Source organism: Camelus bactrianus, chromosome 4, assembly GCF_048773025.1.
Source record: "Camelus bactrianus isolate YW-2024 breed Bactrian camel chromosome 4, ASM4877302v1, whole genome shotgun sequence".
Lineage (NCBI taxonomy): Eukaryota > Metazoa > Chordata > Mammalia > Artiodactyla > Camelidae > Camelus > Camelus bactrianus.
Window position 1 is genome coordinate 46,111,066 of NC_133542.1, and position 143,571 is coordinate 46,254,636.

At 43.5% G+C, this 143,571-nt stretch overlaps 4 protein-coding genes and 2 non-coding genes across 14 annotated transcripts; 4 read left to right on the top strand and 2 right to left on the bottom strand.

Moving 5' to 3' along the window:
• Positions 1-4,033: 4,033 nt before the first annotated feature.
• Positions 4,034-21,538, top strand: GLIPR2 (GLI pathogenesis related 2). 2 transcript variants are annotated; one of them, XM_010952864.3, is made up of 5 exons: positions 4,034-4,188; positions 12,362-12,470; positions 12,808-12,911; positions 14,821-14,898; positions 20,071-21,538. In XM_010952864.3, exons 1-5 carry the CDS (start codon positions 4,176-4,178, stop codon positions 20,229-20,231), a joined length of 465 nt encoding a protein of 154 aa, XP_010951166.1. In that variant the 5' UTR covers positions 4,034-4,175; the 3' UTR covers positions 20,232-21,538. The 2 variants fall into 2 exon arrangements, with proteins under 2 accessions (XP_010951166.1, XP_045371145.1); XM_045515189.2 differs by lacking the exons at positions 12,808-12,911; positions 14,821-14,898.
• Positions 21,539-21,682: 144 nt separating this feature from the next.
• On the top strand, positions 21,683-34,121 carry CCIN (calicin). The gene has a single exon (XM_074361834.1). It carries the CDS (start codon positions 25,241-25,243, stop codon positions 27,005-27,007), a length of 1,767 nt encoding a protein of 588 aa, XP_074217935.1. The 5' UTR covers positions 21,683-25,240; the 3' UTR covers positions 27,008-34,121.
• Positions 34,122-42,724: 8,603 nt separating this feature from the next.
• On the top strand, positions 42,725-67,084 carry CLTA (clathrin light chain A). 4 transcript variants are annotated; one of them, XM_010952869.3, is made up of 6 exons: positions 42,725-43,077; positions 49,740-49,777; positions 51,990-52,107; positions 56,230-56,341; positions 61,965-62,000; positions 62,961-63,411. In XM_010952869.3, exons 1-6 carry the CDS (start codon positions 42,861-42,863, stop codon positions 63,130-63,132), a joined length of 693 nt encoding a protein of 230 aa, XP_010951171.1. In that variant the 5' UTR covers positions 42,725-42,860; the 3' UTR covers positions 63,133-63,411. The 4 variants fall into 4 exon arrangements, with proteins under 4 accessions (XP_010951171.1, XP_045371150.1, XP_045371151.1 ...); XM_045515194.2 differs by lacking the exon at positions 62,961-63,411 and adding an exon at positions 62,515-62,934; XM_045515195.2 differs by lacking the exons at positions 61,965-62,000; positions 62,961-63,411 and adding an exon at positions 64,458-67,084 and having other exon boundaries at positions 42,726-43,077.
• A 214-nt stretch (positions 67,085-67,298) lies between these two features.
• GNE (glucosamine (UDP-N-acetyl)-2-epimerase/N-acetylmannosamine kinase) lies at positions 67,299-113,683 on the bottom strand. Of its 5 annotated transcripts, XM_074361832.1 has the most exons (13): positions 101,703-101,806; positions 98,261-98,432; positions 96,578-96,783; positions 87,389-87,840; positions 83,681-83,833; positions 81,375-81,587; positions 78,234-78,321; positions 77,262-77,472; positions 75,070-75,199; positions 74,486-74,707; positions 72,436-72,618; positions 70,053-70,169; positions 67,299-69,492 (listed from the first exon to the last, which is right to left on the bottom strand). In XM_074361832.1, exons 3-13 carry the CDS (start codon positions 96,739-96,741, stop codon positions 69,257-69,259), a joined length of 2,169 nt encoding a protein of 722 aa, XP_074217933.1. In that variant the 5' UTR covers positions 96,742-96,783; positions 98,261-98,432; positions 101,703-101,806; the 3' UTR covers positions 67,299-69,256. The 5 variants fall into 5 exon arrangements, with proteins under 5 accessions (XP_074217933.1, XP_045371146.1, XP_074217932.1 ...); XM_045515190.2 differs by lacking the exons at positions 98,261-98,432; positions 101,703-101,806 and adding an exon at positions 113,540-113,683; XM_074361831.1 differs by lacking the exon at positions 98,261-98,432 and having other exon boundaries at positions 101,703-101,895.
• LOC123616309 (U6 spliceosomal RNA) lies at positions 93,078-93,179 on the top strand. The gene has a single exon (XR_006724297.1). It is a non-coding gene; the product is annotated as a U6 spliceosomal RNA (small nuclear RNA).
• A 5,215-nt stretch (positions 113,684-118,898) lies between the features above and the next one.
• Positions 118,899-118,972, bottom strand: TRNAT-GGU (transfer RNA threonine (anticodon GGU)). The gene has a single exon. It is a non-coding gene; the product is annotated as a tRNA-Thr (tRNA).
• Positions 118,973-143,571: the final 24,599 nt, after the last annotated feature.

Genomic DNA, 143,571 nt, shown 5'->3' on the forward strand with positions numbered 1-143,571 from the left:
CATTTACGGTTTATTGGCCAGCTATCATGTTTCAGGCCATTTTAGGGGAATTTTTTTAAGATCAGGGGAGAGCCTTCTCCAGGCCCCAAATTAGGTAATAGATTGTTTTTCCAAGTCAACAAATGTAAGGTTCAGAATTCTAAGATACATGTCTTAGTCAGTTTGGGTTGCTGTACCAAAATACCATAGGCTGAGTAGCTTTTAAACAACAGAACTTTATTTCTCAAAGTTCTAGAGGCAGAAAGTTTGAGATCAGGACACCGGCATGGTCGGATTCTGATGAGAGCCCTCTTCCAGGCTGCAGACTGCTGGCATCTACTTGTATCTTCATGTGGCAGGAGAGAGGGAGCTTTCTGGGGTCTCTTCTATAAGAGTACTAATCCCATTCATGAGGACTCCACCCTCATGACCTAACCACCTCCCAAAGGCCCCACCTCCAGATACCATCGCACTGGGGATTACATTTTAACATGAATTTCAGTGAGACACAAACATTCAATATGGATATCAGTAAGAAAGGATTTTCGTTCAAGTCACTTTCCTTTCTTTTAAAAAAAAACCTATTATTTTCAAATCAAAAAAGTATCAAGTAATAAATCATTACCTATACATTTTTCTCAGCCCTTTGATAGTGAAGCTTCTCCCTTTACTGGTTCCCAAGCTCTGGGCAGAGGCGAATGTGTTCCCTCTCTTAGGAAGCGGGCACAATAAGAGGATCATCTACAGTTTAGCTACTTGGACATGATACAGTGACTGCTTCTCTCCCTTCCACCTGCCTCCCTTCCTCTTGCTTATCCAGGATTGACAGTGATGTCATCTAACTACAGCTTTTCTTTCTCATTTGGAGCACTGAGAGATGAACTTGGTCTGTATGTTAACAGGAATACTATACTACAAATCAGTGAAATGTAAAAGCTAGCAAACTCTCCAGGCTTTGTTGTATCTTACATGTATTACCTCATGGAACTAGAGTAGCTTGAGCCTCATGTTTCACACTCTTCTACTGACAGTTCCCACTGGAAGGAAAATGGCCAAGAATGACCAAGAAGGTTCCTAGACCACTTTCTCAGGATTATCTAAGGATTCCTTTCACACAAGCATAGTATCAGTGTTTTAAATGAATTATTTCATGCAATTCTCACAACTTCTCTATGGGATAATTAGTGTTATTAATACCATTTACAGTTGATATAATTAAGAATTGAGGAGATTAATTTCTTCAAGATCACATGGCTGGGAAGGAACAGAGCAGGGATATTTTGAACTTAGGTCTAATTCAAAGCTATGATCGTATTTATTATCCTGTATATTTTCCTCTAAGTACAGCTTTGGCTGCATCCCATATATGTCCTAACAACAATAATAAAGAGAGCATAACCCAATAAAGTAAGGGGATTTTCTGCCAATGTTTTTCTCTTCCACACTTTTCTAGTTGCCATGGCTTCTACCTATGGAGCTGTTACAATGAGTTTTTTTATTCCAAAAAACTGTTCAAGACCCAAAGCCTGACTTAAAGCATTACATGTATTTTAAACCATAGTTTAAGGAAGAATTCATAGTAATGTAGGACTTTAGACACTGAGAGGCCTTAATCATAGAGTGTAGAACATTCTGGGGAAACATTTAGGACAGAAACAAAATTCCCCCTTCTGAAAAGGGAGATATGGTAGACATCTGCTGTGTTTTGGCTGCTCAGTGTGTGGAAAAGTCTTTGAGTGTAAAAGATTTTGAATCTAACTATGGAAGCTGAAGAGAGGCAGACATTCCTCTGTTCTCTTTCTGAAAGCTTGTGTGAAAGCATGTGATCCAGGCTCAGCCAAACAGGTGCTCCTGCCCAAGAATCTCTGAGTCTTGAGGAGCTGACCCAGAGGTGTAGAGAGGGGCTGGGAAAGATTCTGGATTGCTTGAATATTTATCCCCAAGAGACTGAAGTAAATGTGGCTGAATATCCATCAATATGCAAGTTTACATTTTCTACCATCAGTGGAATTTGGACTTGATCTATATATACAGAGAAACAGTTACCTTTTTACAAATCTAAATTGTGAGTGTTACACACACAAAAATAAGTGATGTTTAAAGAGTGCTTTTAAGTATTGTCTCATTTAATTTTAAAAAATCCTTTAAGATCAGTGTTACTGTCTTTGTTTCAAGCACCTGGATCAGAATCACAGTCGGTGGGCAGCAGAGAAAGAACATGAACTTGGGCCACATGACTTCAAGTCCATGCCCCAGGCTCTTAAGTGAGTATTCCAATTGTCATTCATCTATGAACACCTGTTTTGATTTCGCCTTTCAATGCTCTAGAAAATATTTCTTTTTAATAGTAACCTATAATGGAAAAGAATCTGAAAAAGTGAATCACTTGGCTATACATCAGAAACACTGTAAATCAACTATACTTCAATTAAAAAATAAAATTAAAAATAAATATGGCCATACAAAACCAAAAAATTCTAAGTAGTTCAAAATTTTTTAGTTAATCTTTTGTTAAATTTTAGTTTTATTGCTCTGTGTTCAGAAAATTTGACTGAACAGTTTCTACTTTAGGGAATTTATCATGGTTTACTTTAAAGGCCTAATATTTGGTCAACTTTTATATTTGTTCCATAGAAATTTGAATAATGTTGTCAAATATAAATGGTCTTAACACAAATTAAAAGGCGGATATTATCAGCCTAGATGAAAAGAAAGACTCAACTACATCTTGTCAACTACAAGCTGGTCACTTTCAATGTAAAGAAGCAGCAATGTTAAAAGTTAAAGAATGGAGTGGTGGTAAACATTTCTACAGGGCTTAATATTTGTCAAGAACATTCTAAGTACTTTACATGTATTAGCTCATTTATCCTCACAACCACCCTACGAGGGAGATACTAGTACTACTATCCCCATTTTACAGAGAAGACTGAGAAGACTGAGTCAGTTAACTTGTCCAAAGTCACACTTGTCCAAAGTCACAGGAAGTGTATTTGCCTGACATAGGGGAGGGAGTGAAGAGGGCAGTGCCCAGCCTTGCTGTTGCCCTATTGGATATTTGAAGCCTTTGGTGTTACAAATTCTACCCTTATAAGTCAGTTTACTTCAGTGCCCATTTATTGAAAGGTCTTCAAATTAGCTTCCTTCAATTAGGGTTTACTGAGCCCCTTCCCCAGTAAGGAGTTACTCTGGGGCGCCTCACTCAGGTGCCCCAGGCTATGTCTTTATGCAAGTGCTCTTCTCACACAGGAGTGGGTCTGGAAGTTGAAGGGACCTACATACGCTGAAGAACTTGAAAGGGGAAAAAAGATGGGCCAGCAGCCCAGGCTGCTGAGGGAACAGCCTGAGAAAGGCAAGGAGGTGGGGTATCTCAAAGCATGTTTGGGGAATATCAAAAAGTCTAGTTTGACTGGAGCATGGGATGAAATTAGGGAGTTGAGGAGACAGGTCTGGAGCCAGACTTAAGGAGTGGGGGATTTGGCTTGGAGTGACAGGGACAAGAGGACAGGTCAGAGCGGCTGGAAGGAGCCTCCTTGGAATGGCCACGCAGGAGGGTTAGGAAGTGCCCAATTCCAACCTGAGCTTGCCCCAGAGGGTGTGTGCTGGGGAGAGGATGGAAATGTCATTCGGAGCCCGATGTCACTAGGAAGGGGAAGGTGGCACACTCGGGGCTTTAGGTATTTGTGGGGGTCAAGCCGTGGCGGGGAGAGCATCGACTCCTAGCGACGCGGGTCCAAACCATCCCTCGCACCCCGACAGTAAGCCCCGCGGTCCCTGCAGCATCAGCCGCTGAGCATCTACCGGGAACCGGGTAGGAGGCGTGGGGTTCCCTCTACACCCCTATTCCGCGTCCTGAGGTGGGCAACCCGGGCCAGAGATCCGGGAGGCCCCGGGCTCCCTGTCTGCCCCTGGAGAGCCCTGAGCGGTCGTTGGGGTCCCCTTGCGGAGCAAGTTCTCCGGAGTCGGGCGGGAAGGCTCGCGGAGCGTGGGGCGTGTGGTTCCTCCTCCAGGCAGCCGGCGGGGTGGCCCTGGGCGCCTCCTCCTGCAGCTGCCGCTGCCTTATAAGGCGGGGGCCGGGCCGCGCCGGGGGAGGGGCTGCGGCCGCCCTGCCTCCTCGTCGGCTCTCGGAGAGGATCGGGGCCGGGAGTACAGCGCAGCGCAGCGCAGCAGGAGCCAAGCAGCGCGCGGAGCGGGCCATGGGCAAGTCAGGTGAGCCCTCCGGACCAGCAGGGCCGGGGTGCTGGGATGGCTCGGGAGTCCGGGGTTCCGGGACTCTGGCCGTCACCCTTCCTGCGGGGGGCTGGATCCCCGGGGAGCAGGTCGACCACCTCCTCGGTGGGTACATGGCGCTGCAGGACCACTAGTTGCGGGATGGAGGGGCGCACGGTGCAAAGCGCCAGGAGGCGCAGCGCGGGCAGTTTCCGGGGCAGCCAGGAAGCCGGGTGGCCGTCAGGCCACCGGGAGAGAGGGAGGGAAGACGAGACCGCGGGAGGGTCCTCCAGTCTGCGAGCCAGAGATTGCGTCAGGGAGGGCTTCCAGGCGCTGATGGGATTAGCGCTCAGCGTCCGGCCAAGGCGTGGCTTTTGCTTTGTTTCAGGACAGAGTTAGAGTTGGAAAAAGCCACCAAACTGTGACAGCATCTCTTGCTGTAAAGCAGCTTGCCCCGACCAACCCTCCTAAAGACAGTTCTGAGCATCCTTTTCTTCTGTCGTCGCTCCTCCTCCCGAGTGCCCACTCAGTGCCAGGCTCTCTGCCGGGGTACACACTCTGGCTTCCCCCTTTACTGACCTGTCGTGGCCCATCCTCACCCGAGTGACTATCCCGGTGAACTCTCTGAAATGCAGATCTCCTCCTGCATTCCCTAACACCTTCCATCCCATTGTCCGTAGGTGAAAGAGTACACACTCTTCAGCCCCACCGTGGGGCCCTCTGGGAGCTGATCTTCACCCCTTCCCTCCCCTTGCACTCAGCTCTCCCGAGGCTGGAACCCTGCGCCCTTCCCCTGGATTCCCTTCCCCAGCACTCACCACTTCCCCAGCACCCCACCCACTTCTCTGAAGTTGAAAATTCTCCCCATCCTTCTTGGCTGAACTCCTGGGCTGGGAGCCTGTCCCTGATTTCCCTACCTACTGTCTTCTTTGTTGCAGCCCTCCGAGCAGTCAGGTTGGGACTCTAGACCCGTGTCCCACAGACTCCTCACTTCTGGCAGCCAAGGGCCATGTCTATCTTAGCATAGTTCATGCCTCTCAGGAGGCTTTTAAAGAAGAGCTGTTGAACAGAGTTCAAAAGTCCTGCTTCATGGGAAGTTCAGGTTGTCAGCCTCAGATAGGTAAGGCTGGGTCCATTCTTGAATCTGTTCTCAAGAATTGGACTTATGAGTTCCCAGTGTTGAGAGTCAGTGGCTTTCCCTGGCATTGGTCCTAACCTGCCTTATCTACAATGACAAGCCTGGCTTTCTGCCATGGCTCTGCTAATCACTTGCTGTGTGATCTTGAGCAAAGCCCTTTCCTTCTCTGAACCTCAGTTTCCCCATCAGTACAACAAGGATGGTCCATTTCATCCCCAGGATCCTCCACAGTATGGAAAGGTGACGTAAGGAGTTGTCATGTAATTAAAGAATAGGATGATAAGTAGCATGACAGGTATGAGAGGGCATCTTGAGAGCTTTAATTGGGAAATTCCTTTCTCTATATATTAGGAGAAAATCCACAAATTGTCTAAAGTTACATTTTAAGCAATTGCTTCTGACTTCTTCCCTAAGAAGCAGCTTTCCAGAACTGCTGGCTGCCCATTCTTCTCTCTGTTCATTCATCCCTCTCTTCTTCCCTCTATTCCTCCCTCCACCCTTTCCTCCCTCCCTCTTGCCCTTTCATTCCACCATCTATCAGCTCTGTACCAAGCTGTGGACCCAGGGCTATGTAGGGGGTGGCCCCTGTCCTCAGGATTGTTCATTTGGATTTTGAAATGAATCATAAAGCTGATTGGGGGGATAGACAGGCACCACATGGGTCTAGCAAGGGGTGGAAAGTGACCCAAGCCAGGAAACAGGTGTAGATGAAGAACAGTGGGAGCTCAGGAGAGGGGAAATCTCTGCCCAAGGGGCCCACTGAAGGCTCCTGAAGGACATGGTCAGATCCCAGAGTGTTTTGGAAGTTTGAACTTTCTCTGAGACACCTAGGGTGTCATTGAAAGGCATCTGTCTACAAGATGCAGGGCCAGAGCTGTACCAGGGTGGAGGGCAGATCAGATGGGGAGAGGGTGGAGGTGGGGTCAAGGAGAGGCTGCTGGTTACTCAGGCGAGAGAGGACAGAGATATCTAAGGGACTGGGGACGAAGCGGGGATGAATTTTCAAGATGGTATCCTCAAGCAGACTTGGTGACTAACTTGTAATGAATAAGAAGGAAAGCTCAGCAGTGTGAATCTGGGGCAGGAAGGTGGTGACACCCTCTAGGACTGGAGATGCAGAGTCCAGCAGGATGGTGGTGGAAGGCAGGTTAGAGCTGGTTCAGGCAGTGGCTACCTCCACTCCTACCCAGGGACCTTCCAGGATGCTGGCCCATAGCCACATGCATTTTATTTGTCTCCCCCCAAGACTCTGAGCCTCCTGGATGGTTTCTGATTCCCCTAAGGATCTCCAAGAGAAAGTGACTTTTCTGGGCTACACAGGCCCAACCTTGACATTCCAGGCCACGAGCCTGAGGCTGTCTGTGGCCACAGGACAGGCAGGGGCTTTATGTGTTTCCCTAAAGGGGCTTTATGTGGTTCCCTAAAGACCTTCATAAGGAGCCCACCTCTTCTGGACCTGTTTCCTCATTGCTACAGAGGAGCCCATCTCTTTTTAATCTTTAACTTCAGATACACCCCAGAGCTGTTGGAGTAGTGGGCATTGCTAGGGAAGTGTCACATAACCAACACAGCTTAAATTCTAGAAGTCACTTGGCCCAGAGACTCCTAGGTCTTGCTCCTGGCCCTGGTCTTCCTGCTGGGCTTCAGTTTGCAGCTAAGCAGAGAAAGGCAGTGAATGGCCTGGAGCTCAGTGGCAGCCTCTAGTCCCTAGTAATAGTGATTACCAGTTATTCAGGTCCTACTGTGTGCCAGTCTTGGAGCTGATATTTCATATATGTTACCAACTTTTGTAACAGCCCTGCAAGGCACTTTTTATCAGTTTTATAGATTTACAGAGGCTGCATACCTTGGCCAAGCTTACACCTGATCAGTAAGTGGACGAACTGGGGTTTGCACCCAGCTCTCTGACTTCCCAGCCGTGCGCTGACCCCTCCACCACACCGACCCCTTGTCATCCTGCCTCTCTCAGACTGGACTCCAGCTGTACGGACATCTACATACCCTCTAATTATTTCTAAGAATCTTATTGTCCCTCGACCCACATCTCCCACCCCCAGAGATTATCAGAGCAGAAAGACCTGCGGGGAACAACTAATCCAGAAATTTTCTCCCTAGCAGGCCTCACACCTCTGCAGGGCCAAGTCAGTCCCAGCAGTTCTGTTTTCATCTGTTGATTCTAAAGAAAGTGTCAAAGAACGGGTTTCCCTGCGTTGAAGATGTTTGAAAACCACAAGTGTTACCCTTCCTTTTCACGTAGATGGGGAAGCAGGGCCCAGAGGGACAGGGACTTGCTCAGTGCTGGCGGGCGGGGCAGGCTGGAGGGGCCGGTGCTCTCCCTGCCCTGGCTCCTCAGCCCTTACTATTGTCCATCGCAAAGGGGCGGCCTGGGGTGAATACTCTGGGACAGCCTTGTCATTCTTGGCTTTGGGAGAGAAAGATGTTATGTAAGGTGGAAAGCATGTGAGATTTGGGGCAAGGGAGGGACATTCTTAGATCTGGCTCTAAGGTGGACTCACTGTGTGACCTCGGGCAATTCACATGTTCTCCCAAAGACCAAAGTTCCCTCTTCTGTAATGAGGAGAATCCCGTCCTCCCCAGTGCTGGTGCAAACATCTCATTCATTTGTTCCTGTACTCATTTACTCACTCAGTAAATATCTGCGCTCAGAGGTACTAAAAGAGGTCATCAGAGATCAAGTTAAATACCAGCAGCCCTGCTCCCATTAAAACCAGGGAGGGCATCGTTAGGGCAGTATTTCTGAGGCCAGAAGCTCTAAGGTTTCTGCCCAACAGTAATGTTAGTAATGTTAGTAAGTATAGTTGACACATAGTAACTGTTCACTTTGTTCCAGATCTGTTCTAAAGCATTTACATAGATTCATTCATTTAATTCTCACAACAACCCTGTGAGGTAGATACTGTTATCCCCATTTTGAACAGGGAGGAAATGAGGCACAGAGTGATTGAGCAACTTGTCCACAATCACACAGTTAGTAAAAGGCGGAGCTGGGATTTGCCTCTTGAATTTCCTGGAACCCAGGCTGAAAGAGTTACCCATCTGGAACTCATTTTTTTAAATCAACTTTTTATTCTTCCTTCCTGATAAACTAGCAAAACCAGATTTGCCCCAAAGGCTTTCTAGGCTCTTGCCAGGGGACAGAAGGGGCCTGTCCATAATTCCTGCTCTGGCTTCTGACGGCCCTGGGCCTCTTTGGTGGGGAGTCTGGAGAGGGCAGAGAAATGAGTCAGCTGGGCTCTGGGAGGCCTCCGAGGAGGTGGAGGAGAGGACAACTGATGCTGAGGGTGGAGCCTGTCCTGGCCAACAGCCTTGAGGGAGGAGGGGCACTGACCTCCTCAGAGTCTCTATCCAACAGTTAGAAGCTTGGGCCCTAAAGGACCTTCCAGAGCCCTCAGGTCAGCCCCACCCAAGATGCCTGCTCCCTCCCTTGGCCTGTTGGCTGCCCAGGCAGCCCCTTACACCTTTAGCAGCCCCAGATCTGCCTGGAACTTCTTCTTCAGCCCCTGATTTTCCTCTGCAGCCCCTCAGGCAGGTCTGATAAAAGCCTTGGCACAGAGGAGGCTCTTGAGAAATCTGTTCTTTTCTCCTCTTCCTTCCTCCTTTTCTCTCCCCTCAGAGATTTGAAGGCAGCTGCCAACCCCACTGGGCCTGATCCTCCTCCCAGGTCCCGTGGCCCCACTGTCTCTCCTTCCTGATTTCCTCTGTCTCATGACCCTCGTGGGGTGGGGTTAAGGGCAGAGTTACTCTCCTTGAGGACCTACCTACCCCTGGACCAGTTGTGGGAATGTGGGCAGGTTACATCCTTCTTGCGTCTGTTTCCTCATCCAAAAAATGGGTACAGTAGTGGAAGCTCCCACAAAGGTGGTGAGAAGTAAATGAGTTCACTCACAGGCCTGGCACCCAGAAATGGTTGGCCAGCAAGCACAAGAAAGGACCTCCCTCACTCCAGGCTGGCACACTGAGGCTGTGTGACCTCTCTGAGCCTCAGTCTCCCCCCTCTACAAAACAAGGGCATAATCCCTCCCTTCCCCCATCATGGGGTGGCTCTGAGGGCTCTCCCTGCATAATGCGGGGTTGGGTGGGTTTTCTTTGACTTTTTCTGTACGTTTATCTGTGTTCTTGGCTTTTTCTGCAAAAGGGGTGTGCCTCTTGCTGGGTGTGGTCACCAGTGTTATCTGGCCTCCCTGAGGCTGAGGCCCTGCTCGAGGAACCACCTGGGCTGGGACTGGCTGCTGTGGTGGGAGGGGACTCCTGGGCCAGCCAGAGGTGTGGTCGTGGAGCCCCCAGGCCTCTCAGCCAGGGCTGGGGAGAGAGGGCTCCCCTCCAGACCCCTGAACCTTGGCCCAGGGCACTGGCCCTGCTGGGGACAATGCCCAGCTTCAGCTTCTGGGCCCCGAGCTTAGGTTTGGTGCAGGAACTTTCACTTTTGTTTCTCTACTTGTGTAGTGACCTAGTTTTCAGCAGCCTTGTATGTCTCTGCCAAGGAGACAGCAGGGCCTGAGTACTCCGGGGTCCAGTGCATCCTAACCCCACACTCAGGGCTGCCTTTAAAGTAGCTTCACCATAGCAACTCACCATTCCCCTTATCTCCACCTCGTCCTCACAGCCCCAGGATACACCAGATCCCTTCCACCATGGCCCTTTCCTCACCTTTACCTCCTCATCACCTCCTCCAGGGAGCCTTCCCTGATACATCTGAGGTCACCAAAAGCCTGAAGACTTAAGGCAGTAGCTCCGCCTTCTGCCTTGGGCCCAGTTATCATCACCGTGGTTTCTTCCTCATGCCTTTGTTCACAGCATCTCCCTATCTGGTAACCTGTCAACCCAGACCTGCCACATCCTGAATTCAGCATCCCCCTCCTATCCCTGTCCCTGCCCCACTCCATGTTACTGTGACCGACCTCATTGGTTTGCCCCTCCAGGGCCCAGAGTGTTTTGAGTCCCGACCACTCCCTGTTCAATTTCTCCGAAACCCCTTGGAAAACTTGGCCACCACTGGCATGACCTGCAGTTCCCTTTCCTCTCCTGGGTCGGTGTCTAGCTCAGAGCTCCTGAGGGCAAGACCTGGGTCTTCTTCCCTCATGACCCTTGGTGGCCCACTGGGATTTGATTTGAAGGCCCAGGAGACATGGGGGATCTCGATGAGGGAGGAGGAGGTGCCGCCCTGCTGGGCCATCTCCTTGGCCTCTGGGGGAAAAGACAACAGAGGAGAGCGTCAGCTGGGGGAGGTGAGCTGGGGCAGTGGAAGGAGGGGTGCTTCTTTCATCATCTGGTTTATACTCTCCTGCCCAGGCCAGTCCTCAGGGACAGGCTCCTGCCAGAGGAGACTAGCTAGGGTGAAGGACCCTCTGTGGCCCTCTCTCAAAACTTACCCAGCTCACCTTCGTTTCCATGGGAGGAACTCCAGGTTCCTGAGGCTGGCGCTCAGTGCCTTCACCATCTTAGCCTGGCCAGCTCCTGTCCAGACATCTGTGGGTCCTCAAATCAGGGGTCACCTTCCTGATCTCCCAGACCATGTTAGGCTACTTTTCTCCAAGTTCCTCTTGACCTGTGCTCACCTGCACCTTGGCCCTGTCACACTGTTGGCTAATGTCTGTTTACAAGGCTGTCTCCCTTCTGTGTGTGAGCTTTGAGGGCAGGGCATGGCTGATTTGTCTCTGGACCCCCAGCCTACAATATGGGAGCTGGCCCAGAGGAGGCAGACACAGAGCAGATGAACAGATGGATGGATTGCGATTGGATGGATGATAGATGGCTGGTTGGATGCTGCTGCTTAGATGATGAATCAATAGATGGATAGATGAGTGATGGAGGATGTGGGAAGGAGGGGAGGTTCCATTTTGGAATTGATATGACTTCTGTCCACCACTGACCTGGCCTCCCCTTGTGTTGAGCTGCACCCCCCACAGGCCTACAAGGCCTGTACTTGCCCAGCTTTAAGACCAAAGAAAGAACCTGGAATCAGTGACAGGGACATCAGTGGTTTAATGGACAGGGGGAGCTTACTTGTCTGAAGCAAGGTCCTAGAGCAACACCCCACCATGTGCAGTGGACAGTGGGCAGTCTTCCCTCCCAGAAACTGGGGGAGATTACCAGTTATAGTGGGATTTGACGTCAGGTTAGCTCATTGGTTACCAGGGAAATCAGCAGAGGGGCACACCCCTCACTACCTCTTCAATAAGAAAAATCACTAGCTTGGGCCTGGGGCAAGTATGTAGGAAGGGCAGTCATGTGAGTAGGTATAGGTGAAGCAGGCGCCGGGTGAGCAGGGGATGTACAGAGAGCAAGAGAACAGCCATCTTGAGTGGCCTGACCATACATTCACTTGGCTTCACCACTTCTTCTCTCCCTACTCCAGCCCCCTTGGCCTTGCCCTTTCTGGGGTTGTAACCCAGTTGGATACAGCCTCCACCTCTCCCTTCACTGCCCTCCTGAGCCTAGCTAATCACAGCACCGCCCCCCCCAACCCCGGTTCTTTTCCCACCCTCCTCTTCACTCCACATCCCGATGCTGTCTTCCCCTAGTCTTCTTCTCTTCATCTGTCCTTCTGTCTTCCTGTTTCACCAGCCCAGTGCAGGCACCCCTCCACCCCAGCCAGGCCTGCTCTCTCTGGGCTCCCACCTCCAGCCCTTCCCAGTCCCCACCACCATTCACCATAGATCTGGTCTGAGAGACCCAGTGTCCTTCAAACATTTTCCTTCAGAAGTCCTGCTACTCCTTGGCCAGCCCCCAACATCTGCTCTAACCCCTAGCCCATCCCCCATGCAGCAGTCAGCAGGCTCCTTCAGAAACAGATCTCCTCAGCTCACTCCCCTGCTCCCATTCAGTCGCTTCCCAATGTCTTGGATAAAGACCCAAATCCCTGACACGCCCCATCGGGCCCTCATAATCCAGAGGGGATGGATGTGCAGAGATGTGTGGCCTGAGGTATGAGCTGGGCTTTGCTCTGAAGCCTGCTGGCCAACTTTCAATGGATTTTTTCTGGGCACTGAGATGTTCATTTTGAAACCACTGCAGCTTCCAAGCAGTTTAATAACGAGGTCCTGAAGGCCCACAACGAGTACCGGCAGCAGCATGGGGTCCCCCCGCTGAAGCTCTGCAAGAAGCTCAACCAGGAAGCTCAGCAGTGAGTCCCCCCGGCACCCCGTGCTGCTGCAGCTGCTGCAGCCACGAATGGGCTCTGGGTGGTTGGAAGGACCTGGGTTGTGGGGGTGGATACAGCCAGGCTTGAATAACCCCTCTGCCACTTACTTACCTAGGCAGGTCCCTTTGTTCCTCTGAGCCTCGGTTTGCTCATCTGTAAAATGGGGATTCAGGGTGCTCAGAAGAGATGCAGGTGTGATACTCCCGATTGCCTCAGCAAGCCCAGGGTGGGGAAGCAAGCTGGGCCCCACTAGTTTAGGGCTCCTACTTGGGGGGCTTCCGTGGGCTGTACTCTAAGGAAATACCACGGATTCTGGCAGGTATTCAGAGGCCCTGGCCAGCACAAGGATCCTTAAGCACAGCCCGGAGTCCAGTCGTGGCCAGTGCGGGGAGAACCTGGCGTGGGCATCCTACGATCAGACAGGTGCGTCATTTCTCAGCTCTCCTCCCCACTGCCTGGCCCCAGCCTAGGATATCCTCCATTCACCTCCTTCTGGCCCCAGAGCCCTGCCTTCCATGTTGTAGCTGGGATGCAGCCACAGGCCCAGAAAGGGAAAAGAACCCCAGAGCTTTCCTCTGTCTGCTCCCAGGGGCTGACTGCAGTTCACCACAAGGCCTCTGATGGCCGGCTCAGGGCCAGGCCTGTGCTGGGTGCCAGGGACTCAGAGATGAGTCAGACTGCCTGCAGCACCACCCCCCCCAACTCCACTTTCAGAAGAGCTCCCAGCTGAGGAGTGGGGGTGGGGGTGACAGTTTCTGTGCAGTCTCAGAATGACCCTGGCGGCACCAAAGCATCTCCAGCTACAGAAGAATTTTACTTTCATCATGTTTTTCTAAAAATTTTTACAGTGCTGGTGGATTAACATTTTTCATGAGAAAAAAGTCCATAGAGCTTTTTCCATGTTGGAAAAAAAAAAGTAATAATGGGAAAGACAATTCCTCATCCAAGGTCGCAGCCTGGAATGGTGATCCCACACTGACCAAACATTCTTGAACTTCCTGGCTCTGATAGAGCTGTCGTGGCTTTTTAGGAAAAATGCTGGAGAGAGCTACCTCACACTCTGAAGCTTTCTCCAAACCCCTGCGGGAGAAAGGCTGCTCCCTCCCTGGCTTCACATTCCTGGGAGTTCCCTGGGGAGGCCCTGGGAGTCCTCTTGGTTTCCCCAGCAGTGTCCCTCCAGGAGTGGTGTGCGCATGCTCCTGGAGAAGGCAGGAGTCCGGGGCCTGCAACTCCTCCCCAGGCTCAGACTGTGGGCCTCGGTGGGCCCAGGGAGAAGGGAGAGGGGCCGGAAAGAGCCAGCAGGAGATGTGGTTTCATCCCAGTCTTGCGCTGGCTCCCTGCGGTGCCTTGAGCAAATCTGCTACCCTTGTGGCCCCAGTTTCCCCATCTCTACAGAGAGGGGCTTGGGTAGACGGCCTCTAAGGCAGTGGTTCCCCACCCTGGCTCCACCCTGGGATCATCTGTGGATTAAAAAATACTAATGCCTAGATCTCTCCTCCAGAGACAGCGATAGTCTGTGGCAGGCCCCAGGCATCAGTCATTTTGAAAAGCTCCCCAGGTGGGGCCAATGTGTAGCCACTGTTCTCGAAGGCCCTGATACTCAAAGTGTGGTCCATGGACCAACAGCAGCAGCAGCAGCAGCAGCAGCACCTGAGAACTTGTTAGAAACACAGAGTCATATGTTCCACCCTAGATCTACTGCAGTCAGAATCTGCATTTTAACAAGAGCCCCAGGTGATATTGTGCACTCATTGAAGTTCGAAACTTACTATTCTGAGGTGCGAGGCTCTTAGTTCTGCCCGAGATCAGCAGTTCTCAGGGAAATGCTGCGGGTTTTCTCCTTTTAACACCTGCTGGCCCAGTGGATGCTCCAGGTGAGGACCCTTCTGCCTGCAGTGGAGACCCTGACCCACCAGCCCAATCACCTTTCCCCCTGTGGATTTTTCCAGAGCCCAACTTGGGATGAGATAAGGGCAGATTCTCCCAGAAACTCAGAACATCATTAGAAGCCATTGGAGTATGTTGCATTCAACCCTCTTGTACAGAGGCCCAGAGGGGGGAAGGCCTTGCCCAGGATTACACAGCAAATTACTGGCAGGGTGGGGACACACATGCAGGTTCCCTGACCCCAGGCCTGGGCTCTTCCCAACCCCTCAAAAAGCCTTCTATTCAGCCTAGATTTGCTCACAGGCAGGAGTCCCCATTTCAGCTCGTAGGTGTTTTATCAGACATCTAACTGGATGGGTGGTTTGGGGTTGATGGGAGAAGATGGAAGGAAGAAGGAGTTGGTTGATTTTGCTGCTGAGTTTTAAACAGTGTCTTTTCCATACAGGAAAGGAAGTGGCTGATAGATGGTACAGTGAAATCAAGAACTACAACTTCCAGCAGCCTGGTTTCACCTCCGGGACAGGTGAGAGACGTGGTCACATCAGTGACCTGGCCCTGGGCTGGGTTGCTGTTTGGGTCTGGCTTCAGAGAGAAACTAACCCTCTGAAAATCAATCATTTCCCTTCTGTCTTGTCTCTTTGATATTTCCCCAAAGGGCAAAACTCTCTTCCCCTACCCCATCTCCCAACACACCCACACCCCTCTTCATCCAAAAGCACCCGAGCCACTGACTCCTGCCCCACCACTCAAAGCTCTTCAGGTGACTGGAATGTGTCATGAGGAGGCTGTGAATTTTAAAAGCCTTCTTCTCTGAGGAGTTGCCTCAGCACTTTTAACCGATCATCTTGCTTCTGGTCTTGCTCCCCTCTAATCCAGCCTGCTCCCCAGCAGCCAGAACATTCTAAGACCCTCTCTGCCCAGGCTGCTCTCCTGATTCAACTGCCAGTGACTTCCTGGGGCCACCGAGAAAAGGGCCAAGCTGTTTGCTCTACTCCTGATCTTAACTCCCACCTCCCTCCACACCCCCACATCTTTCCTCCCTGCGCCCTACTCCTTATGGCCTCCCAGGCTGCTCCTTTCACCTTATGCCCTAGCTTGCAGTTCAGGTGAGCTTGGAGGGCAGAAAGCCAGGATCTGGTCTCAGCTCTGGACTATCAGTTGTATGAACTTGGATCAACTCCCTGTCCTTCCCTGTCCCCGAGGGAGAGGGACAAAGTGGTGGTTTCTCCAGGACATTCTGAGAGCTGATACTTAGATGCAGGGAGGAGCCAGCTGTGGGACCAACCAGCCTTTCCCTTAGGCCTCCACGGTGAGCAGTAAACATTTGGCTTACTAAAGCCCCGGGCAGCGGCTCCGAGCTCTGGGATCCCTCTTGCCCCTTGCCAGGCCTCACCTGGCTCCTGTCTTTCCTCAGAATCGACTCAGACTCACCCAGGGCCCAGGGTTGGAAAGGGCTGTGAGTTTCTCTGACCAGAAGGTGCCAGGGAAACTGAAAAGGGGATTGTCTGCCCACCCCCATTCCTCTACCCAACCCATCCCACCCATGGGTGGAGCACCTATGTCCTCCCACCCTCTGGAGGATTCTTCAGAAGCAGGAAGTGACTGCTCTCAGAGCCAGTCACCGTTTCCTGTGGTTTGTGCTCATCCTTTTGGGCAGGGGTTCTTGCAACTGTGTGGGCAGGACTATGGGGCAGAGGTGGAAGCATCTGCCCGGGCGTCTCTCCTCTCAGCCCTGCGGGGCAGGACGAGAAGGCTGCCATCAGGCCCTGAGTGAGAACTACTGCTTCTGTGGCAGTTAGATCTGAGAGGTGAGGGAGGGAACAGTGTCAGCCTCCTACCGGTGATTAAGGATGTGTAGGCAGAACCTGATCTTTTCATAAAGACCACTGACCAGAAGATGCTTTATTTCATAGCATCAGGATCTGCTTTCTCATGAGTAAGATTCTCGGGCAATTGGACATGGGTCAGAGCAAGTAATTAGCATTGTTTGTGTGTGTGCGATACTTGACAGTCAAAAGCATCTCCACAGAAACAGCCACGTAACCCTGCAACACCATTTGAAGGTGGGGCTTTATTTCACCCTTTTTGCAGAGGAGGAAACTGAGGCCCAGAAAGGGGAAGAGACTTCTTTTTACCTCCTACTCTCAATCCAGCTCCAAGGTGGGACTCTCTCAAGTATCATAGCTGGGAACGGGACTCAACTTTCCATGATCGCTGACCACCTGTCCCACTTATTGCCCCACATCTCCCACCCCTAAAGAGGAAACCCCTAGAACAGCCAGCCCCTATGCCATCCCAGGTGCCAATGGGCAATGCCTGGGGTCACACAGAGCCTGGTCCTCAGACAGGAGCACAGCTTTGAGTGGTGGTATAAGAGGGGCTTTCACGACCCTTAAAGATGCTCAGGTGCATCCCCCAGGCATCAGCTTATCCCAGAGCTGCTGCCTGCTGCACCAGGGTTCTGGGATTCCCTGACCTGAGTCCTTGTTGTAGGTGAAAAGGTCTTTGAAACATCCTATAATCCATCTCCACCCCCACCCTCACCCAGGGCGACGTCTTGTGATGAAGGACACAGTTCCATGCTATGTGCTGAGTACAGGGAAGCAACTTCTTGCAGTTCCTTTGATATGGTCTCTTTTAATGAGTAGGTTTGTTTGTTTATTCTGAATAAGTAATACTTTTATGTGACATGAAATTTGCAAGCTGTATAAGGTGAAAAATCTTCCTTCCATCCCTGGCCTCCAGCACTTTCCCTCCCAACCAGTAAGACAAGTTTCTTGTGGTTCATTCTGGAGTTGTTCTGAACCAGCATTTGTGTAAATATCCTCTTTCTCCCTTTTTTATACCCTGGTGTCAGATGATCTGATTCACACTTGCTTTATTCACCCAGCAGATTGGCAGAGATTGTTCCACATCAATACAGAAAGAGATTTCTCTTTCTTACCTATTATCCTCTTGCAAGGACTTAGTGTATTTTTCAAATGTATATTCTAGGAAGTGTGGGTCCACAGCAGGAAAAAGGATGTGAAACCTTTAGGAAAAAAAGAAAAAGAAGGAAGCTGTTAGTCATTTAGAATTGGAAACCAGTGTGTCTGATGGTTGCTAAGGAAGTTGTGTCCTTTAATTCATCTCTAAATACCCAGGCTTAATTAGCTCTGTGCAAACAGAAACCTCCCCAGTCAGAAGAAAGATTACTTGGTCGCATCTGTTTGGAAAAGGCTTCCCCAGGCACTTGGGCTGCTGGTGCACACGTGCTGTTTGTAATCATTTTCTTAGCAACCAAGGAATAAATGGCAGCTCTTCCTTGTCTGGTGACAGAGTGGGTGGGTCAATGGCCAAAGCATGTGGTCCCTTGGAGAAAAGGCTTGAGCCTTAATGAAAAGACAGTCTGTAGAAACAGTGACACCTGACAAAGCTGCTGAAAGCCTGGAGATGTGAGAGATGTAACTCAACAGAGTCAGGACCAAGGGTGAATTGGAAAGTAGTGTTTCTTCTGTTCTGAGGTGGAAATTAGAGCTTATTGCACAACAGTTAACATGAGTTTAAGGATAAGTGGTGAGGATGCATAAAGTAGTGTTTGCTTTCTTTTAATTTTTGCTTTGATTGTATCACACCAATCCTACTGATTAGTGTTTCTGTTTGGTTATTTTCATAAAGAATCTAGTAACCTCAAACCTTTTACAGATGTAGACAAAGAAACTATATGTAAATTTCATAATTATAAAATGGAGTTCATCTATAGGGGAAAAACACAATTTACATCTATGTGTCTTAAGCAGTAAAGGTGGGGAGGACAAACTCCCGCTCTCTACTCCCAGGAGATGAGAATTTATGGTCATTGAGCAAAGAGTACATTACAGCATCAACTCTTTGACCCCAAAGCAGGAGGGAAGTCAGAAGCTAAGCTATGTTAGCAGCTTGAAAAGTCCAGGGAGTGAGGGGCAGGCAGGCTGAACAGGAGGAGAATGATGCCAGAGAGCTTCGGCAAGCCACAGAAGTGTCTGGAGGGTCAGCTTGAAAAGGAGCTGGGCTGTTTTGCTCAGAGCAGAGGAAATTGAAGGAGGCTGTAACTTATCAAGGTCTCAAAGAGCACAAAATATGGAAGGCCTGCACTTCCAATGACAGCAGAGCCCCATCCAAGATGGTTCTTCCATGTGCCTTTCATCCATTCCATTCATTCCTTCAACAAATTTTTACTTTACACTTTCCATGTGTCAGGTTTTGCCAAGGTTCTGAGTATACTTTGGTGAGTGAATCAGTTTGGTTCCCACCCACATGGGGCTCATAGCCTAGCGAAGGAGCCAAGCAATTAGAAGTAATCAAACAAATATATCATTGCAAACAGTAAGAATGCTATGAGGGGAAAAACAGGGAGCAATAAGACTGTCTTGGGAGGGAGGTGTTCAGGAAATAAAAGTGATTATGAAAATGTTACTCTCTGAACAAGTGATATTTGGGCTGAGACCTAAGGGATGAGAAAACATTGGTCATCAGAAGAGTGTTGCACCCAGTGACCAGTGTGTGCAAGGGCTTCATAGTGGGAAGTAACTGGATATGTTCAAGGAATGGAAAGGAGGCCATTGGGCCAAAGCATTCACTTTCATTTTAGGTGCTACTGGAAGCAATGCAAGGATTTTTAAGCAGAAAAGTAAACAGATATGATTTATGTCTCAAAATGATCACTCTGGCTATGTCAGTGGAAAGTGAATTGAGGAGGCAAGGGTGGATGCTGGAGAACTAGTCAGAGGCTATTGCAATGGTCCAAATGAGAAAAGTTTGTGGTTGGGACCAAGGTTTTGAGAGTGGATGGACTTGAGCTGTATTTTGGAGTTAGATTCTTCAGGATTGAATGATGGGTTGTGGTGGGGGAAATGCGGGGGAGGGAGGAGCGCAGAGTGACCCCAAGGATTGTGTGCATAGAGGTACCGTTCATGGAAATGGGAGGGACCAAAATCAAGAGTGAGGTTAAATTTGAGATGCCCATGACTCATCCAAGTGGAAATGTCAAGTAAGTAGTCGTGTTTGGAACACAGGAGAAATTTGGGCTGGGGAAAGACATTTGAGAGCCAGGGAAAGATGAAATTGCCTGAAGAGTACAAGAAAAGAAGAGAGAGCCAAGGATTGAGCCTTGAGAAATGCAGGTCTTCCAGCCTTCACAAGTGAGATGGAAGAGGAGGAGGAAAAGGCAGTGACATGGGAGGAAAGCTAAGACAGGGTGGCATCACGGAAACGAAAAGGAGAGAGTGCTTTGAAAAGGGGAGGCGTCGACTCCATTCATGTTCCTGAGATGTCAAGTAAGATGAAGACAAAAAGCAACCATTGTTGAGGAACATGGAGACCGTTGGTGACCTTGAAGAGTGCAGTTTGGCGGAGGGAGAGGCAGGTGCCAGGTAAGGTGACATCCTAATTGTTAGGGTCACTGGGTTTTGCCATGACCTCTGGGAAACCGTGAACCCTTGGGGCATCAGAAAGTGGTAAGGTGAGTAGAGGCTGTATGGCTGATCGAAAGGATCTGATGCTTCAGAAAATCAGGCAGCCAATATGTTTTGGGTCTCCTTCCTCTGCTTGGTGGTTTAAGACCAGGCTTCCCTCAGCCTGGCAAGATGGTGCAGGGATTCAAGAGTCCCTTGAAACATCCTTCTCCAGACTCTGCTAACCAACCTATTTCTCTCTCCCCCTGCCTGTTCCCCTACAGGACACTTCACAGCCATGGTGTGGAAGAATACAAAGAAGATGGGAGTGGGGAAGGCATCTGCAAGTGACGGGTCCTCCTTCGTGGTGGCCAGATACTTCCCAGCGGGGAATGTTGTCAACCAGGGCTTCTTTGAAGAAAATGTCCTGCCTCCGAAAAAGTAATTTGTCCAATGTAATGGGAAGGTGGCAGACTTAAGAACGTGGCTATGAAGTGCCTAGAACAACAAAAACTCAGCCGTGTGTCTGTCCCTGTGGGTGTATGTGCTTGCGTGTGTGATGCTGTGAGAGTCTCTTGCTCACACACTCAGACCGTTCTGCATGAGTTCATGGTTATCAAAGAAGTGAGCATATGAAGCCTTTACCCTGAGGGTTCCCTAGACCACAATTATTTGGACATTGGGGGAAAAAAATCAATTTTTAAACTTTATTTTTTAAGCAAACTTCTTTTGTACCTTTCTTACAATATCCATCCCTGGCCTTTCTGTATTCCAAATGTTTGTGATGCTGAGAAAGTGAAGTTCATTTTATGTGACCTTCATGCATTGTAATCTACTTTTGGTAGATATTTAAGAATATTAAACCATCATTTAAATGTGACACAAAATACAGTTTTAAACACATAAACATAACACATAAAAATAAAGCAGCTTCCATTAGAAACACGAGGTAGGCAGGGGCTCTATTTCACAGATTTGTTGCAATTTCTCAGTTATAAGACATGATGTCATCTGCATGCCTCCTGGAATTCTCTAATGGGATTGCCAAAGAACAAATGGAGAAAAAAGCTTTACTTCCTTGCATTTTTCTACCTTCTACTACCCCTTGTCCACCACCTGCCTTTTTCCTTAAAACCCTCTGGCATTTCAGAGTTCAATCAATATGCACCCCTTGGTTTCTAGGGAGCTGGGCTTGGCGTGAAAGTCACCCATCCCCCACGGGTGGCCCAGGGCCTGTTCTGGGAGAAAGCCCCTCACACTGCCTGGGCTCTTGGCCAAGCAGCCTTGGACGATGAAGTCAGTGAGTGTGGGGATAAGGGTGAGCTCACTCAGGGCCCCCAGAGGAAGCCCTCCAGCCTCTGCCCTCCCCCACCCTTCTGCACAGGGTGGGAGCCCAGGCCTGGCAGCTGTGGCTGCAGCTGTGCTGTTGCTCCCTCCAGGAATGTGTGACAGGCCCAAATGTTCCAGGGAGATAGCCCAGGCGGGCTTAGAGTTGCTAATTTACTTCTGTGTTTTGCCTCAATCTATGCAGTCCCCTTGAATAACAGTTTCACATGGGCCATGTGGGAGGGACCCACCCAGGTCCCAAGCTGGGTGTCCCTGCAGGTGGTGAGAGCAGGGGCCCAGCAGGCCAGTCTGTGAAATATGCTTCCTGAAGGTCTGTTTCACTGTGAACACAGTCTCATGCTGTGCCCTTCATTTCATCCAGAGATATTAACAAAGATGACAATAAAATCTTTTTCCTTTGTGTAATATCTTACTCCCATGTGATTCATGCCCATTCTTAGTGAGTAAGGTAATTCACAACTCTGAGTTCCCATCTTAGGTAACTCAAGATTCTGAATACCTCCAGTCTCTCCCCTGTAGACTGTGTTCCTTAGGTGGCATGTTTTGTTTCATTTTTTAGTTTGTATGTGTGTGTGTGTATATATATGTATTATATATATATATTAGGCGGTCATGTTTCGAACCATGTGACCCACTATCACACAGCTGACTGGACTAGAGTGGACACGTGACCCCAGGACAGCCAATCCCTGGGCTGGCCATGGACCAGGACTTTGAGCCAAGAAATAGGGAGAGAATTTACCAGTGGAACTGAAAAAATTAAGGATGCCATGAGTTTGAATTAAAGCCATGGCAAGCCAAAGCTATAACATGGCAAGCCCGGTTATGAGTTGGAAATACATAGGCATGAGAAAGCCAGTTGTTAGAGACATAAAACAGGTGGAAATACTGAAAGACCGTTCCTGACCTTTCTAGTTCCAGGCCAAATGTGTATCTTTAAAACATGACCTGCATTTTCTTCAGAGCTTCCCAACAAATTGCTGTATCAAGTTATGGCCCCCAGAAGGTTAGAATATTAGAGTCGCCTCCTCTAGGGCGTCTTCATGAGTAGAAAAAAAACGGGGACCTAGGCAGGAAGCTGAGGATGGGTGGAGCAGAACCCGGCTGAGGGCCTTGGGCTGAGGCACTATTCTGGCCACACCTGGGCAGCTACCACGAACAACACAAACTTAATGACCAGTCATTGAACTTCCTGGTGGTTCCCAGAGACACCCTCTACTCAATACCCACACATACATAACCAGGTGGTGGATGCTGGCAGGCAGCCGGACTCTTTAGGCTAGAGTCTGTTTCCTGAGTTGGCCAGGGTAAGGAAAAAGCTGACCAGAGGAGCTTTCCAGGCTGAAGACAAGCCAGACAACAAAGCTGGCTGAGTGGGTGGGCACAAATTAACTTCTTTAATGGGTTTCCCACAAGTTCAACAAGAGCTGGAGACAAACCAGACTGCCAGCTCTCCCTTGCAGCCAGAGGGCAGAGGAAGGAGTCAGGAACCCTGGCTCCCATCCCTTGCTCTGTGCACTCAGAGTTGAACAAGCCCCTTCCCCTCTCTGGGCCCCAGTCTGTCCAGCTGTACAGGATCTGGCACATGGTGTTACGTCTACTGGATCCTCTCAGGTCTCCATGACACCCCCTAGGCCCAACTTTTTTACTGGAAGGAAGCATCTGATGAGAGACCTTCCCACCCTGGTGTTCTGGGGCTTGAAAAAAAACAAAGGGGCATGGCCACCACCTCTACCAAAGTGGGTGTAGGGGCCAAGGACTGTTGTGAAGCACCAGGACCTGACCCACCCATCCCCTACTCTGGGTGGGCAGGCCTGGAGGCCAATGGGGAGTGACAAGTGTCTGGCATCACCCTGGGGAGACCTCATCCTCCTCTGCCAGAGTCACTGCTGCCTCTTGCCTTGCCCCTCCTCTCCAGCGATCAGGGCTGGAGAAGCAATTAAAGCTCAATTATCTTCACAGGGAGAGACTGGACCAGGTGGAACTCACCTAAGCCACACAGTCCGCCGAGGGGCTGAAATCCAAGCCTCCTTCCCAAGGGGAAAACAGAAGGTCTTAGCCTTGTGCAGACAAGTACCTCAAGAGACTGAGTGCCTTATCCCATTCCAGCATCAAGGTGAACAAACTCATCATTAAAAAGGTAGGAACTCATAAATTTCAAATGACCAAATCCCCAAGTAAAGAAGCTAGGTCTGGAAGGAAAGGGTGAGGGGGACAGACAGTGAATAATAGAACTTGACTACACCAGGGAGGGTAAGAGCTGGCAAGCTCACATTCCCGAGGCTCCAGCGACACTGAGTTTTCCTCGTAGGGGCGCCAAGGACGGCCTGAGGGTCAGGAGTGGGGCTCAGGACCCAGGTTGGAGGGGATCAGGGGCTCGGCCCGAGCCCAGGTGCTCTCTGCGTGCCCTCGCCAATGCCTCCAGGATCTGTGTTTCCCCCCCTCCTGGGAGCCCGCCGAAGGCTGGTCCAGGTGGGGCCCGCAGGAGCCGGCCCTCCTCCGTGGGAGGCTCTGGCTGGTCCTCATCCCCTCCCGGGCACAGACGCGCCACGGGAACTCGGGGAGCCCTATGCCCGCTGGGAGGAGGGGAGTGCGGCGGACGTCCGAGCCGTGCCCACGAGCACCCCACCTGGCGGGGCACCGAGGGGGACGCCCCGAGTCTGGATGGCTTCTCTCTGGCTGCCTGGCCGTGCGCCTGCCGTCTGGGGCTCAGTACCCCCGTCTGTAAAATGGGCACAGGTGTGTTTGTGGCTCTCGTCTGAGGCCCAGCCACGGGAATCCCCGGGTCTGCGGACGATCTATGCCCCGTGGCGGCCGCGCGGCTCTCCTCCCCAGGGCCCGGGCGGGGCGGGGCGGGGCGGGGCCGAGGGTGGGGGCGGGGCGCCGGCTCGCAGGCCGGAGATGACCCTTCAGCCCCACCGCGTGGCCGCGAGAAGCGCAGGGAGCCAGCCCAGAGGGGATGCGGGATCCCAAAGTTCCCAAAGACCACGAAGGTGGAAGGGAGCAACCAGGAACGCCAGCGCTTGGAGAACTCATGTAATACGAAATTAACGGCAGTTCGCATTTATTGGACGTGTGTTACGAGCCCCACGGTGCTTAACACTCTCTAGTCGTTTTCTCTTGTAAACTCGTAATAATCTTTGAAGCAGGCACTATTATCATTCCCATCTCACAGAGGAGGAAACAGGTTTAGAGAGAATGAGCCACTTTTCCGAGTCCATATTTGATAGAGAGCACTGACCCATCACAGATCCCAACATCTTACAATCTAGAGACTTGGAAATGTGAAATGTCCTAGTTTGTGGTGGAACTTAAATAATCAGGGCTTTGGAGGCCCTCCCATGCCCCAGTAGGAGGCTAACTCCTGCCTCTCTGCCCCAGTGCCTGGCCTCCACCTCTCCCTCTAATTTATAAAACCCATGGCCACAAAGGGCGGAAGCCAAAGGACAGAGGTTTTCTTCTCTGATACCCCGGAGCCTTGGCAGAGAAAGGTGCCTTGGGGCTTGAGAATTAGACAGGAAAGCTGAGTAGTTAGTTAAAAGCATCCTAGAAGTGTAGGGGAAAGGCCTATGTTACAAAAGGCCTGAGTTCCAGGCCCTGCTCTACTCTGGCTGGCTATGTGATCTTGGATAAATCTCTTCTCTTCTCTGGGCCTCAGTTTCCCTCCTGTACAATGGACATTCTTTTAGATGATCTAATAATCCCTTCCCCCAGCCTCCCTAACCCTCCCATCCTCCCTGCCCAAAATGGCTCTGACATTCCAGAAGCAGCCCTGAACTGAGGCTGAAAGTCTCAGGTGGGAGTTGCAACCCATCTCTGAGTTTCTTCCTGAGTTCTGAGCCCTGGCAACAGGTCCTGGTCAGGTATCAGACTTTGGCAGGTCAGGGCCATCAGAGGGAAGAAAAGCCCTGTGCCTTTGAGAAAGGCCTCAAGGGGGTCTGCATTGTGATGACCTCATCCACTCTATGACATCATCCTCTCTCCCACCCCAACTCCTCCCTGATCAACTGCTCTGCAAACAACCATCAATCTGAATCCCAAAGGCCTGAGAAAATCTGTTCTCCAGTACCTGCTGCTGATTGTCTGCCTCAGCCAGCAAGAAGCACCATGAAATTGGAATTCACTGAGAAAAACTACAACAGCTTCGTACTGCAGAATCTGAACAAACAGAGGAAACGCAAAGAGTACTGGGACATGGCCCTGACTGTGGACCACCACGTCTTCTTTGCACATCGCAACGTACTGGCTGCGGTCTCTCCACTGGTGAAGAGCCTCATCTCCAACCACGACATGAAGACTACCGATGAGCTCTTTATCACCATTGACCCCAACTACCTGAGCCCGACTACAGTGGATCAGCTCCTGGACTACTTCTACAGTGGCAAGGTGGTGATCTCAGAGCAGAACGTGGAGGAGCTCCTTCGTGGGGCCCAGTATTTCAACACACCACGCCTTCGAATCCACTGCAATGACTTCCTAATTAAATCCATCCGCCGTGCTAATTGCTTGCGCTACCTCTTCTTGGCTGAGTTGTTTGAGCTCAAAGAGGTATCAGACTTGGCCTACTCTGGCATTCGAGACAACTTCCATTACTGGGCCAGTCCTGAGGGCTCCATGCACTTCATGCGCTGTCCACCTGTCATTTTTGGCCGCCTGCTCCGAGATGAAAACTTGCATGTGCTCAATGAGGACCAGGCTCTCAATGCACTCATCAGTTGGGTGTACTTCCGGAAGGATGAGCGGGAGAAGTATTTCAAGAAGTTCTTCAACTACATCAATCTTAATGCTGTCTCCAACAAGACACTGATGTATGCCAGCAACAAGCTGATGGGCATGGAGAACAGCTCAGCGCACTCAACACTGATTGAGAGTGTCCTGGTGGACCGCAAGCAGGAGAGGCCAACCAGCCTGCTGAGCTACCAGCGGAAAGGGGCCCTGCTGGATTCAGTGGTCATCCTAGGTGGCCAAAAGGCCCATGGCAAGTTCAACGATGGGGTGTTTGCTTATATCATCCAGGAGAACCTGTGGTTGAAGCTCTCAGAGATGCCCTATCGAGCAGCAGCACTTAGTGCCACCTCTGCTGGTCGCTACATCTACATCTCTGGTGGCACCACGGAGCAGATTTCAGGGCTGAAGACGGCTTGGCGGTATGATATGGATGACAACTCCTGGACCAAGTTGCCCGACCTGCCAATTGGGCTTGTCTTCCACACGATGGTGACCTGTGGGGGGACCGTGTACTCAGTGGGTGGGAGCATTGCCCCAAGGCGGTATGTCTCTAACATCTACCGCTATGATGAGCGCAAGGAGGCCTGGTGCCTGGCAGGGAAGATGAGCATCCCTATGGATGGCACAGCCGTGATCACCAAGGGTGACCGGACCCTGTACATTGTTACCGGGCGGTGCTTGGTGAAGGGCTACATCTCCCGGGTCGGGGTGGTGGACTGCTTTGACACCAACACTGGAGACGTCGTCCAGTGTATCACTTTCCCCATTGAGTTCAACCACCGGCCCCTGCTCTCTTTCCATCAGGACAACATCCTCTGCGTGCACAGCCACCGGCAGAGTGTGGAAATCAACCTGCAGAAGATAAAGGCCAACAAGACGACCACTTCAGTGCCTCTCTTGCCCAATAACTGCCCCTTGGATGTGTCCCATGCTATATGCTCCATTGGAGACAGCAGGGTGTTTGTATGTGGAGGTGTCACCACAGCCAGCGATGTCCAGACAAAGGACTACACCATCAATCCAAATGCCTACCTGCTGGACCAAAAGACAGGCGAGTGGAAGACCCTGGCGCCCCCACCAGAGGCACTGGACTGTCCTGCCTGCTGTCTAGCCAAGCTACCTTGCAAGATTCTTCAAAGGATTTAAACAGCTTTTAAGTGGGAGAATAAGTAAATGCATTATTATTATTCACAATTTAATGAGAGAGAGAAAGAGAGGAAGGTGGCCTGTTGGTTCCTTCTTAGTCTATGTTCAGCCCTGAAGGTGGAAATCCTGGGCCAAGGCTCCTCCTAGTGAGGGGAATTCAGGGCCACCCCGTCACTGGAGGGATCTGAGCTGAGGCTGGAAGGACCCTGGTGGGTGAAGTTGAGGCATCTCCCAGGCACCGGCCAAGCTGTGGTCTGGAAGGCCTCCTATTCTAAATCCCTGTAGTCACTTTGCAGGCATCAGCTATCCTGAGAGGTAAAGCATTTCCTTAGAGTTGTGAAGCCTCAGGCTCCTCCAACACTCATTTCTGAGTCTGCCCAGAAAGGTAGGGGAAGGCCAGTTCCAGGTTGGGAGAGGAGCCTCCCAGGCTGGGGAGAGAGAAGGTGGTGTGGGCCAGACTCAGGGATGGGGGCGAAGGGAAGGGGGTAAGGGTGGGAGAGGAGGCAGGGTTACTTGGCTGTCATGCCTGACCACTCAGCTGTGGTGTGTTTATGTCTCATTTGTGGGGAAGCTGGGGGTGAGGAGTTACTTACAATTGTTTCCAGTAAGCAAGTTTCATTGGGAACTTTCTCAGGGAGTACAAGGTCTGAGGAACTGGGGGTGGAAGAGAGATGATTGAAGGGAGAAAAAAGAAACCTACATCTCTATTGGAGAGAAGCTTGGAGATGAGATGAGATGACAAGATAAGAGAGACAGGATGGTGTAGTAGTGAAGGGTTTGGACACTAGATAGATGGCCTGGTTCAAATACCAGTCCCATCACTTATTGGGTAATCCCAGGCAAGGTACTTAACATCTCTGTGCCTTAGTAAACGGGGGACAATAAGAGTGCCTACCTCATAGGGTGATGTGATGTGCAAAATGCCTAGGACAGTCTCTGGAATATATTAAGTGCTTCAGGAGGACTTTTTTAAAAAGTACTTACTTTAAAGTATTTTAAAGGAAAAAAAAAAAAAAAGATACATGAGCCAAAGGTCCAGGCTCTTGGGCCCTTATATTAAGTTAGGTCCCATAAAATGTTCTTTGAGACTCCCTACCTCAAAGCCTTAGTGAGATCTCCTCGATTCTAACTACCTGCGTTTCCCTTTCATTCATTTGTGTACTTACATATAATCCTCAACAATTTAGAAGAAACTCATCTTTCAAGGTCAAGTCCTTGAACATCATATATAATTATCATTCATTCATTCATTCACCCCATTCATGAATTTACTTACTGTCCACATGTCTGTTCATACACACGCACACACATATACACACATGCGCACACACACACACCATTCACTGAGGCCTCTCTCTGCTGGTCCCTGTTCTAGACACTAGGGTCATAGGGGTGACACAGACAATCCCTGTCCCTGGGAGCGACTATCTATACCAATGCCAAGGAACAGGAATATTATACAAGCAACATAAGTAATTTAAATTTTTCTAGTAGCCAGGCTAAAAAGTTAAAAAGAAACAGGTGAAATTAACTGTAATACTATATTTTATTTAACCCAATAGATCTAAAAATTATCATTTATACAAGTAACTTATGTAAACGTTCATTAATGAGATATTTAACATTTTTTTCATACTAAGGCTTCAGAATCCAGTGTGTACTTTAAACTTACAGCATGGCTCTGTTTGGACTAACCACATACATGAGGCCCCAGGGAACCAGCGGCTACTGTATTATACGATGCAGGATGCTTTAGCTATCCTCGTGGTTCAAAGCTGCCCCATTCTCTTCTTTTTCCCACTCAATCCTGCTCCACCTGCTCAGTAGCAGCTTCCCGACCTCCCTGGTGGGTGGCCTCCCTCCTCAAAGCCTGCCCCTCTGCCCAGGTCTCCCTTTCCTCCTCCCAGGCGACAACTTGGACTTCACAACTGACCCTCTCTCCCTGGAACTTTTCCCACGTTTTTCACCTCTCCAATCCTGGGCAGCCCCCACCTCTGTTCACCTCACAACATCACACAGCTAAGCCCACCCCCACCTCCACCCCCACCCCACCAGGCTTAGCTGACCCCGAGTCACCTCTTATGACACCTGATGCCGTTCCCTACAGCTGATTCTCCAACCCTCTCTGGTGTCCTGGAAAGCCGCCCCTCCCCTCTCTTCCTTCTCAGCCACTTACCTCTCATTCTGCTTCCAGAACTCCAGAGAAACAGAAGTCAGGTGACCTGAGCTAAACAATCCCATGTCCCCTCCAAATCTCCCCAGAGCTTCTGCGGTTTTTCTGCACCTCAGAGGATGAGGTGTATTTATTTTTTAAATGGAGGTACTGGGAATGGAACCCAGGACCTCGTGCATGCTAAGCATGCACTCTACCACTGAGCTATACCCTTCTGCCCCATAGCAGAGATTATGGTCTTAAAAGACATGGCTTGTGAACTACAACCCAGGTCTTCGAGCTGGGGTATATGAAGTCTTTCCAAGGGAAATTCAGACATGCATAGTGTTAAGGGAATTAGTTTCCAAATCCTCAACTTTTTCCCTAAAATTGACCGACCTGTGTAGGGGATTTCATTCTAGTTTTCTTTTCCCATCTTCCCTTTCAAACTTATCTTTTAAACACTAGACACACACACACACAGAGCAACCTTTACCCATCCCAGATATTCCCAGTATGCACTGCCCAGGATGCCACATAAGAGTATAACCTGGTATCCATGAAGTGTTGGTGAAGCCTCCTTTCATCAAGACACCAACATCCAAAGAAAGTTTGTTGTATTTTTCTGTCTTTATCTATACAGTGTTTCTGTTAAGGTGTAGAGTCTGGTATTAGAAGCTGGGGTATTTTGGTCCAAGTTGGGTTGTTCAGAAATGTTCAATAGCACAGTGGAACGATGACATTTCTAAAAGCTTTACTGAGATATAATTCACATACCATACAATTCACCCATTTAAAGTATAGAATTCAATGGCTTTTACATATTCACAGAGTTGTACAATCATTGCCACAATCAATTTTAGAACACTTTCATCACTCCAAAAAGAAACCTTATCCTCTTAGCTGTAACCCTCTAACTCTCTCATTTCCCCAGCCCTAGGCAACCTCTAGTCTACTTTCTTTCCCTATGGATTAGCCTTTTCTTGCTATTTCATATAAAATGTGACCAGTCATCTGGCTTCTTTCACTTAATGTATGTTTTTAAGGTTCATCCATGTTGTTGTGTATGCCAATAGTTCATTCATTTCCATGGCTGAATAATATTCCATTGTGTAGGTATACCACATTTAATGTATCCATTTATCAGGTAGTTGATAGACATTTGGGTTGTTTCCACTTCTTGGCTATTATGAATAACACTTTATGAACATTTGTGTATAAGATTTTGTGTTCACATATATTTTCATTTCTCTTGGGTATAAACCTAGGAATAGAATTGTTGGATTAAATGGTAACTCTATGTTTAACAACTGGAGGAAATTCCAGGCTGTTTTCCAAAGCAGCTGCACCATTTTATGTCCTCACCCGCAATGTATGAGAGTTCCAGTTTTCCTGCACCTCACCAACACTTCTTGTCTGTCTTTCCACAGATAGTCATCCTAGTGGGAGCAAGTAGCACCTCACTGTGGTTTTGATTGGCATTTCTCTGACGCCTAATGATGTTGGATATCTTATTTTTGATAACAGTTGTATAATAATCTTGCCTCTTCGGTGCTCAACTGTTATTAGAGAAGGTAATACTCCTGAGGAAGATTTCTGTGAGGACAAAACAAAGATAGCATGGCCCAGAAACACCGACAGTCACAGTGCATTCTTTCATTCAGCCTGCAGAATCATGATGTGTCTGTGCCTTCCTACCTAGCCATCTGTCTTAGAATAATTAAGATTTTTAAAAGTATGTTAGAAAATACCCACTACTAAGCATATCCTCTCTGCATTTTCACCGTTCTCAGTAATGAGAAAGAGCTTCTGTTTTCTTGGGTCTAGTTGCATATTTTGTACCATTTGAAGGCTGACGTAAAAATGTCCACGTTTACTTTCGAAAGAGTAGTGTTATGTCTTTGAACAAAATAAATATGTCAGTTAGCACACCTATTATTGAAATGCTTTATTCAAACTCATAAGAAACATTTAAAACCTTTTTTATTAGGAATAAAACACACATAGAAAAGCAACAATACTTAATTGTATAGCTTAATGAATTATTGTTAAGTATCCACGTAACCATGACTGAGTTCAAGAAATAGAATATTGCCAATCCCTCAAAAGTCTCCTGTGTGGTCCCCTTCCTGATTATAATCCCTTCTCTCTCCTCTGACCTTTATGATAATGTGTTCCTTGCTTTTCTATATCATTGTACCATCTAAGTAGGCATTTTTAATACATAGTTTAGTTCAGCCTTGTTTTTGAACTTTACGTAAGAGAACTGTGCAGTATGAATTATTTTGTGTCTCGCTTCTTTCACTCCAATTGTGTTTTTACAAGTCATCCATGTTATTGTCTGCAGGGGTAGTTCCCCCCACTCTTCTCTTTGGTACTCTGTCATATGAACTTATTTTTTTTTATTTATCCAGTCTCACGTTATTGGACATCTGCGTTGTTTCCAGTTTGGACAGTTACAGACAATGCTATTCTTGTGACTGGATCTTGATGCACATGTACTCAAGTTTATCCAGGACATATACCTAGGAGTGGAACTGCTGTCTTCTTTAGTAGATAATAGCAAACTCTTTTGCAAAAGTGACTGTGCCAATTTACATTGCCATCAGCAGCATACGAGAAGTCCTGTTGCTCCACATCTTGCCAGGACTTGATATTGTCAGACTTTCTAATTATAGCCAATCGGATATGGAGTATTACCTTGCCGTAGTTTTAATTTGCATTCTCTTGATTGATAATTATAGGTTAAGCACCTTTAAATGTTTATTGGACATTTGGATTTCCTCTTTTGTGAAATTTTTGCTTTTTTCTATTTGGTTGACTATTTTCTCTTTTTGACTTGTTGGAATTTTTAATGTATTCTGGATATGAGCCCTTTATCGGTTTCACAAGTGGTAAGTATCTTCTCCCACTCTGTGGCTTGTCCTTTCACTCATAATGGTATATTTTAGTTTTAATTAGTCTCACTTGTCTTTTCCTTTTTGGTTACTGCTCTTGATACTTGAATAAATCAGTCTCTACCCCGAGGTCACAAATATCCCATGTGGACATTTAACTGTCCCACTGGCAGTTTTCCCCACTTCTCTGCAGTGCCACCTTCATTGCGAATCACATGTCCATACATGGGTGGATGTGTTTATAAGCACGCTCTTATTCCACTGGTCTGTTTGTCTGGCCTTATGCCAATACCACAATCTCCATTACTACAGCTTTACCATATCCTACACAGTTTAGAATTCATCAAGATCACACACACACACAAAAAAAAACTGTTGGGATTTTGATTGTGATTGTGCTGAATTTATAGATCAATTTAGGGAAATTTCATATATTTAGAATATCAATTTTCATAATTCGTGGACATGGTATATCTCTACATTTGGGGGAATTTTCTTTAATTTCACTTAAAGTTTTATACTTTACTTGTAGAGGTCTCACAAACTTTTGTTAGATTTACTCCTGGGTACTCGACATTTTAAAATTATATATATATTCTTAAATATATATAGTTATATACATTATCTATATAGTATTCCTTTAAAATACACATATAGTAGTCTTTCAAAAATTCATTTTTTATAGTCTGTAGAAATACAGTTGATTTCTGTATATTGATTTTGTATTTAGCAGATTGTAGTTCAGGATGTGAGCCCTTTATCAATTGTACATGTGGTAAGTATCTTCTCTCCACTCAATATGAATAATAGCTTTAAATGTAAAATGTAAAACTACAAAACTTTTAGAAGAAAACATGGAGAAAATCTTTGTAACCTGTGGTTAAGCAAAGATTTCTTAGATATGACACTAAAATCACAATCCATTTAAAAATTGATAAATTAGACCTCATCAAAATGAAAAACCTCCTCTAGAAAAGACACTGTTAAGAGATGGAAAGATAAGCCACATAGTGAAGAAAATATTTCCAAATCACCTATCTGGCAAGGGACTGGTGTCCAGAATATATAAAGAACTTTGTAATAATTTATTTGCAGATATTTTGATATACCCAATTATATCATGTATAAATAATGACTTTTTTAAAGGAAGTTTCCTCTATTTCAAGTTTTTACAAGTTTTTATTGTGATAGATGTTGAATTCACAAATACTTTTTCTGCATCTATTGAAATGAGCATGTTTTCTCCTTGTTTTAAGACAGTTCATTTTATTAATTTGTCAGTGTAAAACCATCTGTCCATTCCTGGAATAAGCCTAACTTGGTTATGGCATATTATGTATATATATTTATATAAATATATTTATATAATTATTAGATTCAGTAACTATATAATTTCTTTAAAATATTACTGGTTTCCATCCATGATATATTCACTCAAGTTTCTATCCATAAAATCATCATATGGAACTATTATTGTAAGTGACATTTTTTAAATCCTTGTTTCTAATCATACACTGCTAATACTATATAGAAATACAATTGATTTTTGTGTGTTTACCATATACCTTACAACTTTGCTAGACTCACTTAATTTTAGAAGTTTTGGGGGTAGATTTCTTGAAATTTTGTATGTAGACAATCATGTCATCTGCAAATAGGAGTAATTTTATTTCTTCCTCCCTAATCTGTATGCCTTTTATGTCTTTTTCCTGTCTTGCTGTGCGGGCTAGGACTTCCAGTACAATGCTGAACGGGAATGATGAGTGGGAATATCCTTGAGTTGTCCCTGACCCTAGAGGGGACAGCATTCAGTCTTTCTCCATTAAATAAAATGGGATTTTCAGAGATGTCCTTTATCAGGCTGAGGAAGTTCTGTTCTATTCCTAGTTTGCTGAGATTTTTTTAAAAAGTAGATGTTGAATTTTGTCAAAAAACATTTTTCTGTGTGAATTAATATAATTATGTGGGTTTTCTTCATTGGACTATGAATGTGGTGGAATACCCTGATTTATTTTTAAAATGAATCAGCCTTGCATCCTGGAATAAACTCCGTTTTGCCATGATATATTGTTTTTATATGTTGCTAGATGAAATTTGCAAATATTCTGTTGGATTTCTTGTGTCTCTGTTCTTAGGGGATACTGCTCTATAGTTTTGTTGTTGTTGTTCTCCCTTTGTCTTCTTTTGGTATCAGAGTAATGCTTGCCCCATAAACTGAGTTCAGAAATATACCCCCCTTTTTCTTTTCCTGGAGACATTGTGTAGAATTGGTGTTACTTCTTTAAATATTTGGCTAAACTGGCTAGCAATTGCTATCTGGTCCTGGAGATTTATTTTTGTGGAAGGTTTTAAACTACAAATTCAATTTCTTAAATAGTTAAAAGACCATTCTGATTATTTATTTCATCTTTGGCGAGTTTGAGTAGCTTGTGGCTTTCAGGAATTTGTCCATTTCACTTAAGTTGTCAAATTTATGTGCATAAAGTTATTTGTAATATTCTCTTATTATCCTTTCAATGTTTGCAGGGTCTTTCATTCTGTGATAATGGTGATTTGTGTCTTCTCTCTTTACTTCAGATATTTTTCCAGCTCTGCACTTTCTCCTCTCTTTCTGGAAGTCTGATGGAACGAATGTTGACTTCTTGTTGTTGTTTCACAGGTCCCTAGGGCTCTTTTCAGCTTTTCTTTTTTCCTCACTGTTCAAACTAATGTCTACTGGGGGTATAACTCAGTGGTAGAGCACATGCTTAGCATGCACAAGGTCCTGGTTTCAATCCCCAGTACCTCCATAAAGAAGGAAGGAAGGAAGGAAAGGAAGGAAAGGAAGGAAAAAGGAAGGAAAGGAAGGAAGGAAAGGTTCACTAACACTTACCCCTGTCATCTCTATTTTGCTTCGGGGTCTATCCAAAATTTTTTTAATTTCTATTTTAAATTTTTCCAGTTCAAACATTCCCATTTTGTTATTCTTTGTATTTTCCATTTATTTACTGAAATGTTCTAGTTTTCCACTTGTTCTAAGCATGTTTGCATTACAAGACTATTTTTATAATAGCTGATGTAAAGTCTTTGTCAGATAATTCCAGTATCTAAGTCATCTTGTATTGACATGTGTTGATTGTCTTTCTATATGTGAGTTGAGATTTTCCTGGTTGTTCATATGCCAGGTAATTCTAGATTGTATCTTAAATATTTTGAATACTATGATATGAGACTCTGGGTCTTGTTCAAATTCTATGAACAATGTTGATATTTTTGTATCAGTAAGCAATTGACCTAATTAGTTTCAGACCATAAGTACCAACTGACCTGTTGTGGGCTGTGGTTAGAATTTCATTTCAATCTTCAAAGACTTTGCAATGGTATCTGGATTTGTCCCATGTTTGCGCCACCGAGTGGCCAGTTTGGGACCTGGATGATGGTAAATTCAAACTGAGACTGGTCTCAGTCAAACTACAGCTCAGGGCTGAGCGGATGAATTTATAAACAACTTCATGGGATCATTCTCCCAAGCTCCTCACTCTCTATGATCTCCCTTGTACGCTTCAGTTTCCAGGGTTACTCTTTCTGGTTCTCCAGCCAGAGAAAAGTAAAAACTAGATCTTTACTTAGCCCACTTTGCCATGAACTTTCATAGCTGTGCCTATGTCTGAGATCAAGTGGCAGGAGGACCAGAGGACAAAAAATGGTGAACTCATTGCCAGTTCAGTGCTTCATAGTTTTGTCTTCCCCAATTCACCTACCACTGTTTACTTTTCAGAGCCCTCAAATAGCTTCTGCTCTATGCATTCTGGCTAGGTTTTATAGCTGCATTCAGTGGGAAAGACCAGGAGGAATGTGCTTACTCCCTATTACTCCCACTCAGGGTTTTTTCAACTATATTCATGAATGACTTTGCCTATAATTTTCCTTTCTCTTACTGTCTTTGTTGGTTTTTTGTAACAGGGTTATGCTTCCCATAAAATGAGTTGAGAAGTATATTCTCCTTTTTAAATTTTCTGGAAGAATTTGTGAAGACTGGAATTTTAACTAATGAAGCCAAATGGGATTTCCTTTGTGTGAAGGGTTTTAATTTATTAAATTTTTACTAGTTATAGGAATATTCAGTTCTATTTCTCCTTGTGTTATTTTTAAGTTGTATTTTTTCTAGGAATTTATTTCATTTTCAAATTTATTAACATACAATTGTCTGTATATCCTTTTATGATCTTTATAATGACTAGAATCTTCAGGGACCCTATTTTTATTTCTGATTTTGAATTAAACAAAACTTTTATCAGTCTCACATAGGTGTCTTTATGACTTTGGATAGGCAGTGCTTTCTTAGATATTATTCCCAAAACATAAATAACTATCATAAAAGTTAAAAACTTTTGTGCCTCAAAGGATACCATGAAGAAAGTAAAAAGACACAAGTTGAGAAAATATTTGAAAAGCGCATATAAGACAAGGCACTTGTACTAGAATATGTAATGATGTCTTATAACTCAATAATAAAGGGCTAAAAAAATTTAAAGATGGGCAAAGTGTCTGAATAGACATCTCTTCAAAGAAGATATACACATAGCCAACATGCAGATAAAAATATATCATTAGCCATCAATGTAATGTAAATCAAAACCATAATGAGTTGCCACTTCATACCCCACTAGGATGGCTATAATTAAAAACACAGGTAATAAGAAGCATTAGTGAGCATGTGGAAAAATTGGAACCCTCCAACAACATTGGTGGGGTTGTAAAATGGTGCAACTACTTTGGAAAACAGACTGGTAATTTCTCAAATGATTAAACATGGAGTTACCATATGACCCAGTAATGCATATACTGGGTAATCATACCCATTTCTTTCTTTCCTAGGTATAAATCCTCAAGATAAATAAAAACATATGTGTACACAAAAACTTGTATATGAATGATCATAGCAGTATTGTATATAATAGTTAAAAAGCAAAAACAACCCAAATGTTAAGCAACTGATAAGTGGATAAATAAATTGGTATATCCATACAAGGGAGCATTATTCAGCCATAAAAAGGAATGAAGTACTGATACATGCTACAACATGGATAGACCTTAAAAATATCATGCTAAATGAAAGAAGCCAGTCACAAAGGACCACATGTTGTGCAATTCCACTTGTCTGAAAGGTCTTAATGGGCAAATCTATAGAGACAGAAAATACAAAATTAGTGGTTGCCTGGGTGGGGAAGGGGGTGGTTTGAGAGCACTAAGGAGTGGTGACTAGAAGTGCAGTTTCTTTGAGGGTAATAAAATGTTCTAAAATTGATGGTGGTGGATGTACAATTCTGTGAATATAATAAAAGCCATTGAACTGTATACTTTAAGTGGGTGAATTGTATGGTATGTGAATTGTATCTCAAAACAGTTGTTAAAAAGATACCACGCCTCTGTCAGTCATTCTTTCTTTCTTGGATTCCTCACTTCGGAGGACATCAACTTGTGTGTCACGAGCAACTTTTGGAGAGGCCCATGTGGCAAGGAACTGCCACAGCCATGTGAGTGACCTTGAAGGTAGATTCCCCTGCCCCCATCAAGCTTTCAATGGCTGCAGCCCCTGGAAAATAGTTTAATTACAACCACACGAGAGATTCTGAATCAGAACCACCCAGATGAGCCCCCTCAGACTCCTGACCCTCAGAAACTGTGTGAAATAATGTTTCTTATTTAAGGTACAAAGTTCTAATTATACAGCAATAGATAATTCAAGCCCATCTATCTCATTAAGACATGAATTTCTAATAAAGTTTTTTATATTCAATAATTATTTGTGAAAATCTCTGATATGTTTTGTTGCTTTGATTAAATGTATACTGCTAATAATTATAATGATGTCAATCCGAAACAAAATTTTAACATTCAGAGCCTTATGGTCATGAGATATTTTAAAAAGTCAATTATACTACATATTTTTGTTATAAGGAAGTATGGTAAGGGACAGTTGTTGGAACGTGTTCATGGAGCAAAAGTAAGAATCTGAAATTTATTAATATTAATGAAAAGCTTTATCACTTTTTAATGGATTATGGTGAGTATCAAATCACTATGATATTTAGATGCCACTGGATAAATATAAAAGGGCAATGCAATAATTTTATTTGAAAGGATCAATATTTATAATATATTATAAATTACATCCCTTGCAATTAATTAAGTTATGAAAATTTAGATGTCAATTTAAAAATGCACAGAGGCATGTAGATTTTCTTTCTTTTAAGGAGGGTACGTTTATTTTGCTTGGAGTTCATGGTGATTCTCGAATCTGTAGTTTGATCTCCTTTACCAATTTTAGGAAATTCTTAGCCATTTTCTCTTCTAAATATTGCTCCATTCTTTCTTTCCTCTCCTTCTTGCTAAAATTACATTATAAAACCTATTCCTTACATTCCATGTTTTTTATGCTCTTTTCTGTGTTTTTCATCCTTCTGAATCTGTTTCAGCTTAGATACTTTTCTGTTCTATCCCCTGGTTTACTAATTCTCTTTTTAGCTATGTCTGATCCACTATTAGATCTATCTGTTGAATTCTTAGTATCAGCTACTGTAAATTTTAGTTCTCAAATCTTCAAACTGCTGAAATTCTCAATATTTTCATTCCTTGAACTCATTAATCATAGTGGTTTTAAAGTCTAGGTCTGAGAATTCCATTATCTGAAGCCCTTGGGATTTCTTTTGTCTGCTGTCCCTGAAAATATCTCTGAGCATGTTCTGTCTTTACTGCTTAGTTATTTCTGGATGAAAATTTTTTCTGTCAATCAGAGAATTTACTCTTGCTTTTGACGGGCAGCTCTAGGCTAAGGGCACTAGAAGTCTTGGATCCTTTTAATTCAACCAAGGATTTATATTATTCAAAGCTGGGCTTTAGTCAATTTTCACCTTTATTCCCAGTGCGTAGCCCTTTGGGGTCCCAACAAAAAACCTGGTACATTTACCAGGGCCCTTCCTTCTTGGTGGGTCCTCAACTATTTTCTTCTCCCAGCCTTGTTCACTGAATGCTGTACTCAGCTTCTCAGCTTCTGCTTTTAGAACAGTCTCCTTGAGAGGAAAAGTGGCTTCAAATATTAGGCTCACTTTTCTTGGCTTCCCTTCCCTCCTAGAACTTGGGCCCACACTTCCTCACTGCTTTGGTGGTCCTCTGATGCCTTTTAAAAACTTTAAAGAGACTTTTAAAAACTTTTTGCTCAGCTCTTCTAGTTATTTTCAGCAGAGGAGCTGCCCTAAACAACTTGTCCACCATTGCTGGAATTAGAACCTCCTCTCTCCTGAACTTCAGACTTAGATTGTGAGTATCCTGTTGAATGGTCCCTGAATATCCCACATGTCTCTTGTGCTCAGTATGTCCACACTGAACTCTCATTTATCTCATCTCCTTCCCCATTCCACACAACCGGCTTTTCCTGTTGTGGCTATTTCTGTTAATGGTTTTTCAAGCTGTAAATATTTTCTGTGAATCTCCTCTCTCTCTGCCTCCTAAATGCTATCACTTACCAAGTACTGTGTGTGTACCTCCATTCCTTTCCTTCCACCTGAGCCCACTGCTCTGTTCTCTAGGGTATCATTCTTGGCCCCCCACATCTCCCGCCTGAACCCCCACAGCAGTCTTTCCTAACTGTCCTTCCTGCTTTCAGAAGCCTCTCCTACGCTATACTGCCTGAGCTGCTAGAGGATTCTTCCAGAACAGGGTTCGACCAAGTCACAGCCTGCATAAAGTCCTTCAAAGGCTCCTCACAGCTTCTGCACTTTAGCAATAATTCTCACCTGGGCACTCAAGCCTCTTCGATTTGACTCCCACACACTTTCTTCAGCTGTATCCATTTACTTTCCTGATCTTCCAGTATCCAGCCAAATCACTTCCCAGAGCCCAGCACGACCCTCTGCCTTTCTCCCTCTCCATCATACATCTCTCTCAACCCTTCTCCTTGGAGATCCATCTCAAATACTAGTACATTCCATCAACAAATACTCACTGAACACCTGCTATGTGCCAGCATAATCCTAGACCCTGAGAATACAAAGATGAGCAAGGCAGACATTGCTCCTGCCCTTGCCTAAAGGTCTAGTGGGAGAGACAGACGCTGAGAAAGGACTTATCTCCTGTTTGAAACTTTTCTAGGACTTCTCAACAAATATGACTTGCGTCCTTCCGTCTTTTCGGTTCTTTGCTTGCTCACCACTGCCCTCTCCCCATCACCATCTGCACCTATCTTACAGCAAATTCGTATGCATTTCTTACTGCCCTTCTGGATCAGATCCTTTTGGGGTTTAGAGGGTAGGATCTGTGTCTTAATCTCTCAGCCAAGTCCCTTCAGACATCACTGTGTGGCCCTTGGTCTGGCTCTGGCAGAGTGCTGAGGAAGGATCCTGCACAGTCCAATCTCTGCCTCCCCCTAGAACCAAGGGCTCTTCCGAGCTGTGTCACCCAGTACTTCCTTCTCCCCATCCCTCCCATTCCAGGCCAGGAGCTCCCCTCCTTGTGCGTACTTCTAGCTATTTCCTGGATATCTCCTAAATCATCTTTGTCTTCTAGCAATCATCAGAACTCTCCCAAAGCCCTTAAACTAGTGGCTTCAGCAATTTCAGATACGATTTATGATCTTATCTTTTCCCCCTGCATCTCTCCCAGTCCCTACTTCTTGTCGTAGGTAAGGACTTCCCATCAATGCCCTCCATCCAACTGCACATCGCTGCCCTGCCTGGACCTTCATTATGCCATTCCTCAACTTCTTTGCCCACAGCCTCTGCTCCCATCCAACCTGCACACAAGGACAAGACTAACCTCTTAAGCAGTCTGTTGACCAAAGCATTCCTTTTTCTGAAATCTTCCTTAATTCCCTTTAAGGCTCGTTAGCATGGGCTGCATTCAGGGCCCTAGCATGTCTCCAGATTTACCTTCAATTACACCTCTTCTTAAGCCCTTCAGGCCCAGCCAAACTAATTTACTCTCTGTCCTCCAAACATGCCCCAAGCTATGAAACTTTGCACCATGGTAAAATTAGGCCACCACGAGTGACTCTTCTAAATCTCACCCATATTCCATAACTGAGCTCCAAGCCACCTCCTCTGTGAAGTCATCCCTAAACACCTCTGCTGATTCCCCCAATTCTGTGTGTATAAATATATGTTGATTTTGCATGATGGGACATGGTGCCTCCTCTAGCAAGTGACTCTCAGGACAGCTTCCCCAGAATTATGCACTTGCTCCAGAGAGAATGCTGCCTGTCCCTCAGCTACTACTGTTGTGAGCAATCCAAAGGCTGGCTTCCTTGGACCCTCTCATGGTAGTAGTCCCTGTCCCTTATGCTCCTAACAGGGGCAGGATAGACTGTTTCAAAGAGAAGATGAACATGAAACTATTTCATGCATTGTTGCTTATTTATGTTAGGGGTGGGCATTAAAACAAGGAGGGGGAAACTGAATCAGCTGCAGGCCCTATAATTTTAAGTTTCTTAAATGTTTTTCTTCAAAACTTTCCTACATCCAGGACTTTAAAAGACTTTAAATACATGCTTTAAGGAAACAATTTACTTTTTTTTTTTCCAATAAAGATACCATATACTTTTAGAAACCACTTTCTTATCCCTTGCTGACTACCTCTGGAAGCAGCTTTGACCTTTGGCTCGTTTTTGGTTTGTTTCTGTGTTTGACTTTTTAGGATGGTGGTGGTAAAGGAGGAAAATCCCTCTGTTAGCCAGTGCATAAGCCCCCCTTCTCAACATTAGCATGAGTAACTGGAGTCACTCTACTATCATTTCTGTGGTTTAGACAAAATTAACTAGCCATGTTATTAACATGACCCTGATTTAAAAGAAATACTGAAGGAACGTTGTTTCTAAAGAAAGTTCCTGCTGTCCTTAAGTGGGAAAGGTGTGTACATACAAGAGGTGGCTAGTACCATTATGGAGTTGCCCAAGAGATCTGTTTCCTCTTGGCCAGTGATTCCCTGTGGGGCTCCCAGAGTCGTCAGTTTCCCTATGAACTAGGTGAGACTTAAAGAATTTTCCAGTTCTAGAAACTTCTGTCTAGCTCTGAAAAGAGTACTGGCTGCAAAAGGGCTTTGTAAAAGTAGATATATTTGCCTTTTTATGACACTACTGTGGGGGAGACAAGTCAAAGTGGATTTGAATCGGTTATATTTGTCAGGCGGCTCTAAAGGAGAAAATAACCCAGGCTGGGTGAATGGGTTTACAAACACAAATATTATAAAGTCCGTACACAGCTGTAAAAGGATTCAGTTTGCCCACTAATCCTGGGAGGGAGGTAGTACAGCATTCTTCTTTCCATTTTACAAATGAGGAAACTGAGGTTCACAAAGCCTAAGTAGCTTGACTCTTCTCCAACTGGCTAATCATCGCTGCCCTAACTTCACCTCATTTCCCGGTTCAGCACGAGAGTCCTCTCAGAGGCGGCGGTCAGTCCAGACACCAAAGTCGGGTCAGGCGAGGCTCCCTTAAGTCACATACCACTTCCGCCACCCCGGGCCGTAAGGGATTAGCGCGTTCACGCAGGTGCTGCCCGAGTCACGAGTTTTCCTCGGGGGCCCGCCCCCTCATGATGATTGGCTGGGTCGTTAACCATTTCTGTCCTCTGATTGGTTGTTACCTTTTAGGCTTTCCAATACTGCCTAGACCGACCGGATATAGGGGCAGGGTTTCCGCTTCCGCCTTTTGCCTCCTCCCGCTTGCCCTCGGATCGCAGTCGCCGCCGCAGCTGCTGCTCCCGGACGCGGTGTCGGTGAGTCGGTTGGTGTGTCTTTCAGCGTCGGTGTCCGTGCCGTTGAACTGCCCGTCATGGCTGAATTAGACCCATTCGGCGCCCCTTCCGGCGCCCCCGGCGGCCCCGCAATGGGGAACGGAGTGGCCGGTGCCGGCGAAGAAGACCCGGCCGCGGCCTTCTTGGCGCAGCAGGAGAGCGAGATTGCGGGCATTGAGAACGACGAGGCCTTCGCCATCCTGGACGGCGGCGCACCCGGGCCCCAGCCGCACGGCGAGCCGCCAGGAGGTCCAGGTGAGTGCGGACGCGTTCAGGGCGGGAGCATTTGTCTGGAAACTCGGGCAGGAGTGGGTCTGAGAGTTCTGTGTAACTCTTGTTCCTTCTGACCGGGAGGCTGAGGAGGAGTGGAAAGAGGAAACGAGACCCCGGCTCAGTCGTGCAGAAACCCAGGCTTGAGAGGCCCAGTCCGTTCTGTGAGTGTGTTCTAGCGCTCTTGGGCACTGGCGGAGCCAGAAAGCCAAGAAAATAGGCTGACAGACGGAGGAGCCCGAAGAAGCTCGTTCAATTCAGGAACTTTTCCGTGAGCACTTGCTGTGCTTTGAGCCGGGCTTCTGAGGCTCAGCCTCATTGGCGCAGTTTGGCTAAACTTACAGGCAAGTCTGTGCCCAAGAAGGCCAGTTAGTCGGAAGGGAAGCAGCAAAAAATTAGAACAGTGGTATCGTTTTTGAGACAAACAAAAATGGCAATGCAGTTCAGTGTTTAAGCACATAAGGTGTGCAGAGTGTTTGGTAAGGGGGAAGAAATGAGGATAGGAACTCAAGAAACATGGTGTAGCCCTGGAGAGAGATTCTCCGGCCAAAAAGGGTAAGTTTTACCATCTGTCGAACATGTTATGGGTTGGACTTCTGGAGCTCTGCTTTGTCTAGGAACAGCTTTGGTAGGCAGCATTGTTTATCTGGAACCTGAGATTAGCCTGCACCTGTCTTTCAAGAGGTGAATGGAAAATGTAGTGTGGCCTTTCCCCAGCCAAACTCGAGCAAAACGAGGAAGCACCTGGTAGGCTTGCCAGTTTGACCTTTGAATGCGTTACCCGTGTGCAGTGTGGTTTGTGGTGGTGGGAGGAAAGAATGAGTGGAAGAGACCTTTTTCATTGTATAGGGAAGTAGGAAGTGAGCTAGAAGAAAGGACACGTGGCTTTTCATTTACTTAAAAAACATTCCACTTAAAAGAGAATGGGGTTCCGGTGGAGCAGATAAGACTGTTTATACTACCCTAAAATCACACTTAAGAGGCAAGGCAGGTAACATAAATGAGAGAAACATGCTGATTGTAAGGTAATAAGGAGTGTTGGAGGCCCAGGCTTTGGTACACTTGAGTAGTGTTCTTCCTAAAAGCATTCAGACTCAGAAATCTCAGTCTTCAGCCAAGCAGAACCTTTTTGGGGAGTGGGGGTGGGGTGACTGCTAGTTTGTAGCCTAAATTTTTATGCTACACCCTGCTGCCTCCTAAGCAAATCAGTTCCCCAGCAAGAGCTTACAGGTGAAGGGGTAATACACCTGAGAATGCAATTTATAGCAGGCAGGTTGGACTGAACTAGACTGTGGCTGGAAGATGAAGTTGGCTTTAAGTGATTAGGGCTTCTTTGTTGTTGTTAGGTAGTCTTCACCATTTGCCTGAGAATTATAAAATTTATTTTTAGATCTTAGTTTATCTCCCTCATTTAATAGAGAAAACAATCCTACAGAGAAATGCTTAAGAAAAAAGGGCAAGTTAATAGCTGAGCCCCACATCTCCCCACCTGAGGCTGTACCATATCCTGTTGTAGTTGTTTAAGCTGGGGTAAAGGCGGATAAGAGATTGTCATTTCTGAAAGGCAGCTATGGCTGCCCTGGGGAGGACAGAGTTGGGAGAATCGGGACTCACAGAAGACTGTCCTCATTCAAGGACAGTGTTAATTCTTGCCCATTGTTGTATCGCTGGTGCCTCGCAGGTTGTGTGGCACATAGTAGATACAAAGTAATATGCAAGGATGTCAGGTTCAGGGGGCCTTTGTAGAGCCAGCGGACCTTGGTGGTGGGCAGTTTGGAGAGGTAAAACGGAAAGAATAGAGTTGGACACGCGGATTCCATGTGCATCAAGATTTCAGCAAAGGGAAGGAAGGGATGTTTGCTGACTTAGTTCCTAGGAAGGACTTTCTTAGTGAACTAAGCATTTAATGACAAAGGCAGATCTCTGACAGTGTAGTTGAGGTTGGTAATAGTGCAGTGGTCAGAAAAAAAGTGCAGTGGTCAGCACTTCCTTTGGGGATTAGAACTATTTGGACGCTTTTTCTTTTTCTCTTTTTTTTTTTTCTCTCTCACATACACACACAAAAACTCTGAGTCTCACTCTAGTAGTTAAGGTTCTGTGCTGTCCTAGGCTGCTTGTGTGTGAGTTTAGCTTTGTGGTCTCAGACAGCTTCTATAATCACTGCCATTGCCTTAGTTTTCTCCTCTGTAAAAGGTACAAACACACCACACAAGATTGCTTGGATTCCATTAGAGAGCACCTGTAAAGTGCTTACACACAGTCCCTGGTATGTTTTTACTGCGCACAGACCTGGCTATTATTCCTTGGGAGTAGGGTGAGAAAGGTGTTACAAGGCCTGTAGGCTTTGGGGGCTACTGAAGAAACATTTTAGGAGAGAGCTCTGTATCTAATGTGTTATTATACAGAGATATATAGGCACGAGGCTCTAACAGAGATTGAGGAGAGAGGAATGTATCTAAACTCCCCCAGCCTTGGGGAAAACTCCCATGGAGGAGGGGTTAGGCCTGAGACTTGGATGATGCCCTCAGTTGTTAGGAGATCCGGGAAGAACATAAGTTTCGAGGAGGGAGGTAACTAGCTAAGTGAAGTGGCTCAGGGAGATTGAGGAAGAACAAATGGTCAGGAAAAAGGCAGCCTAAGCTTAGAGCTATGGAAAAGCCCTCAATCTAGAGGGCTGAGGATAGAGGATGTAAGAGGCAGTTAAGGAGCTACTGAGAGAGTATGGCAATGAGGCACTCGTTGCAGGAAGAGGGGTACATAAGTTAAAAGAAAACTTTCTGGAGGTGGAGAGTAATTTTCTTGGTAGCAGTGGTGAAGGGAAGTTCAGGGAAATCTCATGCATGACATTGTGTGTAATACTGCACATTTACTGCATGCCGGGTTCTCTGTACACCCTCAGACCCATGCAGTAACTCTGCAGGCAGAGTGACAGTGTTACCTTACTTCAGATGAGAACGGATTGTTGTGGAAGTTAAGCAGTGTTTCTAAAGTAGCAAACTAATACATGGCTCCACAGGATTTCTGACCCAGGTCTGCTTGACTTTCAGTGGTTGGGGAACATGGAAAGTTGAAGGTGCATCTGGGACAGTCTTTCACCTCTGGAAACTTATTCTGGCCCTTGTTTCTGTTCGGAGTTTGTTTCAGTCTGGAGTTCCTGAGATGCCTTAGAAAGTTTCCTTCTGGAGCATCAAGTTGCTTAGCTTAATTGTCTTAATGAATCAAGGCCCTTGATGGACTTTCTTCTGCATGTTTCTGTAGCAACAGACAATCTTTTGACTTGAGCCAGCTGAATGTTAGTACAGTAGCACAGTAGCTAACAAAAGCCCAAGGCACTTGCCAGTGGGTCTGGATGAGTCTTCAGTCCTACAGGTCAGGCAGCATGTGACTTCGGAACTACGGGATGAGAATTGCTTCTAGTTTTGTGTCTGGAGTAGTGATCAAAGTCTCTCATACTGGCAGTGGCCCTGGGTTTGAATGTATTAACTGGATAGTTGGTGTGTTAGCAGTAATATATTAACCAGAATGTATGCCTGGCCAGACTAGCCATTGTAGGTTCTAAGATTTAAAGTTACCTCACTCTTTTCTATCGTCTACAAAAATAAATTCGAGATGGATTAAAGAGAGGGTTTTTTTTTTTTTTTTAAGTACCAGAAGAAAAGTGAATATTTATCTTAGAGTAGAAGAGGCCTTCAGCATAAAAACAGAAATCATAAAGGGGAAAGGTTATTGTCTCATACAGGTTAAGTAGTTCTAGGTATTAAGTATCATAAACCATAGGAAAAGATAATGGGGGAAATAATTGCAATATGAGAGGGCAAATAATACAGAAGGAATACTTAGAGATCAAAAGATAGCAGAAACTGGGCAAAACTCAGGTAATTCAATAAAGAAGAAAATCAAGTATCAGGTGATCACCTCACAGGCATAAAAAACCACCGTAAGGGCTTTTTTTTTTTTCCTGCTATCAGATCAGCAGAAATTTAAAAACATGGTAAAACTCAGTCTCTAGTATCAATGAAGGTCTGAAAAATGGGGCACTGATGCTGGTTGTGGAAATAAAAATGGTAGGCCAAAGGGGGAAAATGGCCAGTGTTTAGGTTTTTAAAATATACATCCTATGCCCTGTCAGTTCTGTACAAGGGGTTTATTACTGAAGAGCAATTGAATATGCCCCCCAAATACTGTTTCTAAAACTTGATAGGATACTTCAGAAATTATGTGGGTAGGTGTCACACAAACAGCTTGAAGTAGTGAAAAGCCACTGACAAAACTATAAGAAACTCATTTTTGTACTATTGTAAATAAAGCATAGGAGTAAAACAGGGAAATTAAGAAAAGTATGAGAAATACGTTGAAATAACTGATACATACACGGCAAGTGAGATGTGCATCAGAGCTGAGGGGGGTTAGTAAATGCTTAGATCCTGTGGTTTGTCTTCATGCCTCCCATTATCAGATGACGCTTCCTCTGATGCCCTGGCTGACTCAGGTATTGCACCACTTTTTAAGTGCTGATTATCTCATAACGCATGCATTCAGTGTTTTTCTTACATCTTAAACATAAAAAATAAATTGAAGAGCAAAAACAGTGTCATTAATTATCTGCCCCTGCAAGAACACCTTACTTACCTCTCAAGAAAGCAACCCTGCACGTATTTGAAGATCATTGGTGAAGTGCTGATACATACAGGTTTGTTGTGAGGATTAAAACTTAATGTATAGAAAGGGTTTAACATTGTGCCTGGCACATTGGAAGCAATAATTAGTAGGTGTTTTGATATGAAAAAAGTAGAGAATGTAATGATACAGATGATTGGGTTACTAAAAAGCATCTGTTGTGGGAGTTTGGTTTTGCTGAAAGAAATTTTGTGTATATGCATTAGATAAATGAAAAAAATAGAAATCAGTGGGCTGAGTATTGAAATTTGCATGGCATTTTCTTCTGTCTCCATTTTCCTTTTAAAAAACCCAATATTTTGGTATCAGGGAGACACACTGGGGAAATGAAAGTTTTCAGTACTCCCAAAGCAAGAGGAGGAGGGTAATTGGGAGAAGCAAGAGAATGAAAAGAGTGGATAAAATGTTAGCGGTGATTTGGAAAATAAGCAGTTCAAGTTGGGTTTAATTAGTTAGGAACCCAGAAGACAGGAGGAGTGATTTGATGAAACCACTTTGCCTGTTAGAAGGAAGGAATGCGCTGAGAGCACCCTGCTCCTGGCTTCTAGGAAAGCTCTGATGTTTCTGAGGGCCTTGGGGTGGTGGCCCACACTAGCTGCTGTGCATTTCTTTTATTGTTTGGATTCTTGTATCTTTTAGATTCATCTCTTCTCACCTCTTCCCTCTCCCACCCCATGCAGTAAGATGGTCTTCATAGTTTGAAAAAAATTGGACAAAATAATAGAAGTCCTGCATAGTAGGCAGTAAATGTGGGTCAACCAACAGATAAAGAATACAGAATATGTAGGTGGAAGCTAACCTTATGATGCCTGTATTGAAGCTTTCAAGGGAAGGCAGAGTAGCCACTCCAGAGAGCTGGTGTGCAGCCCTGTACAGACTGTCTCAGTGACAGCCGTTGGGTCAGGGCATGGGTTAGAAACACATGCTTATGGGGCCAATCGGGTAACTGAATTAGTGACACACAAGATGGGTTAAAAGAGGGGAGGGGATAGCTCAAGTGGTAGAGTGCATGCTTAGAACACACAAGGTCCTGGGTTCAATCCCAAGTACCTCCTCTAAAAATAAGAGGGGCTAGTGGGGACTGGCAATGTCACCAGAGCCTGCCTTCGTTTCAGGAATGCAGGCCCAGTATTACCAGGTCTTCTTTCTGCACATTCCTGCCACCCCTCCCCCACACACCCCCCAAAACCCTGGAAATCCTGGTTTTGTGAAATTCCCTGAACTAGTACTTTGTATTTTAAATAAAATATTTTCAGCCTGTGGACCACCATTTTGTACTGTATGTGTTAATAATCTCTGGGTTTTATTTAGAAAGACATTTTTCTTCATATTTCTGAGATGGACTTTCTCATTTAGCTCATGAATAATTAATTGTCCAGTGAGATCAGGTTGTACACACTTTCAGGTTTTTATAACCTACATCTTTGAAAACACTGGCTTAATTTGGTTTGCCTGAATCTTACTGTTCTGGACTAATTCCAGGTGGACTAGAGGGATTAGCAAGAATCGTCAACTGTAGACCCTCAGGTGCCAAACCTACTCCATCTACAGGATGGAGGGTCCTGACCCCACAAGCACCTTAGTTTAAACGTGAAGCTGCGTATCTCTGCTTACTGAAGGATTCCAGGCCACGCTTCTCCTTTGCTTTCTCCAGAACTTTCATAGAGAAACTGTTGCTCTGTGAGACTCTTCTGCCAGGCTTCCACTCCAAGCCAGAAGACTATCAAAAACTTTTGGGTTTAGGAGCTTGGGGCAGATTTGCCCACATTTTGGTTAAGTTATTTGTGTATAAGCACATCTTGACTTCACTAAATGGAGAGCTGTTCATTGTTCTGCCTGGTACCTAGCAGGGGGGTAGTATTCAGTAACTTAAAGTACCTGCAGCACACAGTTCTGTATCATACTGTATAATCCTTTGGCCCAGCATTTGACTAGCCCTGATTGACAGAGCAAAATCTTATGTCTTGCAGATGCTGTTGATGGAGTGATGAATGGCGAATACTACCAGGTACAGAGTACTCTGATTATGTTGAAAGACAGTTCTTGAGAGTATTCCTTTCCTATGATTTGAATTGTCTGACCTAGAAAGGACCCCAGTCCTTTGACTTTCGTGGATGTATTAGTAGCTGGTATGTTACCTACCAAAGTGGGAGGATTTGAAGAGAAGTGACATTGATAGAGCATTCTTTTAAAAAATGTGATTGACCTGGTCCTGCTGTTGTCACCTTTACTCTCAAAAAATGACCCTTCATGATGATGGTGGTGAAACACTATGTGCTGTGCCCTGTGTCAAACACTGTTTATACCAAACTTTAATTCTCACAACAACCTGAGGGACCTGTACTATTGTTCCCATTTACAGGTGAATAAACTGAGGCACACAGAGGTTAAACCAGGAGTATAAATAACAGGTGGTATGTGGTAGGGCCAGCATTTGAACCTTTTCGATTGTATTGGGGGTAGGGGTGGCTGGTATTTGTGATGACTACCCTCATTTTCCCTCTGCATCACTAAACTTTTGGTTACCAGCCCAACTTGCATGGGCTTAAACATAGAGAATTTACTAGTTTAAAAAGTTGAAAGAGCTCTGAGATAGGCTCGGGGTCCTCGGACCAGGACTCTGACTCAGTTCCGCTAGGACTCTGGTTCTGCCTGCTGAGTGTGCAGTTTTGTGCTCTTTCATGGTGGCAAAATGGCTCCCGCATTTCTAGGCCTCACTGGTGCATGTGTTAGTATCTTGAACAACGTGGAGATTTCTCCCCGCCACTCAGCAAAAGTCCTGTATTTCCCCCTGCACCCTACGGAAGTAATCACTGTAGCCTGAGGATATAGTGTGGTGCTTTTGCTTCTGCCTGGGTTTCTGCCCATCCTTCAACCATTTAACTGTCAAGAAGGAAATAAACTGTCTAATTGGTTTAAGCCAAAGGTGGACTAACTTTTTCTTGAAGGGTCAGGTAGTAAACTTTTTAAGCTTTGTGGGTCATAAAGTGTCTGTCACACTGTTCTGTTGCTGTAATGTGAAGCATCCACAGATAGTATTTAAATGAATGGGTGTTGCTGGGTTCCAGTAAAACTTAATTATAAAAACAGGTGGCTGACCTGGCTGTAATTTCCTATCCCTGGTTTAGAGCCTGACCTTTAGAGTGAGACAACTCAATCCTGGCTTTATCCCTTACTAGCTGGGAATGTAGATATGTCATTTCTCTGTGCCTGGGTTTAATCCCCCAGCTGTGAAGTGGGAATAAATACTTGCCCTGCAAGGTACTTGGGAGATGAAGCCTATAAGTGCTTGGCACATGGAAAGTGCTAATAAGTTAGTTACTAATACTACTGTAAATCTTTCCCCATCTTTTTAAGGTTAACCTGGTAATAGTCCCTAGTTCTATAGGTGAAATAATCGCTGAAGATTAAATTCTGTTTGAGTCTTTATAAATTTACTAGCTCCCAAATCTTTACTGTGAAGAACCCGCCCCTCCCCCAGTTCTCCACCACATACACTTGTGACTCATGTTTGCCTGCTTTTTTGTTCTTTTCCTTGGTGTGACTATAGTAACTACATTTTCTTTTGGAGTCTTTCCTAAAATTCACTATATACATATTTTTTAATTGAAGTGTAGTCAATTTACAATGTTGTGTTAGTTTCTGGTGTATAGCATATTGATTCAGTTACATATATATACTTTTTCATATTTTTTTCAATACAGGTTATTATAAGATACTATGGTTCCCTATGCTATACAGTATGACCTTATTTATCACTATATTTTGACTAGGTGGTATTAAGTGAACTTTTGTCTGCATTGTATGATAGCATTAGAAGTCTTCAGTTCTCGGCCTTGCTGTGCTGTGTATTTTACCTTTGTTACTTTGAAGATGTCACATAATCTCTGTGTCAAGTGAGGAAACTAAAACTAAAAATAGTGATAACACTATTTCCTGATAAGTTCATTACCCACCTCCCTAACTTTCCTGTCTCCCACTCATGATCCATTTATTAACAGGGTAACAACTACTCTGCCTTCCTTGTGAATCACAAGGATTAAGTGCATAATGCTGAGAGCTCCCTGTTGGCAGGAAGGTTGTGTTGTTGCTCTTAAGGAAATCCTTTAACATTTACAGCAGCTGTTAGTACTGCACATAACCAGGGTTCTAACTTGGATGAAGCACACTTTCTGGGAAGAGGTTTGGTACTTACAGAGCACAATTGTGTTTGTGTTAAGGAGAGTAATGGGCCAACAGACAGTTATGCAGCTATTTCACAAGTGGATCGATTGCAGTCAGAGCCTGAAAGTATCCGTAAATGGAGAGAAGAGCAAATGGAACGCTTGGAAGCCCTTGGTAAGGAATCCCTTTCTGTCTGTTTTCAGTGGAATAGTTGACCTTGATTCTACTTTTATTCCTTTTTAACTTGAATTAGCTCATAATGTCCTTGTCCAGTTTGGGGGAAGATATCTTTCTCAACCTGCAGGTCACAAGGCTACCCACGTGGAGGCCACTGGGTGGGGACTGGGGCAGTCCAGAGAGCCCCAAGTGCATCTTCTCCTCCAGGAAGGGCGGAGTGGTGCTGTGGAAAGAGCCTTGGACTTGAAGTAGAAGACTGGCTTCCAGGCCCAGCCGTAACTCTTACACAGCACCAGCTCTGGGCACTTGGTTGCTCAAACTTTACAGAGTCTGTTTCTTCATCTGTGATGTAAGATCCATGTTACCAACTCCAAGGGTAGTCTGAGATGGTATTCATGCGAGTGCTTTGTAAACCTGACGGTATTACATCCAAGTGAGGGACTGCACAGTTTATCATTTGAAGACTGAATTTAAGGTAACACTTAAGAGAAAAAGTGAGGTATGTAGGAAACATGTACAATTCAGTTTTCTTACCCTAGTATCCCTGTATGTTAAGTTTTTACATTTTTTACGGGTGAGGAAAGTGAGGATCATAGGAAGAATAAGTATTTGAGTGGTAGAGTCAGAGTTGCAGCTGAAGTCTGCCCTGCTTCAGAGTTGATACCTGTCCCCTCAGCCACCTTACGTTTAGTGAACTCCAGCTGGAAGGCAGGCTGAGCCTGGGATCAGCCTGGCCTTTGGCAAAGAGCCTTCTCCATGGGTGTCAGCAGTTGGTCAAGATCAGGAGAGAGTTGTTACCTGTACATGTGGGTTGGAAAGGTGTGGCAGAGCGTGGGGGATGTTATCCACAAAGTAATTCTCAACTTTTTGTTGAAATTTCAAACACAGAATAGTTGAAAGAAGAGTGTGTCTTCCCCTCCAGATTCAGTAGTTAACATCTTGCCATCGTGGGTTATTGTATAAATGAGGCATGTATGTGTTACATATTCACATGCACTCACACATTTATATATGTATTATGAATGTACACATAATTTTTTTTCTGATCCACTTAAAGATATAAACATCACATACTTGCCTAAATGCTGTACTTCTAGAAATAATGATGTTCTTTTACGTAACCACAGTGTTAGCATTATTATTCCTTCTTGGGAGTCACTGAAGTAGTAAAAATGTAACTCAGATGGTGTAACTGACACCTAGAAATAGGAAGGGACTTGACCCAGATAATACAGCCAATTAGTGTCAGATCTTTTCTCTCTCCAGCCCACCTTTTGTGGGTCTCAAAACAAAGGGCACACTTAGGTTTAAACCTTTACAGCACTATCCAACAGCAGCTTTGATGAGGAACTGTTCTGTATCTGTGCTGTTCAGTATGGTAGCCACTAGCTGCATGTGGCTAGTATGACTGAGAAGCTGAATTTTAAATTTTATTTCATTTTAATAAATTTAAATAGCCACATGAGGCTAGTAGCCACTTTACTGGATAGTGCAGCTTTAGAAAGATGCAAATAGGCCTTCATGGTGCTAGCAGCCTTGGTCCTTGCTTGTTCTTTGAGTACCTTCAGAGTAGGCTTAGAGGCAAGGCTTAGCTGGCATTACTAGTGGAGTATTTTTCATGTTGTAGAACCCAGTTTTATCTTTTCTCTTTCTCTGAAGTTTAACAAAGTCATCTTCTCTGTGGAGACAGTACATGGATACATGGAGAATGTCGAAAGATTGCATTTTCTCATTCAATTATCAAATTGAGCTCTTTGAAAGTATTCCATGAAGTGTTGTTTTCTTAACTCTGGATGCTTTCCTGGGGGAAGTCAAAGATTTGGCCTCGCATTCCAGTTAAATGAAGGTGGTCCGTGAATTAGGTGTTTCTGTAGTTTCCCCTTCCTTCCTTGCAAGAACTGTGAGAAAGTGCAAGATGTTAAAAATAGAGAAGCAGTGTCCATGTTTTTCACCTTAACTGCAGGCTGTGTTCTCCAATACTTTTCTCTTCTGCGAACAGTAATGAGGATGGCCAGAGAAGACAGCTGTCGGCGCGCCCTGCTCTCTAAGAGGATTTTTCACCCTCCCCTCATGCTTCCCCCTCCCACATTCAGAGAGACTGTATTACAGCTTGGATCTTTGTCCCGTCAAGCCAAGCGTTTAAGAATTCTAAACTCTTACTGCCTGTGTCACTTCACAAATCTGTAAAAGACAATTTAAAGGGACTGTTTTGTGCAATAACCACAATCTCTGCAGATGGTCACAATTTTTATTTAGATTAACTTTTCAGAGATAAATTTCCCTGATATTTTGTTCCTAATATATAATAACGTTTACAAAATGATAATAGACTATACAGAAAGAAAATGCTCTCCAATCAAAAATAATTTTCTGGAAGTAATTTCACAACTCTTGGAAAGGAGATCTTACATTTTAAATTTTTTTCAGTTTCTTGTCTGCAGGGCACCGTCAGCCCACAGCATCTCCCTGCACCACAGGGCCTGCTGTTCCACATAGACTTAATGCCAAGGATAGACACAGATCAGAAGCTTACTGTGTATCCTTGAGTCATCAGTGGAAAATCAGAGCAAAGTAATTCTCCTGAGCAATAGGTCACCTTCTGATAAGTTAGATAACAGAGTAAAAAGTTCTTTATAATCTGAAACACTGGGGGAGTTTCTAGCTGCTATTAGGCTGTTTCTAGTAGTTACAGAAATAGTAGTCTCCTGCAGGTTGTTACTATAAGACCTTTTTTTGAAAAGGCCCTAAAATTGCCCCCAAATGCTTCATTCCTTCCCTGCAAGTGGTTCTTTGCTTTCTGCTCTCTTCCTCAAGGACAGTCATGAGAGGAGCGGGCTCTGGCTTCTGCGCTGTCCAAGCTCTTGTCTGGATCACTGGTGCCCACCTGCTGGTCACATCTCGTGACTGTTGCTGGGCTTGCTTCCCTTTCTGTCCCTCCTTCCTGGAGGTGGTGTGATGAAGAATGTGTAAGCTTTCGAGTTGAACCTGGGTTTGAATCTTGGTTCTGCCACATACTAAATAACCTTTAGGAAAGTTACTCGCTCAGACTTACCTGAGCTGTAGTTTTTCTCACTGCTGAGTGTGGGAGTAGTTTACCTTCTTGGGGTCATTGTAAAGATTAAGTGAGACATCTATATTAAACACCTGTCAGAGAGGACGTCCTAAAGAATGTGCTTAAAGTGAAGTATCAGAGTAACTTCAGGTTGTCAACTGCAGTGATAATATGACCTGTGTCTTTCTCTCCTACCGTCTACTGACAAGTTTCTTGAGCTCAGTATCTTAGGGAACCCCATGTTTAGTCCTCAGAAACTTCATGGCTGAGAATCCAGTCTGGCAAACCTGCTAAGGTGTGCATTTTCTCTCTCATCTAGAACCTTTTGGACAAGTGTTAATAATGATCCCTCACTCCACCCCTGTAACTCTCCCCATTGGAATTTCTCTTTCTTCCCTAGCTCTGCCGCTGAATCCCTCTGCAGTTTAAAGCAGGAGGAGATATTTTGTGGTCCCCCCAACTCCATCTATATTCTGCTGTTCCCTGGTTCCTGAGCCACCTCTACTCCAATAATTTTTCTCATAGCTCCCTGCTTCAAAGAAGTGCATCTGTCGTATTTAGTGAAGAGAGTGCCCTTGCATTTTACAAAACCATTAATTATCTAACGTGGAGTGGGGAATATAGTCTGTGAGGTTTTATTAAAAGATTAACATAAGTAGTCCAACTTGGACTAATAGTGGCAGCATTATTAAAGGATCACCAATAATTGCTTTTTCCCTAATTGCTGGCCCAAAAGCCTTTTTAAAATTAAAAGTCAGTATTTCTGCCCGCCCCTGAAAAAAAAAAACAAACCCAAACTAGTCATCCATCAAGCTGTAGGTGGACTGGGGTAAATTGTGGTGAAACACCCTGAATAGAATTGCTCAGTTGGAGTGCTGGATGTATAAAATGATCATGTAGGGAACAGGCCTCGCATTGCAGAATTTTTTTCAAATAGCATTTTTATCTTCTCCCTCCAACACATGCACCTGCATACAGCATAAGATTAATAAACTCCAAACAAACAGATGAAGCAAACTTCAGTTTGCATGTTGCTTTATTTGTGTTGTCTTTCCTTCCCTTCAAAGATGCCAATTCTCGGAAGCAGGAAGCAGAATGGAAAGAAAAAGCAATAAAGGAGCTGGAAGAGTGGTATGCGAGGCAGGACGAGCAGCTACAGAAGACGAAAGCAAACAACAGGTCAGTCCACGGTGCTTCTCGTTTGCCAAGATGGAATCAAGTCCCTTTCCACCAGCCAGTGTAGGTTTTCAGCAGCCGCTTCTTTTAGTGTGGAATGTTTGCTGGTTTTCAGAAAAATACCTGAAACAGGGTTGCAAGTCTCTTGGGTTTTATGAGCATAATTCAGCCTGTTTTTTCACCACCCCTGTTGTAGTGAGTCTAGTCCTGCAACTAAGAGTTCGGTTAACATGTGCCACCTGTAATGGTATGATTCCACAAAAGGAAGAGTTACCTCATAGAGCAAGTCCACATGTAAAAATGTCACCCTGGAATGAAAGGCCACTTTCGTGACTATGCCAGGATTTCAGAACTCTGGAGATGACTGTAGGCTCGGTCGGGCTGCATCCCCAAAATGCAGCCCAGCCCTCGAGGGCTGCTTCCCAGAGGATCCATTAGCAGGGACGTGCTTAGGTGGCCAAGATGTTCCCACACAGTGACTTCAGGATTAAGGGTTCTCTGGGTGCTTGTTATCTGTGTCTAAGAAAACCTTGAATTGACTTTTAAAAAATGCTCTTTTTGGAATTTACTCACTTATTGAAAGTTAAATAGTTGTAGGGAGAAAACAGTCATTCTCGTATTGCCACCGACCAGCAGCTGTGGTCTTTAATGCTCCGCGCCTGGGGTCCACTTGGAAGTAGCTCAGAGAAAGAGGCGGGGCAGTGCTGCTTGCCTGGGTGGAGGCCAGGGGCTTGCTTTCCCTGCTGGATTCAGAACCCAGTTTTCACTTAATAGTCACCCGCTCACTTCAGCGTATAGGTAGGCCAGGCTGGGCCTGAGGATACTTTTAATTTTCATGGTAAAGAGCCTTAAATTCCTGTCCTCAGAAGCAAAGAGGGGTTTAAGTGCCCTTGTCTCTGGCAGTTCTGTTAGAAGGAAATCTGCCAGAAAAGAGGGAGTTGACTGCTTTGCCAGACAGCCTCTGCCGCTGTGGGGCAGCTGTGGCACAACAGTGTTTTGTGCATCGGCCTTCAGCTGCCTGTCTCCCATTGGCCGTCCTTGGTTCTGTCATGGTCTCAGATGCCAGGCTTCAGCCTCTGTCCGGCCCACCTTCCTGGGGGGCATGTGCTCTCTAGGTGTGTCTGTCAGGTTCCCTTTGAAGTTCTGTGACAAGTATGGTGGAGACTGGTTGAGGTTCAGTTGCTCAGGGTACCGTTAGCTACCGAGGCTTCTGCTGAGATTGTGGTCATTGTGAAGCACTGATGGGCCCAGGCTCCTTTATCCTGTGCTCATTTCAAGATGATTTCCCCCAGGTGCAAGTTCAGATCTCTGAAGAAAGGTGGGAGGGTGCTTTGTGCAGGTACCCTGTGGGGCCATTTACCCTGGTGAGTTGCCTCAGCCTCTGGTCTGCTCTGAAGAACCTGGTAAAACTGAGTCCACATTCAGAGTCCCTGATGTTTAAGCAGACAGACATACAGATTCTCAGACTTAAAAAATGATCATGTTGGAGACAGGCTCCCCATTGCAGAAATTTTTTCAAGCCAATATTGCTAAACTGTATCCTTATAAAGAAAGGGATACCTGTCTATATATGCAATCAGTCGTCCTTGGAGAGAGTGATCACGCCTGTTTCTAGGAGCTCAGTCTTGAAGGTTTAGTCCCTCCAGGCATTGGTTTAGGGTTTGGGGACCTTTCTGTACTTAGAATTGTAGAATGTTGGGTTAGATGTTCATAGATGAACTTCTCAAGTTCCAGACAGCCTTAAAACTTACCACTCACTGAGCATGCAGGACTGTTTAGAAACCAGGTCACTTGCTGCCTTGCAGCAAGCTTGTAGAGTGTCTAAAGCTAGTGGCACATTAGCCACCGTCACCAGAGTTCCAGGACACAAAGTTAGTTTTTACACTTTATTCCAATTATTCTTCATTGGGCTAGGATGGGAGCCATCTTAGACCAACTTCAGGGGACTTCTTTCATTAGCACACACCCTGCCCTGGAGATTTCCCCCTTTCCCTCTAAACACTTAGATGTGTAAAGTGACTCATCTTTCTCATTGTCTGTCTTCAGGTAAATAGTGAATTTTTTTTTTTAATGGAGGTCCTGGGGATTGAACCCAGGACCTCCTGCGTGCTAAGCATGTGTTCTACCACTGAGCTATACTCTGCCCCCCAATAGTGAATATTTTGAGAAAAGAAAATGAAGGTACTCATTCCAAGCAAGTGTCATTCTCCAAGGTGACTTGTAGCAGCTGGATGTTGAAGGGGCCCACAGAGACCAGGCAGAAAGGCAGAGAAGTTCAAAAGAGAAGATTCGGGGGTAGCAAGGCCTGTTCTTACAAGAGTGTCATCAGGCCTCCTGCTTTCCATGTGCCTTCAACCGAAGCTCTGGGAGCACATCTGTGCGGGGCAGTGGGCAACAGTCAGCAGCAAACAGACCCTGCCGTCTTGGCATCTGTAGTCTGGTGTCAGTCCTCAGACTGCATCTCCCTCCTTTATCCCAAGTTGGGGCCTAAATGTCACTGCTCAAGAGCCATGAATTATTAAGTGACAGCCTGTGGAAAAGAATTCCCTTTTCACAGGAGCCAGTCAGAACAGTGCCTGGTTCCTACAGCTGGGCGAGTTTACTCATTGAGAACAACCCTCGACCTTGTTCCCTTCCAAACAGCAACACCTCTCCCCTTTCACAGCTAGCTTTGGTACTGACTTTTCACCTCTTTCAAGCCTTGTAAAAGTTCAGGGACTCCGTGAGTCTCAGTGATGGCAAACATTTTCCGTGCTCGCTCTGGGCTCTTCATGTGGGTCAGCATCCTGGCGTCAGGCCGGAAGCCGTTCCTCCCCCTCCTCCCAGCCCTCCCTGTGCGTCCCCCCACCGCTGCCTTGCCTGAGGATTGCTTCTTTTGGGCCCCTCTGTCTGGTGGGTGAAGCACAACCAGGTGGAGGGGCCACCTGTGTTTATGTGTATGGTTTTCCTTTTGTTCCGGGGCTGTAGCTTTGACAGGGATGAGCTGTCACCGACAGCTCTTTCATCCCAGGCTGGCTGCAAAGGAGCAAAAGCCTAACACGCAGGCTTTTGTTGTCTTAGTAATGCTGTGAACAGAAGTCATTAAACACCTTTATTCTCTTCCACTGGGAGCAAGCACAAGTTGAAATTGACTAGGTTTACCCTTTGTGTAAACTGAAAGGATTATGGGCTTACAAGCTGGCCTGCCTTTCCTCTCCCTCCCACTCCTGCCCAGAACCAACTCTTGTTTTCCTGCTGACTCGCTTGGAGTTAAAACCAGACTGTTCTTATTGCTGTCTTTAAATTTCCACAAAATACCTCCTATGTATAAACTAAACAGGGAAAGAAGGAAGGGTATGTGTGAGTTTAAAAATAAATTAAAATTACTAGAATTTCCCTTCAAATAAATGAGTTTAGGTTAATGACCAGGCATGACTGTCCTTAAAAGACATCCTTTCCACTTCTACGCCCCCAAACTGACCTGGCAAAGGACAGGGTAAGACTCCTTGAGGGAGGCTCCCTGCCCACCCACGTGGACAAGGAGGGCTGGCTGGGCCCTGGAACTTGGCCTGGGGCAAGAGTCCAAGCCAGCCAGCACCCCCCTTTCCTCCTTGTTCCAGATCAGAGCTGCCATTTTGATCCATTCCCTTAATGAGAGTTAAGGAGAGGCGCAGTTCTGGCCTCTGAGCTGCACCTTGTCAGAGCAGTCAAGGCTGGCAGGGACTGAGCAGTTGTGTTCAGGGACACACAGTCAGTACACCAGGGGCAGAGCCAGGGCTCTTGTCTGCAAGTCTTCCCACTACTCGCCTCCAGCTGCTTTTTTCTGTTAAAGTGGGCATTTTGACATGACCGTATGTGTTCCCAGGATACTGAAAATTGGTCCCACCCAACCAGTGTGGAGAAGTAGTCAGATAATCCAAGAACAAGCTGGCTTTGGGACCAGGGTGCCTGGTGCCTGGCAGTGTTTGTGCTCAGTGATGTTTCATGAAGCTGGCGGGAAGGGACGTGGCTTCCCAGGCACGCACCAGGTGGGAAGCAGCAGTGATGCAGTGAAAAGAGCCAGGCAGCTTTGGTTGTGAGTTCTGCCACCCCTGTTGGCACCGCTGCTGAACAAGTGCTTCCTCTCAGCTTCGGTTCCTTGCTACCTCATCTGTAAAGTGTAGGGAGAACACTCAGTGTCCTAGGGTGTTGGGGTTGAGGATTGATGGACATGATTTCTGCCAAGGGCTCAGCCTGCAAGTGGGCACCTAGGAAGTGCTCGCCGTCGCCGGAGTCAGGCTGGGGATGGAGGCGGCAGCGCTCACTGCGGAGAGGCCTGCAGGGAAGGCCAGCGGGCACCTCACGGCTGGAGTGGCTGGAGTGTCTGGTGCCGGAAGCTGCTCCCCAGAGCACAGTTGTGCCTCTATTGTGGATTTGAGATGTTTCTGCTTCTCAATGTTCTCTCTTTTTTCCTGCCTGCTTGCCTGCCTTTTGGACCTCTTGCTGTCTAGGGTGGCAGATGAAGCTTTCTACAAACAACCCTTCGCTGACGTGATTGGTTATGTGTATGTTGCAAAACTAATTCCTTTTCTTGTTTTGTTTCTACTTTTCATTTAGAGTTAATGCTCCTTTTATGTCACAAGTCGCTTTTGCTTTTAAAATTATTTCACATTGGCTCTGGGGGCTGCCTAAGAGTTAAGCTGGGGATATGTTCCATTGTCTCACAGAATCACGACTCCCCACAACTCTGGTTGCCATTTTTCATTTTGAGGGGAAGCAAGCTTACTCCCTTTCAAGATACGGGTCATTTGTGATCTTGGCTGGGAAGGCTTTGGGACCAGGGTGGGCTCTGGCCTCTTGCTGCCCCCTTGCCCCAGGTGGGAAGGGGGAATGTCTCCATCTAGGGGAGGAGCCAGTGAGGGCAGCACTTTCTACACTTGGTTCCTTTGACAAACATGTTCCCTTGGCGCAGAAGTGTCAGCGCAGAGGGGGCTGCCTCCTGTGGGGTCTGTACTTGTTTCTCTCACATATTGGAAATCAGTGTTTAGTGGCCAGCTTCAGATGCCCTGTCTCCCACCCTGGTGTAGAGACCCCCAGCTGTGAGGGCAAGATAGCCAGAGCTGTCTGATGTGGGCCACTTGGGCTTTTTCCCACAAAGAAAACTGCATCTTTTCTGGAAAAATGTTTAAGGATTTCTGTTTTCAAAGCAGTACTGCTGAATCACTTCTGTTTCCTCCTTAGAAATTAGGACTAGCTTTTGGTAGAAGGGAGATGAGGGTGGACTTGAGGGAGAGAGGAACTAACTTATGGGAAGGGGAGACAGACACAGGCTGAGGCCTTTAGAGCCTCTTAGGGCCTGTGGCTCGAGCTGTTCCTCTGGTTAGGAGACAGCTGGGTTTCCTGGGCCCCCAGGTGCATTTGCAGTGAAACTTGTGAAATGCTGGACTTACAGGTGGTATTGGGTTTGCTTTTTGCAAAATAGAGACTGGAAAGGTCGAGTCTGGGTTTGCTGGGCAGCAGGGTGGCCCAGCAAAGCCAGCTGCACGTCCCCAGCACACAGAGTGGCAAGGGCATGTCTAGCTTACTGACCATCTGCATTGAGCTCATTCTCATTTTCTGTATCTGACCTAAAGTTTCTCTTGTTTCTTTTCTTCTTTTCACCTTTAAGCACAAACATAAACCATCCTTGCTACAGCCTAGAACAGTTAAGTAAACCTTTCTCACTGCCCCTGTGTGTGCCATGAAGTCGCAGTGTTGTAGTGGCTCTGGGCTTCAGCGGTGTTTGCCACGGCCATCCCTGTGAGAGTGCCACCCCTCCCCGTCCCCACAGACCAGTCATCTCCATTGCTTTCGCTTTGCCGTGATGCCTGTTGGAGTAGATGAAATAGTGTGTCTTCCCTCCTCTTAACCGCTGTCCTTTTAGGCTGTAGCTCCTACCAAGTTAGTTCCCAACTGGGGATGGGCTGACCTTGGTGTGAAAGAACGCTGGAGCAGCAGCCTACCACAAAGCAACTAACACTGGTTGGCTCTCGGCCGTTGGGCGCCCACCCCTGCCAGAGCGTGCCCCGAGAGGCACCCGGCTGGAGGGAAACGGCAAACTTTTGGCTGAACTGGAGAATGTCCTAACAGACCCCTTCCAGAATGGCTTTAGTCTCTAGTGCCTGCTAGCATGGGAGCTTTGTCTTGAATTCCTTTTGATCTGCCCTGTTTCTCTCCAGCCTTAAGAATAAATCCAGAGGCTATTGTGCAGTGACCTTCGTGCTTCTTAAAAATCTCTATAAATTTACTTGGAACTCAGTACAGCCCACCATGAACTACTGTTCAAGTTCTGGACTAGCCTGCTGCTTTGCCTCTTGCTAATGAAGACAGTGAGTAGCTGGCTAAAGACTTGCTTTAATTCTCTGTTATCAACAGAGTGAGCCCTGAACCAAACACCTGTATTCCAACATTTTACACAGCAGTCCGGGCACCCCGTGCCTGGGAGAGCTGGCCACGCGTCTGCTCCCGAGTCTGACCTGGGCCAGGGGCTGTTACTCTTTGGCAAACCAGAATGCCCTTAAGTCAGGCATGAAGAGGCAGTTGCTTCCATATAACAAGGCAGCCGCCAGGTAGCCGGACAGGGGAATTCTACATTAAACCAACGTAATTTTGTTGTTGCTTCCAGGGCAGCAGAAGAAGCCTTTGTAAATGACATTGAAGAGTCATCCCCAGGCACTGAGTGGGAACGGGTGGCCCGGCTGTGTGACTTTAACCCCAAGTCCAGCAAGCAGGCCAAAGATGTCTCCCGCATGCGTTCTGTCCTCATCTCCCTCAAGCAGGCCCCCCTGGTACACTGAAGAGCCACTCTGTGGAAACACTACATCTGCAATATCTTAATCCTACTCAGTGAAGCTCTTCACAGTAATTGGATTAATTATGTTGAGTTCTTTTGGACCAAACCTTTTGTCTTTAGAGTTAATCATCGTTTGTGATTGCATGTTTCCTTCACCTGTGTTCTCCCTGGCATTCAGAGAGTGGGGGGAGGCGGCAGGGGGAGGGAGGGAGGCCTCCCACCGGCAGTCTCAGCCTATGCTCTCATGCATTATTCTGAGAATAAATTTGTTTCAAACAATAAACATGAAGCTTCATTATTGACCTCAAGCTGTGCTGCAGTGTGGAGTGAGGTTGGTGAGGAATTTCCTCTCACCCTTTCTAGGGCTGAGGAGGCATAGCCCTTGGGTGCCTACCTCTGACTTGAACTAAACTAGCTCCGAGTTTCCACTGTCTGTAGTAGGGAGTCTGTGGAAGTTTCCATTGTTTCTAAAAGTTAACCTCACTGCCCACCGAAGATTGAGCTGTGAATCCCCTCGCACCCTAGATATCTTCCCCAGCTCCTGTTTGTCTCTGTCCCTTACTTTGGGATCCTGGATGGTGTATTTCAGCAGGGGGTCTCTGGGGAACATAAGCTAGTGAGACCTTTACTCCTTTAGATTCAGCCAGTAAACCTGAGTGTGGCCGGCCCATTACTCTGAATCCCCGTAGCACACCCCACATCTGTGCCACCCCTGGCACTTTGCTCATTTTTCTCTTGTCAAGTCCTTCTTAACTGTGCTGGCAGTTACAGTAGCCCATCTGGCACATGTGGCTACTTAAATCACTTAAAAATACAATTCTAGCCCTAGCTTCATTTCATATGCTCTATGACCACAGGTTATTAGGTAGCATCCAGGTTGTACAGGGCAGATTGTAGGACATTCACGCCATCACAGAAAATTCTGGATCAGGTGATCTATACAACAGGTGCCTGGAGGACTGTGTGCTCCATTCAGGCATCAACACATTCGTTATCTGCCCTCAGAACTTGGCACACTTTAGATGATAATTTAGATGATTCAAAGTAACTAATAAAGCCATATTCCAGAAAACTGTTAATAGTTACCTGATACTATTTCCAAGTTGGAGACTGATGTAAACTCCTGTAACACCACACTCAGGAGGCAGAGGAGCAGGGTTAGGTCTTGACATTGCCGAGAAGGGAAGTCCACCGTCTCTCTTATGGTAATTATGTCTGGAAGGGAGAGGAACTTTTACTTTTCTGCCTACCTCCCCGTTCCCAAGCTTCTAAGTTGGGCATTCCTTATCTGACCCGCATTTCTGGCCTCTGCTCATTCCTCCCCTTTAGCCACCTCTGATTGCAATCAAGCCGTCACTAGCTGCTGTTCACCAACTATGTTGCCTCTGGGCCTTGCTAATGCCGTTGAAGATGTGGAAATCTGATTTAAGAATTAGCTCAAAGGCCACCTCTACAATGCCTTTCCTTACTTCCTCCCCTGAGCTCCCGTGGCCCTCTGTGTGGGACAGCTTACCTTTTGATACTGTCTCGGTGGTGCTGTCTGGACCGGCCTTGCCTCCCACACCAGATGGATTTCGTGAGGGTGGATGTGGCAGTTGTAAGACGTCAATAAAGTCTGTGACTTCCTCTGAATCAAGAGGTGACTGGATATGACAAAAGTAATGCTCTACAGCTTCCAAGGCTAGGTCATAAAAGGCGACGTAGCTTACGGCTGGTTTGCTGGAACACACAAGCTGCTAGTCCTTGAGCCACCATATAAAAAGGTACCACCCTGAAGCCGCCATGCTATGAGGGAGCCCAAACCAGGCCACGTGGAGACACTACACGGAGAGACCCTGAAACCACAAGCAAAGAGAAATGCCTGGCTAGTCCCTCCTTAGTTTTCCAGCTGCCTCTCATTCCAGCTCCAGCCAGTCTAACTGCAAGTGCATTGGCCGCCCTGTCAGAACTGCCAAGCAGAGCCTTTTCCAAATTCTTGGCCTACAGAAACCATGAGAGAAAATGATTACTGTTTAAGCCTCTTCAGTTTTGAGGTGGTTTATTACACAGCAGTAGTAACTCTGGATTGTTTCTAATGCCTACATCACCCACATGGGGCTTCATAAAAAGGAAGGAGTTGCTCCAGAAAGCCAGTGAATACTCAACATTTAGTTTCAAACCTCTTTCTTCGGGCCACTTTGGCCTCTTACGTCAAATCTTACATGGTATTCAACATAGTACTGAAGTCCTAGTGAGAACACTTAGAACACAAGAAAAAGAATAAAGCGCATCCAAATTGGAAGGAAGAAATAAAACTCACTATTTACAGATGACATGATTTTATATATAGGAAACCCTAAAGACGCCACCAAAAAACAGAATAAGTCAATTCGGTAAAGTTACAGGATACAAAATCAGTATACAGAAATCTGTTGCATTTCTGTACACTAATAGTGAACTATCAGAAATTAAGAAAACAATTCCATTAATGATTGCCTCAAAAAGATTAAAATACCCAGGAATAAATTTAACCAAGGAGGTGAAAACTGTACACTGAAAACTATCAGACACTGATGAAAGCAACTGAAGACACAAACAGAAAGATACCCCATGCTCATGGATTAAAGGGTATGGTTAAAATGTCCATCGTATCCAAAGCAATCAACAGATTCAGTGTAGTACCAATCAAAAGTCCAATGACATTTTTCACAAAAATAGAACAATCCTAAAATTTGTCTTGAAACACAGAAGACCCTCAATAGCCAAAGCAATCTTGAGAAAGAACAAAGTTGGAGGCATCACTCTCCCTGATTTCAAACCATAGTAGAAATCTATAGTCATCAAAAACAGTATGGTGTTGGCATAAAAACAGACACACAGATCAATGAAACACAGTAGCCCAGAAATAAACCCACTCATAGAAGGTCAATTAGTTATTACAAAAGAGCCAAGAATATACAATCAGGAAAGGGCAGTCACTTCAATAAACGGTGTTGGGAAAACTGGACCATTACCTTACACCATACACAAAAATTAACCCCAAAATTGATTAAAGACCTGACTCTAAGGCCTGAAATAGCACAAAAACAATCCAACTTAAAAATAAACAGAGGATCTAAATAGACATTCAAAAAATAAGACATACGGCTGGCCAACAGGTAAATGAAAAGGTGCTCAACATCACTATCAGGGAAAATGACAATCAAAACCACAATGAGATACCACCTCATACCTCTTAGAATGGCTGTTACCAAAAAGACAAGAAACAAGTGTTGGAGAGGATATGGAGAACGGAAACCCTCGTGCACTGCTGATGGGAGTGTAAATTGGTGCAGCCACTACAGAATACGATGGAGGTTCCTCAAAAAATTTAAAACTGGAATTACCATATGATCCAGCAATCCCACTTCTGGGTATTTATTCAAAGAAAATGAAAACACTAATTCAAAAAGATATATATGCACCCTTACATGAAGCATTATTTACACAGCCAAGATACGAAAACAACCCAAGTGTTCATCAACTGATGAATGGATAAAGAAAGTGTGTGTGTGTAACAGCATAGTGTTCGGCCATAAAAAAATGAAATCATGCTATTTGTGAAACATGGATAGACCTTGAGGGCATTATGCTAAGTGAAATAAATCAGACAGAGAAAGACAAATACCATATGATCTTACTCATACATGGAATCTTTAAAAAACAAAAACCTCAGAAGCAAGCTCATAAGATACAGGGAACAGATTGGTGATTGCCAGAGGCTGAGGGTAGGAAATCAGTGAAATGGGTGAAGGGCGACAAAAGGTACAAACTTCCAGTTATGAAATAAGTAAGTCCTGGGGATATAATGTACAACATGGCAACTATAGCTGGTAACACTATGTGGCATATTTGAAAGTTGTTATAAAAGTAGATCTTAAAAGTTCTCATCAAAAGAAAAAAAACTTGTTAACTACGTATGGGGATGATATTAGCTAGACAGTGTGGTGATTATTTTGCAATTTTTTAAAAAGTTATATAACAATGGTTTATTATCAGTCTTTGGGGGCGTGGTTAAATCAATATTAAATGCCTTTAAAGAAGTTATATAACCTTCAAAAAGCAAGCAATGCAACAATATAAAATTTTGGGGGGAAGGGAAATGCTTTTAGCTAATGAGCTAATTAAGATCAAAACAAAAATACAAAAATGTCAGAATTTCCACAAGGAAATATATTTATTTTTTCTTTGGAATTTGACTCAGAACAGTAACAAAAATATTTACATTAAAATAAATTAAGATGTGATCATTTAACTACATGTAATAATTATGCTGGAATATATTATTTTAGCCTTTCCATTAATTTAATAAAAACTAAGATTTGGTTGTAGATTCAATACCATCCTTCCAAATGTTTGGTATGAAACTTGGTAGCAATGCAACTGTCTGGTGTATCAAATGGCTACAGATTTCACCAAGGAACACCTGATGCCCCTTCCAAGTACCCCAGCTTGCCCCAGACAGATGGCCAAGCCACCTAGCTTCCTTTCCAGGAATCAATGAGGAACATTTCAAAAATAACCAGGACCTGGAGATTATTTCAGAGCTGATAAAGTTCTAGGAATCAGCAAGCCTATCTTTTAACATTAATCCACTAGGAAGGAAGTAGTTCACATGAGATACTGATTCCTCTATTTTGTAGAAACCTTCAGGTTTCCCTAAAATAATCTAAAAAACCCATGTGCATCTGCTTTTTTAGATCATCTGAAAGTACCCATAAAAACCTGCCACTAGACCAAATACTGTACTGGCAAATTTCCACAGCATACAGGAATATTTTATTAAACACCTCTGAGAAGACAATGTCACAGATAAATCGAGTCATTTAATAAGCAGGCATTCTCGTGAAAGCTTTTGGTAGCCTGGAGTAAATTAGAATATATTTTGCCCTTTGAAAGTTTTTAATGTGAACAGAGGTTGTGTGGCTTAGCAGAAGAGCACAGAGGGACCCAGGATCAGACCCCGTCTCTAAGACTCACTAGCCACATGGCTTTAGGCATGCCACTTAAGACTTAGTTCTATAAAATGGGAATTAAAACACCTACCTTACTGGTTGTGAGAACTTACAATAATATGTATGAAGCACCAAGTTCAGAGCCTGGCACACAGTAGGCACTTAAAAAATGGTGGCTGTTAGTGTTTCTTCCAGGTTGAAACTGATAGCAAGAACCCTGGCCTTTGTATCTTGACACCAGTGCAAGCATGGAATCTTACTTAGCAAGAATGCGGATTCACAGATGTGGGCCTGAGGTATGACACACAGCAAACACTGCCATATGTACAGGCACTCCAGGATCACAGTCAGCATAGTCTGAAAAGCTCTTGAAGGGAGAGGTGCCTGCCAGTCAGTAGCAAAGATCCTTTTGGGATGGTTAATCTCCTTTCAGAGGCTGTAAGTCCTAGTGGCTTCTCAGCTGTCCTTAAGAAGATAAGGACAAGGTCACTAAGGCCACTGTAATTCAGATTCCTGGTCTAAAGTTGCTCATGATTCTGCAAGAGTAATAACAAATAACATCTTTCCACAAGTAACGCTTGGGAGTGAGACACGTCTAATGTCTTGATTATGGTCATGGTTTCACAGGTATGTACATACATCAAAACTTATCAAATTGTGCACTTTAAAAAATACCTCAATAAAACTTTTTAAAATGTTTACTTAAGCCTTTCATGGTGAGATTTCCTTCTGTTCCCTGACTGGACCCCTTTCTGTGTTCTAAATTTTGGGTCAGAGGAGTAAGGATTAATAATCCAAACTCCAGTATCAAAGTCATACCCAAGCAAGGCCCACAGGTCTGAGTGGTACATGCAGTAAGCAGAGTCCGAAGGCTTCCTCGTCTACTACTGTAGTTCCTTTTGGCACAGAAGACCGTGACTGGTCCCTACAAGGTTTGAGCTGAAGTGACCCCAGAAAGAGCAGCATCTACAAAAGTGAGGGCTGGGAAAATGACTTTGGAAGAGGAGACTAAAAGCAAAAACTTCCCCACCAAAGTCGCCTGCCAAAGAACAAATTTAAATACCAAATTTGCTTTCTAAGAAATGCTCGTCTAGAAGACAACCTGATTCCACCAAGGAGCTCACGAGGCTTGGCCCACCTCCACGCCCGGGAGGCCTAGTAGATTCTGCGAGTCGTGTAGTCCAGAACCATGCTGGCCGCACCCAGCAGGGCAGGTTCCACCAAATCTGACACCACCACGTCCACGTCCTGAACCGAGGACAAGGCTTGCTGGCGGATGACGTCTTTGACGGTGTGGATATAGTGACTGGCTAGCACTCCAGAGAGGATCACAAGGGAAGGATTCATGGTGTGGAGGATGTTTACAACCCCAAGACCCAGAGCTGTTCCAGCTACAGGAAAACAGAAATTAAAATAAGTTTCAGGGAGACAAAAGTCAAAGGTGGAAAAGAGCACCGGCCAGAACAGTTATTCGCACCACCTCATGGGAAGCAGTGCTTTTAAAGATGTTCGTGATTTATCCTTAATATGAAAAGATGATCATGTGATACTTTGAAATGAAAAAAGCTGGGTTTAAACTGTATGTATACTATACTATGTGATCTCAACTATGTGAGAGAAAAAAAAAGACTGGAAGGAAATGTTAATACTTGATCTCTCTGAATGGTAAAACTAAAAGATACTTTTTCTTACTCTCCTGTATTTCTCTAAATTTCTAGAAAATGAACAAGTAGATTTTTCATAGTTGTAAAACAAAATAAAATCCTGTTTTAAAAGGCAATGCTGCCAAATACCCTGAACGCAATTCACCCTTTGTCTCAGTGAGCAGGAAAGACACCTCTGGACAGACAGTGCAGAGTGTGGGCCCTGAGGGAGGCCGGGCACCTGCGGGAGCCCCGGGCTGGCTGAGGGCTCCCCCCGACAGCAGAGCTGTTCGCAGCCGTAGGCTCACCTGTTCTCAAGATGCTCTGGGCCTTCGCGTTGCCAAGTTTCGCAGCCTGGATGAGATGGAGTGCGCCCACGGCTTCGTCTTTTGGCACTGACATCCCTTCCACCAAGAGCTGGTCTTCTGTTGGAGCAGAGGTGAGAAGCAGCAGTCATTCATGAGCTGTGATCATCTTTCTATCATTCAGAAACATCCATACACCCCTGCCGGAGGCCTCTGCTTGCCTGCTGTACATCATCCTGAACTTCCCTAACCAGAAAATTCTCAACTCTGACCAGAGCCTCCCTCACTTTCCCTTCCTTGAGGTGTTTTTCCCCAAATTATCAGAACTCCTCTGAGTTCATCTTCCTTTTCCATCCCAGATGCAGTGATGCATCACCTGTCAGTGCCCCACCTTGGCAGGAAGGCACAGCACCTAGGAAATGGTCAGACCTGGGTTCAGCTGCCACCACTAGCTGCCCTCCCTGACACTGTCGCATCCCCTCCACACATTTCTCTTCGCTGTAAGACTGTGGTATCGTACCGACGCTGTAGATACTTCTACTGTCATCTATAGTCGCTGTCTTTCTGCCCCTCACTCTGCCAGTCACCAACCCAGATCAATCTCCCTCCTCATCTGCTATTCTCGGGCTCTGATGGGAGGAAACCCCAAGCATGCAGACCTGGACACCAACCCGGGTCTCACTCTAGCCACGCTCCCCCATTCCGGCTCCCTGCCCTTCTAAGCCTTCACCTCCTCAAATGGTCTATCCTCGCCCCTGCTACCAAAAGATTTCCCTGTTCTTCTGCCCCTGCCTCTACACACGTCTGTTTCCCACCCTCGCTCCTTTCCCTCCCTGGGCCCTCCACCTGGGCTTTGTGGCTCATCTCCTCCCCCGTCCCCAGGGCCTCCTGGTGAGGACTCCACCACCCTTCCTCTGCTCTTCCTCTCCAGCCTTCTCAGCCTCACTTCAGCTCCCTTGTCTCCTGTCCATCGGCTCCCAGATTCCATGCCCTCCCAGCACTTCCTCCCTTGACTCAGGGCAGCTAGGCTTCTGTTCCCATGACTTGACTGAGCTTTTAAGACATGCATTTACCCCTGTGGGGGCAAAAACTGGTTCTTGGGGGCAAAAAAAAAATCTTTTAATACAGAGAGTACATAAACAGATAAACCTATATGTGGTATATGTTCCTTAGTGGGGGTGATGATAAAAACAAGGTTGAAAAAATAAGTTTTAGGGCTTCAAATTATGTCCTTCTTCATGGTCAAAGCCAGTGAACTTTTCTGGTTTTCTCCTCCTCAGCACCTGACACTAGCAACTACTCACCCTCCCAGAAACACTCCCTTTCTGGCTTCTGTGACCTTACCCTTTCCTGGCTTTCCTCTCTGCCTTCAAATGTTGATGTTTCACAGGATTCTACCCTCACTCCAAATCGCAGGCAGAGGTCTAATTCCCACCTGCAGCCCAGTCCTCCCCTGAATCAGACCCCTGTAGCCAGCTGCCTCCTACACATTTCTACCTGGGTGTCCCACTGGCACCCAACCTTCATCTGCCAAAACCTGTTCCCCCTCTTACAATCCCAACCCCAAAGGCGTCCAACCAGGAAACTGGAAGTCACCCTAGAATTGTCCCTGTTGAAGTCATCCTCCATTCAACTACCATTTTCCCCCTAGGAAATGAAAGTTACAGTTTGGTGAAGGATCTAAAATTCAGATCTGTGTCTCTTCCCTAAAACTTTTCAGTGGCTTCTCCATTAGCTGCTAGTCCTGGCTTACCTCTTGCTACACTGTAGCCTGCCTTGCCTTGCATGTACCAACACCACTGTTTCCTGTACTTGGAAGTGCTCCCCTGCACATCCAAACTTGCCTTGTTAATTTTATTTACTTTCTGACTAGACTCCCAGGACAGCAGCCTAAAGCTCCCTTCCCTGTGTGCAGAGGGAACACTGGGGTCCTTCCCATACGCATCCACGTTCCTTAGCTGTCATTCTCATTGTGCTTACACACCATGTGATGATAGTAAATGACTCCTTCTTGTATTAGACTAGAAGCCATCCTGACTTTTTAACATGTCCAGAAACAGCTGTAATTCAAGTAGACCCCTCAGAATTCAAAAACTGTACTATGTTCATCCATTTAGGTCTCCATTAAAATCTATATAAAGTACCCACCCCGTGCTAGGGGCTGAGAAAACAATGAAAGAAATCTCCCCTGCTCTCCTGGAGCTCAGCACCCGTCCACCTCCGCTGCTGGAGAGGAAGAGTGCAGGTCAAGGAGACAGCTGCTTCTCCTCTAGGGGGTGAGAAGGGGAAATGTTCTGGCTTCAGTGTTCAGCTTTCTTTGGAATATCTACTTTGAAGGACTTGTCTACCATTTGGCTATTTAATTGCACAGGTGAAAGAAACTGACCGTCATGGAGCTTTTTCGCTTCCCTCTGCAAGGCCATCCCAGAGGCATAGGCTTCAATACACCCATGGCTTCCACAGGAACAGTCGGGTCCATCCAGGGACACCACAATGTGGCCAAGCTCCGCGGCACAGAAGGAGCTGCCATGGATCAGTTCATGCTGATGGATGATCCCCCCGCCAATTCCTACAGCGAGAGACGACAGTCACTGATGTGGCCCCTCATCTGAAACAGAAACTGTGCTATGGCCATGCCTGGTCTGTGCAGCAAAGCTTTGGACTGTGAGCTCCTACGTAGTGCCTACTCTCCTAGGTAGCTGAAACTTACTAAGTATCAAAACTTTCTCTGGAATCATTTTGGATGGAAATATTTTTAGCAGGTACTTGGCTGGTTTCAACCACAGCTGTGGAAGACAGTCCGTGCAACCTCAGAGTCACCTCACGAAGACAGTGTAACACCTCCAGCACACGCTGCCCGTGGTTCTCACCAAGGTCTTCTCCAGCACTAAAGTAAGAGCCTAGCAGCCATGCAAGCACAGTGCCCAGAGGCAACCCTCAACCAAGGTGAGAGGGGAGCCAGCAGATTAAGTGGACAACTCCGGATGGTATTCTGCAGGCCTCCTGGGAGGTTCTGGTAGATTTCAACCCCCACTCCCCTCAAGGCAATTTTAACAACACACCCTCTAATGGCTCGCCTTCTTCCTACTCCCTCACTGCCGCTCCTCAGAATCACCTCCAAAATAAAATACCCACACTCTGAAATCCTTCTCTCAAGCTCTGCTTTGGGGGGAACTCAAGATAAGACAATCTTTCTAAAAGTATCATATACCACCTGCTTTCTTAAATGGAATATAAAATATGACTTTGCCTCTTCTTAATGCCACCATGTCTATAAAAATCTATGGTTCAAATAATTATGAATATCAACGACTACCTTTTGTCATGGAGTTCAGGAGTAACTAGGGAGTAAAGGGCGTTTCACTCTAATAGGCTCTGCGTTTAGAGTTGTCCTGCCATTTATTACTTCTTGTGGCACTGAGTCAAACCCCACCCCTCTAATTTACAGGTTATTACTGCTCTGAACCAGGAAATGATAGCCAAGCTTGCTAAAACTGTGTCCGACACCAAGAGAAGGGCATGAGCTTAGTGCAGGGAGACAGCATAATGTGGAGTTTAAGAGCACCCAAGTTTTGAAGTTGGGCATGTGTGGGACCAAATGCTGGCTCGACCACTTACAAGCTGAGTCTGTTTCCTCATTTAAAAGACAAATCGGGACATCAGCAGAAGTGGCAGAGTAGGGAACTCCAAAATTCCATCCCTCTGCTAAAGCAATGAGTAAACTGGCAAAAATGGTCAGAATCAACTTTTTTGGAACTCTGGAAACTAACCAAAAGTTTGCAACAACCAGGGGAATAATCAAGAAAAAAACAACTGAATCTAAATAGATATCTGGCATTTTCTGGTCCCATCAGCCCCACTCCTCACCCCTCAGCTTGGCGGTGGCCTTGAGTAACAGCCCACATTCCCAGCACAGATGGCAGCACCGGAGGGGGCAGATGAACCCTGTTCTCAAAGAACTGGTTAGTTTCGACCTGCCTGGTGGCTCCTAGAGGACCAGCTCAGTCCTGCCTTTATCTCACCCACCTTCCAACTCCTGAGGCTCAGGGGGCAACCCAGGGGGCATTTGTCAAAACATTTAAAGATATATGTATTAGGCTCTGCTGCCTAGGACAACGGACAACAGATGGGACGAACAATACACTAACCAAAGAGAGTGGGAGGAAAAGCTGGGGAATGAGAGATGAGATGCTCTGGGGAAGAAGGGCTTGAACGGCTCTGACCAGATGCTGGGAACGCAGACAGCCACAAGCCTGCACAGGGCCACGCACATGCTCTGAGGAGACCTGGGTGGGCCCTGAGCGATTGCTACCAGGCTCTGCTCAAGCAGGCAGTGAAGGTGAAAGCGGAGCTCAGCACTGCCTGGCCGAGTAGTGAGGGCACGTGCCCCAACACACGCGCTGGCTCCTGCAAAGACCTTCTCCTTCTCCTCTTACCTGTGCCTGTGATAAGCGTCACAAAGTTTTCCAGGCCCTTTCCCTGACCGAATTTCCTTTCCGCCAGGGCGGCACAGTTGCCATCGTTGTCCACCCACACGGGGAGATGCAGAGTGTCAGACAGGGGGGTCCTGAGATCCACGGAGTTCCATTCTTGAATCAGCTTGGTTGAACGCAGCACAATTCCTTCCCGAGGATTTACACGGCCACCTGTGGAAATGCCTGAGCTCCACCAAAAACACAAGGAGAGTAATTCTGATTAGCAATCTCAGAAAAGTGTGCTGACTTCCTAGGCTTGGAGCACAAATTAACCCACCCAAGATCTAAGACAAATAAGCACTGCAAGGAAACAAGGCTGCTCTGAGCTAAATCTGTGGCTCCTCACAGACTGATCATTCCATCAAAGCTTCTCCCATAATGCTTGTTGGGGTCCCAGGGAGTCCCCATGCTTGGGCTCCACAGACAGAACCTGGAGCCACTACACACAGGGCAGACAGTGACTTGATGTTCCGTCATGCATCAGAACTCGGCAAACTCTGTACATGAAAATGAACACTGCTTGGACATGTAATTCACAATCTCACCTACTCCCAAGATTCTGCAGTTGAGTTTGACAGCTTCTGCTGCGGCTTCTACACACATCTGTAGGATTAAATTAATCCTCTCTTCATAGGTTTTAGGATTGAACTGAGTATACTTCTTAACTATTTCACCCTAAAAGAGAAAAAACAGGTCCGTCTCACTGCTTAGCTAAGGAGCATACAATGAATCTTTTGAGCTAAATCAGACATCGCTCTAGGACAGTACTGCAGATTTAGATGACTGCTGGGGAAGGGAGCCACTGCCTGGCCTGGGCCAGTCCTGGGATACACCCAAGTAGTTTCCTGGGAAGCCAACCTGCCATATGGCTGTTGAGGCAATGACAACTCCACAGCCAACCAGATGGGCCCTCTCTTAAGCATAAATTGAACGCTGGCTAATCCAAGTCTTCATTAAAAGGTCATATTTTACTCTTTCAGGATGACGGAATTTCCTTGTTTAAATACTAAAGCAACTAAGTAAATATCCTAAGTAGTTAAGCTTTAATTAGCTCCCTTAACTGAAGCCAATAACGGTAAGGCACCATGATGTTTAAATTACTGTGCTTGGTGACATGTTTTAGTATCAGTCAAGGATAGTCCCTCCTAATCTTGTTTTTAAATTTTTTCCTTGCTCTTCTCACTTGTGCATTATTTTAAGTAAATTTCAGAATAATGTTGTTAAACTTTGAAAAAACTCTCACTGAAATGTTGACTAGAATTAGATTAAACTTACAATTCAATTTGGAAAGTGCTGACATTTAAAAAATACTCAGCAATCCCATCCAGGACATTATTCAAGCCTTTTTATTTTAAAGTTTTATAATTTTCTTTATATACATCACATAATTTTCTAGTTTAGATTATTCTTAGAAGTTCTGTTGTTCTAAACAAGACCTCTTTTTCCATTCTTGTTATTAATGGATCTTTGTTCACATACAAGGGTTAGAGCTGTCAGTAACGACTGTCATTAAAAATAAACCTAGTTGTGCTTCTCAGCCGTCACTCTGCATCAGAATCACCTGGCAGCTTTGAACAAATCCTGATGCCTGGCCCCGCCCCAGAGATTGGCATCTAGTTAAGTCTGGGTTGGGAGCCAGGCATCCATATAATTTTTAAAGCTTCCAGGTAATGCTAATGTGCAATCAGGGTTGATAAATACTCACCTATGGAAAACTCAAATCTTTGCGGACAATTTCATATAAGTAGAAAGTTATTGATATTTATATATTTATCATATCTAGCCATTTTACTTAATGGTCTTAATTCCACGAGCTTCTTGGTTTATTCATATTGTCTATAAACAATATTTTTTGTTTTATCCAGTCCACAATCGCCATTTTTGCTGTCTGTTCCTCGGTTTATTCCCTTCACAACTTTGAGAATTATGTTAAATAATGTTGCAGAATACATCCTTCTTTTCCTCTTCATTTTAACAGGAATGCCTCTAGAATTTCACCACTACAAAGGGTATTGGCCATTGATATGGAAAATTATCATCTTTATGTTAAGAAAATATTCTCCCATTAGCATTTTTTAAAGGGTTAAAGGAGACCTTTTGGCTTCACTAGATAAAATCATGTTTTATTTTGCTTTTCTTTACTTGATCTAAACAACTTTCTGTTTAAAATCCTCCAAACTTCGTACAGCTATAATGTTTCAAACAAAGATTTTTCTGGTAGGTTTCTTCTTCCTTGTTAAGTTACAGAGATCATTTTAACATGGACAACATGGTGTTCTATGAACGCTCTGTCAACACTGTGGTACTGGTTTGGTTACGTGACTGAAGGTACACTGTACTCAACTAAAATCATGTTCCAGAGGAGAAGCAGTTCCCCTCCCCATTTGCAGATACCCTCCTCTGGTCAGTGAGAGTCATCAGCATGCTCCATACTCCAAGTTGTCACTGAGTACAGAATTTCAGGTCTCTTGGGTGGCAGACGCCCTCTCTGGTACCTGATGGGTCTCCCATTGTCAACTCAAGTCCACCAACTTGGATTCCAATTATTTTACTTCTTTAAAATGTTGGTGATTAGTAAAATAGAGAGACAAACATTGTGAAGGATCCAGGAGTCAATACTGTGGGCAAACAATTATAAGCTCTTGTGTATGTTTCTTGTCCAACTTTCCAACCACACTTTTAAAAAATCAACTGTTTTATATGGGATATAAAGTTAAGATCTTAGGAATTATTTTACCTTCATGCTGACTATTGCAACTCGGAGGTTCGTCCCACCAAGATCAACAGCCAAGGCGCTGAGAGTTTCAAGAATATGGTCAATATCTTGGGAGATGTTATCCTTCACAGGAGGAAAGCAGAATTTCTTTTGTAGTGGCTCTTGAAGATCAATAGATTTGAGAAACTTCAAAATCCTTGGAACAGCATTTCCATCCCCATATATCTTTGAACTGCAATGTCCAAAAAGTCAATTAAATTAAAATGTTTCTCTCATACATATTTAATTATATTAAGGACATGGTATTAATGGAATCTGAGACTTCAGGTAATAAATAGTGTGTGCTTCTTCCTTTTAAAATAACCACCTCTGGATCTCTTTAGCAACACTGTAACTAAACACCTTCACATTATCAGTGGAATACCTAATACACTGTTGATTGACATACAACTATTTCCAGCCTAAGATACCAACAAAATGCCTGAATCATCAAAGAAAAATTATCTTTGTTAAGCCAATTTCAGAATAAATCATAGTTTGGGACAGTACTTTTTTTTTGCTTTTGTACTTTTTGTTTTTACTTTCATGGAGGAAAAAGTTATTTTCAGAAAAAAAAGATTCAAATACAGGAAGACCTCATTAATTTGAAATAGAAAGGAGGACAGTCTAAATTAGAAAGCTGAACTACACTATTTTTAAAGAAAATCAGTTATATTCTCTAATACTTATAGAAAGTCAAAGTAGGCTAAAGCAGTATTTCCTAACAGAAATGCTATATTAATTGAGACAAATAAATTATTCTCCATTGGAACCCTTCCTTGGTAGAGTAATAGGAGGTATATTAGCAAGCCCTGTCTCACCAGCAGCTGGGGACCCTAGGGTTGTAGAATGAGAGCTGTTAGGATGACTAAACAGTGATGACAGCTTGAAAATGGTGCCCAAGGCAGCTCCTCCTTTTAAATCACTTTTAAAAATATATATATATACACTCACCAAGGGTACTGTTTACCAAACTGAAGGTGCAGTGCTTGCAATATTTTGTCTTGGGTATCGGCATCCCGGACGTGAAGAACATTCTCCCCTAGGTAAATCCAGTGATGTTACAATGATTCAGAAGTGGGAAAAACCATAGAATATAGAATCAGCAGTGTGTTGTGTTCACAATTAGCCTTGAAACCCAGAAGACTTCAAACAAGTTTTCTATCAGAGAGAACTTTCTACTTTCTATCTTTCAAAGCACTCCCTGCAGTATTTCCATAGATCAAATACTTAAGGGCTCTAGGTTTCTTTATTTCCAAAGAGCAGAAATCATGCTTTTGTTTACTGAAGTAAATAAGGTAATGAATCCAGTAGCCACCTACCACTCATCTACTCTTCCAGCAATGTCCACTCTTTCCATCTGCCCTGCCTTCCATCTACTCAGTTCAATAAGCTGGTCAGTCAGTTCGTCAATTAGCCAGTCAGCTGTTGAGGCAGTCACTTTCTCCCCATATATTTTCTGACCAATTTGAGGGAGTAAATACAGTGACAGTGACATGTTTTTCAATAGGCCTGGCTAAGAAGAGATGAGCAGAACAGTGGTGGCTGGAGAGAGGCGTGGGGTCAGGGAAGGGGTTGTTTTGTATTGTTTTGTTTCTAAGGTAAAAGAGGCCTAGGCATGTTAAAATGAAGAGGCTAAGCATACATGTAAGAGAAAGGAAGACTGACAGTCCTTGGGAAGGCAGGGGATTCAGAACACAGGTAGGGAGCTGAGCAGTGGACCGGCAGGAGTGATCCCACCCCAGCCCCTCCAATGTAAAGGCAGGTGTAGAGGATGGAGGACATGTGTTTATGGAAGTGTGGTGACAGAAAGTACACACTGCCTTTGAAAGGAGACCTCGGTGCCAAATTCAGCGTTCAATTCTCTGTTCACTTATCTGAACTCTCAGCAGCATTCAGCACCATCTCCTTGAAACGCTTTCTTTCCTGGGCTTTAATGACACCACACTCCTGGTTTGCTGAAGTTCCTTTCCAGTCTTCCCTCCTGGCCTCTCCTTCCTCATCAGAAGGGCTCCAGAGGTTGGTCCTGGGCTCCATTTCTCGCAGAATGCACCATTATCCTCAGTATCTTTTGTACTAATAACAGAACTCTTAGCTGGCACTGATCATCCAGCTAAAGACTGTATGTATTCTCCTGCTTCCCTGGCAGCTAGACGTGGCCATGTGACAACATTCTGAAGACGTGTGAAGAAGTGCCTGCGATCTCCAGGTTGTGCTTTTAAAGGGAAGGACATCTTCCCCTCTCCTCCTTCCCCAATGGCTAAAATGTGGACTTGACAGCAAGAGCTGGAGCGACCATAAAGACAGAGGGAGGCTGTCTCTGATGACTGCAGAGCTGCCACACCAGCGAGAAACAAAGAAAATCTAACTTATTTGAGGCACTATTATTCTGGGTCTCTCTGTTACAGCAGCTGAACTGATATCCTAACTAAACACCATCTATATGCCAATCATTTCAGATTTGGATCTTAGCTGCTTATCTGCCATAATCTCAAACTTAACATGGCCATGACAGGACTCTTAATTCTGCCCCCTCCCAAACTGTTCCTTCCTCAGAAGCCAACGTACCAGGAAAGCACATCCCCGCTGCTCAACCCCAAAATCTAAGTTATTGCTGATTCCCTTCTTCCCCGCACCACTCACATCTAAGCACAGCAAGTGCTGTAACAAACCCCAAATCTAACTTTCCTCCATCTCTAACACTACAGTGTAGTCTCAGCCACTGTCATCCCTCACATGAACTGAAAGAACGCCTCCTAACTGGTCTCCCTGCTTTCACTCCTGCCCCACCACACTCCTCTCTCCACGGGGCGGCCAGAGTGATCTTTCTAAATTCAAGTCATACTGTGCTATCCTCTCTTAAAATGGCTTCCCATCATACTTAGAAAAAATCCCAGATTGTTCGCCCTGGTTTACAAAGGTCCTCCTCCTCCTCTCTCATCATCCTGTACCACTCTTCCTCTCCAGCTACACGGGCCCTTCTTGTTTCTCAGACACATCAGGCTTGTTCCTGTCTCAGGGTCTTCACACTGGCCTTTTCCCTCTGCTTTTCCCTGACCCTCACATAGCTGACTCCCCGTCGTGCAGATCTGAGCTTACGCATCATCTCCTACCTGAGGCCTTCCCTCATCCAGTCCAGCATTACCCTACCTTGTGTTGTAACCCTTACCCTACCTTGTGTTGTAACCCGCACAGCACACAGAAATCATAGACTCTTCTTTTCTTTGTGTGTGTGTGTGTGTGTGTGTGTGTGTGTGTGTGTGTGTGTGTCTACCATCTCATCTCTTCCCAGACACTAGAATGGAAGTTACATGAGAGCTCAGCCCTTTTTAGTCCAGTTTAGTTTAGTCTGAATCCCAGTGCCCAGCACCTCGCAGGTACTTATTAAATATTTTCTTAATGAATGCATTAATTAAACCGAAAGAATTTTCATCTAATGGCTTCTATTTTCTGTGAAGTAGGGAACAAAGTAATATGTTGGGAAAGAAGGTTGAAAGATAACAGAAAGTTAGGGTGGCAATTGTGCGAATCAGGAGAAAGAGCAGAGCTGGAACTAATCTCCTGGATGCCAGTCCAGTTCTTTTTCCAGTAACTACATTTTCCCAGTAGCTACAGAAATATATTTGCATGTAAATAGCATAAGAACTTGAACTAATGTTAATAATGAGATCTCTCTCAGTTCAGCAAATTCATTAATGACATCCTACTTATACTTTAGTTATTTAGCGGCCTCTTATTTGGATTTGCCATGCTCCAAAGTACTGACTACAGGGTCTCTACTGGGCCCAGAAAAATGAACACTAGCATTTACACAGCTGTAACACACACAACCACATTCTCTCTTAAACACAGCCATCAAAGGCCATAATTAACTAAGGAACTTTTAGCTCTGGTAAAACAAAGACAAAAATGTAAGAGCCCTAAAAAAACTCGGTAATCACCGTGTGCTATTTGTAGACTTCAGGCTACAACTGATCATTAACCTCACTCACTCACCGATAAAATCGTATGCCGGCACTGATCCATGCATACCTGATAATAGCTCATACACAGGTGTTAAGCCTAGTCAGTTGAAATATAAGCAAAGGTAAATACCTGTTTCTCTTCCAATCTGACGTGTCCCTAGGTTGATCACAGGTGTTCCAAAAGCACCAACCTCTCGTACCCCACAGCTGCTGTTCCCAATCATACAACCAGCGTGGGCGACCAGCTGTATAAACTGGTCAAACGGAACATGTTTAACTGCACGAAAATTGGGATGATGCTCGATGCCCTTCTTCCGCATCACTCGAACCATCTCTTTGCTCCCTGTGAAAATGAAAAGCAACAATTGTTAAATGGTTTCTGAGCTGACAATCTTCATTGGCAAGTATAGGCCCCACTTAGAGAAATCTCCTCTATAAAACTCATAAGTTATTAGGGAAATAATCATTTTAATTACTAGTCTTTTCATGAATGATGAATATCTAAAATGACTGGTCAGCCCTCTGCTTGAACTTGAAACAGCAGCAGTGAGGTCTCTTCAGACAGCATCCACAAAGCAAATACTAATGCCCTAGGCAAAGCCTTTACTTTAAAGAACAATTAAGAGGCTCAAAAGTCTCCATCCCTTAAGCCAAGAGCTCCTCAATGGAAAGGCCTCAGCACTCCACACACCAAGCTGATCAGGGGGCCTTACACGCACATTTACATGAACAATGGGACAGCAAGCAGGCCCACGTAAGTGGATTAAGCTCCAAGGAAATACAGATAGGTTCTGATACTGTGGCTGATATTTTATTTTAAATGCATGATTTTTAAAAAAGTTACAGATGTATGAGGGGGAGCAATATTTATTAACGCCTCTCTACTCACCCCTTCCTGGCTGCTGCCTCCCAAGGGAGGGAACACGGCTAATCTGATTGGTTAGAAGGCAGGACAGCAGCCACACCATGTTCACCAGTGGCAGGAGCCACGGATTTAACAGAGGCTGTGCGTGTAGGTGTTCTCTGTCTTTTTAACTTTCTCTCTGTGGCCAGGTAGGTAACAGACTGAGGGTCCAACTCCTTAGAGCAGGTCTGGCCACTTCTCTCCTGCCAGAACGCACCAGTCATCACCTGTGATCACTACAGTGTGTGGCACACCAGAAGGTGCTACTATTCCAAGACTCAGATTTGAGCTCAGCTGAAGGCTTCTCTTTGGCCTTATGTCTAAATCACAGGCACTAAACCTGTTTTCCAGGGAATCCTACATTAGGGAACTGAGTACTAAGTCAGATACTGAGAAAGTGATGCCTTGACTCCTATTTCCCTGTTGTTCCTTGTATATATTTTATTGAAAGCCCTGTGAAAGGGAGAGGTGAGTGACAGTTACGATTTAGGCATTCCTGGGACCCTTTACTTCCACAGGGGTAAAATATCTCTAATTATAACTTATATACAATAAGGAAAGTATAATACAAACAGAATGACACTGCCAGTGAATAATGAACAAGAGATATACTTACATTATAAATATTTATACAGTTTAAAGGATTAGAAAAGAATATTAAGGTTTCTGAAATACTGATACATTAGCTGGATGAAATCTGGGTTGAATGGTTCTTAAATTTTTTTCCACTAACATCCTACTTTGTTTCCCGTAACAGAAAATATGATTCAAGACACACTAAGAGAAGGATTCTTTCAGAGTAAGATGGTGACATCTTGGCATTGCAGAGAAGGGGTCCTGCCTCCTTTACCAAAAAACGCCTCAGAGCTCAGCAATGAGTGGAGTCAGCTAATAACAACAAGTATTTGAAAACCCCTCAGTGGCAGGCCCTGCTCCAGCATCTCTCATTTGTATCTCGTATCCCCCCCATTAACCTGCCTAAGGTCTCACCAGCCCCAAAGATTACAGTTCCACCTACTAGTAAGGTGATCAGTCAGGTTACGGTTAAAGATCAACTGGTTGGGAACCAGATCTAAACTGCTGAAGCTCAAGATTAAGTTAAGGCATAGCTAACATATATAAGACAACAAGAAGTAACAATAATGGCTATTTTACTGTGGTCAGTGGGATCATTACTTTCCTAGAGACACTCTTTCAACTTCTATGGTTTGTATCTCTTGGCCACTGCATTTTCTCGTGGATGGAAATTGGGAGGGAGGAGACTAAACATGAAACTAGCATGGAGATAAGAGATTTTTTAAAATATTTCTTTCTTTCCTACTAGGTTTCTACTAGACTTGACAATAATATCATGAACTCTTCAATCTACTGCAAAACTGGTGATCCTTTGAAAATTGAACTTCATTGTATTTTGGAATAGAATGGCCTTCAGTGATAAGACGAGGAAGAAAGGAAGGGCAGTCAAAAGAAGACAAAATAGGAACATGAAACTGGGAAGCAGGTGGTATACTTTACTTTCCAAGTTCAATTACCTGCATCAATATTTGGAAACAGAACTAGGGTCCGCTTGTTAAATGAGATAAGTGCATCCAATGTTAATTCAAACATTTTAATGGAATGCTTAATGTCAGTGGTCACAGGGTGCTGTAGTGCAACAATGTAATCTTTAGATTTTACATCATCACCTGTGAAAAGAAAATCAAACCACAGTGCTTCGTTAGTTAAGAATCTTAAAAGAGGAAGATGCAAATTCTAAAAAGCAAGACCCCAAAGTCTCTGCTTTTAAAAATTATAAGGAAAAAAAATTTTGTCACATTCTAGGCAGGGCATCCAAATTAGGATCAAATGATAAGAACTTACAGCAACAAATCCAAGGATTTTTCAGCAAACTTAATACTTTACAAAGGTTTTTGCTATCACAGACAAAATATGTAACTTTAAATAGCAGGCACTAGACTTCATTGTTTTAAAATCCAAAATATTTCAAAGCATTAGAAAAATGTGAATCTTTCCAATTTTTAACTAGTGTTTCTAATGAATTATCAGAAATGTTAATGAGTAATAATATGTTGCAAATCAGGGCATTTAGAGATTGAATGAGCATTAAATACATTTCATATAATGCACAGAAGCTTCCCCATACCGTTACCCACCAGATTCAACAAACGGCCAGTGTTTCTTACTCTGTTCACAGGACTAGAAAGGCTTCACTCATCCCCAGGCTGGGGATCCAAAGGACAGTTCCACAGCAAAAATGTGTAAGTGTAAAAGATTTGGATGGATACTGCTATGCCAAATAACACAAAAACACTTTGAAACAGGGCCTAGATTATCCCATAAAACTGAAAATGAGCTCTACTCGCTTATTTTTAATGAAAGAATACATTTCTTTGTGGTATTAATATTAATGATCAACTTTATCATAAACAGTAAGTTTATCATTGATCCAAATTCAACTAGCAGCAGTTATCTTTTATGATTTAATGGTAAGTTTTTACTAAGAATCTTCAGAAGTATTAGATATAAAAGACTACAGCCTCCAAATTTTTATTTTAAAAAATTATTGGTTCCATATCATGTTCTAAATGGGGGTGGGGTGGGCATATAATTATTAAATTTTTGTACAAAGTAGGGAAAAAAGACTCAAAAGCTTAAAAGAATCTATCAGAAACAGAAGTCTAGAAAGATGTGATCATCACAAACTCAGGTAATCTACTAGATACAGATTGGGGCCATTAGAAAGAAACTATCTCAGAGAGAATTAAAAACTTGGGGAGAAGAACAGCAATAAAAGAGGTGTCTGCTGCAAAGGACATGAAAATATTATGTATGTGCTGCAACCCAGCCACAGGCACAAGTTGGTCCTTCTCTAATGTGTATTTCTACAACGTGAATTATCTCATCTGTGCCTGGTAAATAGAGGAATAATATCAGTCTTTAATGTAGCAGCTGATTTATTCATACATGACTCCCTGTGGCTGATTATAAAACTGCCCCTAAGGCAAATGCACACAACAAGCTGCAGAGAAATGCAGTACTTGTCACCAGGCCCCTCACCCCAGCTCTCTCTCCAGGTTCAGCGTGCCCATGTGCTCTGTCTTGAGAACACTTACAGGGCAAGTCTCTGATCTGTGTGCCTTTCCTTTTTGGTGGCAGTTCTTTGAATGAGGATTTATGGAGCCTCTGTGGTTCCATGTAGAGGATTATTCTATACAATACAGTCATATTACTGCTAAGGGGCAAGTGGAAGAAGAGGAAGAAAAACTCCAGCAGTGTGCCCCATGACAGCTTTCCACATGTCATTTATCCCCTACTTCAATTGTGATTAAGAACCGTTTGTAGTACATAGAAAATAACCCTATAATGCAGGATGCAGCAGGACTGCACTTTGTAACTTACAGCTCTATGTGGAGCCATTTAAGCAGTTTCTTCACTTAAAAAGGACAGCAAAAGAGCAAAAACTGGGCATCTTTTTTTTTTTTAAAGGACAGTGAAAAAGAAAACAGGGTGATGAAGCTAGAGTCACCCATCCCTGGCAACAAAACATTGCGTGCAAAGCCTGCACCTGTTCCTCAATGTACAACTTCTGACATTGTCTGCCTTTGTCTCCACAAGTCAGCAGCTTCAGCCCTTCCACACAGCCCTTTTCATTACCCTACCATCATCTGGTTCTGTGTCGTAAAGTATTTCTCTCATGATTAGGAATATAACATGTCCTTTGAACTTTGCCAATATTTTTATTAGGATTGTTATTTATTAATGTTCTGGATAAAGCTGAATGTTCTTAGTGGCTTACCCAATGCGATTTTCCCTTTAAGCAGAGGCATAACATCAGAAATTGCAGGCAGGGCTCTGCACAAAAGGTACAGCTAGACTTTGGCTCAATGTCTTTTTTTTTCCCATCCACTGGTTTAAAAAATTTTTTTGAGTTTTTGCTATTCTGTCATTATTCTTTTCACAAAGAAACTGCTTAAATGATTCCAGCTAGAACCTTAAGCCCTACAAGTACAGCTTTGCTGCATTCTGCTTTATAAGGGTTATTTTCTATTCATTGCAAGTTTTTCAGAAATACAAAGTTTCTCAGAAGACATACAGAGCTAAGAGTATAATCAGAACAGAATGCAGGGCTGTTTACTTAGAAGCACAAAAGAAGGGGAGACTGCAGAGGCAGAAGACTGTTCCACCAGCACTGTCTTGACAAGTTCCCTGACAGTTACGAATGTGCCCGAGGATACGAAATATATAGAACGAATTAACTTACACAATAGAAAAGCCCAATTTCTTTCCTGTCTAATGTGTTCCGGATTTAAAATATATACAGTCACTTTGATTACATGGTCACTAAATCAATTTACTATTCATTAACTTCATTATTCAACAGATCGACCTCTTCACAAAGGAGAGTCCTAAATACCTAAACAGATGATTAGTCCTGATTTGTCCTCTTGATAGTACTCACTATAAAGTAATCAACTGACATCCTGTTTGTAAACCTATTTTCTTTGCCTCTGATTAGCAAAAGGTCATTTCCAGGAATCTAGATCAGTGATCATTGAAGATTTCAGACCTTAACGCTTAATTAGAGGTAACAAACTCTAATGGTACCACTATGACTTTTACTTTTTCATAATAATCATAATCCCTTATATTAATAAGTATTTATGGCTCACTGCTTTCAACATTCATGATCTTATCTGAGTATTCTAACAAGCCTATAAGAAAGGCATTAAAATTAAAAATAACGATTTTTCCATTGTACTAAAAAATAAAGGAAAACAAAAATAAAAACACTCATAATTCAACTAACCAGAAGTAAATATTGTAAATGACTTAGTGTACATACTTACCAACCTTTCCATTATGTTATTGTTTTTATAAAAATAGCATCATATTATATGTATACTTTTATAGCTTGCTTTTTTTTTTTTCCTTTTTGGTATGTCAGGATCTGTCCCTGTAACTAAATACTCACCCATAACATTATCTTTAATAGATTAAAAGCATTCCATTGTATAAATATAGTATAGATTTAAAAAATTCAATCATTAAACCTATTTTACAGAAAAGGTGAGTCTCAGAGAGATGAAGTCAAACCATTGGGCAAGATCTATGAACTAAAAGCCTTAGCCTTCTGACTGCTAATGGAATATTCTATCCACACAGTTTCTAAAAACGGACTGAAACACATCCAAACTTTCTGACAAAAGCAACCAGTAGACCGAATGAAGTCTGATACACACCTAACCACATCCGAATGATGCTCATGTAGTCTTTGTTCTTGGCGGAGAGAAGTTTGTCATAGGAGGGGCAGCCTGCCAAAAGGATACGATCGTGGTCCTCACACATGGATATCAGGTGTTGCTCTGCACTTCGGGTGCAGCACACATGATAATGAGCCAGTTTCGTTATGGCGTGTCTGATAGAGTCATCAATGGTTCCACTGACTTCCCCACCTTCGATGTGAAGGATTCGAATGTTCATCAAGGCAGCAGAGGTAGCCAGAGCCAGGGCATCAAATCTGTCTCCGTGAACTATCATGATATCAGGCTTTAGGCGATTAAGGACATCTGGTAGCTTCACAAGGGCGAGGCCTACTGACTCCACCATGGCTGCCTCATCTTCCCCTCTAACAATCGTGTGTAGCCGGGTGTTAATGTCAAAGTCATCTTGTTCAATCATGCGATATGTGTTTCTGGAGCAGGAGAGAAATGAAAATGTTAGAGCATGTTCTTAAGTACAGGGCTATAAAAACACAGGAGAAAAGAACCTAAAATTAGCCTGGAAGGAAGAAATACGTTACAAAATTACCTTGCTAAAATAAGTAAACTTAAGTATAACTTACAAAAATTAAAAGCACAGACCATAAGTATACAGATGGCTTAATTTTTCTACACAAATGCCCCTGTTGCCACCACCCAGATCAACACATCACGCACCTGGAAGGTCTCACTGTGCCTCCCTGGAGGGAGAAACAGCGGAGAAAGATGTTTTTATTAGGAAAAAAGAGACCAAATTTTACAGTAGTCATGACTTTTGCTTTTTAAAATATATATATAAACTTGTAAAAAGGAATATGCTGCTTAATAGGAAAAAAAAGTAAAGCTCATACAAAAAATACTACAAAACCAGGATCCCTGACAGATCACTACAATATAAATTTCTGAATGATGGAAATTATCTCCTGAATTCTCTTTGTATGGCACCATTAATGCAGCATAATTCTGACTGGGGTGAAAATGTAGGTTTTATAGCATTAAATTGGCTGTGAAATGCAGTCTCGGGTCTGTTTCATGCTTCAATAACAGCAGAAATTTTCAATGCCTTAAAGTCTCCTGTCTGACTAAATTTTAAAAGATACATGACTTTTTTCTGAATATATAATATTTTGTTAAAATTGGAAAATACAGAAGATTATCATGCATAAACCTACCACTCAGCAATACCAGTATTACCATTTTGATTTTTCTTTCTAGCCATTTTATGCATAGTAATTTAACATGGTTGAGAACACAGCACAGTATAATTCTGTAATCTACTTAATCCACTTAACACTAAACTTTCTCAGATCATGAAGCATCCTTTACGTAGGGCACCTATACTGCCCTAGCAGTCATTTTATAGATTTCTTTGGGTTTTCCTACAAAGGCTATGATATTGTCTGTAAATAAAGACAACCTTTGTGCCTTTATTTATGTTTCTTGCTTCAGTGTGCTGGCTGTTACATCCAGTACATGCAGAAGTGATGAAAGTGCGTATCCTTACCTTGTTCCCAATCTTCGGAGGAAAGCGTAGATTTTATATTAGCTACAGGTTTTTCACAGCTGGCCTTTATCAGACTGAAGAATTTCCTTTCTATTCCAAGTTTGCTAAAAGTTCTCACCATAACTAGCTGTTGAATCTTGTCAAATGCTTTTTTAAACATCTGTTGAAATGGTTGTATTGGTTTTCTCTTTTATTCTGTTACTCTGTGAATCACACTGATTTTCAAACATAAAATCAACCTTGAATTCCTGAGATAAACCCACTTGGTCATGACGTATTATTTCTTTTATTTATATTGCTGGCTATGACTTGCTAAATTTTTTTTGTTTAAATTTTTTATGTCTATATTCATGAGGGATACTGATTTGAATTTTCTTTTCCTATAATGTCTTTGTCAGGTTTTGGTATCAGGATTATGCTGACTTTATAATATGGGAAGTCCCCCGGCTCCTCTATTTTCTGAAAAGAGTTGGTGTAAGATTGGTGTTACTTCTTCCTTAAATGTTTGATAGAATTCAAAAGTGAGGCCATCTTTGTAGGAAATTATTTTTATAGGAAGTGTTTGATAATGAATCCAATTTCTTTAACAGATACAGTGCTATTGAGATTTTCTATTTTTTGTCAGTTTTGGTACGCATTGTTCAAGGCGTTTGTTCATCTAAATTGACTGTCAAGTTTATTGGCCTAATATCCCCCTTTTATTCTTTTAATGGCTGTAAGATCTGTAGTTGTATCCTCCTTGCCATCTTGAATTGGTAATTTCTGTTCCTTTTCTTGTGCTTTGTAGGATTTTGTCAATTTTATTAATAATTTCAAAGAAATAACTTTGGGCTCTTAATTTTCTCTGTTGTTTAATCTGCTTTTATATTTCACTGATTTCCACTCTGGTTTCTACCTTCTACTTACTTTGGGTTAATTTTCTCTTTTTCCTGTTTATTTAAGTGGAAATGGATCTTTTTCCTTTTTTAATGTATTTGAACCTATAAATTTCCCTATAACCACTGCTTTATCTACACCCACAAGTTTTAATATATTGTAATATTTATTATTCAGTTCAAACTATTTTCTAATTTCCCTTAGGTTTTCTTGTTTGACCCATGAGCTTAAAACTCAGTAAACAACCCAATTAAAAAATGGACTAGAGACCTTAACGTACATCCCACCAAAGATGATATAAGGATGGCAAATAAGCATATGAAAAGATGCTTCACATCATATGTCATCAACGAATGCAAATTAAAGTGAGATACCACTACACACCAACTAAAATGGCCAAAAGCCAAGAACACTGACAACACTAAATGCTGGTGAGGATGTGGAGCAACAGGAACTCTCATTCACTGCTGGGGGAATACAGAATGATACAGCCACTTTGGAAGACAGTTTGGCAGTTTCTTGCAAAATTAAACATGCTCTTACCATACAATCCAGCAATCATGTCCCTTGACTTATCCAAATGAGCTAAAAACTTATGTCACACAAAAATATACAAAATGGATATTTACAGCAGCTTTATTCACAACTGCTGAAATTTGAAGCAGCCAAAATATCCTTCAGTTAAGGATAATGGATAAGTAAACTATCATGCATCTATACAGTGGAATATTATTCAGCCCGAAAAAGAAGTGCTATCAAGCTATGAAAAAACATGCAGGAAACTTAAATACACATTACTAAGTGAAAGCAGCAAACTCGAAAAGGCTACATACGGTATGATTCCAACTATATGACATTCTGGAAAAGGCAAAAATCTACAGAAATGGTGAAAAGATCAGTAGTTGCCAGGGGACTGTGGGGTGGGAGGAGGAAGGGATGAAAGGTAGTGGAGAAGATTTTGGGGGCAGTGAATGACTCTGCATGATATAATGGTGGATACATGTCACTATACATTTGTCCAGACCCAGAAGACTTATACTACCAAGCTGAACCCTAATGTGAAGTATGGACCTTGGGTGGTAATGATGTGTCAGTGTAGGTTCATCAACTGTACCAAGTGTACCACTGAGGTGTGGTAGGGGGTGCTGATAATGGGGGATGCGAAGCATGTATAGGGGCAGCAAGGTCTATGGGAAGCTTCTGTATCTTCTGCTCAATTTTGCTGTTAGACCTAAAAAATAAAGTCTTTTTTAAAAAGGCAGTCTTCCTTTTACTCACCCATATATTTTACCATTTCTAGTCACTCCTTCCTGTAGATTTAAGGTATCATGTCTCTTCAGTTTAAGGAATTTGCCTTAGCATTTTTTGTAGTGCATATCTGCTGGTAGTAATTTGCTTAGCTTTTCTCCGAAAATATCCTTACTTCAACTTTATTTTTAAAGGATTTTTCATTGGATAAAAAAATTCTAGGTTAACAAGGTTTTTTCTCCCTAGCTTTAAGCACATTAAAGGTGTTCCACTGTCTTCCGGCCTCTGCTGTCTCAGATAGTGAGTTAAGTATCATTCATCATTGTTCCCCTGTAAGAAATGTCATTTTTATCTTGTTGCTTTCAAGATTTTCTCTTGTTTTCAGCAATCTGACTATGCTATGTCTATATGTAGTTTTCTTCGTATTTAACTATTTATTGGGGGTTGTTGACCTTTCTGGATCTGTACACTGATTCTTTTTTAACCAAATTTGGAAACTTCTGTCCATTACTTCTAAGATTCTTCAGCCTCATTTTTCCCCTCCTCTCCTTCTGAGACACAAATTACATGTATATTAGATTGCTTCTAATATTGTCCCAGAGCCACCCTGGCTCTGTTCTTAATTTTATTAATTTTTTTCATTCTGTTCTTCACCTGGATAACTCCTATTGATCTGTCTTCAAGTTCACGGACCCTCTCTTCTCTGCAGCATCCACATCAAGTGAATTTATTGCATATACGGTACTTATAAGTTCTAGACTCATCTGGTTCTTTTTCAGTTTCCACTTCTCTGTTGAGATAGCCGCTCATGGAGATGGTCCCTGTCTGCTAATTCCAACATCTGAGCCACCTCTGAGTCTGTGACCTTGACTACTTTTTCTCTTGATATTGGGTCAAATTTTCCTGTTTCTTCACATATCTAGTAACTTGTGATTATATACTGACCACTGTGGATAAAACACTATAGAGACCCTGGATTCTGTTATCTTAAGTCCTCTGAGTTTTGATCAAGCAGGCAATTAACTGTCTGAGCACTTTATGGAAGCTCAGGTTAACATTTTATTAGGGTGAATCTGTTTCAGCTTTGCTCTTAAAGAGCAAGTGGAATGTAGGTTTTACTCCTAAGGTACGGCCATTCGGGTTTCAACAAAAAGCCGGAGAACATGTGACTAAGCCCCTCTAACGTGGTAGGACTCATGCTCCAAACTCCACCCTGAGGTGGTCAGCAGTTAACCTTCTCAGCTTCACCAGCCTCCAGCTGTTATTTTCTCCTAGGCTTCCTGGAGTACCCCCCACCGCCCCCCATGCCTGTGCAGCTCAGTGGTCAAACAAGAATTTGAGAAGAGTTTATATCCAGATTCTGGGGTGCTCTGGGGCTTCTCTGGGCTCCTTCACAATTTCTCCCCTCAATTTCCAGATACTGTACAGCCCAAGTTCCACTTCACCCTAAACAACCGTGGCTTTCTGCTTCAGTTCTAGCCAACTGACACCGTGCGGACTGGGGAACACTGCCAGGAAAAGCCATTTAAACACAGATCTCACCTCTTTTTCTCGAGGATCAAATCCCCTCCAGTTTTTGCTATTGGTCACTCTCCAGTGCCTTTAACTTTTTAAAATATTGTGTCCAGAATTTATAAGGGTTAGCTGCAGGAGAGTTAGTCAGATACAAGCTGCTCTGTCATTACTAAAGCCTGGGCTTCTTTTCCTTAAAAAGTATTTTATAACTTCTTGAGTTGAATATTTAGTTCAGTTACTCCTTATTTTCCCCCCTCATATAGAAAGTAAATAAGACCATAAATTTACTTCTAACTAAAAGTTTTCCTTTATTATTTTATTTCCTTTTAAAATTATCTTTTATTTTTATTACTTATCTGCTTATCATTTGTCTCCCCCACCAGCGTCTGAGTTCTATGAAAGCAGGGACTTTCTCTCTTATTTGCCACTTGATATATTCCAGATGCTTAATAAATATGTGCTGAATTTGCAGAGATTCTTTGCACATGTAGCCAAGCTGAGTTACATAACTTTAATTAGAAAGAAAAGTCATGCTCAGCTTTGGCAGCACATAAACTAGAATGATGCAGAGAAGATTAGCATGGCCCCTGTGCAAGGATGACACAAATTCGTGAAGTGGTCCATATTTTTCTATATATAAAATAGATAAACAACGGCCTACTGTACACAGGGAATTATATTCAATATCTTGTAATAGCCTATAATGAAAAGAATATGAAAAGGAATATATATATATTTATGTATAACTGAATCATTATGCTATATACCAGAAATTGAACACAACATTGTAAACCGACTATACTTCAATAAAAATTTAAAAAACAACAACAACAAAAGTCCCTTCACAGTAATAACATTTCAAGAAGGCCAAAATACTATTTTCAGGATATAAATTCTATCAGGAATTAACTTAGCTGAGCTTGAATTTTGGACTGCTTCGTGTTTTATGTTAACTGATTAGTTTTGTATCCCAAGGCCACAAAATAATTTCACTCCCTGAATTCAAAGCCATACTTTTTCTTTTAATGGAGGGCAGAATGTGATTAAATATGCATTTTGGTTCTGAGCAATGACAGGTTAGCTGAAGGACCTGGATTTCTGGAGCTCTATCTGTGATGAACAGCTCATGCACCATCGCTTTAATTCTGAGACTGTCCCACCTACATAATGTTCATACCTGACCATGTGCATCTTTCAGGAACCAGAATCAGAATCCCCTTGAAATAGTATCTCAAAATATAAAACATTATGTCCCATAACACCAAATATACTTGAAGAATTTGCTGAAGCCTGAGTTAAACCAAAATACTGACTTTACTTCTAAATTCTGTATTAAACAAACAAGTTTTAAGTATTTGGTTTGAACTGCTGCCAAACTTGAACATTTTCAAAAACTATGGGACTGTAACAAAACTAGGTCATCAATATACTCTCTAAATGAAATAAAACAAATGCACTGGATCAAGTCTAAAGTCCTCAAACTGAACCTCTTCACAGCAGTAGGGTCCCCACAGTACCCATACCACCACAACCAACTTTCTCATTAATCTTTACTGACAGTACCATTCCCCCTTCAAATAACCTTGTCTCTAATTTGGAAGCATCTTTCTTAGATGAAAATCAACTGAATGACCTACCAGTTTTTGTTTTCTGATTACCTCTTTTCTTTGTGCTGCCACATATTAAAAGTGTAAAGAAACATCACCAGCAGTTCTCAAACTTCACCTTCCCATCAGCAGAGGGAATCTGATCCTTCAGGGGTTTAAGTTTTCTCCTCAGCTTTCACATTGGTGATAACCCCTCTACCACTCAGACAGTTGTATAAAGAGTATCAACCATCTGATGTCTTGAGATACAAAAGTTATGCACAATTATGCTGAGATACTTATTTTGTTAGTCAACTAGACTTGAAAATTAATCTCTTCCAGCAAGACTGTCACCTCCATTATTAATCAGCATGTTTGACAGTCTTATTCTAAGACTGAATTTATTTTAACTTCTTATCCAGAGCTTCCTTTAGACATTAGGATATTAACCCCTCTGACTCCAAGACAGTCATTTTAACCCTCTCTATCTGAGCAACTGGTTGGTATGGGAACCAGTCTTCACAATGTAATGAGCACCAGTTGAGTATACAGTGCGGTGCACTCTGTGTTAAATATTGTGTGTGTGTGTGTGAGAGAGAGCAAAAGGAGGTTACACACACACACACACAGACAGGACAGCAGATTTTTGGCATGCATGACTTTAAAATTCTCAAGCGCTCCTGAAGTGCCGAGTTATGTAGTCATGAAGTGATGTGCAGTGAGCTAAGTGTGAATTTGAACCCCATCTATTTGAGATTACTGTTAATAGGGGAGCAAGTCGCTTAGCTAGTAACACAACTGTCCAGTCCAAAATACAGCACTGTTCTAATCATTTTTCCCACGTGTTTGTCAGAGGAATACCACAGAGCAGGGTCTCTCAATGTCGGCACCTTGGCATTTTAGGCCAGAAAGAACTTTGTTGTGGGAGCTGACATGTGCGCTGGAGAATGTTTAGAAACATTCTTAGTCTCTTTTAAAAAGTGTGTTGAATAACTAAATGACCAAATGAATTTTTAAGTAGTCTATGTTATTTATTTGATGTCCTTTTTTGCCCAATTTATAAGAGTATAAAAATTAAAAAAAAAAAACCCAAGTAACTGAAGTAAAAAAGTAGCTTATTTTTTCTGTTGGTTTAATATCTTCTTAAAATAAATACATTTATGTGGTTTAAAATTCAAGACACAAAAGGCTGTATGGTGAAAAGGCTACTTCTCACTTGTTTCCCCATCATCCAGTTTCTTTCCCCAGAAGCAACCAATTTCCTATGCTAGAATGCACTATAAACTTCCATTTCCGTTAAGTACTAGTCAAATTTCCTATTTAACAGTCTCACCTGACAAATACTACCTCTCCCCCGTAATTACTGCGGTAGGCAGATAAGAAACCTACCGCTATCTCCTTGAGAGCCTGTCTCAACCTCTTCTCAGGAGTGAAAGCACCCACTTAGCCTTTCATCTCGGGATCTAGCTCAACTTTCTCTTCAACTTTGTCCTATCTTTGTCCAATAATGTAGGAAAACCCAAGTGGGTTTTGTTAGCCAGCATTCATTCACATTTTGAAAATCTATGACCTTTTGGGCAATCCATAAGTTCTTCTCTTTTAAGTATTTTCTTAGAGCAAATTGCTAAATCGGCTTTTGGAGGCAAGTTTTTGTTTGTTTTTGCCACTGTTACTATCTTAGTTAAAAAAAAAAAAAAGCCTAAAAAAGACAATTTTATTTTAACACAAGCTTCTTTCATATTTAACACTATATTTTTGATCATCTTTGGAGGCTGCATTAATGTTTTCATGCCACAAGGGTGCACTAAATGCCACTTTATTGCACACAGCAAAATGAATGTTCATCTTTCGTTTATACATTCTGCCTCTTCAAAGATTTCCCAACTTTCATTTTTCATATTTAGACTGTGATCGATAACAAACCTAAAGTCACCAAAATAAGTGTCAACGGTAGTGGTAATATAATTTCTACTTTATCTTGTAGATCAATTAGATTTTTAAAATCTTGTTCCATATCTACTCCCTTATATGCAGTTTTAATGTAGAATTACCATTACAACTCACAAAACAGATTACCTAGAATCATATTATAGTCACACAATATGTATTTATAAATGGCATTTCTGAATGTAATAGCAAATAATAGTAAGAATAAAGATAGCTATAATTTATCAAGCATATATTAAGCAGCATCACTATATAGACATAAACTTTATATCACTATGTCCATTCTTCACAATAATCTACAACACAAATTTTCAATCCATTTTATAACTGGGGAACCTGAGGCTCAGAGATGCTAGGCAACTTCTCCAAGGCCACATGAAAATTAAGTGACAGAACTGGGATTTGAAGCTGGGTCCACACAGCTCCAAGATCCAAGTTCTCTCCAGTACACCATGTTCCAATGAAGAATATCATAAGAAAATACTTTCATCTTACCCATAGTCATCTATCAGGTGAGAGCCAAGTACCACCACATCAAGTTCAAAGAACTCAGGTTCCATTTTAATGCCAAACATGATCGGGGCAAGTTTAGAATAATCAGCACGGTTGCAAGTAGCAACACAAACCCGAAGCTTTTGGTTATTCTCTTTCTTCTCCATGATTTGCTTTTTCTTTTTTGTGAGGTTCTTAAAATAGAGTTCCTGGAGTTGCAAAAATAAAAATTATTTATAATCTGAACGATAGGTCCTAGATATAAAATTTTGCAGTTGTTAAGTTCTTAATCACCGTTTAGTATAGTGATTCTTAACCTTTAGTCCCACCCCAACGTCTGTGTGACACACCTACTGGTATATCAAGTTATGAAATTCCAGCAGACCAACTATAACTCCACCCCTTTCTCTTACACTTAAGAAAACATACTGGAATGCAGTTAATAACATAAATCAACCCTCATTTAAAAGGTCAGCAAACATCAGCTGTTTACTATTAATTAAGAATTACTTGCCATTCCTCACAACTGATCCCAATATACCAGGCAAGAGCAAAACTTTAGCTGAAAACTACTGATCTAGTTCAACTCCCTCATTTACAGAAAGAGAAACAAGTCTTGAGAAAGGAAATTCCTTCCTCAAGATTTAAGACCACACCTTAAAAGGAATGAGAGCTGTTCACCCTCACATTATACACTATATACAAAGCACTATGATTTGTGCTGAGGAAGAGAAAGATGAATAAGATAAAACAAAAATACCTCCTTAGCACCATAGCCAGTGCCTACAAACTTGACAACTCCAAATGCCTACCAGCTGTCTCCTATCCCACAGGCACCTTAAAGTCACTGTTCCAAACCGAACTCATTTTTTTACAAACCTGTTCCTCCTTCCATGTTTTCTGACTCGGTCATGAACTTCGTTTATCCAAACACCTTTATATCCTTGTTGTCTCAGTTCCTCACCCTGTACCTCCAAAGCCCCGTCAATTCAAACTCCTGAAAGAATATCTTTCAAATCTATCTCTTCTCCATCCCCACCCACCAGGACATCCCCTAGCCCAATCCTTCATCTTAGGTCTGAACTATTCTCACACCTGTCAAAGTGGTTTGCCTGTCTCTAGTCTTGCCCTGCCTCCCACAAACTTTCAGCGTGATCTTGCCAAAGTTCATAAATCTGATTACATTGCTAGACAGGATATACCACCTATGGACAAATTCCAAATTGCTGATCTGGACCTAGTCCATCCTTCCAGCCATTTCTCCCTTACTTACAATCACCCTTACTCTGTGCCAAAGCCACACCCAAGTGCGTGTAGTTCAACTGGTGGGTCTCCACGTCTCCGTGCCTTTCTAGACGCAAGTACCTCCACCTAAAACTTCCCTTCCCTCTTGCCTGGACTCTTCCTCAGCCTTTAAAACTCAGTCTAAGGGCCCCATCTTCTGGAAAGCTTTCACATAAACCTCAGTTCCTCGTCACCCCACCTCTCTTAGAGGCAGCCTCCCTTGGAGCACTATGGCCCTGCCCACCACACACAAACTATTGCTCAACTCCTCTGCCCACCCATCCCCCCAGAATTCCATACCCTTCAGTCAAAAAGTAAAAACCAGGGGCAAGGGATAAGAGCTATGTTTCAGGGAGCTTTTTAAACTTGCTTATATTGATGTAAATTACTTCATGGACTGACCTCAATGCATATGTCTCAGGAAGTGTATCAATATTCAGAATTTGCAATCAGGAATCCAGAAAAGCTTGAGAAGGATGTCAATAAAAAGGGAGCTGCCTTTTAAATCAGAGTAGACTCTGGACAGTGGAAATCCCACCTCTGCTGTTGATGCCTCATCTCTCTTAGGCTAGAACTGTAATCACACAAACTGCCCATCATTAAGCCCATTCATATCAATTAATAATCTCCAGTAAAAGCTACTTCCACCCAGCAGAAGGCATTAAGAAGATAATGAAGTGAGCATTCTGTCAAGAGAGTTGTATTTGTAAGATCTAAGCACTACCTAATCATCAAAGGGACAAAAATATTTTTCCAAAAATGGCTGTTTTAAGTGTCCCTGTACATAAACGTTCTTCCATGCATCATTAAATTTGGGCTGAATAAATTGTTAGTGATATTTAATTTGCTGAGTGAGGCAAAGCAAATCATTCATGATTGGTAAATGTGTATTTATTTTAAAAGAACAGCAAACTTTTCATCTGGCAATTCTAAAATGCTTAGTATTTACCAGGTAACTCAAAGGTTATTCTACTAAAACTGAAAGTAAGGTAGCTATATAAACTATGAAAAACACATTACTAGGGCCAAAACTTTAAGGAAAAAAAAAGTTAAATCTGAAAAAGGAAATAATGGTAAAATGCCTTTTTAAGGGGGGAATTCTTTTTCAAAAATAATTTTAATTGACTTATTTTTTTGATTAGGTAGTACATTCACATGATTTAAAACTGAAAAGTCACAAGAGGCTATATAGCAAACAGTCTTCTCATCTGTGTTCCCAGATATGTAGTTCTTCCTGGATGCTTAGAGTTACTAGTTTCTTATCTCTTATCTGTCCTTCTGCTATGCATTTATAAATAAATACACATATATTTTACGTATATAAATACATACGTATTTTATAAATACACAGTGTGTATCATGCAATTAGTATTATATCCTACAAACTTATTGCTTACCTTGCTTTTTAAACTGTTCCTAATTAAGTTTCTGAATTAGTGATAAAATGGGAAAGTTTAAAGTCTGATTAGAAATATCAAACCTAAAAGTGCAATTTTGAAAATTACTGGCCATCAACTTTTCAAATATATATAGGGCTATAAGAGCCCTGAAAGTAAAAATGACCAATGTCACAAAGAGTTATTGAAAACCGTCTCTGCGCAGAGGACTGTAAAGTACACTGAGAGATGTGGAGCTGAGAAAGACCTCACCTCTGATTCTTAGGAACTTATAGTCTAGTCATGACATCAGGCCACAGAATAGATCTTAACTTCACTTGCCCAAACAGAAGCACGAGGAAGAAAATTAATACATTTTCTTTCTCTGCCCCATATGCATTATTTTTTGTTCTGAATATCAAGCCCAAAGATCCATTTTTATACTGAGAACTGTGATCAGAGTCTTCATGACAAGTATAGGATGAATAAATGTGCCAAAATGGACTTAAACTATAGTAGGAGGATTTATGTTGCATAAAGTGCAATGCAAAACAAGATAAAACTAGTTTCTTTAGAGTGGAATCCTAGACAGCAATGAAAACAAATGGACTGTGTCTACACATGTCAATATTGATAAATCTCAAACACATAATGTCAGAGGAAAACAGAAAATTCTAAAAAGTTAAATACAATAGGGCACCATTTAAAAAATGTATATAAAACTTAAAATGGAGAACCTAAAAACATTTGTGAGTACATATATGCACGTATATGTATAACTGAATCACTCTGCTGTACACTTGAAACTAACATTTAAAATCAACTACACTTCAATAAAAAATAAAACTTAAAAATATGTAAAACATTACTGTACGTTGTTTATTAAGCTATAGTAAAATTACACACCAACTCAGGAAAGTAGTTACTTCTGAAGAAGAGAAGGGAAAGGAAACGGGGGCTTAAAGGGTTTTCATTGTCCATGTAAAAATTTATTTTTAATTGTAAGTAGAGGTCTGAAACAAACATGGTAACACATTAATACACGTTAAATCTTGATGACTGGTAGAAGATGTGATATTCTCTCCTTTCAGCACATTTGAAACACCATACCTAAAACAGGGAATCCTCTTTTACACAGACACTGAGGATGCACTGTCCACAGTCCTTAAAGCCTAAAGCTCAGAAAGCAGGTCGGATTGGATATTTGCATCCATTTCATTCAATTCTGTAATAGTAACAAGTGCCACCGAAACATAGATGCCAGAAAATATGCCTTCACCTTGAACTCACTGGTAATCTCTGAGAAACCTGCATTCTCTCAAGACTGACCATTATAAACAGACAAAAAGTGACCTTTTCCAGAAAAATAAAGACTGTTGTCCCACCCAACAATGGAAAAAAGATGAACACTTGGCTCAAACAGTCTCGGGGCAGAGGAAACCATCACAGTCAATATCTGCCAAGCACAGGTGAGCTTTACAAGCATCAACACAATTCATCCTCACAGCCCCACCTCATTAGTCTCATTTGACAGATGGGCACACTGAGGTACAGCAAAAATCAATTTACTTGCCCCAAATCACAGATAATTGCCAGAACCAAACACCAAATCTGCATTCAGGTAGTGCCCACGTCCAGTGTTTGCCTGTGTCTGTTGATTTCATAAACACCCATAAGGGAGAATCTTCCCTACGCCTAGGCCTGCCAGGCATCGCTTTTCCCTCAGTGCAGAGGGGATGAGACTCACAGGAATAAGGAGGAGGCTATAAAAAGTGGTCTGAAATTCAGAACCCTATCCTGAACTAGACTCCAGTGTGACTTCTTCCAGAGCTTCTATAGTGGGTTAAACAGTTATCTCTAAATGCTATAGCTGTACCCAATCCCTCTTCTCCATCAGTATTCCAAACTAATACTTTTTCGTGCTCTCACCATTTTACAAGTGTGCTCAAGATTAGGGGTGCGGGGTAGGAAGGGAAATAAACACATATTAAACTTCCAAGGAAGCTCAGACTCCGAGTATAGGGTTCAGTGAAGACACTCAAGATTATCTTTCAGTCCGATCCCTGATGCCGGAGGGCCACTTATCTGCCCCGCAGCTCTCCGCCCTCTCCTGCACACCCCCGCGACGGGACGCTATCTTTCAGGACAGCCGGTGGGGATAGAGTACAGCCGGGCTTCGCTCTAACACCCTGCGCTTCAACTTCCCGGTCATTTTCCCGGGGTCTGCACGCAACCTGCCTGCAACCTGCGTCTAAAGCGGGACCCGCCACCAGACTAAAGGGCTCTGGCGTGCAGGCCCGCGAGAGACAGCGAGGCCCGGGCCGGGTGCCGTGCGGAGCCGCCGGCCGAGGAGCTGAGGCCTCTGGGCGAGGGCCGAAGGAAGCCCCGGGGGCCAAAAAGCTGCGCTCCCCAAGCTCGCCTTACCCCCTCCACGCCTCCCGAGTCCCCAGCAGGCGCGCGGCTCTCACCAGAAACCGGTACGCCGCTCCTCCCGCACCGCCGCCACGGCCTGGCCCCGCGGGAAAAAGCCGAGCGCCACGCCGGAAAGCACAACGGCGCGAGCCCGCCCCCTCGGCTTCCGCCACTGGGCCCCGCGGGCGGGGGCGCGCGCACGTCTCCGGCTCCGTGCGCCTCGTGCACCTCGCGCGCTCCGCACGCCCACCCGCGCGGCTAGCCTGCGGACACGTCTTACGTGGCCCGGAGGAATTCGGCGATTGGCTGTGCGGGAGGGCGGGGCGGGGCTGGGCCTTTCGTGATCGTGGCGCCTCCAAACCCGTGGTCCCGCCCCGCAGTCTCCGCCCGCCGCACGGACGCTCGGAACCAGAGTTCCACGCCGGTAGTTGTCTTGGTCTGGCGCCTGAGGTGCAGTTTCTTAAGCCTCTCATCCCCGCAGTCATTTCATACGCATGACCAAAACAATACGGTCGTGTGGCGGTCCACCCAGAGCCCTCTCCTGAAAGAAGCCGTGCCACTCCAGAAGCCTGTCTGTTAGAAGGCTCCGTTAAATGCTGATGGCCAAGGCGAGGCAGAGACCAGCTGAGGCTTTTAATGAGCTCAGCCTCGGTCTTCCCTGCAGAGAAGCCCCAGGCCGGGCTGCCTCAGAGACGTGCAGAGAGGAGCACAGAGGTGGCAGAGAAAGTAACGGGAACGGGTTCACGCGACTCCTCATAAAGACTTTAAACGGCCTTTTCAAATTACTTGGTCAGCTTGAGTTGTTAATACAAAACATTAAAATATTTTTTTACACCTATTAAACAATTCACCACAGGTGAAACTAAACAGTCTACTAATTCATTGAAGGTTCTTGCTATAAAGTGAATTTTGAGTCCAATCATTTGCACTTGTATTTTGGTTAATGATGAAGCTCTAATTTGCAGAATACTTATGAACTGTTAGTTCCCTTGGAACTAGCTTAGAGCCACCAAAAGGTCGCATCAGCCACAAAGGACAGACATTAAGTGGTTTTGTGCAAGGAAATACCAGCCGGCTTCTTTTTTAAATATCACTTTGGCTACTGTGCAGAGAATGGATTCAGTGGGAGTCGAGAATGAATTGGGTGGGAGTCAAGAATGGTGGCAAAATCTCTGGAAGGATACCAAAAAAGCCTGGTATCACTCATTGCGCCTGGTAGGGTTGGGAGGAGATGGACTTTTCACTTAATTCCTATTTATAATACCTTTTGTATTTTGTAGTATATGCACACATTTTGTATAAAAGAGAATAAAATAAAATTACTTGTAAAAAATGGTGGTAGTGAAATTCAATTGAAGTAGATGGAGATGATACTTAGTTTGGAAGTAAAATTGATGAAACTTAGTTATGGTATGAGGAGATGATAGAGAAAAGGAACGAAACAAGATTGACATCCAGATGTCTGGCATTAGTAATTGGGTGATTAGTGCCATTTACCAAGATGAGAAGAGCTGGGGGAGTGACCAGTTTTGGGGAGTTTAAAGTTTTAATTTGTAACATGTTAGGTTTGAGATGCCGAAGAGATAGTCATAGGAAGCTATTAGATAGGCAATAAGATATATGAATCTGGACACACATTCACCAGACTATAGATGATGTATTAGTTTCCTATGGCTGCTGTAACAAATTACATAAAATTTAGTGGCTTAAAACAACACAACTGTATTCTCTTGAAGTTCTGGAGGTTAGGAGTCTGAAATGGGTTTCATGGGGCTAAAATCAAAGCAGCAGTGTAGGTATCATTGCAAGAAAAAAAATTTGTAACTGTATGTGGTGATGGATGTTAATTTTGTAACTATGTGTGGTGATTATTTCACAATATATACATATACCAAATCAACATACTGTACACCTGAACCTAATACAATGTTATATGTCAAATATATCTCAATTAAAAAAAAAGGTATCAGCTTTGTCTTCCTTAGGCTGCAGGGGAGAATCTGCTTCCTGGCCTTTTCCAAGGTGTAGCGGCTGCCCACATTCCTTGGCTTGTGGCCTCTCTGATTCCTTCTTCCCTTGTCACATCTCCTTCTCTGACTCTTCTGCCTCCCTCTTTCACTTGCAAATATGTTCTCCCATTCAGGAAGTAGTCTTTTCATTTTGTTGATAGTTTCTTTTGCTGTGCAAATTTTTTTAGTTTGTTGTAGACACTTCTGTTTATTTTTCCTCTGTTGTCCTTGCCTGAGACATATCTAAAAAAAATATTTCTAAGACCAATGTCAAACAGCATACTGCCTATGTTTCTTCCAGGAGTTTATGGTTTCAGGTCTTACATTTAAGTCTTTAATTCATTTTGAGTTTATTTTTTTATATAGTGTGAGAAAGTAGTCCAGTTTGATTCTTTTGATGTAGCTGTCCAGTTTTCCCAATACCATTTATTGAAGAGAGTGGGTTTTTTTTTCCTTGTACATTCTTGCCTCCTTGTCATAGATTAATTGCCCATATAAATGTGGGTTCATTTCTGGGCTCTTTATTGGTTCCATTGATTTACGTGTCTGTTTTTCTGCCAATACCATACTATTTTAATTACTATAGCTTGATAGTATAGCCTGAAGTCAGGGAACGTGATTCCTCCAGCTCTGTTCTTCTTTCTCAAGATTGTTTTGGCTATTCAGTCTTTTGTGTTTCTATACAAGCTTTAAAATTATTTGTTCTAGTTCTGTGAAAAATGCCATTGGTATTTTGAAAGAGATTGCACTGAATCTGTAGATTACCTTGGGTAGTATAGTCCTTTTACCAATATTAATCTTTCCAGTCCATGAACACAGTATGTATTTCCATCTGTTTGTGTAGTCTTCAATTTCCTTCATCAGTGTCTTACAGTTTTCTGAGTACAGGTCTTTTACCTCCTTAGGTAGGTTTACTTCTAGGTATTTTATTCTTTCTGATGTGATGGTAAATGGGGTTGTTTCCTTAAATTCTCTTTTTGATAGTTTATTGTTAGTGTATAGAATTCATTGATGCACTCTCATAGTTTTCTGGTGGTGTCTTTAGGATTTTCTATGTATATATCATGTCATCTGCAAACAGAGACAGTTTTACTTCTTCCTTTCCAATTTGGATTCCTTTTATTTCTTTCTCCTGCCTGACTGCTGTGGCTAGGACTTCCAACACTATATTGAATAAAAGTGGCAAGAGTGGGCATCCTTTTCTTGTTCATGATCTTACAGGAAATGCTTTCAGCTTTTCACCATTGAATATGATGTTAGCTATGGGTTTGTAATATATGGTCTTTATTATGTTGAGGTATGTTCTGTCTATGCACACTTTCTGAAGAGTTTTTATCATAATGAATGTTGAATTTTGTTGAAAGCTTTTTCTGCATCTATTGAGATGATCATATGATTTTTACTCTTCAATTTGTTAATGCAGTGTACAATACTGATTGATTTGCAGACACTGAACCATCCTTGCATCCCTGGGATAAATCTCACTTGATCATGGTGTACACTCCTTTTAATGTATTGTTGAACTCGGTTTGCCAATATTTTGTTGAGGATTTTTACATCTATGTTCATCAGTGATATTGGCCTGTAATTTTCTTTTTTTGTGTGATATCTTTGTCTGGTATTGGTATCAGAGTGATGCTGGCCTCATAGAATAAGTTCAGGAGTGTTCCTTCCTCTGCAATTTTTTGGAATAGTTTGAGAGGATAGATGTAACTCTTCTCTAAATGTTTGGTAGAATTCACTTATGAAACCATCTGGTCCTGGACTTTTGTTTGTTGGGAGTTTTTTGGTTTTGTTTTTACTTACTGATTCAATTTCATTACTGATAATTGGTCTGTTCATATTTTCTATTTCTTCCTGATTCAGTCTTGGAAGGTTATACACTTTCAGGAATTTGTTCATTTCTTCTAGGTTGTCCATTTTATTGGCATATGATTCTTCACAGTAATCTCTTATGATCCTTTGTATTTCTATTGTGTTTGTTGTAAGTTCTCCATTTTCTTTTTTTTTTTTTTTTATTGTTGTTGTTATTTAACATTTTTTTTCTTAAGTGTAGTTGATTCACAGTGTTGTCCTAGTTTTTGGTGTAAAGCAAAGTGATTCAGATGTATATATATATATTCTGTTTCATCTTCCTTCCCATTATGGTTTATTACAGGATATTGAATATAGTTCCCTGTGCTATACAGTAGGACCTTGTTTATCTATTTTATATGTAGTAGCTTGTATCTACTAATCCCAAACTCCTAATTTATCCCTCCTCCACCCCCTTTCCCCTTTGGTAAACAAAAGTTTGTTTTCTACGTCTGTGAGTCTGTTTCTGTTTTATAAGTAAGCTCATTTGTACCATATTTTAGATTCCACATATAAGTGCTATCATATGGTATTTGTCTTTCTCTGTCTGTCCTACTTCACTTAGTGTGATAATCTCCAGGTCCATCCATGTTGCTGCAAATGGCATTATTTCATTCTTTTTTATGGTTGTACACAATGTATTCCATTGTGTGTGTGTATATATATACACCACATCTTCTTTATCCATTTATCTGTTGATGGACATTTAGGTTGCTTCCATGTCTTGCCTATTGTAAATAAATTAACTTGGTGATTTAATAATGAAGTACTCTTCCTCTCTACAAATTCTGTCCACATATTAGTAACCTCCTATTCTGAACACTTTATTTATGTTCACTCAGTATTTCTAACAGTCTTAAGATATAGAGTCTATCACCCCCATTTTATAGGTAGAAAGACTGAAGCACAGAAGGAAAACTTCCCTAAGGTCAAAGAGCTATTAAGCAGAAGAGCCCAGCCCTTGGTCCCACATGCTTAGCCACTATCCTATATTTCCCTTCTATACTAAACAGAGCCTTTATACATTATGACAAAAATCTATCTTCAGGTTGATCTTGATCATCAGTTTTTGGGTAAGCTGTTCCACTAGCTAAGAATTCACATTAACTCTTCTATTTATCCAGCCCACATCTCTCTGAGTTACACATAATGGTCTTAGGAAATTTTTTAAGATATCTTCTTTAAAATCAAGGTATATGCCAATGACATTCTCCTGATGTACTAGTTTGATAAAGCCTTCAGAAAAGAAAATGAGATCAGTTTGGCACAATTTTTTAAAAATAAACTTCTCACTGAAATATAACAAAGAAAATTGCACATAAGCTTGTGTTGAATTTTGAATTTTTATGAAGTGAACACACCTGGATAACTGTCACCAAGATAAAGAAAGAAAACATTACCAGTATCCATGATCCATGAAAAAAACCTAGCACCATGGCTATGCTTAGTAGCAGACACTGGTAATTAACAAGTGGTAATTAACAAAGCACGCAAACTCACTCTCTGAAGCATTTGGACTATGGAATGCAAAGAGGACTGGCCAGTTGGAAGTGAGTTGGGAAATGGGGCACACTAAAAACCAAGATACAGATACATTATGAGAGGTTGAAAGGTGGGTCATAAGGAGAGAATCTAGTCCCTGACTTGCCTTGTATCCTGAACAACTCTCTGACTTCAACCCTTGTGTATATTTAAAATAAATCCCCTTTTTCTTGAGATGCCCTGTTCCTTGTAATCACAAGATATGAATAACAAAACTGTAAGCCACAAAGAGCCCCCAGCCCTATCATTTCGATTCCCAACTCAAACTGATTGGTAATGACTGCCTGGAGAACTGTGTGGGAAATGACTCTTGAGGCTGAGTTCAGTGGAAAACAATTATCATGGTATCTGCCACGTAGTTCCTTTTCTTTGGTGGGGGTAGGGTGTGGAAGGGAGGCAGAGATGGTGCTATATACTCACCATTCCTGCTTTTAGCCAATATCATGGAGAAATCAATCAACAGCTGGAAAAAAACTGAGTAATTAATCACCATATTAAGCTAGATATTTGTTTAATAAATATCCTCCCCTTCGCTGTTCCCCTCGCCCCACTCTGTATCTCAGCCACAACACTTTTAATTGCCAGAATCTCGAGTATATAAAGAGGTAAAACATATCTCACAAACCAGACATCACTACATAAGCCCGACTGTTTATAGCCTAACCAAGTCATACGGATGCCTCCCCAGAACAGAGAGAATGGCCCCTCTAGTACTGATGAGGTTACACTACATAAATGGGAAAGCAGTTCTCTTCCTCTTGGGACAGGCACGTAAAGGCTAAGTTTACACTGGCTGAAAATAATTCAATAACATCCTAAATGATATGGGTCAACTTCAGGTTCATAAGAGCATGAGATTGAAAGATACGCTTACAAATGTACTGATAAAGATACTTATGATAAGGAGAGAAGCCTTTTTGAAATTTGTATTTCAGGACCACATAATCACTATCCATAGCCTCAATTACTAATCATGTCAGATTTTTAGAGCACCTGTGTTAGCGAGCCATCCTGTGCTAGCTTTCCCCATTATAGAAGAAAAGTACAAATAAATACAATGACTCTGTGCTCATTTTTCTGAAATACTGCCCTTTGTTGGACAATTTAAAAATGTATTTTTATGGGCTATGTAAGTATCATATTTTATTTTTTAAGGTTTTTTTGGGGGGGATTAGGTTTATTCATTTATTTTTAGAGGAGGTACTGGAGATTAAACCCAGGACTTCCTACATGCTAAGCATGTGCTCTACCACTTGAGCTATACCCTTCACCCTAAAACTATCATATTTTAATCTGATAAAGAATTTTATTTCTTATCTGTCTGCTAGGGAAATGAGCTAAGCCAGAGAGAAGTCAGTCATCCCTGACTAACAGGGGTTCAGAAAGTTTAACTGGCACAGCTATTCCAGCTGAACTGGAAAAGTGTTAAAAACTAGTTTGCTTTTAACTTTGACTCTGTTATAAAAAATTGGATCAATAAAATTATGTTGTTAAATAACTGCTTATTAAGGAGTTACATGGAAAGTATGTTCTTTTGGACTTTAAAGGATCTGGCTAAGATCAACCACACTCGATACCAGCAAAAGCCTTTGGAGAAATTTCATGATTTCCCAGCAAAGGCTGCGGAAGCAGCCAAGATACTGGTCCAAAACTCCTGGAGCTGAGGAGTTGCCCACAGTTAGTAGTCAGCATCCAGCTGAGATGAAGCTGGGAGCCCATGTGGACATTCCTTTGGAGAACTGCTGTGGGCTTAAGTGCAAATGCTTAAGACACATCCAAGTATATGTAATTAATGACCATGAATCCTAAGCATGAACATAAGGCCTCACCCTCTCTCTTCTCATGTCTTTATGCCCCTACTCTGGAGTGTATCTGCTTCAACCTTTCAAATCATTTCTGTTGTTCTTCCCTACCCTGCTTCCTCTCTGGAAATGTGCACTCCCTTGTGATTACACCTCGGCCCCTGGTCCTCTACATACTTGGTCTTTCAGAATTTCATTCACTCTCAGATCTTCCATTCTGACTTCCACGGAGGTAATTCCTTGAATGCACACTCTGGCCTGATCTTTCTTCCTAGTTCTAAGTCCATTATCTTCAACTGCCTGCTAGCTATTTCCTCACCTCCAACTCAGTATATAACATTTAGTTTGGTTTTTTCACCTCTCACTTCCTTATTTCTTTTAATGGTACCAACTGGGCACTTTTATTCCAACTCAAAAATCATAGAGTCATATTTTAATCTTCTCTCTCTGACTTTTAACATCCAATCTCTCAAATTCTTCAAAATGTTGGGTGGTTTTTTTTTTTTTTTTTTGCATCTTCTCTTCCTTCCTGTTTGGTTCAGATCTTCATCCTCTTATTTCCTGAATTCTGAAATGCCTATATTTTCATAATTTTTACATCCCTAAAATCAAGATTTATTTTATAATCAGTGTATACATTTAGTGTAGAGTTTCTTATTACAAAAGTATGTCATGTCCATAGTGTCTTAGAATAAAAAACTATAGCATCTCAGACCTAGATTAATGTGCTTCCACTTGCCCTTCCAGTCTGTGTTCCCTTGCGTTTCATATCTGTCCTGCACAACTACTACCTGATTAATCTCCTTAAAAGACTGCTTCCATATGGTCTTTTTTTTTTTTCCTGCTTACAGGAAACTTCAGTGGCTCCCCATTCCCTCTAGGTAAAGTTATCAAAGGTCCCCACAATCATGCACTGACCTCTTCCTGGTCCTTACCAACATTATTCCCGTACCCAGATCCTTCTGCTCTGAACCAGATCCTTCTCTGCCTCTGTCTGTATCATTTCCACAATTACAAAGCTATCCTCCTCCTACTTACACCCTGCTCAGGCTTCAGGTCCCATATCTGCTGTGAAAACTAATGTAAACTCCCTCTCCCCAAATAATCTCTTCCTCCTCTAAATTCCTGTAGGACTTGTCTTGACTACTCATTTCACACTTATTATTAGTTATCTGGTATCTATATATATATAAAATATATATATATAAAATAATGCATCTGATGTTTTATAATGAACCTGAGAAAATCAGTCACATTAGTTACCTCACTGTCCTATTTCTCTCATCAGATCATAAATTCCTTGAAGTTAGCTCTGTGAAGTATACTTGCTTCCCTGATCGTTCCTTAAATCATGACTTAGTGACGAAATAGTCTGGGGGGAGGGTATAGCTCAGTGGTAGAAGGCATGCTTAGTGTGCATGAGGTCCTGGGTTCAATCCCCAGTACATACCTCCATTAAATCAATCAGTCAATCAATCAGTCTAATTACCTCTCCTCCAAACAAACAAACAATCCAGATCTCATACACACACACACACACACACACACACACACAGAAATATAGCCTAATAAGCATTGAGTCCAACAGGGGGAATCACATCTCTTATCAAAAAGCCACTGCCACCCCTATTCTTTTCTATGGCTGGTCCAAATCACTTGCATTCAACTTCTCTCATCTACCCTCCTCTAGCACCCAAGCTTATGATCTTAGTAGCACAACACTTGCTCAGCCTTTATAGTGAGTCAAGAGTAAAAGAGCATGGTGGGTTGAAGATTAAGGAGAAACTTAGTGGTGTTATAAGACAGATGTGTGGGGGCAGAAAGTTGCTGAGAAGCAGCTCAGATGTGGGGCAAGGCCAGGTCAGCTGGGGCCTTGCATGATGTCATGCTAAGGAGGAAAGACTTCCTTTCTCCTCACTGGAATTGGGAGATCTTTTTTTTAATCAGCAGAGGGACATGATCAGATTTGCTTATTTAGAGTTGTGGAAGACGGATTGGGAAGAGGAGAAAGATCTAGAAGAAGGCAGACCAATTAGGAATAATATTTCAGGACCTGAATCAGTTGGTGGTGGTGGGAATGAAAAGTAAGAGGATGGAATCAGAAGAATGTGGAGACAGAATGGACAGAACTTGATGGCAGAGATGAGACCAAAGGGATGATGATGAAGAGAATGAATGACAAAGGTTTCCCCTTCAGACAACAGGGTGGCTGGCAATGCTGGTACTTGAAATAGAGGAGAAGCAGGTTTAGAGATGGGCTGGAGTAGGCGAGAAGATAATGTGATCTAATCTAGATGTGCTTAATTTGTAGCCTCTAAAGGACGTTTCCATGAGATTGAGGACCTGGAGAAAGATATGGTTGGAGAGACAGATTTGTGATAGGCATTACTCACCTAATAAAATGTGTATCTGTTTTGAAATACATTGCTCACTCTTAGCCCAGTGCGCCCAACTACATTTCTTGTCCTACCTGTTTCACCAGATTTTTCTAACGTTCCTGACTCCCAGTTTGTTATACTTTTACTCTTGGCCAGTTCAGAGCTCTTTTCATAATATATTACATATAGTAGTTATCTAAGCCGTAGGTAATCAGACTCTTAGACATTATTAAATTTCATTTCATAGGGAGTAAAGTTCTGTGGAAACCAAGGAACTCCAGTTTATTGCACTTTTTGTTACACATTCAGCAGTGCTTTCCTGGCCATGTTCCCTCTTTTCCAATTCACTTCATTCAACTGCCCATGCACCTAATCTTTTCTGCCCTCCAGCTTCCATTCTCTTTACCCCTTCTTTACACTTTTGGTCACTGCTTCATTCTTGAAACTTTCTTCTTCCTGTGCTTCATGACATGACACCTCCCGATTTCCCGCCTACCTCCAACCTCTCTGGCTGCGATCCTTCCTCAAACCCCTACTTAAAAGTTAATGTTTTCCAGGATTCTGTATTTAGCCTTCTTTTCATCTCATTTTCATACACACATAGTGTTACCTCATCCACTTGTGTGACTTAACAACCATTAAAATTAGTTCTTAATCAGAATATCTAACCCAGTCTTCTCTGTCCAAACCCAAATATCTAACTCCTTTTAGGACATCTTTATTGGGATGTGTTCCATAGGCGCCCCAAATCAACTTGCCACAATGAAGTTTTCTTCTTCCCCATAAACCTGGGCTTTCTCCATTCTTATTCTCAGTGACTGTATTACCATCCACCCAGTAACCTGGGAGCCAGCCCTGACTTCTCCTTCTTTCTCTCTCAAAGTTAGTCTGCCGTGAAATCCCACCTTTTACATTGTAAGGGAGCATTTCCCTACATGAGAACAGTATGACTGAAGATAACAGGAAGGGAGTGAGACTAGCCTGCAGGAGAAGTTTTGTTGAGAAATATTGCAAAATACGGTTGGATTATTAAGTGGGAGAGCACCTTGAAAGGTAATGTTGAGGCAACATAGAGGATTTCAGAGTTGATGTAGTCATAGAACCATGAAACATCTGGCAGATGATGAAAAGGTAATTTCAAGGTGCACTTAAAAAAAATCAGTGACTTGAAAAACGGGAGTCAGAGCAACTATTACCTTTGTAACTAGAAACAAACATTTCCTACATTACATTGAAGACATGAGGAAAAACAAACTTAAGAAGTTCCAACTGGAAGCTCAGAAGAGCTGACCTGGAATTTAAATCTAAGTGCAAGTGCTACTAAAAATTAAAAATAATACATTCTCATTGAAGAAGGCAAATTGAAATTAGGCATTAGTGATACAACTAGAGGTAGACTGTGTTGAAAATAAGTGCAAGAATGACATCATTTGACTGAAAAGTGCTTATAAGCCAATTCCTTAAGTATAAATGATCTTTCAATTCAATACATTGAATTTTTTTAAAAACCACCAAATTGAAATGTGTTGATTTCCGATAACATCTGGACTTCCATATGCTTCTGTAAAAATTTTAGGTTAAATAAACTATGTTATACTATAGTACACTATATGGCATACTTTTATATTGATAAATATGGTGATTTCCACTTAATTTGGTTTAGATACTGACTCAGAATAAACGCACTCCCCTCCCCAGTGTGGTTAATCAATAGGTAGATAGCTGGGAGAAAAAGTACTATAAGCCAGGCAGCTCTATATACCATGTTTCAAATACAAAGGTAAAAATAAAAATAGTTGTAGTCTACAGTGCACTTCTGGAAATAAACTGCATTCATGAAGCAAAGTAAAAAGTAAAAGCTAACCCTCTTTATGTGATGAAAGCATGAGGAATCTGAAGGAAAGAGTTCTTTTCCAGCTTTCACTTTAGAATTACTAAGGGGGATGATATAGCTCAGTGGTAGAGTGCCTGCTTATTAGCATGCACAAGCCCCTGGGTTCAATCCCCAGTACCTCCATTAAAAAGAAATAAACCCAATTACCTCCCCTCAAAATTTTTTTTAAAAAATCATTATACTTTAGAATTGTTAAGAGACCATGAGTTTCAGCACAGTAACTGAGAAATAAATAGCAACCACAGAACGACTACCAGGAGTGAGCAGTAAAAAAATGACGTTAGAAAACAAAGGTGGATGTGATAGATTTAAAACCAAAGCTTTCCTCTCCCACCTTGTCTTTTCCTCTTTTTTTTCCCGACTGCAATTTCAATGACAAAGAATAAAGTTCTGTCAAATTCCTAAGTTACTTACATGAGGGCCTGGAAAGCTCAAGGCTTGGTGAGGATACACATTGATTTCCATCCTGTAGCACAAACTCCGTACCTGGTGCTGTTTGATTTAATGAGCAGGGCGGCTATTTGTTCTCTTGGTTTAACTGCCACAGAGCACTTATTAACAGGCATCTGAATTCCAGACTAAATCTTGAGCCCCGCCTCTTTGAAAAGGAAGAAAAAAAAAAAAAGACTCTGAAGTCTTCCTGTATTCCTGGACAGTAGCTTGAAAATAGGAGGACAGTGTCTGAGTGTTACTTTCTTGTTTCTGACACACCGTTCTACCTGATGATTTCATTTTCCACTAGAAAAATTATTTTCTTCTGAGTTTCTTGAAGGTAAAAACAAAAATCTACGATCAGAATCTCAATAGTCATTTTCACATTGTCTTCACACACAGGTACATTCAAAACATTTATTGATACACTACTTAGAGCAAAGAAGTAAAGAGATTAAACTAGAGAATTTAAGGTTCGTCAATAGTCACAGACCTCAACAAGTTCAGAACCCTTAGTTTCATGAGATTGAAGGAAAAATCAAGATTGTTGTACTTTACCTAAGTTACGTTAGAATAGAAAACTGTTGCTACATTTTATAAAGGATGTACCTTATACTTTCGGTGCTCAGGGACCCCCATAGCCAGATTGGTGGCAAGGGATACAGGCTGATGAGCTGCTTATTTGGGTTTGATTGGTATATACTCATCTGAACACATCACTCTCCTAGCCTTATCTACCACACAACTTTGCACTCAACTAAGGAAAGCTAAAATAAAAAGTAATCCACTTTTAAGAAGAGAACACTTTACACTGCTGTTTTTAAAAGCTAATGAACAGAATGCGGACCATGTAGACAAGCACAGCCTGCCACAAACCAGAGTGAAATCGACTTGAAGAATCCTAAACAAAATATTAGTAAATATTCGACCAATGTACAAAAAGAATAATACCAAATGACTAAATAATATTTATCTCTGGATGATGAGGATGGTTCAGTTTTAGAAAATCTTTTGATACAATCTGTTATATTAACAAAAGAGAAAACTATGTAAGTTAGATTCTGAAAAAGCTGCTACACCCATTTCTAATTTTTAAAAAACCAAAACCAAATATAGAATATATTTGCCATATAGAATATATGGAAGCTTCCTTAACTCATTACAACTACCAAAATCCATAGCAAACATCACGCGTGATGATCAAACAAAAGTCCTCTTATGCCATTGCAATTACTGTTCACACTACACTGAAAGTTGTAACCAGTGTAACAAGATAAGAAAAATATATGAAGTATAAATATTAGAAAGCAAGAATTAAAGCCATTATTATTTATAGATTATGTAGTTGTCTACCTAGATATTCCATGAGGATCAACTCAAATAACTATTACAATTAATGAGACTTTACTGAGGTGACTAGATAAAAAATCCCCAGTAATAACAAATAAAATATAACAGGAAAAAAAATCCCATTCATGAGAACCACAAATACAATTGAGTACCTAGGAATTAACTTAATAAAAATGTGCAAGACTTATATGAAGACAACTTACTGGAAGAATGTTGATTCTTCCCAAATAACCTACACATCCAAGGCAATCTTAATGAAAATTTTCAAAAGATTTTTAACTGAACATGAAAAGCTACTTCTCAAATTCTTCTAGAAGAGAAAATAAACTAAAATAACAAAAAATAATTTAAGGGGAAAAAATGAGGTGGAGAACTTGTGCTACCAGATATGAAAACAATCTATAAAACTGCACTAATTAAAATAATGTTATGTTGGAGTACGAATAAACATATGGATTAATGAAAGAGAATGGAGTCTAGAAATTGACCCATGTACTCCTAGGAATTTAGCATATGATAAAGGTGGAATTTCTAAACAGTGGGGAAGATAAAAGATTACTCAAAAAACAGTACAAGGACAATAAGGGAAAAAAATAAAGTAAATCACTACCTCATCCCATATTCAGAAAAAAATCCAGACTGATTCGAGATCTACATTATAAAAGAAGAAAATACAAGGCAATATGTTTATATTTGTGGGGTGGGAAAGATTCAGTAGTCATAAGAAAAAACAGATAGATTTTATTAAAAAGAAATTTAAAACTCCTCAGAGCAAAAGACCGGGAAAAATATTTGCAATATATACCACAAACAAATGCTTAATAACCACAAGGTGAATATACTGTGTAGCCATTTCCAGGTTAAAAAAAAAAATGGACAGTTAGCAGCACCCAGAAGCCTCCTCCCAAGCACTGCTTCCTCTCTCCTCCATAGAAGCTGCTCACCGGGTTCGGCAGGACCCCAGGCTCAAGATGCCAGGCAAGCTCAGGGAAGCCCACTGGGGAAGCGCGTAGAAACACCTCTGGGGGAGGGAAAGAACCTTGTTGCCATTCCAGCTTCCCTTCCAAACTGGGAGTACCTGGCCATTGTCAAAGTGCCATACCAAGATTTTCGAAAGGTACAATGCAACAACACAAAATTTACAAATACCTCCAGACTCACCTTCTCCTACCTTCCTCCACTGCATCCGCCACTGTGACCCCTGAAAAGGCGAGAGGTCAAATGCCATCACGGCAAGGAAATGAAGCGGGGAAACTGATGCGAGAGAAAATAAGCCCTCTTCTTCCAGCCTCACTGGATAATGGGAGGAAGATGGGAGTGGGGTGGGGTAAGGGGAAAGTGACCAGGGAGCACGACTTGTATTTCTCCCTCTCCAGACTGAAACCTGGAGTGTGGTCTGGGGTGCTGACAGGTGAAAAAGGATGCCAAAAATAGAGGAGAGTTTGCCCAACTTGCCATTTGGGACCTGGAATGCCTATCTCAGTCTGTTGGAGCTGCTACAACAAACCACCAGAGCTCCAACAGAGCATACAGTGGTTGATAAACAATAGAAAATTACTGCTCACAGTTCTGGAGGCTGAAAGCCTGAGATCAGGATGGCAATGTGGGGAAGTTCTGGTGAGGGCTCTTTCAAGACGCAGACTACGCACACATCCCTCCACTTCTTGTGGTAACTTCATGTGGCGGAGAGCAGAGGAAAAGCCAGCGCCCCCCTTGGTTTTCTAGGGCACTAATCCCATTCATGAGGGCTCCACCCTCAAGACCTCATAGAATCCTAATTACCTCCTGAAAGTCCCACCTCCTAATACATCATAAGCAGGGAGGATGGTTTCAACCTGTGAATTTTGAGGGGACACACACACTTAGTTCATAACAATGCCTCGAAAGATAAGCCCCCTTCAATCCGGCCCCATCAACATGGGGTGGCTGTGGGGGTGAAATTAACAGTATGACGTGGTTAAGCAGAGGGAGGTTTGAGCTGAATTTCCCAGATGTTCCCCATCTACTCCTGGGTGGCAACTGTTCTCCAGGGAGGGAGTTCCATCCCCAACAGGGGCATATTCCAAAAAGTGTGTGTGAGGGTAGGAGAGGTATTTTTAGTTGCCACAATGAGGAACAGGTGCTTTTGGCTTCACTGGGTAAGAACTTTGGTGCAATGCCAGAAATTGTCCTCCACAACAAAAAATTCTCCTGCCCCAAATGGCAGGACCACTCCATTAAGAAATTCTGCTGAAGAAACTATATCTGCTCTCCTTTTAGCATATGTAGAAAGCTTAAGGAATCTGTAATTACATAATAAATAATAGAATTGTCTTCTGCAATTTGTTTGGGAAGCTCAAGGGTGTTAGGCATCATGGATCTCCCTCTGGGCACAGAAATTCCTAATTAATCATTCTGTATTTACAGACTATGAAGCAAGCCACAGTCTGAACTTGAAGCAGTGTTACAATCAGAGAAAACAGCTGGGCCACCAAAAAGTAATTTTAAAATAACTCAAAAATTTTCTTACATTTCCCAAATATGATGAAGGGTATATACACAACCCTGAGCAACATTTTTTTGGTTAAATGTCCACTCTTCATTCCCATCTATTTCCTCATATCTAGTCTGCTTCTTCTCACTTAACTAAAAATCCTATTTAAAACAGCAACAAAAAAGTCCTCTCCCTCCTTTTCTAGTCTCTATCAATAAGCTCAGCTCTGAGTGCTCAGACTTGGAGAATGTGCTCGTCACTGGGCTTCAGGCTAGGGGTCTGGGGGCCAGATGGCTCCGCTGGGAGCAGAGTCCCTGCGCAGGGCACACTTGCAACATCTGCCCTTCAGTTGCTTGTGTTTGTAAAGCGCACACCAGGCCAAGGTCGAGTCCTGACCGGTTGAAGAGTAAAGATACAACAAGCCAGTTTAGCCAGCTTCTTGCTCCCTGTCACACACACCACAAAGGACAGCACAGGGACTGTAATGTGGATGTGCCCAAAGCTGAGGAGGCTGTTCCAGGCTGTAGCAAGCAGTTTAACCTTCTGCAGCCCTATTCTGAAGGGATTGGGGCAGAAAGCCCCGTACCTCCCCAGAACCTGGAAGGAAGTAAGAAATGTCACAATATCCTCCCAGGGGAGGTAGGGAGATGGATGGGAGACGGCCTACAAGCCTCCCATTCTCTCATGTGAAGGTGTGTTTAAACAGAAACATACAGCAAAGTTATATACCGACCAGTTGACAAAAATGTTGTGACCAGAGGCTCACAGGAACCTAACTTTATATTTCCCTTGGGAGCAATAAACAGTTCAGTATTCACTAATACAGCGTTCACAGCAACTTCATAGAATCTAAGCACTGCAAAAAGTGAGAATACACTGTATTACTATGAACACAGGAATATGTTTGGGCTTCACACACAACCTTTCACACACAGTCTCAGGGACTCCTCCTCTCTTCCCAGGGGTCCCCAGACCACACTTTGAGAACCGCTACTCCAATTCATGACAGTTCAACAGCCTGGGGCTGGGAGTAGACTGAAAACTCCATTAGGGTCGCCACAGCTATTTTGATCATCTTTGTATTTCCAGAATCTTGCATAGTGCCAAAAACACAGCAGATAAATTCTGAATTAAGTTAAAATGGGCTAGGATAAGGTACATATGAGGAGGCTAAAGAAACCTGAGAAAGACAGAATGGTGTCTTTGGTACTGAAGGTCGGTTCAGTCTTAATTTATATGATTTTATGTCTAGAGTAGATAATTTGATCTATGAAAAGTGATTACACATGTTTTGGGTTATTGAAAGTGAAAATGACTGTATCAAAGATATGAAAGAGGATTCTTTTTTAAAAAGAAAATCAGATATAGTCACTCAAAGAATATGATATTTGATAAATAAATGCAAATCTATACTAGTGAAATATCTTGATTATTGAAGTGGATTTTACAATGCAAATTGTTTTTTAACATTTCTTTTTTTGGGGGGGAGGGAGTTAATTAGGTTTACTTTATTTATAGAGGGGATACTGGGGATTGAACCCAGGATCTCATGCGTACCAAGCATGCACTTTACCATTTGAGCTATACCCTCCCCCTGCAAATTTTTTTAAGATGCAGGATTCACATCAGGCCTCATCTCACATTTTCCTAGTGACTATCTTAACACTTATGTAAATTTTAACTACTCTTAGTTGGAAAACATAACATCATTGTTCCTTATGTTTTCTCATACAAACATGACTAAGGGTGAGTTCTATGGCTTTGAGGAAATAATGGTTTCCAACTCCAGGTGTAAAATCCAGGCCCTGCCTTAATTCCGTTTGGCTTATGGCTTCTTCCACAGCAAAGACCAACAAATGACACTGTGCACATTTGGAAAAGGGTCCACTGTCAGATTCTGGTTCTAATACCCTATGCAGTGGGATCCTTGCACCCGGAAAAGCAGAGGAGCAGGCACTAAGCAGGTGCTGGAAATCAGTGACCACAGGCCATGTGTTCAGACGAGAGGATGGGAAATTACTGAGCAGACAGTAAACTTATGGAGGGTGGGGACTTCTAGGTGCCCCCCATACTTCAAAGAGTATCTGATTCCCAGTAGACACACAACAAATGCTGCTGACTTGAGAGATGGGGACAGTAGGTGGGTTCAGGGCTGAGCAGAAGGATTAAGTCCTCCTGGGCTGGAAAGAGACTCAGGACTACATCCCTGGAGCCAGGCAATGTGTGAGGAGGAGGTACCCAGGATTGGAGCACTGAGTAGGCAGGAGATTCTTACTAGCAGTGGGGAGACAAACTGAGCCGCTTTGGTAGAGTGGGACCTGGGCAGGAGGCTTGAGGAGCGTAGAGGTTAAGGGTCCTGATTAGGTGGCCTGAGGGCCTGGAGTCAAAGCCCCCAGATAGAACAAGGAGTAGGAGAGAGGCCTGCCTCTTGCCTTCCTTCCCATGTGTGGAAGTGCAGGGGTGAGGGACCACAGCACAGAAATGCGGGAGGAGGAGCTGCTCGCCATTTCCTAGCTGAATTCATTTCCAGGAGAAGCACAACAAATTACTGCATACTGGACAGCTGAAAACAACAGCAATGTATTCCCTCACAGTTCAGAGGCCAGAAGTCCAAAATCTAGGTGTTGGCAGGGCCACACTCCCTCTGGAGTCTCCAGGGGGAGAATCTTTCTTTGCCTCTTTCTAGGGGCTTACTGGCTGTGGCCACATCACTCCCACCTCCTATTGGTCCCCATGGGGCCTTCTGTGTATCTCTCCTCTGTGCATCTCCTATAAGGACCCTTGTCATTGGATTAAGGGCTTACCTGGATGATTCAGAATGATCTCTTCATCTCAAGATACTCAATTCCAAAAACTCTTTTTCCAAATAAGGCAATACTCACTGGTTCCAGGGATTTGACACGGACCTATCTTGTAGGGGAGTGTGATGATGAATTTTGTGTGTCTATTTGGCTTGGCCATGATGCCTAGATATGTGCTCAGACATTGTTCTGGATGTTTCAATGAGAGTGTTTTTGGATGAGATTTACATTTAAATCTTAAATGCATTTTGAGAAAAGCAGACTGTTCTCCATGGTGTGTGTGGGCCTCAATCAGTTGAAGGCCTGACTAGAACAAAAGGCTGACCTCCCCAGAGCAGGAGGGAATTCTGCCAGCAGATAGCCTTCAGACTTCATCTGCAATATTGCCTTCTCCTGGGTCTCCAGCCTAACTGCCTTTGGACTCAAACTACAACTCTTTCCTGAGTCTCCAGCCTGTTGCCTCCCCCATTAGATTTCTGGACTTGCTAAGGCTCCACAATCATGTGATCCAATTCCTTAAAATAAACTTCTTTATATACACACATCCTATTGGTTCTTTTTCTCTGGAGAACCCTGACTCATACGGGGGTGGGGGGGCACCAATCAACCCACTACATCAGTATCTCATTTGCAGCACTGCTTCTCAGGCCTGAATGGGCACGTGATCTTGTTCAAGTACAGATTCTGATTCAATCGATCTGGCATGAGGCTCAGGGTTCCCAGTTTTAACAAGCTTCTAGGTGCTGCTGGTTCTCTCAGCAACTCATCTCAGGACTATCCCAGTTTTAGCACTGAAAGATCCTTGTCCCAGGAAAACCTTCAGCCCCAAGCAAACCAGGATGGCTGGTCATCCTACTGCTGGTCCATGGACCACACTTTGAGTAGCAAGGAACTAGGGATCCCTGGGGGAGGGGAACTTGTGAAAACTGGAGACTTCCCTCAAATTGGGAATCAGTGTAAAAAGTATCTTGCCGTGGACAAATCCATCAGTATTAGCTCCTGACACGAGGTGCCGTGAGTGTCACAAACTCTCTGAGGGTCTTCCTTTCCCAGTTCTCTTATGTCTTTTAATTTTCTATCAGATCAGGATGAAAGCTTCAGTGATGGTGATTTCTTCTCAAATCCTCTGCCGCAGCTGAGCAAATGGACTCACCAATGACTTTGTGGAGACAGAGAACCTTCCAAGGAATTCCCTCCTGCTTCCTACCTGAAGCTGAGCATTTTCTATAGACTGAGTCCTTCACTCCTCCTTGCTCGGCAGTGAGACAAGTAGGATTGGGTTTGAACTTTGGCTCTGCCATTTACAGTTGATTGATCTTGGACAAGTTACTTAACTTCTCGAAGGCTGATAATACTTCTGAAGAGGTAATATTCCAAGGGCTGTTCTCAGGTTGAGGGAGACACTGACACACAATGCATATCCAACACCTGATGCTCCATGAGTTTCTCTTCCCTCCCCCAGCCCAGGCAGAAGAGTGACAAGGCTCTTGTGGACAATGCAGGCAATGGGGGAGACAGTATATCTTGGTCTGATGACTTCCCTATCTGCTTGTAATGTTACTTTACTTACATTGTTTCCTGAATCAACATTAAATCAATTCTTTTTTTAACTTAGCCTTCTCCTAGCCAATAATATCTGTGAAATCATGGGTTTAACTTTCTAGTGATATAATTTTTCCAGTGCACAGTAAATACACTTAGTCACTCATTTGAGAGTAACTTTTATGCTCACAATGGGATGAACATGCTATTTATAGACCTTTCTTCTAATACACATCCAAATGAATACGTTCAGGTCATTGTTCATTCAGCAGATAGGAGAACAGCCTGGCATTGCTTTAGGCTCCGAGCACCCAAGCAAGGCAGGTGACCCCAGACCTCACTCATTCCCGGGACTCAGAGGGTCAGTCCGTTATCTGCCGTACTGCTTAGGAAGCTCTGTCTTGTGTTTACCAAGAAGCCCAGTCTGGGTGCACTAAAGCCCAGGCCTGGGCTTGGAGCTTTCCTCTGCTCTGCGTTTGCCCCCATGCAGTGGGAGGGAGGTTAGAAGAGATAGGGGATATATTTTAAGCCCTAGGCATCTTCTTGCTTTCCATCTGATTCTTCCTCATAGGTGACTAAAAGAAAAACTGACTCAAGTCTGCTCTGTGGGTTTGGCCATCGTGTGTGTGTGTCTTCTCTCCCTTCATTTCTTCTTGCCAGGCAGCTTCATGAGTCAACGGGCTCAGGGCCTTATGGCAACTGGCCAGCCAGCCACGTTCACCCTCTTCCCTCTTCCTCAGGGGCCCATGTTCCTCTCACAACTCTGCTCTGGGCTTCAGGTCCAGATGGCAAGACTGAGACTGGGGATAGTTTAGGAGATGCCACCGTTAGGCTGAGCCCAGAGCTCCAGCCCAGCTTTCCCGGACCCCATCGGATTCGTACTGGGGGTTTGACACACTGCTTCCACTCACACGGGGACTCCCACCTTCAGTGTGATTCTCCAAGGCTCCTCCCTCACTGAGACTGACTCTGTCCAATATGTCCTTTGTCTTTTGCCTCTTCAGGCTGTACCTTTCTCTCAGGGCCTTCGCCTCCGAGTACCAACATTTTCCTCTGTGGCAAAAACAAGCACAACGAGCCCAAGCCAGTCCTCCCTGCTGTGTACCCTTGAGTGTCAGCGCCAGGCCGGCCTTCCTCATGACACCATGCTGGGAGAATGGGGTGCACCTAGGGTCTCCACTTGCCAGACACCCACTCGCTCCCTACTTTCTCTGGTCTGTCTTCTGGTCCCACCACCCTCCTGAGACTGCTCTCCCATGGGTCAGCAGAGACCTTCTCAGGCCACTCACTGACCCCAGCAGCCTGGGCCGGGCAGACCCTCCCTGGGCACCGGCACCAGACGGCCTCGTGCTGCTCCTTTCCAAAGCTTTCCCCCTAGCCGACCCCCTCCTCCTCCCCGCAGGACCAGGGCGCCCTGAGGGCTGTGTTGTCTGGCCTGGCCTGCGTCCCCTCTGCCCTTCCACAGGGCGCCGTGCCCTCAGCCTTCACAGGAGAGAGAGGCACCACCCTTGGCTCGTTCTCCTTCCCTCTGGGAGGCCAGAACTAAAAATAGAAACCTCCAAAGCCTCAGGACCAGGCCTCTGGGAAGGCCGGTGGGAACCACTCCGGGATTCAGAAAGGAAGCGTGAGACTTCCCGGGAGTCAGGAGGGTCAGAGGAACCAGGAGATTCGTAAAGAAGGGGGCCCGGCCGACTCACCACCCTGCCCTTTGCTGAGCAGGCGAACTAGTGAGCTGCTGGGCCGTGTGCAAATGTGGGTGCCTGGGGCAGAGGGCGTCCACCACCGCTCATCAGTATAGACTGTGGACACGAGGGAAACCCGGGTACCAGGGAAGAGTGAGGTGAAACCCTTTACCTTAAACACTTGTGGATGGAACACAGGGAGAAGGCACGTGCTGAGGCACCAGACTGTGTCTGAGTGACCTGAGGTGCCTCGGGTCGTATTGAGGGGGAAATGGAGGCCGGGGAGGGGCTCCAGGGATTGCGTTATTTTCCTCATCCACCTACGCTGAGTGCTAGCACTCTGCACAGATCTGGAGGCCCTGACAGATGCTCCATTGATCAGGCAGGGGCAATACCTGTTTTAGACATCAGTGGGTTCTGACCGCAGCCGGCAGCAAGCTGTACACTGGTCAGGAAACAGGCGCGTGGGGAGGAACGCAAGGTGCTTTCCCAGGGCCACGCCCGGGTGCTGCTGCAACAGGAAGCCCCAGCTCCTTAAAACTGCTTGGGCTGACCCACCAGCATGTAATGAGGGAGTGGAGACCGGTGGGCTCCCCTCCACCTGGTTACAGCGACAGCTTCTGGGGGCAGAGTGGACAAGTCAGCCTCAAGCAACTCAGGCAGGAAGCCCCAGTCTCTGCTTTTTATCAACAGATATTTGAAAATCAGTTGCAGAATCCCTAGCACACCAGTCTGGACCACGGACATATGTGTGTGCATGTGTGTGTTTGATGGGGGATATGTTGCTGAGAATATAAAATAAAGCACGCAGACACAGAGAGGAGGAGTGGAGGAGCTGGATGATAGGGTAGCATGAGACCTGCAGTCAGGACCCAAGAGCCAGGGGAGGAGATGAGGCCTGAAGAGACTTTCATAGCCTAAAGCAGCAGGTCTTCTGTGTGTGGGCCCTCCAGGAGTTATCCTGCACTTTCCAAGAGACAGGGCCCAAAAGTAGGGGTTATCTATCAAGTAGAAGACAAAAAGGGCTGTTGACAAAGGAGGCAAGGCATGGATGAGAAGAGCCCATGGTCTGGGAGAGGCAGAGGCAGCACCAGATCCCCAGGGCTTGTTAAGAACCCCTGGCACCATCCCTGCATTCCTCCACCTTTGTAGAGTGTGGGTTAAAATCAAAACAAATAATCTAAGCATTTTCCTCTCCAGATTTTCCCTTTTTTCTTAACGATACCCTCATTTTGGATAAAATATAGAGGTAAGTAGAGAAAAATATGACAAGCCAGCTATAAAAGTTAGCATTATGCCATTGTGCATCAGATTTTGTAGCTGAGAGAATAGTTATCACAGATGCAGTGGAGGAATCTGCTCTTTCTATCTCTAAGAGGCTGCTTCGTCTCCATCAGTTCCACGGTCAGTGGGGCTGCCTTGTGGCAGGGGAGTACACATCCCCTTAATTTTTACTTTTGGGGGGGTAATTAGGTTTATTATTTTATTTTAGGAGGAGGTGCTGGGGATTGAACCCAGGACTTCATGCATGCTAAGCATGTGCTCTACCACTTGAGCTATACCCTCCCCCACATCCCTTAAAGAGTCATGGTACTTAGGTCGTGGTGTAGGAAGGCAGGCATGGAAGTGGTCCCTAAATTCCCTCTCTTGCTCAGGAAGGCTTGCAGATGGCAGAGGGTGGACATTTGGGCAGGTCTGTCCTTAAGTGAGGTCTAAAGAAACAAGATATCTACAGAAGCCTTCAAGCTGTGCCCATGTAATTAAGAGCTCCCGCCCAAGCATTGGCACCAGTTTTTCTTGTTTATGACCTTAGTTTTGCTGGTTGTCTTTTCACTCACATCTTTATTGAATTTTACACCTTTGTTTACAATGTGCCCTTTAAACCACTGGGATTTATGAATCATTACTATAATTTTCCACTTATGTTACTTGATCAGCAGATAGGTGTTACTGTACTTAATCAGACATTTCCTGTTTATTCACCTGCAAAATTAGGACAATAATACCTATTTGAAAGATTTCCCGGGGATTAAAGTAATATATGCTGCAATTGGCAATATAATAGTAAATTTTTTTCCTTTTTCTTCCTAAATTCTCATAAAGCATCTGTTTTAAAACTCCATGTAGAATTCTCAAAGTATTGCCAACAAGCACCACAGCTGGAATTTCTGGAAACTACTTTTGGTCCACTAATGGAAATTGTGATATTTTCTTTCTTCTGATTGATTAACCTAGATGCTGGAAAAAGCTGAAGGAATTAAGAGTGTATGATTTTTTTTAATGTGAAAATATAACTTTCACACAAATATAAAATAAACAGGGGTCAAAGATAAATTAATGGGCATCTTACTAGTACCCATTAATTAACAAGGGCACCAGTGAAATATTAAGACTGTTTCAAAGGAGAATTTGAGGAATGGAGAGGCAATAAGGAAAGATAAAATGGTTTTGCTAATACATGTAAAACTGGTTTAATATCCTCATGGAATAAAATGTAATGTTTGGGGTTACTTTTTCTACAGAGGAGAAATCAACTGTATCTTCACCAGACAAAATTCACTGGCATTGCTATGGACAAGAATCTTTTGCATTACTATACATTTTTCCTACAAGTTTACTTCAACTCCTCTGGAGATGCAAAATAGCTGGTAAGAAATCAAACTGCACAAATCTATTGAATCAGAAAATCACAGAAATTCCAGCAGGCAATGATAAGCATTCCACTGAACGGAAACCTAATCCTCTTTTGCCTGTTTCCAAATCTTAGACAAGTTTTCCCAATGATACCTGTACCATTAGGATGTGGTCTAGGAGGGAGGCCTTGGAATTTTCTTGCTCTGAATCTTGGGACCACAAAGTCAGTCTGGGACAGCCTAAGTCTAGACACACCCAGGCTTCTATCTTAGCCAGTTCCTTACTCCCAGGCTCCCATGACAGGCATTCTCCTCTCCTGGGGCCTTATGGGGATTAGGGAGAGGGTGCTGGGGCAGCTAGTTCCATTAACCCTTTTGTTCCTGTGTTCAGTAGCTCGAGGGCAGCTGCATTTATAGCACCATCATTTACAGGCTCCTCCACAAACTGCTCCAAAAGGCCTCCCAGACTGCTCTCCTTCTTTGCCCTTGCAAACCCTCCACCCAAGCCAGAGAGATAATGAATATATCCTGAAATTTGTCAAATTTCACAAGATGCTTTGTTGAACAATTCATGACGTACCACCTTGGAACACCTCTTGTGTCAAATTTTTCAGCTTTTCCACAACTTTTAAAGTGTTATTTCTTGTGTCTTCAATTAAAGTTGTACTTCTTTGGTAGCAGAAACCATCCCCATCTACCACCATCCAACATTAGATGTTAAATTAGGTGTTTAAACAGGTGTCTAATTAGATGTTAAGCGAATACTGATTGAAGGGATAGATGACATTTTGAATAGAGTCCTTCTCTGTTCAGAAACATTGTTTGACTTCTCAGTACCTACGGAATAATCTGCAAACTTATCAGAGATCCCACCTCCCCCATTCATATTGTCCACCTACTCCTGCCAGCCAGATGCTTACCCCCAATACAACTTCTTTTCCCTGTATCTCTGTATCTCCTCTCTCAACCTGGAATGCTCTTTTCCTCGCCTTCAGGGCTTAAGTCAAATACTACCTCTCCCACGAAGTCTTCCCTGATCCCTCTGGTTAGAAATGACCTCACCACTTGCCTTGTCTTCACAGCTGGAGTGAGATCACAGAAGATGCCTGGCCACCTGAATCCACTCACTAGTTCTGTGATCTTTGGCTAGTTATGGAACCATCCTGTGCCTGAATTTTCTAAGGCAAATTTAGGGAGAATACTACTGCTCACCTCAGGGGTTTTGTGGAGATTAAATAAATGAATACACGTAAAGCCCTTAGAAGATGACTGGAATGGAGTGAGTGCCCCAGAAGATGAGTTACTATTATTCCTTTCAGATGCTCTCCTCATTCTTTACTGGGGCCGCTTCCATCAGTTCATCCTGTCCCACATTGATTTTATTTACTGGTTACTCATCTGTCTCCATCACTGAAGTGAACTCCTTAAGAGATGCTTAGGGAACATTTGTTGAATGACCAAACAAATTAAAGAATAAACGAGTGGGGAATTGCCACTCTGACTTACAGCAAATCCATCCTAATCCAAGAGCAGAATTTTTGCTAACAGTATGTGGGAACTTTTTCCCCCCAAACCACCAGTCCTTTTGAGTTTTTCTTTGGCAATTTCAGGCCTCTGTTTGCTCTGAAGTGTAATGTTTGGATAGCCCTGACACTTCTTACAGCCCCAGGATCTTTCCGGGATAAACCATCTTGGGCATATTTGTTTTCTGGGTGTAAGTCATAGTAATAACTTGACAGTTGATTTGCCTTGCCTTCTAAAATCCACACACATAGTTACTTTTTTCCTAATGAAAGCCTTAGGTTGGAAAGAAGGAACATTACTGCAAACAAGCTACATGATCTTGAGCAATTCACTTCCACAACCTGGCTTTTTAAAAAGGAGGTGATTTCCCTCCTGTGAGGAGCGAAGAGTTGGTTCACATATCTAGTCCCTCAGCTTTTAAGACCCCCACCTGAGGGACAAGTCCCCCAAACACCTAGCTCTAAAAGCCAACGGGGTTTGTGTCCACCACACCCATAGGACTGTAGCAAATTCACTGCAACTCAGCGCAGAGTGAGTGTGTGAAAAAAATACCTCCCTCCCAGTCTTTCCACAAAAGAGGCTTGACTGCAGACTTTTCAAGCTGCTGCCTGAGAGTTGGGCTTGTAAGTTAGCACACACCTAAGGGCTGGCTGCGGTCCTCCCCAGAGTCCAGAGTCTGGGGAAACTGGTGGGCACCTCTCCACCTTCTCCCTCTAGTTTATTCCAACAATAAAATTAAGTCATCAGTATCTCCCTAGAAGGAGCTGGTCCACAAATCTAGTGCCCCAATTTTTAGAGCTGCCACCCAAAGGAAAGTCTCCCAGATCATCCAGCTCTGACAGCCAACGGGCCTTGTATTCACAAGGCCCCCAGGACTATAGCAAGCAAAACAGCAGTTTTTAAATGGGCTACCCCAAACCATCTACAGATTTAATGCAACCCCTATAGAAATTCCAGTGGAATGTTCACAGAGAAAAAAAATTCTAAAATTAATATGGAACAACAAAAGACCCCAAGTAGCCAAAGCAATCTTGAGGAAGAACAAAGCTGGAGGCATTACTCACCCTGATCTCAAACTATATTACAAAGTTATAGTTATCAAAACAGAATGGTATTGATACAAAAACAAGCATATAGGTCAACGGAACAAAATAGAGACCCCAGAAATAAACCCACACATACATGGTCAATTAATTTCTGACAAAGTAGCCAAGAACATACAGTGGGGAAAGGACAGTCTCTTCAATAAAGGGTGTTGGGAAAACTAGTCAGTCACATGCTAATGAATGAAATTAGACCACTATCTGACATTATACACAAAAATCAACTCGAAATGGGTTAAAGACCTGACCTGAAATTATAAAACCCCTAGGAGAAAACATAGGTGGTAAGCTCCTTGATATTGGTCTTGCTGATGACCAAAAGCAAAGGCAAGAAGAGCAAACAAAAAAGTGGGAATACATCAAGCTAAAAAGCTTCTGAAGAGGAAAAGAAAGCATCAACAAAATGAAAAGGCAACCTACGGAATGGGAGAAGACATTTGCAAACCACATGTCTGATAAGTGATTAACACCCAAAATATACAAGAAAGTCCTACAACTCAATAGCAAAAAAAACAAAAAACCAAAAAAAAAAAAAAAAAAACCCACCAAAAAACAAAGAACCCAAATAACCCAATTTAAACATGGGCAAAGGACTTGAATAAATATTTTTTCAAAGAAGACATACAAATGGCCAACAAATACATGAGAAGATGCACAACATCACTGATAATCAAGGAAATGCAAATCAAACCCACAATGAGAGAGCAACTCACACCTGCTGGGATGGCACTTATGAAAAAGACAAGAGATAAATGCTAGAGAGGATGTGGAGAAAAATTCTGCACTGTTAATGAGAATGTAAACTGGTACATCCATTACGGAAAACAGCATGGCAGTTCCTCATGAAATTAGAAATAGAACTACCATATGATCCAGCAATCTCACTTCTGGGTATATATCCAAAGGAAATTAAATCACTATATCGAAGATATACTGTTCATTACAGCATTATTCACAATAACCAAGGTATCAAACCAACCTAAGTGTCTATCAACAGATGAATGGATAAAGAAAATTATATATATAGTAGGGTCACTGGGGCCAGTGGAGGAGTTATATATGCACAATTCCCACCTCTTGCCAAGCCAAACTTAATAGGAAAATGTTAACCCTCAGCCCTGAGGGAACAGCACCCAGGAGAAGAGGGGAGAGAGAGAGTGGGAGGTGAGAATAAAGGGGGGAGCCAGCCTGCAGAACCCCGGCCAGCACACTGGGCAACGAGCCTGCTGCAGGCACTAGCCTTGACTCCGGGATGCACAGTCAGAGGCACCCAAATAGACCCAAGAGGGTCTGTTTTTCCTCAGCAAGGAAAACATTACAGCCTGATTTTCATTAACCTCTAACTTCAATTTACATTTTCCCTCAGTTAAGCATGAAAGCAACAAACCATGTGCTTTAGAAAAACTGTGACTTTGTCTCAACTAGAATCTCAGATGCTTTCACACCACACTCTGGTCGTCCCAGAGACCTCAGAATATCACTTACGTCTTTCACTTCTTCAAAATCAAAGTTGTAATTAGACCTCTTGCTAGGCCTCATCATTTAATGCATTGGTAAAGGAACATTCTTCCCCATATTACAAATTTGTTTTGATTCTGACAACTATATTTCAATATGCTCGGCTCCTCTATTGTCGTCTGTGCTGATTTACACGTTAAAATCCTCATTGTGAGAAGCGATCTGTAGGCTTCGCCGGCCAGCCAGAGGGGTGAGTCAGGGCACACAGAAAGGTTAAGAACCCAGAACAGCTGCCAGCAAAGGGGAGGTTCTGAAAACACAAAACATACTGAGTTCCGTTTCAATATCCTTTTCAGAAGACACGAAGTCCTTTGTTGCTCATGTCTTTTGCCTTAGAAAGTTGATCGAGAGCCAACTTATAACAGGGCAGAGACGCTGGGAGAAGACTGGGTGGAGGGCCCCAGGGACACACAGAAAGGGGAGGTCACGGCTGACACTCCTCACCGCCATCCCCCATCACATTGTCCTGCCGAATCTAAGTTCATAAGTTAGAGCTGAACCAGCAGAGACTCAGAGCCCCCAGCGTTGGGGTATCCCTCAGGCCACAGCAGCAGCAGGCTCCTAACAGACTCAGCAGCTGTCTGCTTAAAACTCCCAGCCCACTCCTAGCTCCTGCCCAGCCTACTGCAAAACTCCCAGACCCCAAACATCTTTTCCTCACGAAGGTCGAGATGAACATTATGGTCTTTGTTTGAAGATTCTACTGCTATCTGATCACTGAGTGTACGAGCCAAAGCTGAGTACTAAACACCCACTTGAACTTTGCAGTTTCCCTGTTTCATTAAGAAGGCTATTGTAGAGTCTGACCATGCGTCAAGGACACGTGGACCAGGGCCACCCCAAGTCAGGGTGGGGGATGAACAGGCATGGCCACGAGCCAACAGAGGGGGTGTGGACCAGGGGGGAGAGGCTCGCTGGCAGCTGGCCGCCCTGGCACCAGGGAGCCAAGCTCTGGGCTGTAGGGCTCTGCCATCAGATTTACTGCACCAGGAATGTTTCTCTAATCACCCCAGCTAACGTGAAGTAGGGTGGGGGCGGAACAGGAGATGATTGCAGTGTAACAGAGCTTCCGGCTTTCTTATCAGGTAAAGTTGAGGTTTACACAGGGGCAGATTAAGTAAAGAGTGCTCTCTTCAGTTTTCCTAGGAAGCCAGTGTTTAAAAAACAAAACAAAAAATCCCCGTCAAACCCATTTACTTGCTGAAGAGCAAATAGATGTGTTGTTGGTAGGGGGAACTGTGGTAGCCAGCCTCCCAGTATCCACACCTTAGAGTAGTACCTTCCGACACTGTGCCCGGGTTGGTCTGTGTGACTGATAGACGATGGCAAAAGAGATGGCATTTCACCTCCAAGATTAGGTTTTAAGGTTACCAGGTTATAAGGTTACCTGGTAAGGTTATCAGTTTAAGAAAGACTTGAGCTCTCTTTCTTGGATTATTTGCTTTGGGGGGAGCAAGCTACCATGTTAAGCAGCCCTATAAAGTGGCCCCAAGTGAGGGCTGCCAACAACCACCTAAACGAGCTTGGAAGCAGCCTCTTCAGCTCCAGTTGAGTCTCCAGAGACGGCAGCCCTAGTCGATCGCTCAATCACATCCTCATTAGAGACCGTGAGTCAGAACCAACTAAGCCACTCTTGGACTCCTGATCCTCAGAAACTCTGTGACATAATAAATGTTTATTATTTTTAAGCTGCTACATTTTGGAGTAACTTGTTATACAGCAAAAAATGAATGCCCTGCCTTATAATGCAGATTCTTTTATAAAACACACAGCCTGACTACAGGTTGTCTTTCTCTTGATCTCTCTTGCTCTTTGCCTTTCTCCCCATTAAAAATCTATGCTGAAGTAAACGTGGTGGCCGTGGGCCTCCATCATATCCAACTATTCCTGCCTCCAACAGTTATTAATAGAGCTGACTCCTATTTATCAACCTTCCAGCCACAGTGTTAACACCTGAGTACCTCTCTTCTTCCCAGTCCACTGGACAAAAGTTCAGGTTGATTTAAAAAAAATTAGCACATACCATATGCCAGGGGCTAGACACTCAAAGATGGACAAGACATCATCCTTGGTCTTAAGAAACCAACCTATGATCAGTGATGGAGAAAGTATATAATCAGAAATAGAAGCATTATTATGTAGAAAGTACCAAGTTGGAGATGGCAGTGGAGGGCTTCCTGGGAGAAATGACCCCTGGGTTGAGTCTCAGTGAATAAAAAGAAGTTTTCCAGGCAAAGAAGTGTGAGAAGAATGGTCCAGGGAGAAGCGATGCATGATGGGAAAACTTGGAGCACAAGGCAGCATGGAGTGTGTGTAAGGGAGTCACAGATAATTTCCATTTCTAGAGTGTAAAATGCAAAATTGATACTAGCAAGAAATAAGGCTAGAAAGGTAAGGCGGTCCAGGAAGGTCCTGGGTGCCATCTAGGTGACACAGAGCCATGAATGGGGCTCTAACAAAGGAATGACACATCAAGATTTGCCATGAAGGGTGGATTCAAGGGGGGAAAATAATTGGATTGACAAAAATTCTCATAGCCCAGGATGGAGCAACCTAAATGTAGTAGGAAAATGATTAAATAAGTTTTGATAGCCATACAATAGATTAGCAGGCCACTTTAAAAATCCCTCCTGCAAAATTCTAATTCAGAAAAGAGACATGCACCCCAATATTCACAGCAGCACAATTTACAATAGCCAAGACACAGAAGTAACCTAAATGTCCATCAACAGATGAATGTATAAAGATGTGGTATATATATAATGGAATACTACTCAGCCATAAAAAAGAATCAAATAATGCCATTTGCAGCAACATGAATGGACCTAGCAATTACCATACTAAGAGAAGTAAGACAAGAAAGACAAATAATATATGATATCACTTATATGTGGAATCTAAAAAAATGAGACAAATCAACTTATTTACAAAACAGAAACAGACTCACAGACATAGAAAACAAACTATGGTTACCAAAGGGGAAAAGGGGGTAAATTAGGAGACTGGAATTAGCAGATGCAAACTATATATAAAATAGATAAACAAGTTCCTACTGTATAGCCCAGGGAACTATATTCAATAGCTTGTAACAAACTATAATAGAAAAGAATCTGAAAAATAATATATATTATATACATTATATATAATACATCTATATAATTGAATCACTTTGCTGTACGACAGAAACTAATACAACATTGTAAATCAACTATACTTCAATTTAAAAAAATCCCTTCTGCAAAGACTATTTAGTGATGGATAGGAATGATCATATTGTATACAGTTTTGCCCCCTCCTTTTCACCTAACATGCCGAATATGCAGCAAGATCCCAACTTTCCGTAAAAACAAACAAACAAACAAAAAAAAACCTATCCAAAAAAAAAAATCACAAGAAAAAGAAATTGAGGGTAATTATGGAGCGTGATGGAGGTTGGCTGGACTTGTGATCATTTTGCAGTGTATGCAAATGTCGAATCATCATTTTGTACACTTGAAACTAATATGGTGTTTTAAGTTAGTTACACCTCGATTCAAAAAGAAAAAAGAAAAAGCAACAAATATGATTCAATTAGTAATTAGGACAATAAATTAGTAATTAGGAAAGAAAGGAAGAGAGCCTAAACAAAGGTAATGGAGAAAAAGGAGCAGAAGAGAGAAATGTTTGGGAGGTAAAGTTGTTAGACTAGGTGGCCAATGGGAGGTTGGCATGAGAACTTGGGAGGCATGGTGGGAGGGCTGGGGGGCTGGATTGGCTGGGTCAGCTTGGGTGGTCTGGATAATGATGGAGCCCTTGACAAAATCTGAGGGCACTGGAGGCTAAGAGGTTTGGGAAGGAGGACAAATGTGTGTCTGGACGCGTTGAGCTGTAAGTTGCCTGGGGGACATGTCATCTGAGACTCAGGAGAGGCAAATCTGGTCACTGTTGACATGTGGGCCATAGTTAAACCCAGGTGATTGGAGGAATTGCCTTGGGGTAGAAACTCCACTGTTTGGGAAGAGATCTGATCTCAAATACCAGTGCTGCATCTGTTTAAACACTGGCACTGTTCAAACAAATGGCTAACTTTATAAAATCAGGAACCCCAGAAGATGTTTGTGTGGTTCTATCAGCTGGGTCCTATTTTGCCAGTTACAAAAAGCCAAATTGAACAGGGGCTTTGCGGGCTCACATAGCCAGAAGTCAGACAAAGGTGGACTTGGGGCCCATTTCTTTCCATATATCCTTTGCCTTCGTGGGGTCAGCTTCATCCTGAGGCTAATTCTTGTAGGATGACTGACAGTAGCCAGGAGGGACATATACTTCCATGTTTATATTAAGGGGACAGAGGGCATTTCTGAACCAACATTCCAAGTAAGAACTGGAGATTCACCAAAACTTGCCCCTCAAAGCACTGACTGTCCCAAAGGAAAGGAATGTTCTCATTGGCTTTAAGTCCCCGGGGCCCATCCCAGAGCTAACACTGAAGTCATGTTCCCTTCATGAGAACATGCAGCGTAGGGGGAGGGTGGTAGGAACTTTAACGAAAAAACGAGGGAATGGTAGGCAACGAAAAATGTCCAGCAGACAAATGTCTAGATCTGCAACCCTAGGAACATAGTCCAGAGATATGCTGCCTCTTCAGTTTTAGAAGACACTCTATGCTCTAGTCCTCTTTTAGGGTGTGAAATAATTCATTTTTCATTCAATTCTGGGTTTCAACCACCCATCACAATGTGTGAATGATTTTGGAATCTTCACTGCAGACTTTCAAAGGGGACTTTGGTCTCTCAAGGAAGGAATCAACGGGAAAGGGATCAGTTACGAGCCTACCACGTGGGTGGTACCGTCTCCAGCGCTTTCCCTTGCACTAAATTATTTAATTTAGTCCCTTTGATCCTGTGAAGAATCTAATTATCCTTAGTTGATAGATGAGGGAATGATGCCCAAAGAGGTTAAGCAAATTACCCATGGGCACAGAGCTAATTAGCAGCACATTTCCAGGATTAATTAGGATTCTTAGTGAGTTGGAGTGGAGTTAGCTGAGTCAAAACCCAGGAAATTCGTCATAAGGATCTAAGGGTGTCTCATGGAGCCTGAGCCGAGACACAGCTGGGACAAGAACCAGGGACTGAAGAGCCATCAAGAGTCTCTTCTTTCCTCAAAATGGCTTAAAGACTTGAACATAAGACAGGACACCATGAATCTCCTAGAAGAGAACATAGGCAAAACAGTCTCTAACATAAATCGTAGCAATGTTTTCCTAGGTCAGTCTCCCAAGGCAATAGAAATAAAAGCAAAAATAAACACATGGGGCCTAATCAAACTTAGAAGCTTTTGCACAGCAAAGGATACCATCAACAAAACGAAAAGACAACCTATGCACTGGGAGAAAATATTTGCAAACAATGCAGCTGACAAGGACTTAATTTCCAGAATACACAAACAGCTCATATAACACAATAACAAAAAAACCCAATCAAAAAATGGACAGAAGACCTAAATAGACATTTCTCCAAAGAAGACATACAAATGGCAAACAGGCACATAAAAAGATATTGCTAATTATCAGAGAAATGTAAATCAGAACTACAATGAGTTATCACCTCACACCAGCCAGAATGGCCATCATTAAAAAATCCACAAACAATAAATGCTGAAGAGGGTGTGAAGAAAAGGGAACCCTCCTACACTGTTGGTGGGAATGTAATCTGGTGCAGCCACTGTGGAGAACAGTATGGAGATTTCTTTAAAAACTAAAAACAGACTTACCATATGATCCAGCAATCCCACTCCTGGGCATAAATCCAGAAAAAAACTCTAATTTGAAAAGACACATGCACCCCAATGTTCATAGCAGCACTGTTTACAATAGCCAAGACATGGAAGCAACCTAAGTGTTCATCAACAGATGACTGGATAAAGATGTTGTGGGGTGTGTGTATATATATATATATATATATATATATAGAGAGAGAGAGAGAGAGAGAGAGAGAGAGAGAGAGAGAGAGGGAATTACACATTCTATTCGATATGTAGAGAGAATAGAATATTACTCAGCCATAAAAAAGAATGAAATGCCATTTGCAGCAACGTGGATGGACCTAGAGATTATCATACTAAGTGAAGTAAGTCAGACAGAGAAAGACAAATACTATATGATATCACTTATTTGTGGAATCTAAAAAAAATGAGACAAATGAACTTATTTACAAAACAGAAACAGACTCACAGACATAGAAACCAAACTTACAGTTACCAAAGGGGAAAGTGGTGAGCTGGGGAGAGAGAAATTAGGAATTTGGGATTAGCAAATTATATAACAAACTGTTATATAAAATAGGCTGTTACACAAAATAAACAAGGGTCTACTATATAGCACAGGGAACTATATTCAATATCTTGTAACCAGCTATAATGGAAAAGAATATGAAAAAGAATATATATACGTATAGCTGAATCACTTTGCTGTCACCCGAAAACTATCACAATGCTGTGATTCAACTATACCTCACTTAGAAAAAAGAAGTCACTTGTTTTCGTCTCCACTCACCTCTACTTCTGCTTCATTCTTCTCTCCTCCTGTGACATGTTCTCTGCTCTTCCAGGCCTGAAGGCAGAAGACGGGGCCGCTAAATTCGCGGTCCTTCGCTTTCTCGCCGGCTCCCCGGACCCTGGAGGAGGCGCCCGCCCGCCGCGGGGGCGACTTCACACAACATGGCGGCCGTCGGCGCCGCTCTGCGTGGGGGTCGCCTCAGGGAGGCCGCGGTGAGGTGAGCCGAGCGGGTGACCCAGAGGCCGTGCCTTCTCTGCAGACCAGCTGCGAGCCCGCCTCCGCGCGGTCAGGCAGGGACTTCTGGCCGCTGTGTTTCTGGGAAAGGAGCTGGGAGCCCACCACTTCGGCCGGTTGCCCACTTTTCCTCTGTCCGTGGGCGTCTTGTCCAGGCAGCCCCCGCGGCTGTTTATTGTGCGATTGCTTCACAAAGTGGACCGAGAGCCGGGGATGAAGTAGTCGCTTGGGACCTCACAGTCCCCTGTCACAGCGCCGGGTGAGGGAATTCAGGGGCATCTCCTCCAGCACGCCTTTGGTTGCAGGTTGGGTTTGGGCGGTGGATTCCTGGGAGTAATCATAACGTGCCAGCCCCTGGGGGACAAGCGAGGCCCTCTCTGGACACTCGGCCTTGCTGGACCTTGGGTGGTCAAGGGGCTGATGGCATTTGTGCTCTGTGCACGGGCCCGGGCTTGCTCCCAGCTCCTAGTCTGTGTGCTGAGCGTGTAGGGCGCAGCTTTCACCTGCCTAGGTTGATAGTGACCTGAACCTAATTCACCCCACATACAAATCCAGGAAGGGCGGTTCACTCAGAATCAGGACAGCCACAGGCAGCCATGGCAGCTTCTCCCTGGCATGTTTCACCAAGAGAGTGTCTGTTTATCCTCCGCCAGAGCCACGCTAGCCTGGCCAGGATCAGCATGCTCCAGTTCCTGGAGGAAGGTGGAGCAGGGCCCCTAGACAGCCCCGACGAGACTCCTTTTCTGAGGGCCCCTGAGCCTTGTCTTCTTAGCTGACACAGTGAAATCCTTCCAACACCCAAGGGCCCCACCTTCTCTCTGGAGCTTCAGACCTGCTCATCCAACTGCCTATTGGACATCTGCCCGTGTGTGTGCACGTAACAGGGAGTCTAAAGTCCAGGTCCACATCCTTCACACACACTCTCCTGTCCCATCCTCACTTTTGTCAGAACCCCCTCCCCCTGCAGATTAATTTCTTGGGGGATTGTTTCCACCTGCCACCAAGCCAGGGAGTCATTCTCCAATCCTTTAGTCCAGAAACATTTCTTGGACCTCTACCATGTGCCAGATTCTGTGCTGGGCTCTGGAGGTAAAGACGTGCCCCAGTGCAGACTCAAGATGCTCACAGGGGAGTGGAAACCTCACAAGACCAAGGGCTGACACACCCTGAGGAAGGGAAATGACTAATTCCAGGACGCTGCAGGAGGGGTGACAGTCTGACCCAACCTCCAGGATCAGGAAAGATCTGCTGGTGATATCTGCATTGAGTCATGAGAGGGGAGAGGAGAAAGAAAGAGGCCTTCCAGTTAGAAGGGTCTGCCTGAGAAAATAAAGAAAAAGCACAGTGTGTCTGGGAAACCGTAAGCAGACTGATGCTCTAAGAGGGTAAAATACAAGGCAAAAGCATCTTGAGTCTTGAGGCTGGAACCACAGTTAGGAGCAAAACAAGGTGGGCTTTTGTTGGAGAGGAGGACGTGCTGCAAGCCTGGACTGTGTCCTGCAGGCAATGAGAACCATCTAAGGGTTGGAGGCTATGGTTGGGAGCAGAGGTGAAGGGAGACAGATTCACATTTTGAATGACTCGCTTTGGAGGCTCTGGAGAGTTTTGAATATGAGGGCGGTGGGGTGCAAAGCTGGAAGCAAGATCGTGAAAAGGCAGGAGATGATGGAACCTGAACCAGGGGGCTGTGGAGGAAGGGAAGACAGCAGGGCAACTGACTAGATGGATGAGTCAAGGATGACTTCCCTGATTCTGGCTGGGGTGTTTGTGGGGTGGTGGGGTCAGCAATGGAAATAGAGAACACAGGAGGAGAAACCAGCCTGGGGGATACTGACTGTGAGTGCCTCTGGGCTGCTCAGGGTTGGGGGCTGTTCAGGAGGAAGTGTTCAGGAGGAAGTGTTCAGCAGGAAGCTAGAAACACAGGCAGAAGCTCTGGGGAGAAGATGAGGCTGGAAATGTAAATCTGAGGGTCATGAGAACCGATAAAACAACTGAATCAGTAGAAGAGGATGTGGTCACTCCAGAGAGAGGACAGAGTGAGAAAACCGGAGCGTGAGGAACGTGTCCTTGGGAGCCCTGGTATTAACATGGCAGGCCAAAGAAACCCAGAGATGGGAGAGAGAAGGAACGCGGAGAGAAACAGGGAGGATGGAGTGAGAAGAGGACCGTAAAAGCCTAAAGGCAGAGAGCTTGCAGAAATGAGGAGAAATGAGTAGCATCACAAACCACAGTGAAGTCCAGCAAGACTGGAAATGTTCATTAGGCTTGTCATTTAGGAAGCCACTGGTGAACTTGTGATTGGTTATCTTGGCAGATACTGTAGCCCGGATCTCACTGCACTTGTGTGTATGTGGAAGGAGCATGGGAGTCAAGCTCATATGCAGGAATCGGTCTTGATCAACATAGAGCTTGATTTGAAAGCTAAACAAAGTTACGCTTTAGAACACAACTAAAAACAAGGAAAAAAAAGAAAACGGTTTTACATTAAACATTCAAAAACTATTTAATTTTAGAAACCCTACTTGGTATGGAATAAACACATTTCTTGGAAGGAAGGAGTCTCTGAGCTGTAGTGATCCTGTACTATTCTGGGAAACAGATTATTTAATGGATACTTTCTGTAAATAAAAGCAACTTTAAAGCACATTTTGGACATTCATAACCACATCAATCCTGACCTGTACGTTGAAAGGCTTTTATTTGGAACTGGTTTTGTACAATAGTGCCCCCTGGTGTGGATGCCATGCTTAAATACTTACTCTTTATTAGCATGGAGACAATATTCTGGAAATAGTTGCTGCTCTCCCACTTAACTTAAAAAGCAAGTTCAAAACACAGATGTTTGGGGATGGGGGAAGTGTTTGATTTGGGGAGGTTTTTAAAGTTTTATGTGATGCAACATTGGGGATATTAATGTACTGGGTATGACTCATTTAAGGTGATAAAGATTCATTTGTCCACATGCATTGTGCTTCTACCAAAGGTCAGAGTAGGACCCACCATTTATTTTTAAAAATAGTTTATAAAATTACATATACAGCAAATTGAACAAATCATAAGCATAGATTACAGTGAACCTCTCAAATTGAAGCTTGTGTAATCAAGCATGTGTACTAACAAACAGAAAATTACTGACAGCACAGATGCCCCCATGCCCTCTGCTTCCTTCAGTCACCACCACCCCAAGGGTAACAGCTATCACGCCTTCTCATAGCACAGATCAATTTTGCTTGTTTTTGAACTTTCGATAATTGGAATAACTAGTATGTTTTCTTTTGTGTCTTATTCAGTCTATTTGTTGAGATTCACCCATGATGTTCTGTGGAGTTGTAGTTCATGCTCTCTGCTGTCTAAAACACCATCGTAAGACTCAACTATAATCTAACAATTCAGCAGTTGAAAAAAATTTGGGTTGTTTCTAGTTTAGGGCTGTTAGGGTCCACTATGAACATTCTTACATATGCCTTTTAGTGCATGCACTTCTGTTGGGTATATATACCTAGGAGAGAAATTACTAGGTTATAGGGTATGCTTAAACTTAGGAGATACTGTCAAACAGTTTTCTAACTTGGTCGTTTCAATTTATATTCCCATCAAGAGTGTAAGAGAATTCCATTTGCTTCATATCCTCAACACATGGTATTCTTAATCTTTTTAATTAAAGACATTCTGATGGGTATTGTGGTTTTTTAAAACGGCTTTATTGACATATAATTCACATACTACGCAATTCACCCATTTAAAGGGTACAATTCAACAGCTTTCAATAGATTCACCAAATTGTGTATCCATCACACAATTTCAGAATATTTTCATTACCCCTAGAAGAAACTCCTTAGCTGTCACTTCCAACCCTCCTAAGTCAGCCTAATTAACCACTAATCTATTTTCTGCATCTTCAGATTTGCCTTTGACATTTCACATAAATGGAATCATACAAGATGTGGCCTTTTGTCTGACTTCTTTCACTTACATAATGTTTTCACAATTCTTTTCAGATTTTGATTCAACAAAGGAACTATCATGGATCAAATCATACACCTGGGACTTAAGTTGCATGCTTGTTCCTATTTATTCATCTTTTAAAAAATTTGCTAATTGCTCACTTACTTGATGTACATTTTGTAGTTAACTTTCACAGCTAACTGAATTTCATGGATATACTAGGAAGCTGTGCTGCTCTGAGTCAATCTGTGAGACCATGACTGCGGTCTATCTTTGGCTGCAGGAATGAGCTGAAGGTAAAGGAATGAGCCTCTTTAACATTTTCCCAGTCAAAATTATTTTGGTAATGCTTTATAAGGAATTCTGAATTCGGAATTTGTTGAAACAGATTCAAATAATTTACTAAGATGAAACAAACTTGGCTTCTAAGTCCCCTGCTGCTGACTTCTAGTGAAGGTGTGGGGATTTCCATTCAGGTGAAGGCACACAGATGCAGGGAACCTGTGAAGACCCATGAGTAGACACGCAGAGATAGAGTTCAATGTCTACAAACCAAAGGACTCCCAGGGCAGAGAAGCATGGAAGATTCTCCCTCAGTCTTCAGGGAAGCCCAGCGCAGGCAACGCCTTGATTTTGGACTTGTGGCTTCCAAAAACTGAGAGATTAAATTGGTTGTAAGCCACCAAATTTGTGGTAATTTGTTACGGCAGCCCTAGGAAACTAATAAACTAAGGACTCAAACTCCCACTTCCAGGCATAGGCTGGTGCTTAATAAAAAGCACTGTCAAGCTGTGAACACTCCTTAGGAAGGACTCAAGTCTCTCCTTATTTCATGGGGCACAGGCATTAACTGACCTTGAACTCACATTTTCCTCTCTGACTTGCTTCCCCAACTAAAATTTAGTAGCTTGGATTACAGGATCCAAGTTTCCGCTAGATATTCTGGAGCCAGAGTAAATGCAGTTTATTTTCCTCCTTACTGAGAACAAAACTGGGGCCTGAATTGTCATGGATAGGGATACATTTTTTTTTTCTTGGCAAAGCTAGCCTTGTTTTGTAATGGAGTCAAGGTTATTTTCCTCTGACTTAGCTGAAGTCCAGTATTAACATATCCACAAGAAGGGGAAAAAAGAACCAGCTAAAACATGTGGATACCATATTGCTTGCACTGACTACAGAAATGTCTATTATTACCAAGATTAATAAGCACTGTCAGAAACATACCTTGGCACATGTTTGGAGAACTCTTCTTTGCTAAAAGATAGTAACTACCAAGAAAGTTGGATAATATAAAATGTGTTCTCGTCTAAACCTGCAAGTACTAGGGTAGTGGGAAGAGGGAGGCTGCTTTCAAATCTTTTAAGTTTGGTATTAAGAGGGGGCTGTGGGGAAGGGTTCTAACAAGGAAAGGGAGGCTAAGAAGGCAGCTGGTGAACGTTTGCTGGGGACTGGCAGAGTGCTGGGTATAGGTCCTTTTACTAACCAGCCACTATACTGTTTCCATGTGTAGACCAAGAACCAGAGGTTTGAAGGGAATGTGGGTTCCTTCTCGAATAATTCTCTACCCATTTCAATGTGGGCTGCTAGTCTTACTCTCACTTCTTCAGAATGCCCTATTTTCTGATTGGCAAGTTAATCTTTTAAATAGGTATGAATCCTGAAGGTGCTAAAAGCAAATGTCTGACTTGGGAATTTACTGACAAACAAGGAACTTTGTTGTTGAATGTTAGCCAGGGAAGTTATACATGATGTTCACAGCAATGTAAGTCTGCTTTTTACAAATTCGTATGTTGGATATAGCAACAAGTTACATTCAACTACACAAAGAGTAAATTACTTCTAATCATACTGTGGTTTATTAAGGCATGCAATGAAAAAATTAAGAAGCCTTGGGGTATCAAGGGCAATGTTCTTATTTGGAAACCAGATAACCTGACAGTCTTGATCTAAACCTTCCCGTTCCAACATGGTGGCCAACATTCCAACATCTGCATGTGGCTGTTTGAGCATTTGAAATGTAGCCAGTCCAAATTGAGATGTATTGTAAATGTACACTGGACTACAAAGACTTGGTATGTGACAATAGATCTTTTATGCTGACTACAGATTGAAATATTTGGGGCATGTTAGGTTGAATACATTTTAAATTTTTAACTGTTTCTTTTTACTTTTTAATGTGGTCACTAAAATTTAAAAAATTACTTAAGTGGCTAATTATACTTCTATTGGACAGCCTCGTCCATACAGGTTCATTACTCTAAAGCACACAAGAGACCTCAAAAACTTGGTAGAGATCTGACCACATTCACAAGAATTATATCCTCTGGTGCAAATATCGGGTCTTGTGATCTACTGCAAACTTAATTGTGGCCAGGTGATATTTAATTGGCACATTCGGTACACCTGAGGATTAGTATTATCAAAGCATAGTTAGAATAAGATTAAAAAAACTTAATAAAGGGGGAAATAAATTGGCAAAGATGAAGCCCTGATAAAGAGTAGTTTAAGGACCTACATTTTTTGTTAACAGAAAACTTGCATGGTCCAGTGTCTTTCTAGGACAGCTCTCTTCCAGGTAGTGACTCAGAGGACACAGGGCTGCCATCACCACAGGAGAGGTAAAGAGAGTTGCCTTAAAATGCTCCCACATGGCCTAAGCTCACAGTCCTTTGGT

Coding starts and splice junctions, on each gene's coding strand:
- GLIPR2 (XM_010952864.3), top strand. Junction 12,471..12,807: donor CTCAACCAGGAAGCTCAGCA/GTGAGTCCCCCC, acceptor GGATTCTGGCAG/GTATTCAGAGGCCCTGGCCA. Junction 14,899..20,070: donor TGGTTTCACCTCCGGGACAG/GTGAGAGACGTG, acceptor GTTCCCCTACAG/GACACTTCACAGCCATGGTG.
- CCIN (XM_074361834.1), top strand. CDS start 25,241: ATGAAATTGGAATTCACTGAGAAAAACTACAACAGCTTCGTACTGCAG.
- CLTA (XM_010952869.3), top strand. CDS start 42,861: ATGGCTGAATTAGACCCATTCGGCGCCCCTTCCGGCGCCCCCGGCGGC. Junction 52,108..56,229: donor GGAACGCTTGGAAGCCCTTG/GTAAGGAATCCC, acceptor TTCCCTTCAAAG/ATGCCAATTCTCGGAAGCAG. Junction 62,001..62,960: donor CCTTGCTACAGCCTAGAACA/GTTAAGTAAACC, acceptor TGTTGCTTCCAG/GGCAGCAGAAGAAGCCTTTG.
- GNE (XM_045515190.2), bottom strand. CDS start 113,590: ATGGAAATCAATGTGTATCCTCACCAAGCCTTGAGCTTTCCAGGCCCT. Junction 83,834..87,388: donor CATCATTCGGATGTGGTTAG/GTGTGTATCAGA, acceptor TTCTTTTCACAG/GTGATGATGTAAAATCTAAA. Junction 75,200..77,261: donor TTGCAATAGTCAGCATGAAG/GTAAAATAATTC, acceptor TTTCTCTTTTAG/GGTGAAATAGTTAAGAAGTA.